The sequence below is a fragment of the Mustelus asterias genome, chromosome 18, assembly GCF_964213995.1.
Source record: "Mustelus asterias chromosome 18, sMusAst1.hap1.1, whole genome shotgun sequence".
In the NCBI taxonomy this organism is placed as follows: Eukaryota; Metazoa; Chordata; class Chondrichthyes; order Carcharhiniformes; family Triakidae; genus Mustelus; species Mustelus asterias.
The window spans coordinates 55047736-55191914 of NC_135818.1; the positions used below are offsets into that span (position 1 = coordinate 55047736).

Below are 144179 nucleotides of genomic sequence, written 5' to 3' on the forward strand. Positions count from 1 at the left end.
TGCATCTTCAATTAAAGATAGACGAGCATTTAAGGGAGGCAGTGGTGTAGTGGTATTGTTGCTGGGCTAGTAATCCCAGATTCCCAGGGTAATGTTCTGGGGACCCGGGTTCAAATTCCACTATGGCATATGGTGAAATTTGAATTCAATAAAAATATGGAAATAAAATGTCTAGCGATGACCATGACTTGATTGTTGTAAAAACCCATTTGGTTCACTAATGTCCTTTAGGAAGGAAATCTGTTGTTCTTATCTGGTCTGGCTTACATGTGACTCCAGATCCACAGCAATGTGATGGAGATGCTGGCATTGTACTGGGGTGGATACAGTAAGAAGTCTCACAACACCAGGTGAAAGTCCAAAAGGTTTATTTGGAATCATGAGCTTTCGGAGCGCAGCTCCTTCATCAGGTGAGTGTAAAATGTAAATTGAATTGATACGAGAAATCAACTAGTCCATGAGAGGGAACTGTGGATCATGCAAGACCAGCAATGTGGTTGACTCTTGAGGGTTGAACAATAAATGTTGGCCCAACCAGTGATGCCCACGTCCCATGAGCAAATAATAAAAAAACAGATATAGTGCTTTCACAGCCACTGGACGTCTCAAATTACTTTACAAGCAATTAAGTACCTTTGAAATGTAGTTACTGTTGTAATGTAGGAAAGATCACAGCCAACTTACACACAGCAAATTTCCAAAGACAGCAAGGTGATAATGACCTGTTCTTGTGATGTTGATAAATATTGGATAAGACACTCTCTTCAAAATAGTAGGGCCAGAATTTTCCAGCTGTTTATGTGCAGCTGCTGCTGCAAGTGAGGATAAGGAATTTGGTGCTCGGCCAAATCTCCTTTCACTGCATTGGAACCAGAAAATCCCGCTGGTGTGAACAGCTGGAAAATTCCACCCTAGATCTTTTACATTGACCCAAGTTGGCAGTTTAACATCCCATCTGAAAGATGACATCTCTGACAATGCAGTACTCCCTCGGCACTACTCTAGAGTGTCAACCTTTATTTTGAACTCCAAGCCCTGGGCTTGAATCTAGAACCATATAAGTCAGAGATGCTACCAATTGAGCCACTGGTGACACAGATAAGAGTCCATCCTCCTATAATTATTCCCTTCCTAACCCTCCTTAGATGAAAATTGCAATGTCAAAGGGGCCTGAGTTGGAGGATCATGGGGAGGGTTGCTTGACTGGAGGAGATTACAGAGTTAGGAAAAGTCGAGGCCATGAAGGGCCTTGAATATAATGATGGGAATTTTGAAATTGAGGCGTTGCTGTACCATGAACAGGTCAGTGAGCATGGGGTCGATGAGTGAATAGATTGTGGTGTAAGCTAAGATACATCTAGCAGAGTATTGGATGAACTTCAGTTTTCAGTTCAGAGTTGCAGGATTTCCCTTGCCACTGACTTAAGTCATTATAAGCCAGCAGACTCAATGGGCTGAATGGCCTACTTCTGTTCCTTTTGTCTTATAGTCTAATAGAGGGATGTAATTCCAAATATACGGGTAAAAATCGCAGAAATCCCACGGGGCAGAAATGGAATTTGCCATTTTTAATCATCATAAACTTGTTGTCCTAGTTATAATTTTGCTTTGTATGCTCATGTGGAACATAAATACCAGTTGGGTCAAATGGCCAGTGTGTGTTTTGCAAATTCTATTTAATTCTGTTCTACATAAAATGTACGATGGCACAGTAGTTAGCACTGCTGCCTCATAGTGCCTGGGACCTAGGTTTGATTCCCAGCTTGGGTCACTGTCTGTGCAGAGTCTGCATGTTTTTCCTGTGTGGGTTTCCTCCAGGTGCTCCACTTTCCTCCCACAGTCCGAAAGATGTGCTGGTTAGGTGCATTGCCCATGCTAAATTCTCCCTCAGTGTACCTGAACAGGAGCTGGAGTGTGGTGACTAGGGGATTTTCACAGTAACTTCGTTGCAGTGTTCTTCAAAGTGCTTGAAAATTAAGTGGGAAAAGCCAACAAGGCAACTAATGGGCTACCCTCTGCTTTTCCCACCCGAGACAACACTTGGGGGAAAAAAGCCATAAAATTCTGCCCAGTGAGTTTAGAGTGTGTTTTTTTGTGTGTTTTGAGGAGAAATATGAATTGGTGAGGAACATCATTGAATGCTCAGGCATTTACCAGAAGAAAACCATTTGCAACTGTGCCAATCCCAAGGGACAAAAACCTTTGGGGTGAATTTTCCCGTTCTGCCCGCCATGGGAATCAGAGCGGGTGAGGGGCGGACCATGGAAAGGTCCGTTGACCTCGGGTGGGATTTTCTGGTTTTGGGACGAGCGCGGCAGGAAAATCCCGCCCTTTGTGTCAAGCCAGTGATAACTCTTCACTGGTTTATGTGTCTGTCAAGATATTGAGCAGCACAGTAGCACAGTGGTTAGCACTGCTGCTTCACAGCTCCAGGGACCTGGGTTTGATTCCCGGCTTGGGTCACTGTCTGTGTGGGGTTTGCACATGCTCCTCGTGTTTGCGTAGGCTTTCCTCTGGGTGCTCTGGTTTCCTCCCACAGTCCAAAGATGTGCGGGTTAGGTCAATTGGCCACGCTCAAATTGCCCCTTAGTGTCCTGAGATGCGTAGGTTAGAGGGATTAGTGGGTAAATATGTGGGGGTAGGGCCTGGGTGGGATTATGGTCGGTGCAGACTCGATGGGCCCAATGGCCTCTTTCTGCACTGTAGGGTTTCTATGATTCTATGATATTGCTGGTGTAAAGGAATAGTGGGAATTTGAATTGTCCTTTTGTGTTTATATTGAGATCTTTCCAAACTTTTATTCAGTGAAGTTCACTTTTCTTGTTTTCATAAATCTTCTACTCTTTGGGCCCGATTCTCCCATCCCAATGTGCATGTTTTTTGGCGTGTCGAATTGGGAGATGCGCGTGTTGGCCATTTCACGGGATTCGTGCATGCATTCCTGACGCATGTGTGTCTCCCCCAGCTGGAGAGCAGGCGCAGTCGGGACCGCGCTGGAAACCAGCGGGAAGAGAGGTAAGCGATTTAAATCTGTTTTAAATCATATTTAAATGTCATTATTGGACCCGACAGCATCTCCCACCCCGCCAGGGGTATTTCACTCCAGCGGGGTTTAAAGTAGCTCCCCACTTGCAGGGAGCTAGTGGGAGACCGTGCCGGGGTGAAGGGGGGCAATCGGGGCCCCACAGGGAGTCGGGCGGTGCAGGGTGGTGCCCCCTAGGCACTGGTACTCTGGCAGTGCCAGCTTGTGCCTTCTGGCACTGCCCAAGAGGCAACGTGCCCATGCCCAGGGGGCACCTTGGTATTGCTCATCGGGCATCGGGCTGTGCCAAGGGGCAGGGCCTATAGGGTGGGGCCAAGGGGCAAGGCCAAGGGGGTGAGGCCTATTGTGGGCAGGGCCTAAGGGCAATTGGTGGGCAAGGAGAGGGGTCCCATTGCTACTCTGCAGATAGGATCAGTGGGGCTGGAGGGAGGCCAGCGATCGGGGAAGGCTGGAAGGGGGTGGTCTGCAGGGGGGGTCTGCCTCCCACAGTGGGGTTGGGGGGATCGTCATTGCTCAGGGGGGTGGGGGCTAGAGATTCTGGTGCTCAGGGATGGGGGGAGGGGGTTAGAGATTGTGATGCTCCGGAAGGGGACTGGCCCGGGAATGCTTGTGCGGGCCACAATTGGGCCATAAGACCATAAGACCATAAGACATAGGAGCGGAAGTAAGGCCATTCGGCCCATCGAGTCCACTCCACCATTCAATCATGGTTGATTTCAACTCCATTTACCCGCTCTCTCCCCATAGCCCTTTGAGGGTATCACAAGGGGCTGCTGCAAGGGTCCCGGGCTGGCCAGTGATCGAGCTGCCCAGCAAACTGCAGTCTGACAGTTCGGGGCCATTGCGCATGCGCAGAGGCCTGGAACTGTCAGACTCCAGCGTGAAAAGGTCTCTCCCCAACCTGAGCTTTTAATGATATTCGCGATTGTGACCTCTGCATTGCGAGATTCAAGTCTGAACTCCCACTGAAAAAACAATCGTGAATTGCACCATTTTTCTCGCCAATTCTTTGGGGAGAATCGGGCCCTTTGTGTTAAAAGTTCAGCAGCAGACGCTTGTGAGTTTGTTCAGTAACTTTCCTCCACATTTCTAAAAAAAAAGTGAGGATCCATCAGACCAGGTTTCACTCTGGAATCTAACTTGTTCAGTATTAACAGCAACTGGGATTGCACCAATGTTCATTTTGATAGATGGAGAATTGTAAGCTGGGTGCACTAACTTCCAAGCCTTCATTTAACATATTCATTTCCAATGAGTTGAGCTCTGCACTGAGTGGCTTTCATTTTATTTATGGGGAAAAAATGTTTGTGCCAAATGAATTGTATGTTCAGTGCAATTATTAAAAATGGCTGTATAAAAATTATGATTGATAATAAACATTTGACTTTTCAATCATAATATTTAAATTCTGTAAATATTTTGTTTTCAAAATTGGATATCTCAACTTTAAAATTCACTTTAATGAAAAAGTATGCATTTCGTAAGTAATCTCTTAAAATAAATCCCAGCTGGAAACTATTTTTGATGCCATCAATTTAGATTTTTCAGAAAAGAAACAGACCCTATGATTTGTCTTTCAGTATCAATAATATTTAGCTGTAGGTTATTTTTAAAACATTTTTGGAACAAATTAGAGTTTCCAAAGTTTACTTATTATATTCTTAGAATAGAATCCCTACAGTGCAGAAAGAGGCCATTAGGCCCATCGAGCCTGTACCAATAACAATTTCACCCAGTCCCTATCCCCGTAACCCCACATATTTACCCTGCTCATCCCCTTGATACTAAGGGACAATTTAGCATAGCCAATCAACCTAACCCACACATTCCAGCAGGTAATTAAGAAGGGAAGTTGAATTTTTTCCTTCATTGCGAGAGGGATGGAGTTTAAAAACAGGGAGGTTATGTTGCAGCTACATAAGGTGCTGGTGAGGCCTCACCTGGAGTACTGTGTACAGTTTTGGTCTCCTCACTTGAGAGAGGATACACTGGCACTGGAGGGGGTGCAGAGGAGATTCACTAGGTTGATTCCGGAGTTGAGAGGGTTGGCTTATGAGGAAAGACTGAGTAGACTGGGACTATACTCATTGGAATTTAGAAGAATGGGGGGGGAATCTTACAGAAACACATAAGATTATGAAGGGAATAGATAGATAGAAACAGGGGGGTTTGTTCCAGTGGCAGATGAAACTAGAACTAGCCTCAAAATAAGGGAGAGCAGATTTGAGACTGAGTTGAGGAGAAACTTGTTCACCCAAAGGATTGTGAATCTGTGAAATTCCTTTGCCTAATGAAGCAGTTGAGGCTACCTCATTGAATGTTTTTAAGTCAAGGGTAGATAAATTTTTGAACAGTAAAGGAATTAAGGGTTATGGTGAGCGGGCGAGTAAGTGGAGCTGAGTCCACGAAAAGATCAGTCATGATCTTATTGAATGGCTCGAGGGGCCAAATGGCCTACGCCTGCTCCTAGTTCTGATGTTCTTATCTTTGGAATGTGGGAGGAAACCCAGGCAGACACGGGGAGAACGTGCAAACTCCACACGTTCTTCATTTGATAATATTTGCAGCAGTGTTAACATATTTTCTAACTTCATTGTCATTGTAGAAATGAGCTTTATTATAAAGATTTGATTGTTTTTATGGGAAAGCAGCATGCCTTATACAACATTTTTATATTGTCTACGCTTAGAGTTACAAAATAATTTACAAACATATTACAGAAAGTGTATTTGATGTTTCAGTGTGACTATCGTTTTATTTTATCCCTTGTCCATTAGCAGAGAGATTACATATTCTACTCTGCAACCAGCTGCCATCTACTAAACCATGCAATGAACAAGCTCATTTAAACACCTGCTTTTTTACTGATCTGAAACTGATAAAGACCAGCTTTATTTGAGACATGCAAGAGTATCTCTGGCAAAAATGTGCTATCAAAGTATGTAAATATTCTGCTTGGAGAATAAACAAGCAAGTGTTTAAAAATCTTTTAGAATGACAATTCCTGTAACCATTTAACACTTTAAAGTGCAAAATGAAACCCAGAAGGAACGGTAACTAAATAATAAGATTGCATAGCTGATTATCTTTTCTTCTTTCCAAAAAACACTTATATTGTTAGTATTTGCAGCTTATCGGTCCCAATATAACTGGACACTTGGCTTTGTGTAATCCTTTCCTTGCAAGATAAGCAAGAACTTCAGAATATTAATACAATTGGCATTATGACTTATCTACCGCATGACAGCATCCGTCATATTTTATGTTCCAGTTTGCATTGAGCCTATGAAAAATAGTTTTACATCCTTTTTTATGGTGCATTTACATAAGGAGTCGATTGTGTGTCTGCAGCAGTTTTGGCTTTGCGCCAACCCTAGACCAATGAACTGTAAATTGTGCAACAGGGCCTTAACCGAGTCCAAGTAACACTGAATGAGACGACCTTTCCTGAAGACTCATTTCTTTCATCTTATCCTCTGTCGAGCTCTGATTCCAGATTCAGGCTGCATTTACATTTATAAATGTGTCGGAGTCAAGGGAAAGCGATTCCTCCAGCTGCCAATGTCAAACGTAGTCAAAGGACAAATGATAGGGTATTGTACTTTGACTATATGAGAGGCGATCTTACCAGAATTCGGCAGAGTGTTTGTTCCGGCAAGAAAATGGCATGTTTCCGCTGGTTTTCCCTCCAGATCGTCTCTCACTCTATCAAGAGAAAAAACAGCTGGGCAAGTTCCACGCCATCATGTAGGGGGAACGGGCCACAGCACACCAGCAAAACCTGGCTGTATGGAGATTGGGATGTCATGTTCCCAATGGGAACATGAAGAACCTCTGCCACCCCCACCCCCACCCCCCCGCAACCCCCCCCCCCCCAACCAAACGGCCATTGTCAGAACATCCCCAGCTCCTACATCCACTCCCCATCACCACATCATACAAATGAAAACCCCCCTTTCCTCACTCCCCCTCCCCACCCCCCAACCCCTCTCTTCTCACTCCTACCCCCCAACCCCTGCCATGAGGTTTGTCCCTGGCACTGCCCCCAACACAGGTTGGCACAATTGGGGGAAAATCCCCATGACAGGTTCACATCTGGATGAACCTGTTGTAAACTGCACCATGTGAAAATAAGGCAGGGGGCAATATACGGCAAGGGGGATGAGGGTTAATGAAATGGGCATGAACCTGTTGTGTCACCGGCAAGGGAGGGTGAAAATCAGAAGTCATGATCTCGCCGGCGAGATCTGCGACTTCTGGGTTTCACTGCATCTTGAGCCCCCGCTGGCATTCTCGCGGACGGTGAGAGTGGGCTCCACCCCTAGTCTTTTGTTCCTTGATAATAACACAATGCTCATTGAGTGTGAAGGGCCTGTGTGAGCACAACTCACTTGCGACATTTCTCTGAACCAGCTCCGATTCAGACATTTCAGATCTTTCCAATATTTCCAAAAGGTTTTGAGTCTTTTACATGAGAAACAAACAAAAAAAATGCAGATTCTGAAACATGTACATTCAATAATATTGCATCTTTTCATCTCTCGTAAATGTTTTAGCTATGCTTAGAAAACGTCTTTAATAGTCGATATAAACAGTTCCATTATTTTTGTTTCAGGCAACACATTCTTGAAACAGTTTCAAATGTGGATTCGTTTTGATGCCTTTCATTTTCTTCCGTTCCCCTGAAAAAAAAGACAAAATCAAAAATTATACCTTTTAGATAATATGAAGCAACTCAAACGACTTAGCTATTTTTCCTGGTTATTGTTTTAGACTTGAAAGTTTTGATCCATTTTCCCTTCGCTTTCATACCTACTTTTCTTAAGGCCTTGATTCCTTCATTGGGGTATGCCAGGTATCCTTTAATATACACCCAGTTGACCATTATTCAAGATAAACCTTAACAGTTAACCCTAACTAGGGGGCTTACTTGCAGAGGATGGCACAGCAGTTGGCACTGCTGCCTCATAGTGCCCGGGACTAGGGTTTTATTCTGGCTTTGGGTGTGGGCATTGTTGGCTGGACCAACATTTATCACCCATCCCTAATTGCCCTTCAACTGGGTGGCTTGCTAGGCCATTTCAGAGGGCATTTAAGAGTCAACCACATTGCTGTGGCTCAGGAGTCACATGTAGGCCAGACGAGGTAAGGATGGGAGATTTCCTTCCCTAAATGACATTAGTGAACCAGTTGAGTTTTGACAATAATTTTTTCATGGTTATTATTAGACTTTAATTCCAGATTTTATTGAATTCAAATTTCACAATCCTCCCATCATCTTAAATACACCATTGATGCTGTAGAAAATAAACTTAATTTACATCACACCTACTACCTCCTCAGGTTATAAAACAATTGAAACTAATTAATGACTTTTGAAGTGCAGTCAAAGCTGGTCTGTAGGAAAATAGAGCGGTCAATTTGCAGAGTGGATTTTCCCAGATGGAAAATAAGGTAACGTTATAGTTAATTATGTTTTTAGCAGTACTGGTTCACTGATGGGCATTTGCCAGGACATTATGACAACCCTGAGATGCTCTTGTTTAAATGGTGCCATGTGATTTTATTAAATGCCCATTGAAGAGGTAATTGAGGGTTTTGGGTGGCACAGTGGTTAGCACTGCTTCCTCACAGCGCTAGGGACCCAGGTTTGATTCCAGCCTTGGGTCACCGTCTGTGTGGAGCCTGCACATTCTCCCCGTGTCTGCGTGAGTATCCTCCGGGTGCTCCACTATCCTCCCACAATCCAAAGGTGGATAGGTTACATTGATTAGCCAAGGAAAATGCATAAAGTTAGGGGGATAAGCTGCATCACTCATTAGATTAAATTCCTGCTTATTAAGATGATTAAGGTAAAGCATTTAAAAAGGTGATCTCACTGTACAGGAAAACAAGTAACTGAGACACTTGGGTGTGGCATGCAAATACTGTACCATATATAAACAAAATGAAGAATGCTCAATTTTGGGTTAGGATGTCAAATGTGTATGAAGTAAGATTAATAAAACAAAGTCAGCTGGTTTACGGTTTAGATTGATCTGAGGAGAAATGCATGATGTTTATTGCGACCACAGGTCTATAACCCGTACAGTGGAACATTATGCAATCTATTAGTTTTGGATCGAACGATTGATCAAACACGACCATTTCAGTAGCTTATTTTTTGGCTAGATGGTTTCACAATCCTCCGCTACTTCATTCAAGTAGCCATTCTTCGAGTATGAGCAGTGCAGCAAATACACCAGTGTCCATACAGGTATATTCCCAGCAAGAGGCACTTGATTTAAGGCACTTGTTTAAGAGGGTGTTACGCATTTGTATTTTAGCTCACTTTAGATCTCTGCTGTAATAATGTATGCAAGGACGTAGTCTTGTGAGGTTTGATCACATTCGTGTGCTTGCGTGGTTGACGCAAGGCGGAATTTTCCTGTCCTGTCCGCCCCGGGAATCGCAGCGGGCGGAAAGTGGACCATGCAAAGGTCCGCTAACCTCTGGTGGGATTTTCCAGTCTTGGGGCGAGTGTGGCCAGAAAAACCTGCCCGTAGAGCGGGAAACAGAGAAGCAGCAGACACGAGAGTGAACACACACTACGACTCAAGTTGCGTTTGTTTTTACCAAATTGCTCCAGAGTGTCATGTCTCCAAATACACCAGAGGCGGAACCTCCCTTAATTTTACTTCACTTTATCTGGTCCATTGTACTGCCCACCATTGCTTCAGCTGAGATTAGCTGATCACCATGACAAGGTTGAGAATTTCAGAGTTTGTGATAACTAGAGTGGTTGCTGATATCTGTTTGGACTCAAAGTCCATTCCCTGGAGGGGGAGGAGAACATCAGTCAAGGTGGCTCCTGCTGACTAGCCTATAATCAAACTTGCTGGTCTGTTGCTCTGTACCAGGCTATGATGTATGTACAGCCATTGGCCCAATTTGGGAGCTGGTGTAAGGTATTGAATGTGACTAAAAAATGCTGCTGTAGCTACAGGTCGGCTTATTTTTGTTCTCCTCCTCAGGACTATGGTTATAGCACAGACAGTGGCCATTCGGCCCATTCTCTTCATGCTGGTACACTGACGGCACAATTCACCCAGTACCATTTCCCCACCTTCTCCCCGTAACCCGATATATTCTTCCTTTTCAGATAATAATCTGATTCCTGGAATACAAAGGGGTTAATGTTAACTCTGCAAAGATATAGGGCCAGAACTTCCTCAGACAATCAGATTGGGATTGCCATTCCGTATCCGTATCCTGCGCTAAAATCCTTCAGATACTGTCTCACCTGCAGTGAGTAGCGACCCTGCCTCTGACCCAGAAGCTTTGGGTTTGAATCCCACACCAGGAATTGATGGCCAAGGAACGTACATTTGTTACACAGTCAGCAAGTTGTGTACTAACTTGCAAAATCCTTCCGACACGCCGATGTTAAGAGTCGGAGAGACTCCTGGTCAGCCATGCTTGATGTGGAGTGGGGCCCCACAAGCTATATAGCCTCTGGCGACAGACTAGCAACTTCCACTCACACATCCCTCAGTGCAATTTGGATGCAACGCATTGGGTCCTGGGACCTCATCAACTCTTAGTTTCAGATACTCTATCCAATATCTTCTCCTTATCAATTTTCAAGTCTTGCCTGCTTAGCATGTTCAGCCTTGGTAAAGGCAGATAAAAAGTATTCATTCAATGCCTCAGCCGTGCTTCCTGCCTGCCTCCATCCATAAACCCCCATTTTTGGTCCCTATTTGGCCACACTCTGGTGTGAATTCAGAAGTAAAAACACATGAAAGTGTACAGGAATAGTTGGAAGTCCCACAAATTAATTTGGTCCAAAATGGCCTGCAGGTTTTTAAAAAAAACTTAGTTGGCAATGAATATTTGGGTGGTGAAACGGGACATGGGCAGGGGGCACAAGTGAGGTCGGAGCTAGTTAAATTGCACGCTTCATATTGAATTCTACTGGAATGAATGGGATTAAATATTGGCAGAGTGGCTGACAGCTGAGGTGATACCACCTGCTTTACATCCATGTCCAAAGTCCAATTTTACCCCAAATATTCTTAGAAACAGAGTTGAACCATTGTAAAGACCAGTAATGAAGCGGTTGAGTAATAGCGTTCACTGATCGCAGTCAATTTACATGTAAGTATCTTTTCAATTAACCAAGTGCCAAAGTAGGAAATGATCAAATGTGTTGGGGTTTTCAATAAAAGATGTACGGCTGATTCACACATACCTCAGTGCAATACACAGGTTTTTTTTGATTTCTTGTGTCGATTTTCAGGGTGGTCATCTGTTTTAAAACAAAAAGTAACTATCAAACAACTGCAACAAATTACAGTCAGATAAAAATCAAGACCAAACCATAAGTATAAAAATAGAATCTACAGTGCAGAAGGAGGACACTTGGCCCATCGAACTTGCCCCGACAACAATCCCACCCAGGTCCCATCCCCTCCTAATCCCTCTGACACTAAGGGGCAATATTTACCTTCCTAATCCCCCTGACACTAAGGGGCAATTTATCATGGCCAGTCAACCTAACTCGCACATCTTTGAGGAAACCGGAGCGCCCGAAGGAAACCCATGCAGACACGGGAAGAATGTGCAAACTCCACACGATCGTCACCCAAGGCCAGAATTGAACCCAGGTCCCTGGCACTGTGTGGCTAACCACTGTGCCACCGTGCTGCCCGATTCTTTGGGACAAGTGTTTGTCCCAAAACAACACAAAAAAGTGTTCTTTTGGGACAAGATTAGAATGTTTCCATAAAAATTAAACTACAGCAGACACAGATTCTCTACAAACAGGGATGCATTTGAAAGACGGTTTAAAATAGGGAGCAGTTTGTCTCATTGCTTTACTGGCTGGTGGGAGGGGAGGAACAGAAGAGGAAATGCCCAGAGCAAAATAACTCAATTAAACTGCTGCTGTGCTGCTCATGTTTGTGGGGTTTGGTTCTTAGATGTTTAGGACAAGTGGATTATGCTTTTACAGACAGAGTATACGGAATAAGTATCCTCTAAAGACCTGGAATTAATGAAAACTCATCTGAATTACAAAATAAGTACATAGACCCATAGGATGGGGTTTTCCGACCGCACTCACCCCAAGACCGGAAAAACCCATACGCAGTCAATGGACCTTTGCATGGTCCGTGCCCCGTCTGCTATGATTCCTTGGCGGGTGGGACAGGAAAACTCTCCAATAGAGTTTTACAGCACAAAGAGAGGCCCTTCAGCCCATCGTGTTTGCACCGGCCATCAAGCACCTTTCTATTAGAATCCCTTTTTCCAGTTCTTGGCCCGTAGCCTTGGGACGAGAAAAAAAAAACTTACCTTCCCTCCCTCATTCCAATTTATTTAATTGGATCAAGAATGAATTTACGTAGTTTTCATTTCCGGTACATTAACCACTCATTGCATGAGTTTCTGACTATGTTAAATTGTCCTTTCAAGAGTTTTAGCCCCTCCTGTTATTGACTTAGCTCACCCTGAAGCAGTATTGTAGGCTTTGGTTTTGCGTTAAGGTTCCACCTCAGTCAATTCTGAAGAGCCTCAGAGTTTCCTCACTCTATGCCAGACATTCACCCCTTTCTGACTCTTCACGTCAGTTTAATGGTTGGAATGCATCCTTCGTGTTTTGGCAATCAAACTGGACTCAACGCTCAAGGTTTCAACAAACCTTTCTCTGATATGTATTTAATCGATTTACCAATATAGTACATTTCATTCTTTGGTTTTTGCCACACAATATTGATTTGAGATGCTAAGGACAATCATCACCATATCATGTTCAACTTCATTTTTACTTATTGTCAATTTGGCTCCGTGGTAGCATTCTTGCCTCTGAGGAAGCAGATTGGAGATCAAAGGCCTCTGCAAGACCAGCACCCAAGCTAGGCTGACACTTCAGTGCAGTATTAAGGGAGAGAGGTGCTTTTGTTTTGCACACGTTAACCACAGAATCCCTACAGTGCAGAAAGAGGCCATCCGCTCTTTGAGTCTGCACCAACTCACCAAAAGAGCATCCCATCCAGGTCCTCCCTCCATCCTATCCCCATAACCCTGCTCATTTACCATGGCCAATCCACCTAACCTACACATCTTTGGATTGTGGGAGGAAACCAGAGCACCCTGAGGAAACTGACGCAGACACGGACAATCACCCAAGGCTGGGATCAAATGCGGGCTCCTAATACTGAGAGACAGCAGTGCTAACCACTGTGCCTCCCAAGGCCCTCAATTACCTCTTCAAATGGATGTTAATATGTCATATGGCAACATTTAAAAAGGAGCAACTCAGGGTTGTCCTGGCAAATGCTCATCTGTGAATCAGTACTGCTAAAAACATAATTAACTATAATGTTACCTTAGTAGATTTGTCCAGATGGAAACTATGTGCAAATTGGCTACTCTATTTTCCTATAAACCACCATTGATTACATTTCAAAAGTAATTTATTAGTTTCAAAGTGTTTTATAGCCTGAGAAGGTAGCAGGTATGATCCGAGTTTATTATTCTATAATATCAATAGTGTATGTAGGATGTAGGGAAAATGGTGAAATTTAAATTCAATAAAATCTGGAATTAAAAAAGTCTAACGATGACCATGAAACAATTATTGTCAAAACCCATCTGGTTCACTAGTGTCCTTTAGGGGAGGAAATCTGCTGTCTTTATCTGGTCTGGCCGATGTGTGACTCCAGATTCACAGCAATGTGGTTGACTCTTAAATGCTGTGAAATGACCTAATATGCTAGTGAACTGAAGGCCAATTAGGGATGGGCAATAAATGCTGGTCCTATCAGCAATGCCCACATTCCCCACAAATAAAAAAAATACCCATTTTATAATTCATTGAACATGTAGCATTTCTCAAAGCTAACTTTCTTCTACCACTCTTTCATGCAACTATACATTTGGGTTCCTAATGGTTCTTAAAAAAACTAAATCAACCCCTGAATATATATATATAAATATATATAAGTACACTCAAGTGTGGGCTGGTAGATAGTGCGTGCTGAAATAAGTACAATTGACAAACTTGTAGATAGGATTATTGCTTGCAGCAGATTATAGGATGAATCATGTCTGTCTCTAAGGACATTGTCCACCAAACACTAATACAGAATCGAAGTGTACACTTTCCCAATCATTTATCCATTATTGGGCAGTTAGTCATGAGGTACATGGACACCTGATGTGTGCTTTCAGTGAGGCTCCCCAGGGATAACAAGACAACAGCATTGTCCACCAACTCTTTGGATTGTAGGGAATTGTTCAAACTAGGTCATTCTGGAGAGATAATGTAGCTTTACAAACAGGATTTATACTTTCACATTTTAACTGGAATTTGGCTTTTTCACATTTCATATATATTTTTATAAAAGTGTAACATGTTCAGGTGTTAGTGATGGAGCGAGTGCTTGGAAAAAATGGAAAACAATTACCTCTGATTTTTTGACTTTTTTCATCTATTGATTTCCTGGCAGATGATTTTGTTGAAGATGTGCATGAGGCAGATCTATGAGGACGAGTTTTTGATCTTGTGGAAGATGATATACTGCCAGTGTGCTCATGGTTTGGTTTAGGATGTGTGACATTTGTATCAGGAATGGTTTGGTCCACATTTTGGGATATTGTCATTTCAGTGTCCGTGCTTGCTTCTGACGCAAGCACAGTAAGTGTAGGGTCAACGTGCGTGACATCATCTTTATTTTGGGAGTTTATATCATTAACAGCTTTGGGTAAATTCCCATCTACAGTAGTGTTATGAGAAAGTTTGTCTTCTTCCCTGTCCATTGTATTATTATCTTCATTGTGATATTGTTTCAACTGTTCATGGTGTTTTGCAAGTAACATTTCAGAGTTAGATTTAGGACGCTCGTTGCAAATATTTTCTTTATTTACTTCAGTTGTGGGGAGGTCAACCACATCCTCATGAACTGAAACCGCTTCAGATGCATTTATGGCAGGGCTGGATATCTGTTCATCTTCTGCAAATAATATTTCAGAATTAGATTTGGGACTTCCTTTGCAAATATTTTCTTTATTTACTTCACTTGTTGAGAGGGCAGGATTTTTGTCAGTCATATCCTTATGAACTGGTACCACTTCAGATGCATTGGTTTCACGGTTGGACATGACTTCAACAGACAACTGGCGTGTGGTATTCTGCACTGCATCATTCTGAGTAGGCACCTCTTCGGCAGGTGCTTGCTGGGTGACTGCCTCCGTCACGGGAACAGAAATATCATCTGAAGTTTTTGACACAGTTGTATCTTGAGGAGCCATTGCTTTTTCTTTGTCTTCTGCAGAAGGGGCACTTTGGTCTGTAAATACATATAAATAAAATATTGTGCATCTATGAATGCCAGAGTTTGCGCCATCGTTGATAGAGGTGCTTTGACTAGTTCAAATGTTGAGAATTACCTTGGTGTGTCCACTCCCACCTCCCCAAGCCCATTTAAAAAATAAAAGATCTATCACCACAACAGTCACCAATACATAAAAATATATTTAATTTTACTGAAATCGCAAAGACATGGCTTGATCAGTTATGGAAATATCTTTCCAAAAGTTTTCTTTAATTAGAAATGAAAATGCATGATACTACATGTAATATAACACAATGTTAGATCAACATAGCAGGAAGAGGAGTTAATATATAGCAGGTTGCTAAAGATGCAAAGGTTATGCAACTAAAATTTCCTCTAAACTTACTAGATAGATCACATACATCAAAACTACACTGAAAACATGAATAGATAAAGTTCAAACAAAAAAAAACTTAGCTAAACTTCAGTGGATTATTTTTGCAAAAAATTAATAGACTGGAAATTAGATTTGAGGGCACATGTACGAATGTATGAGCCAAAATGATAAAACTGGCTTTGCAGTAATATATTGTCATTATATAGTGAAACCCCACACCAGACTGAATTGGTTTAGCGTAACCACATCATAGGGATTCGTACATTACACACAAGAAAATGACACACACAAACATTATATGCATTTTTTTTCCAGTCTTATCCTGAGCCAGATTAGAATTTTGGCACCCCATCCCCCCGATTTGATACCTTACCCTAGAGCACCATTTTGAATTTTGCGAGGTGTTTAAAGTCTTTCCACTTTAGCCTACTTTGAATTCATTGGTCAATCAAAAACATAAAATAAGATAGCAATCCCACTGCCAACAATTGTAAATCTCGCAAAAAATAAATCTGCCATTATGGCAAGTAATTTCAATCAGTTTTCAGACGTGGAATAAGACAAGCTCCCCAGGCCTGTAGGTAAAGGTGAACTGTCGTTTTTGCTTCATATCTCAAAATGAATGGCAGCAAATCCCCAATTGTGAAGGGTCACATTTCTCTCGTTTGAAAATAAAAAGTCAATTTTCCATTGGACACAGCTTTCAAACAAAGCCAAAAAACACAAATCAACCAGTCCTTGAAACAAGAGAAGTCCTGGATTAAGGCAAATGTATTCAAAACATTTTTAAGTTATCATGTAATCTTTGTACTGGTCAAAAAACGACTTGACGGATTTGTAGAGGTATCCAAATTCAAGCTTCCACAAAGCCTGTATTTATTTTTCAGTAGATGGGTCCGCCTATTTCAGCAAGCAATGTGAAAGCACATGCACTGTGGCATATTAAGCATCAAGCAGTATGGAATTAAGTTTAAAATCCTTTCAGGTTATGCAAGGCTGTTCTTTCTTTGCAAGAATTGAAAATAACAGGTCGCCAGTACCTGCATCTACCAAGAAATATGCTGAAGTGACAATTAGGTTAGTGTGGGAATAATGCCGTTTTCAATAAAAGCAAGCCAAGCTTACAGTTGGATGTCAGATGCAGGCAGGCATGTTCTCTTACCCAGTGATATTTTCCCCTTACTTTTTTCAGTTATAGAACGTTTTGGAGCAGACAGAGTTTCGCACCTGCTCCTAGCAGTCTTCTTCAATTGAAAACCCTTCCTTATGTCTGACAGAAGAACATCAATAATACATCCCTCCTCTTGCTTTATGGGTGATTTATGAACTATAAAACAAAGCAGTCACAATTTACTAGGGCTTCTCCAATGATGATCACACATTTCAGACCAGACATAAGCTCTTGAGTCAAAACAAAGCCAGCAATAAGTGGAGAAGCTTGACACATGATGCAGCAACATGGTATTGAAGCTTAAATCAGCAATTCGTCTGGATCACTATTTTTATGTTGGCGTGTTTTACATTAACGCTGGTGTTTGATGAGCAGTTCCGTAACATCTGCTCTAGTGAACAAACACAATCCATGTCAGAAATAAATGGTAAAATGTTTTTAAAAGTACAAAGTTAGTCTTTAAATCAAGGAAGATAAAATCTCAATATGAACCACACTTACTAGCTTGTCCATTCTCTCCTTTTTGTCTTTTAGCTTCTTCTTCTTGAAGCTTTTGTTTCCTCTTCTCTGCTTTTGCCATCTGCTCCTTTCGGAGTTTATTTTCCTTTAATCACAACGGGGGAGGGGGAATGGGGGGCGGGGGGGAAGAAAAGAAACTCATTTTCCAGCATCAACATGGAAACAATGAGGCTAGGCCCAAATAGTGACCTAGATTCAGGGTGCGAACGATCCATTGGGCAGGTCAGGGGAAGCGGGTTACTGTGGCTGCCTGTCCCTCTTTTGTGACCTTGCTAGTACACAGAGGACCCTGTAGGGGTTCCCAGATGGCCCAAGTGTCACAGAGAGACCCAGTGCTACCTGTAAGCTGTCCAATTAAAAATAGTCCTCAACTGGGTGAAGGAGGGAACACGATAGCTTTAGTCACTTAAATATCGGTTGCACAAGCATATTTGAATGCATGCAAAAAAGTTTATTTTAGTCACAAGTAGGCTTACATTAACACTGCAATTATGTTACTGTGAAAATTCCCTAGTCACCACACTCTGGCGCCTGTTTAGGTACACTGAAGGAGAATTTAGCATGGCCAATGCACCTAACCAGCACGTCTTTCGGACTGTGGGAGGAAACCAGAACACCCAAAGGAAACCCACGGAGACATGGGGAGAACATGCAAACTCCAGACAGATAGTGACCCAAGCCAGGAATTGAACCTGGGTCCCTGGAGCTGTGAGGCAGCAGTGCTAACCACTGTGCCACCGTGCGACCCCAAGATAGAAGCTTGAAAGTTGAGTTTCAATAAAATATTTACCGAGTCTTCCATAAAGCCCACTATGTTCCTTTGAAGGTTAAACACATTTATGCAATGAATGGATGAGTTGTATAGAACAGAAAAGGTACCAATTCCTATCTTGGCCTTCATCAGGCTATTCAATCTAGCTGGGGCTCTTCAGCCTGAGGTTTGAGAAGGGAGCCAGAGCAAATCCTGCCAACGTCCGTATCGGATTGCTAACTAGATACATCTGCTGGAAGTTTGCATGTTGAGATGAGGTAGGATCAAGTTCAAAACATGATGCACCATGTAGTGTGGAAAAACTCATTGTCAGAATGCAAAGCTCAATCATGAATAATGGCCACTCACGATTGCATAGTGGTTGTACAACCGTAACGTAGAAAAGAGACAATTTTCAGGACTTTTAATGGAGGGCATCATGGAAAAGAGGATTAAATAAGAAAACAAAAATTAGGAGCAGTACTCTTTTTAAAACAAAATGGTTTGGAATATAAAGTATCTGGCTGATGTCATAAAACATCTGCTATTTATAGTTGCAGCTATCATAGAGACCCTAAAGTACAGAAAGAGGCCATTCGGCCCATCGAGTCTGCACCGACCATAATCCCACCCAGGCCCTAATCCCATATCCCTGCATATTTTACCCGCTAATCCCTCTAATCTACGCATCCCAGGACACTAAGGGGCAATTTTTTAGCATAGCCAATCAACCTAACCCGCACATCTTTGGACTGTGAGAGGAAACCGGAGCACCCGGAGGAAACCCACGCAGACACAAGGAGAATGTGCAAACTCCACACAGACAGTGACCCAAGCCGGGAATCGAATCCAGGTCCCTGGAGCTGTGAAGCAGCAGTGCTAACCACTGTGCTACCGTGCTGCCCCGGTGAAGAAATAGTAATGCTCTTTAAGATTACAAAAGATTGAATTAGTATTCAAGTTTTAACCATTTTAGAGTTTACTGCAAGAGATCAATTTACTATTCCTGAAATTAAGGTCCTCAACAGATTGGGCCATAACTTGCTGCGCTAAAATTCTTAAGCAGCTGTCTCAACCTTCCTCTTTGGCCCAGTGAGATTCAGGCAGCGAAGCAAGTTCCTGGTTTCAGCGTTGAAGCAGAAGAGAAGCAGAACAAAGGAGGACAAGCCTCTTTGTTTTTTAAACAGCACTTCCTGTCATTAAGCAGGTGAGTTTAAAGTTCTCATTGAAGGTAACAGGCCAGGAGAATGTAAGTATCTAAGGTGAGTGGATGGGATATGGATGGCAGGGAATCCTTTGACAGGTGGTTTGATGGCGGGGAAAGACTAATTGGTTTGATGGATGGTTCCCAAGCACAGCACAATTGCCACATAAACCCTTACTTGGAAACTTGTGAGGGGGGATTCCCCAGTGCATTTTTGGGGTCCCCTCCAAATCCGACGCTGGGCAGCCAGGAAGTTCAGGGTCATAAAATGTAGAAAACATTATGCCTTGCACTAAAACTATGAAGAATTACCTTCATTCCTTTGAGGAAAGAATCTCTGAAAGTTTTAATGGTTAGAAATAGCTCCTCCAGTGACAATTTACTAATGTCATCGCAAAAGTACTCAGCCAGTTTCTTTCTTTCTGACTCAATATCTTCCAGAAGTTCCTTCAGATCATTCGTTACAGATAGACGCTCCTGAAATAATAGTTTTTTAAAAATTAAAATTTTACACCAGGCAGCTTAAATACTCAATTATTTACAGTTAATGTCTTACTTGCCTGGATAGGTTTTTCAAACTGTAACTTCACATCATCTATAGATGATCCAACTTTACGACTGATGTTCTTGAGACCTTCCAATAGGTTGATTGCATCTGATTGAAGCGAGTCCACACTCAAGCTGCCAGTAAGCATAGTCTCCAAGTTACAAAAATAATAGTGGAATGGTATGGAATTAACACAGCAAGATGCAGGGTGAGAAATATGAGAAAGGGAAAAAAAGATGCATGGCATAAAATAGCAAGCTTGGCAATTGATTTGTCACAGTTGATCTTCCTTTCTGTCCTCTCTTACTCCACCCGTGTCTCGAGGAGCCATTTTAGATCCTACTCTTTGGGGACATGCCAGGGCAAATGCAACCTGTCGATGCCAATTTTCCCTTAATCAGCTAGAGAACTCAGGCAAACCTCATTTCCCTTGTGGACTAGCTGGAAGTGTCAGTGGGATTGAGATTTGAACTCTGGCCTCCTTCCAAGGTCCCAATAGTTGCACTTTAAACAGCACTTTGGATTCTCCAAAGGAGGTATTTTAGTTATTCTCAAACATTTAAAAGACATTTGGACAGGTACATGGATGGGAAAGGTTTAGAGGGATATGGACCAAACACAGGCAAATTGGATTAATTCAGTTTAAGAACTCTGGTCAGCATGGATGAGTTGGGCCAAAGGGCCTGTTTCCATGCTGTATATTTCTATGATTCGTTGTAGCACCAAGAGTTTTCTAGCAGAAATATGTAAAATCAAATAACAATGTTTCGGAGAACCAACAGTCAATTGACTAATATTAGAACTAACAGAGACTGTTGTATGTTAAAAGCAAATTACTGCGGATGCTGGAATCTGAAACCAAAAGAGAAAATGTTGGAAAATCTCAGCAGGTCTGGCAGCATCTGTAAGGAGAGAAAAGAGCTGACATTTCGAATCCAGATGACCCTTTGTCAAAGACTGTTGTATGTTGTTGAAATTCAATCTTTTAGCACTGTGAAAAGGGGATTGCTTTACAATTAAGTTTACTGAAGCAGATTGCCACCAAGATGTTATTTAAAGAAACAAGTGCTAATACTAGAGAACTATTAAAAAAATTCAACTGGTCTTCTTACCCTCCTGCTTTCGAAATTTTCTCCAGGTCATCTGGAAGATTCAGAAGGTCTGGATAGGACTTCTCAATCTCCTTGAAAATTAAAAAAGGTCAGATATTAACCAATATAAAAAATAGAAATAAAATTATGAAAGACATTGTAGTACAAGTATCTGAGAGATGTAGGATCGAATACAGTACCACCCAGAGCTATGGTCTGTAAGTTGTCTAGTGATGTGTTAAGATTTGGACATGGAGACAGCTCCTTCCCGGTACCCTCATAGTTAATAAAGACTTGCTATTAATATACAAAAGATTATGAAGACTTCTTTAACAGACACATTCTATAACCAGTATCATTACAACAGATATTACCTCAATCATGTGATGGAGCAATGTGATCCGAGATTGGTTTGCTTTCGTTTCTGTTAGTTTTAGTAGGGTATTTATTTTAAAGCCATCTGCATTTCCTGTGTGACTGCCCTAGTGGAAGGTCAAGAAGAAACAAGGCACACGTTAAAATACATACACACATGCGATGAACACTTTTGTCATGTACCATGTTATCGGAGCTATCTTCTCTAATTTTGTACACTTTGTTTTTCACACCAATTTGCGTTTCTATTGGTTTATTGGAATTAGTATACAAGGAAAAAGAATTTAATTTTTGCAAAATTTATATTAAAAGAAACAATCTTTAACAGTCTAGTCTAATAACCTGTTTATTATATATTTCCAATAATTAATTCTGTTTAATCGGTGCAAAGTATTTTCATGGATAACACGGTGTAAACCGGTAGACTTTATATAGTTCACAGAATACGTACATAGTTCAGGAAATTTCCAATTTTAAGAATTAGCTCACAGAACAGGGGTAGTCTTGAAGCAGAAAGAAGATCTATTCAAAAGCAGAGAACAGTTGTAAATATTTCATCCTGCTAATGTTAAATTGGTGATTATAATGGACTTGGTTATCTTGGCAGGTCACACAATGATGATCCATTGTGCAAATCCTTCTTTAGAAATGTAAAATAATGAGAAAATATTGTTTTCTTATGGAGTTTACCATTCTTTTTAAGCCTTGTGCTCACTAACCTTTGTCAGCTCCCAGTCAGGAAATGTCTAGATTTTAAAATTCTTACCCTTGCTTTCAAATTCCTCAATGGCCTTGACTCTCTCCATCCCCATCATCTCCTCCAGCCCTTCTATCCTCCAAGGCCTCTGCATTCCACCTACTCTAGTCTCTCGTATATCACTAATTTTCACTGGTGGTTCTGTCTTCAGCTGCCGAAGCATTAAGATCCAAAATTTCCTCCATAAGCCTCTTTGCCCCCTTATTCCTTGAAGAAACTCACTAAAAACAAACTTTTGGCCTGCTGTATCATAGATAAATAGAATCTCTACAGTGCAGAAAGAGGCCATTCTGTCCTTTGAGCCTGCACAGACCACAATCCCACCCAGGCCCTATCCCCCGTAACCCCATGTATTTACCCTGCTAGTCCCCCTGACACTGAGGGGCAATTTAGCACGGTCAGTCAACCTAACCAGCACATCTTTGGAGTGTGGGAGGAAACTCCCAGAGGAACTCCCAGAGGAAACTCACGCAGACACGGGGAGAACGTGCAAGCTCCACACAGACAGTGACCCTAGACCGGAATTGAACCCGGGTCCCTGACGCTGAGAGGCAGCAGTGCTAATCACTGTTGTTTGAAAACCACTCGTATTTGAAAAGCAATCCCATGCAGCATCTTGCGATGTTTCACTGGGTTAAACAGGTTATATAATTGCAAGTTCTTGTTACGTAGCAGGGCATTGCACAATTACAAGAAAATACATCATCAAACACCAGCTAATCATTTAGCTATGAACACATAGAAATCATAGAATCATAGAAACCCTACAGTGCAGAAGGAGGCCATTTGGCCCATCGAGTCTGCACCGACCACAATCCCACCCAGGCCCGACCCCCACATATTTTACCCGCTAATCCCTCTAACCTATGCATCCCAGGACTCTAAGGGGCAATTTTTAACCTGGCCAATCAACCTAACCCGCACATCTTTGGACTGTGGGAGGAAACCGGAGCACCCGGAGGAAACCCACGCAGACACGAGGAGAATGTGCAAACTCCACACAGACAGTGACCCGAGCCGGGAATCGAACCCAGGACCCTGGAGTTGTGAAGCAGCAGTGCTAACCACTGTGCTACCATGCCGCCCATATACCTGGTCAGTAAACATTCATATCTGCCTTTCAGAGTGCATGTAATAGCATTAAAATCTTATTACACATTTACTTTTGATAAGAGATCTGATGATTAGATCAAAAGAATGATGATGATTACTAAACGAAAAAAAAAACGAGGCAGATAACAGTCTTGGAAACAAAATCTAAGAGAAATGTGTGATACTTAAAAGAGAACAACATTTTATTCAAGAGCTATTTTGCATTCTTGAAACAGAGGAAGATGAAGATATGCCTACACTGGTTAGCACTGCTGCCTCACAGCGCCAGGGACCCAGGTTGATTCCCAACTTGGGTCACTTGAAGTCTGTCCGTTTTCCCCGTGTCTGTATAGGTTTCCTCCAGGTGCTCCGGTTTTCTCCCACAGTCCAAAGATGTCTGGGTTAGGTGGATTGGCCATGCTAAATTGCCCCTTAGTGTCAGGGAGACTAAATAGGGGTTGTGGGGGTAGGGCCTGGGTGGGATTGTGGTGGGTGCAGACTTGATGGGCCGAGTGGCCTCCTTCTGCACTCCAGGATTCTATGATTCTACATCATGAATGGACAACCAGCAGCTGAGATGCTATCTTGAAGTCAATGCTGGACGACACTGCATTGACTCAGATGCACGATTGCATTAACTTTCTGATCTCTGATCAGTCAGAATGCTGTTCAGATGCTTGTGGTGCTCTGCAGCTTAACATTTCAGCCTGAGAAGCACTTTTATTTACCACTGAACCTACCTTGACAAGCAGTTTTAATTAGCTCTGCCCTAGGATGTAGCACTTGCAGGGTAACAGTAGCCTCCTCACATAGCAACATGCAGTCAATCCTTAGCTGGTAGCTGTGGAAGAGTGGGTCAGAGAAATAAACAAAATTGAGTGGAGACTGTAAAAGTAGAGAACTGTTGCAGAAAGTTAATAAGCCTCAGGCAAGCGGGAGGCGAGGAGATACCTTTGCCTCTCATTTCATTAAAGATTTGAAAACTACTAAAGAGTTGACCAGAAAAATGTGGTAGTACTAGATGTTAGTAATAAAACAGTTAAACGTAGATTAAACTACATGAGCAAAAAATAAAAAAGCCTCATTAAGAATCGAAACAATAAATACACAGAAAATGCCAAGAATACAATGCTTTCCTGTTGCTCAACCCATAGAAATATTACGCCATTTATGGTGACTGATCCATAAATGTACAACATGAAAGCAACATTTGAATTTTGCTTCATCTTCCTCTAGAGATCAGGACAAAAAAACATACAAAATGTTTCCTCAGGAAGTTAAATAGATTGGATACAGTCCAAGATGAAACTAATTTGAGAGAGATTTGGAGAAATTTGCAAACTTTTCTGCTGTTGAATATGGGAGGAGGAATGTATCATTAACGCCTTCCCAAAATAATTTTCATTAAGATGAAACTAACGACAGTACATCCCACTTCTCTCAGTCGTTATATAATAAATATTTACTTGACTCTTTATCACTGTTTGGTTTTGTGTATATTAAGCATTTTCTGTAAAAGGAGGAACTGAAGTTGCTACGTGGTGGAAACAATGACTACTGCAGATAAAATGTATGTTTCTGACCCAAAGAATAATTCATACATGCAGAATAAGGCATTCAAAATAATTGATCAAGTTAATTGTAATATACATATTTCTTTTGAATTTTATGTGCAACTTCCAGGTTTAATATTCTAGCAGCTTTGCACATCAGGGCTATCTAACATTGGCAATCTCTTGTTTCGATTCTGTCTACATTTTCCACTAGGTTATATATCCATTGCATCAAAAGAATAAGTATTAATTGTCATTTATAAGTTTTCAGCAAGCTGTCTGCACTTGTAAAATTCTAATGGAATGTAAATAACGGAGGAAAGGTTTTTGCCCTTCATTATTGACAGCAAACTTCTCAAGAGGCACTTCATGTTCAAGCATGTACGCTCACTAGAAATAAACTGCAGAAATCCTTTCCCCCTTCATTGCACAAGTTGGAAAAGGAAAGAGGTTCCAGTAGGTACTTTTAATACAAATTTAGACTTAACAGGGCAGGACTTTCCACCCACGCTCGGCCCAAAGCCGAAAAATCCCGCCCGAGGTCAACGGACCTTTGCATGGCCCGCCCACCACCCCCCACCCGCTACGAGTATTCCCGTGGCAGGCAGAATGAGAAAATTCCCTTCAGTTTTTGATTCAAAATATACGCTGCATTTTGGATCTATTTCTACACTCTTTGTTGATTTATTCTAGTCATTCCTTCCCTCCCCCCTCCTATTCCTCTTCTTGTCACTTTTCTCAGGTTCTTTCCCTTTCTCAAGTCCAATTTCTGCCCAGTTCCTTGCCTGCTGGAACACAACAACACATCATTGTGTTAAAACCCATTTAAAAATCACGAGGTGCTCCATTACATCAAATGCATCACACTGATTAGGGAAAATTAACTTCCATTTATGAGTTGCAGTGACAACACTTTCAGATGGATAATGTCGGATGAGTAACTAGCATCGGGTGTGGTGACAACACTTGCAGATGGATAGTGTTGGGTGAGTAACTAGCATGGGGTGTGGTGACAACATTTTCAGATGGATAATGTTGGATGAGAAACTAACAAATGTAACTTGTATCTGAAAACCCCCCCCCTGCATAACAGGCCTTACATTTACAAATGACAAATACATACCAAGGAACGTCAAGGAGGAGAAGGTAGAAGTGATCAGCACTTGCTAATTTTTCCTTTTCTCCTTTGTAAGCCTTTATATTTTCGATCTGTGCACAGAATGAATTAAAAGAGGTTATGGTGAAATAATATTGACCACTTGGTTACCCACGCAGGTTATTCGATGCATTGTCAACTTACCTCATGATTCTCTGGCATTAGTTTTTTGAATTGCTTTAAAACCTCAACATCGAATTTCGATCGGTCCCCTCTCTTGATCATATCAGTCACTTCCTCATGAGAACTAACAAAATATGCAAAAATAAAACTTCACATCATTTAAAAAAAAACAATTCTAAGCAACTAAACTTCAGCAAAATAAGAGACAGCATTATATATCATTGCACTTTGTTCAGTTTCCAGGCAAGCAACCTAATTAATAATTAGCAAAAGAATATCTCCACGGCCTTAAGTAGATGTCCTCACAGCAGAATACTGCGGATGCTGGAATCCGAAACAAAAACAGAAAATGTTGGAGAATCTCAGCAGGTCTGGCAGCATCTGTGGAGAGTGAATAGAACTAATGTTGACTCAGGATGACCCTTCGCCAGCTCTGACAAAGGATCATCTAGACTTGAAACATTAGTTTTGTTTTCTCTCTCTCGCCACAGATGCTGTCAGACCTGCTGAGATTTTCTAGCATTTCTGTTTTTCTCCTTACTTTTGTCCTTCACAACCGATGCTTAGTAGCAGCAGTGTGTACTATCTACAAGATGCACTGCAGCAATTCACCAAAAATCCTTAGACAGCAGCTTCCAAACCCACAACCACTCCCATCTGGAAGGACAAGGGCAGCAGATACATGGCAACACCGCCACCTGCAAGTTCCCCGACAAGCCACTCACTATCCTGACTTGGAAATACATCACCGCTCCTTCACAGTCACTGGGTCAAAATCCCGGAATTCTCTCCCTAACGGCATTGTGGGTCAACCCACAGCACGTGGAAGGCAACGATTCAAGAAGGCAGCTCATCACCACCTTCTCAAGGGCAACTAGGGATGGGCAATGAATGCTGGCCAGCCCACGATGCCCATGTCCCATGAATGAATAAAAAAAGCCTGCTCTGTTGAGCTCCGGATCCAATTGGTTGGAACAGCTAACCAAGAGTAAAACCACTACCTGACACATAAGAGTTAAAACTGCCCATCTGGCCCCTCAAAGCCCATCACCTGAGGGAGCAAAGATCAAGAGTATCCTTGCAAAGAGAGGCAAAGCAGTAGTGGGATTCTTTCCCTGTCTACCTGTTGCAAGCAAGTAACAGAACTGATAGTGATGTGAAAGGTTAATGAAGAACGAGGGAAAATATTGAGCACCCTTCACTGGAGATAATGCATTCATTAAATTCAAATATTAAAAAAGCAAGGATTGGTGCTTAGACAAGTGTTCCCCTTCTTCTAAGAAAGGTTGGAACCAATGGTTCAAATGCCAGGGTTAGGAATTTATCCACAAGTTTATACCAATAGGGTAATATTATTGATCAAGTATAATCCAGAGAATAGGAGTATAAATTGCATTATAGCAGTTTGAGAATTAGAATTCTCTTGCTCTAGAGGGAATGCAGAGAAGGTTTACCAGACTGATTCCTGGGATGGCAGGACTGAAGTATGAAGAGAGATTGAGTCAGTTAGGATTGTATTCACTGGAGTTCAGAAGAATGGTGGGGGGGGAAGCAGTGGCGGAGGTCCTCATTGAAACTTGTCGGGAAGATGCAAGGAGGATGTTCCCAATGATGGGGTATCCAGAAACTCGGGTCACAGTCTGAGGATATAGGATAAACCATTTAGGATAGAGAGGAGGAGAAGTTTCTTCACCCAGAGGATAGTCAGCCGATGGAAATCGTTACCACAGAAAGAAGTTGAGGCAAAAACATTGTGGCTGGATTCTCTCAGACAGCTAGGCAGCTTGAGAAGCGCAGTGGGCCGGGGGTCAACAGTCGGGGGACCGTAGTGGGACTAGTGACTGGCGTGTGGCCAATCTCAAGTCTCCCAGGGCCTATTTTTCCATGCAAAGAGCCCCGTGCTGGAAATCAGTGCGCGGATTACCATATGGAAATCATTATTTCCACACGATTAGCGAGCCCAGGACGGTAGTCTCCAGGCCGTCTAGTGTCACACCCACCCCCGCCGGGAGGGGTTTACAACTGGTGCCATCAATGGGGCCAGGTCTGCTCACCACACTGGTGGGGACAGAGACCAGGAGGTCAGGGGCAGTGGGTAGAGTGTCCCTTGGGTAGTGCCAGCCGGGCACCCTGGCACTGCCCACCAGACACCCTGGCACTGCCAAGGGAGTGAAACCGATTGGTGGTGTTTTGGGAAGAACTGTGACGGGGTGGACTTGGCAACAATCGGTAGGCCAGTGATCAGGAGGCCAGTGAAGGTAGGGTCCAGTGCACATGCACCAATCTCCCCACTGAGATCAGCACATGCGCAGTGGCTCACTCAGTATGCTGATTTCAGCCTTTCCAGCAGGATGAGGCCTTGGCCCTTCATCTTACCGGCATGAATCTCTCTGCGGCACTGTGACGCACAGAGTGCCTGAGATTCATTCCACTAAGTACACCCAAGATACGGGCATGAAATTCTCCTGCTTTCCCAGCTGCTGAGCACTTAATTTTATTTTGAAGATTTGGCACTTGAGGTGAAGGGGACCAAAGGACATGGGGGTGGGGGTGGGAATCATGCTGGAAGTTGAATGATCTGCCATGATCATAATGAATGGCAGAGTATCTTAGAAGAGCCTCCTCCTGCTCCTATTTTCTATGAATTTAGTTTGTAGAAACTGGAAATAAAAAAGGTGACATCTGCAGAAATGGCCATGAAGCTGTTGGATTAACAGACTTTAGGGAAAAAAATCTGCCATCCTTACCCTGTCTGGCCTATAGGTCACTCCATTCCCAATAACTGCCGTGACTGTTAATGTTAATACAACATCTTGCTAAATGAACTCAGACTAAGTTGCTAACAGCCACCTTTGCCGGTTAGCCAGTGATGGGTAACAAATGTTAGTGGCACACATTTAAATAACGAATTGTTAAAAATTGTCAGCACCTGATGTTTCAGAGTCTGATGAGCAAACAGCTGAAGTGACAATAGCTACAGTTCTGTTTTTTTTCAAATGATTTATGGACAGTGGAGGGGCAAAGGTCAGGCAAACATAGTTCATGCATATCACCAACTGATTGTGCAACAAGAGCCAAAACAAACATTAAATGTAGCTTAACCATTTGATATTTTACCAAATGCTCACATTAGTAATTACACGTATGTAAAATCAGTAACTCACCATTTGAATTGCTTTAAAAATATGTTCAAGTTAAGGCTTTTCCTTGAATCTAGAAATGTGATCTGTGTTGGGCAGAGGACAGAAAGAGGGTTATACGTGGAAGTGGCTGGATTTAAATTACTGTTTAGATTCACTGTGCGGAATCTTGCTCAGGGGTCTGGGGTCTTACCTGGAGGGCCAGCGGGAATCCTCCACTGCCTCTTTTGTGGGGAAGGCACATCAAAACCACAACCAATCAGACAGTGGCGGGGCCACCGGCTGGCCTTCCCTGGGAATCAAGAGCCAGGGTCTCTCTTACCGAGGGCTGCCAGCTAATCTGATGCTGGTAGCTGGTGCTCGGCATTGCCAGTGGGGAGACAGTGGCTGCTGGTGGTGGCATAATGCACCAGGGTCCCAGGATGGTAATGGGTGCGGGTAAGTAATGTGGGAGGGGGGTGTGGTCCTGTGGAGTGAGGGTCTGAGATTGGGAGTGGGGGGGGGGAAAAGAGGGGTGCATGTATGACTCAGTAACAAGGGCAGGGTTCAGCCAACAGGGTAGGGACAATCTCTTACTGATCGATGTTGAGTTTCTCAATCAGCCACTGAGTGCCTTAGATCTTTGATTGATGGACCATCACCAGCACCCAACCAACGGAGATGACAAGCAACCTACACATGTTTATCTGCTGTGCACACCGCATAGCAACAGACCCTTCTGCAGCCGGGTTAATACCCAGGGTGAGACCCTTTCGTGGTCATTAACCTGCCACTTAAGGGCCTCATGTGATGGCAGGATGGGAAGGCCCGGTCACCATCCCGCCTAAATACAAGCCCTTCCCTCCTCCAAGCTCATCACCAGTGAGAACACAAGATTCTACCGAGTGCCACTTGCCTCTTTGACCTCCTTTTTGATAACAGTTTTCTCTTTCTGTTTCGAATTGGACACTGGAAAGCAGAAGAGTTGCTCAATACTGGCATAATCAGGGTCCAAAGGTTCTTCTGCAGTTCTTCGAATGGTTGACCATAAACAATTTTCCCCTGGAGAAGGAAAGGAAAAGGACAGGTCAAAGGGGAGAAGGAAAGCCAGGTTTCACTGTCCAAATTCATTAAAATTGAGAAGGCAAGGAGGAAATATTATCTCTTCTGTTGTATCTATTATTAGCCTCTTCATGCCACATAAAGGTCCCTGATCAAGCTGGCCTATTTACATGTTTACTACAATGGCACTCAGGGCAACTGATACCAAGTATGCCCCATGTATGCGCCCAATTTCCCCTTCTTCTCTTCAGCGACAAAATATTTCCCTCCGAAACTCCCCCAGCTGCACGTATCTGATCAACATTCAGAAATTCATAAAATCCCAACCGTGCAGAAGGAGGCCATTCGGCCCATCAGGTTTGCAGTGCCAGGGACTCTTACCCGATCTCTGTAACCCTATTCCCATAACCACACATTTTACCCTGCTATTCCCCCTAACCTATATCTTGGGATACCCAAGGGCCAATGCACCTAAACTGCACATCTTTGGATGCTTTGGGAGGAACCCTGATAAATGTGAGGTGATTCATTTTGGTAGGACTAATTTAAATGTGGATTACAGGGTCAAAGGTAGGGTTCTGAAGACTGTGGAGGAACAGAGAGATCTTGGGGTCCATATCCACAGATCTCTAAAGGTTGCCACTCAAGTGGATAGAGCTGTGAAGAAGGCCTATAGTGTGTTAGCTTTTATTAACAGGGGGTTGGAGTTTAAGAGCCGTGGGGTTATGCTGCAACTGTACAGGACCTTGGTGAGACCACATTTGGAATATTGTGTGCAGTTCTGGTCACCTCACTATAAGAAGGATGTGGAAGCGCTGGAAAGAGTGCAGAGGAGATTTACCAGGATGCTGCCTGGTTTGGAGGGTAGGTCTTATGAGGAAAGGTTGAGGGAGCTAGGGCTGTTCTCTCTGGAGCGGAGGAGGCTGAGGGGAGACTTAATAGAGGTTTATAAAATGATGAAGGGGATAGATAGAGTGAACGTTCAAAGACTATTTCCTCGGGTGGATGGAGCTATTACAAGGGGGCATAACTATAGGGTTCGTGGTGGGAGATACAGGAAGGATATCAGAGGTAGGTTCTTTACGCAGAGAGTGGTTGGGGTGTGGAATGGACTGCCTGCAGTGATAGTGGAGTCAGACACTTTAGGAACATTTAAGCGGTTATTGGATAGGCACATGGAGCGCACCAGGATGATAGGGAGTGGGATAGCTTGATCTTGGTTTCAGATAAAGCTCGGCACAACATCGTGGGCCGAAGGGCCTGTTCTGTGCTGTACTGTTCTATGTTATATGAAACCAGAAAACCTGGAGTAAACCCATGCAGGCATGGGGAGAATGTGCAAACTCCACACAGTCACCCTAGGCTGGAATCGAACCCGGGTCCCTGGCACTGCAAGGCAGCAGTACTAACCACTGTGCCACCCTTTAAATTTCCACAAGTTACCATGGGGCAATTTGAACCCATATCCACAGAGCATTAGTCTGGGCTTCTAGATTACGAGTCCACTGACATTTGCACTATGTCACTATTGCCCAAATTACATCTTCAGGGGCCATTTGGGAGGCTAAGATAGTACAGGTGACCCTTTGTCAAAGCTTTGACAAAGGGTCATCTGGACTCAAAACGTCAGCTCTTTTCTCTCCTTACAGATGCTGCCAGACCTGCTGAGATTTTCCAGCATTTTCTCTTTTAGTTTCAGATTCCAGAATCTGCAGTAATTTGCTTTTATTAAGATAAATACAGTGAACATTACAGCAGGAGTTGTGGTTTGAAGTCCTCCAACTAGGCATATAGAACAAGAAATTGTTTAGGATAATGTTTGGACTGCCTGGACAATGCAGGGAGAATGATGTGTCACGTAGAGACTTCAAATAAGTCAAACATAAAATAACTTGCAGCCTGCCACTTTAATACAGAATACTTTCCTACTTTAGTGCATTGGAGAATTGATGGTCGGAATTTTCTGGATCAGTCATGGGAAACGTCCAGTGACTTAGGGTAGGAATTTCGGACCGGAAAATCTCAACCTACCACCCTGTAGGCTTGACTTTGTTGGAGCTACTCAAACATAACTCACATAATTGAACTACTAAAAGATAGGGGCTGGAATTCTGCGGCTGTTCATGCCAACGGGATTCTCTGGTCCCCCTGGCAATGCACCTCCACCCGTGGGTTTCCCATGGGGTGATGCCAATGAGAAATGCCATGAACAGTGACGGGACCAGAGAATCCCACCGTTAGCAAACAACCCACCATCACCGGCTGGCGGGAAACACGCGGCTGGAAGGCCAGAGAATCTCGCCTAATAACTGTAGCACAATGGCATTCAAACTGGAACGGTGTAGGCATGGAGCTAAATAGCGCTGTCAAGGCAAACTTAGTGTTTGTGGGTCAGGCTGAGTGACAGACTTGGTGATGGCTGGAGGTGGGAGGGGACATTCCTCGGGGGGGTGAAAAGCCAATAGACACTCCTACTCAAGAGTAATAAAAGCAAGATAAATAACATGCTCAAAGCAGATCAGCAATAACATTTAAGGGGATTTGAAGAGCATGAGGTAAATTCATAAAGCTTGTAAAGGGAACAGAGGAAAAGACAAGTACAGCACTATGGAGAAACTTTATGATGACGAGACTAAGGTGCACAAAGATGGAGCTATAATGAGATATCGCAGAAGCCGAAAACATATAAAAATATATCATTGCAAGCAAAGCATTCCCAAAGAGGAAGTCAAACCCTCATGGATTCATTTGGAATTGAAAACAAGAACAATAAACACGTTAATAGCTACTTCTGGGAGCTTTTCAAATCAGGGAGAGACATCAACAATATACCTCATATCAAACACATATGGCACTCTGGGACTTCAATATTACTGAAGCTGAGGGAACAACAATGAACTATATCCCCAGATGTTCAGAGGTTTGTGTTGTTTGGGGAGTCAATGAAGTTCAGAAAACTGCAAATGGACAAATGTAGGTTGAAGAATAGTGATATATCTTAGAGTACAGACACATTGGCCTGACCTCAATAGCTGAAATACAAATGAAGTCAATAACCAGAAGAGGAATGAAAGATGAATTGTATGAAGCTAACCTGATAACCTGGCAGCCTATAGACTTGCAGTGATGTCTAGTTCAACCTCCGACTTTTATTTTCTTGAGACGATAACATTCCATGGATATCAGGGACAGGGAAAAGCAGTATGTTGTAGCGCAGGGAAGCCCAAACTTTACCTTTGTCAAATACTTAATATAATAGGCACCAAATTGAGGGAGAAGGAAGAGAGACTGAATTTATGGGTGGAATAGAGCTTCTCAACAGAACAGTCAGCGGTTTTGGCCATTGTGCTCCTTACCTGGCTCAAACCATGCAAAGTAACAGAAAATAAAGCAAATAGAAGAGTATTTATTAATAATTCAATTGAAATTGTAAAGTATGATGCACAGGCTAGATCTGGGAGTATTGTGTACCGCCCGGGACACTGCAACAGAAGAGTAATGTGTCTGCTCTCATGTTAGTGGGACGAACTAGGAAAATCAATTGGATCTCGTTAAAAGGATGGAAACAAGAAACTGATCACAAGCTTTGAAATTCACCCTGAAGGAAGACAGGGATGGCCACCAACATGCTACAGTTTGTTGTCAGGAAGGCTAGTCAAATCCAGGACATTGGGCAGCATGGTGGCACAGCTGTTTCACAGCACCAGGGACCGTATTCGATTAGCAGCTTGGATCACTGTCTGTGCAGAGTCTGTACATTCTCCCCGTGTCTGCGTGGGTTTCCTCTGGGTGCTCTGGTTTTCTCCCACAGTCCAAAAGATGTGCTGGTTAGGTAACATTTGGCCATGCTAAATTCTCCCTCAGTGTACCCGAACAGGCGCCAGACTGTGGCGATTAGGGGATTTTCACAATAACTTCATTACAGTGTTAATGTAAACCTACTTATGACACTAATAAAACAAAATAATTGATTTAATGCAGCTAAATCTGGTGATAGATGAGGACTGGTATCTTGTGATGAAAAACTATAAATGAATTGGTTGGCAAGATGTAGGTCTCTGCCACTATCATAGTTTATCGATGTATTAGTGAGATCTGCACTGTCTTCCTGCTCATTAAGTTTTTAAATTCCATTAACACAACATGTGCTATCCTTCACGGTTACACTAAAATATATTTTGGAGAAAGTTATTCCTCATACTTACCCAAAGCTATTTTTGCAGGGACTTTCTGCCAGTTCAGCTTTTTCATCCGTAACGTTGGCCGATGAACAGGTCTTTTAGGTGGAGCGTACGAACACGATAGGTTGCCAGCTTGGTGAGCCATTATGGGCGTTTCATTGGTAAATGCACCCGGAGGTGGTGGAGGGGGAGGAATGCCACTGGGGAAAAGCGGGGGAGGGGGAGGCACACCTCCGGCACCAGGGAGGGGAGGGGGAGGTGGGGGCGCACCACCAACACCAGGGAGGGGAGGGGGAGGGGGAGGGACACCGCCAACACCAGGGAGAGGTGGGAGAGGGGGAGGGGGAGGAATAGTGCCAGCGCCAGGGAGAGGTGGGAGAGGGGGAGGGGGAGGAATAGTGCCAGCGCCAGGGAGAGGGGGAGGTGGGGGAATACCGGCAGCACCAGGGAGAGGCGGGGGAGGGGGAGGCGGGGGAACACCGGCAGCACCAGGGAGAGGTGGGGGAGGGGGAGGAGGGGGCATGGTACCAGTGCCTGGAAGAGGGGGTGGCGGTGGAATACATGGCTGAGTTGTAGCAACGAGAAATGGAGGAAGTGGGGGAGCCGGGGGAGGGGGAGGATGCAGCTTCAGGTTAGCTGGAAGTGATTCTGGCACTGAGGAGTTTAACTTTTGGCTTACTTCAGTGGGTATTGCAGACTCGGACAATTCTGTCTGAACACCTTTATCAACAACCTTCTTACTAGCATTTTGCTTCACTGGCTGATCCTTTCCTAACTTCTTCACTACAAGTCTTTCCATGATTGGGCCAACATCATCATCTTCATTTGCTACAAAGAACAAAACAAAGAACTGGGTTAATGTTTTGCATGTTGCAATTACTTGTGAAAAAAGTGTTTGCCCCCTAACTTGCTGCGGAAAGTGACTTATACTGGGTCAGGAGTCCACAGATATTGGCTAGTACCCTACATCCTGTGATAAGTGTTTTATGTACGAGTACAGGAAGAGACGAACACAGGCTATTTCTCTTGGGAATAGCTGACCAATCAAGCGCACTCCAAGGGGAGGTTGATAATGCTAACCAGGAGAGGAACCTATTGGATTTTCCCCCCTCAATGGACGAGGACCAGTAAGAAGTCTCACAACACCAGCATAAAGTCCAACAGGTTTATTTGGAATCATGAGCTTTTGGAGCACTGCTCCTTCATCAGTAAGTGGGATCACTCACCGGATGAAGGAGCAGTGCTCTGAAAGCTCGTGATTCCATATAAACCTGTTGGACTTTAACCTGGTGTTGTGAGACTTCTTACTGTACCCACCCCAGTCCAACGCTGGCATCTCCACACCATAGACCAGGACCAATGAGACTAGTTATAGAATCATAGAAGATTATAAAATCATAGTTGTGCGACTCCTTTTGCTATTTTGGCCAAGATCTTTGAGCACATGAGGAAGTAACTTGGCCTAAACATTCAGTCCCACTCTGGGAACTTCATTTGCTCATTAGATCATGGGGACTGCTCATCATATTATGTTAACTCAGAAAAATGTACATCACAAAGGGAGGCCATTTAGCCCATGGTATCCAGGTACAATCCAACCTGATCCCACATTCCAGTTCTTGATCTGTACTGCATATCCAAATAATTTAAAGAAAGGGATAAGGGTACCTGCCTCTCCAACCCATTCACAAAACGAGTTCCAGGCTCCCACTGCTCTTTGGGTAAAATTATGACCCCTTAAATCCCCTCCAACCCTTCCATCAATTACTTCAAATCTGTTATCATTGACCTCTCTGTGAACAGAAATATGTCTCATCTATCCATTTAATTAATAATTGGTAAAAGTCAACTTTAATTCTTTCTCTACCCCCATCCTGTGTATTCACCAAATTAAATATTTTTCTAACATGCTGTGAAGAAATCTTTCCTTACTGTCATCAGCAATTAGGATGGCTCTATTCACCAAGATTTCCAGGGCTTCCCAGAGCACGACACTGCTACTGTTCGATGGTTCTAACTGTAGAAGCCCCTGGAGAATTGACAGCAGCTGGGTAGAAGATGGTGAGCTGCTCACCTAGAATTAAACATAAATGGGTGAAAATATAGTCAAGTAATATTATAGACAGTTAAGCACAGAAGGAGGCCATTTCAAATCCATTCTGCCGCCCCAGAAATACCTCCCCGCATCTCATTTTCTCCAATTTATCAACCTCTCTCTGAAGAGTTGTGATTGATTGGTCTCCATATTTTAAAGCAACTCTTGACATGAAACGTGCTAATTCCTCAAGAGGTAATCTTTCAGTTTTATCCTGGCGGGGTGGCATGGTGGCACAGTGGTTAGCACTGCTGCCTCTCAGCACCAGGGACCCGGGTGACTGTCCATGTGGAGTTTGCACATTCTCCCCATGTCTGTGTAGGTTTCCCCCCACAGTCCAAAGATGTGAGGGTTAGGTTGATTGGCCATGCTAAATTGCCCCTTAGTGTCGCAAGATGTGTAGGTTAGGGGGATTAGCAGGGTAAATATGTGGAGTTACAGGCATAGGGGCTGGGTGGGATTGTCTTTCGTGCAGGCTTGATGGGCAGAATGGCCTCCTTCTGCACTGTGGGGGTTTTATCCCACTAAATCCTTTCAGAAGTTTGAACTCTGATTACATTCCCCCCTAACCTTTGGCTGTACTCACGGGAGCAGCAAAGTGTTTCCGAATTTCTCATAAGTTATAGCCTCTCATCCAAGTAACTCACCATTCTGCCTTTCCCGTCACTCTTAACACTTTTTCAATAGTGCATCCAAAGCACATAATGTGGCCTAAAGCCATGTACAGAGTCATCATTTGTACTCAAGGCCCCTATCTATAAAATCCAGAATCCCAATTTATCTTTTTATGGTTGCTTCCACCTGTAATCCCACTTTGAAGATACAAGTTTGTGGAACACTTTTCACTAAGTCCATTCATAATTTCTTTTCATTTGGGGAGAAGAATGTTACACTGAGACCCAAGGAAAGTCCCAAGGAAAGTCCCATTCTGCTCTCTGGAGCAAAATAACTACAGTCTTACTCGCACTTGTATTCCTTATTTGCTGGTTCATCCTGTTTGAATGTTACAGAGAATTAGCTGTCTTAATTACTCTTGCTTCGTTGATAGATAACTCCGATATATTCATGTATCAGCAGCACCAGCCACAGAATGAATGGAAACATGGAATTATACCGCAAGTATAAATACACATCTATGTAGCCGTAAAGAGAAAAGGCTTGGGAATCCCATGATTCAAGGTCTGTGATCACCCATTTCTCTTCCCAGATCAAAGTAGTACATTTACCTTCCAACTCGGGTAGCAATTCACTGTAAATCAGCTGAATTCCAAAATGAGAGCGCCACTTTATACTCTGGGGTTTATAATTCTCTAGAAATATGCTTTCAATTTGTAAAAAAGTGAGATGTATGTGCAGGCAAATGTTTGATTAAAAAAAGGTCATGTTAGGGCACCCACAGAACAGTAGTGCAATCAGGATCGCCATAGGTTTCGATTCATAATTTTCAATGTTGGACAAGTTAGAAATGGAAATATAAAATGGAGCACCCGTCACACATGCCACATCTAGTGGCTCATTACAACTTTCTAAGAACAACGAGGCAAAATTCAGAAACTCACAGGATAAGGGCATTTGCAACTAATAGGACTCTGATTCTAACTTCTTAGCTATTGAAATAGTATAACTTAGCGTCAGTTTACTGATTACCTTATAACAAGCATCCTAAATGTCTTTAACTTAGAATGGCAGCAACTAAAGATTTCAAGTCAAACAGATCAATACCATATATTTGGACAATATCATGGGACTCTAGGATGGTGGCACAATGGTTAGCATTGCTGCAGTGCCAGGGATTCGCGTTCAATTCCGACCTCGGGTCACTGTCTGTGTGGAGTTTGCACGTTCTCCCCATGTCCGAGTGGGTTTCCTCCAGGTGCTCCGGTTTCCTCCCACACTCCAAAGATGTGCAGGTTAGGTGGATTGGCCATGCTAAATTGCCCCTTTGTGTCAGGGGAATTAGCTGGGTAAATACGTGGGGTTACGGGGATAGGGCCTGGGAGGGATTGTTGTCGGTGCAGGCTTGATGGGCCGAGTGGCCTCCTTCTGCACTGTCGGGATTCTATGATTTAAACCTCACTGAAAAATAGATTTGCATATGACATAATGGTGCACATTGAAATAGCAACAGTGAACAGTACAGATTTTAAAGAGTAGTTATAGCAAACCAAGTACTTACTTTATTGAACAATGCTGCAAATACTGCTTGGTGACTGTTCATATCAATGCCATCATAGATTCTCATTAATTCTTCATCATCATCTCCTTTGGCTTCCTCAAAGGTGACACACTGAACCAATAAATCCTCATCATCTTTTTCCCTGAAGCAACACATAATCATATCGATTAAGATTGTGCAATTCCCTCGAGAGAAGAACCCACCACACTTCTAAAGATCAGATAGTGCCATTCTATCGCTTAAGCAATGCAAGAGTCAAATAAACATTTGTTCTTATTTATATCTATCACATAAAAAGCACTGTCCAAGATGTGCATTCACTGATGGGCTGTGATTAGCAGAATTGAAGCCAAATTTAGGAAACTAAATTTGCCAAGACTGGGCAATCTATGCAGTGATCCCATACCTTAATAATGTCAGTAAATCCAACAGGTGGAGACCTAAAAGCAACAAATGTGTAAAATTATTTGGTATACAACAACACAATCTAAGTGTCACACATTTGATTCAATTAATGTGGTTTGGGCGGTCGTGGTGGGGTTTGAAACCATTGCTTGTGTGAAACCACACTCAACCTGAAGGTACAAATAATATACAAAGGAAACAATGCCTCAAAAGGTCATTGTTGCTAAAGAAACTAACTTAGCTAAAGTAGTGGAAGCTAAGACTTTGAAGGTATCTAATATTGATTTGGTAATTTTTGAAGTAAGCAATTAGTGTTGTGCAAAAGAAACTGCTCTAATTTAGGATGCGCAATCCAAGACAAACCAGTCCTGAAACTTCTCAGGTGTAATTTATCTGCACAAACATGTGTATTTTTTCTAACATTTAAAGTGACATTTTGCTTGCCTCACAATGCATTTGAAAAATATCCAGTATTGAAATAGCACATTATTTATCCATATCTTTGTACAATATGAAGTATTTTCAAAAGAAAATTGGTTTTGAATTAACAGTCATCAGTGAAAATCTACAGCAACTAAGAATGCGTGTCCCTTTAAGGAAAGAGATCATGTGTGTCTCTTTAAGGAAAGCTACCAATGAAAAAGAGCCAATTCATGACCTACTCAGAATCCAAAGCAACCTTATTTGAATACCAACAGGAAATCAGCTGAGGTATTATTGCTTAATTGAGGATTTAGAGAATCTGCTAGGTTTAGAAGTGTCTTCAACATATAAGTAAATTCCCCCTGTTTAAATCACTAAAATAAATGTGTGTTAATTGTAAAAAGTAGAAATTATATTTCTATATTAGTTATATTTGGTTTGATGGATAAGCAGGTTATGCACAGTCTATCTGTACAGGTTAGAACAATGTTCTGCAAAAGATAATTTTAAGTTTTGAATTTAGATTTGTGTTTTAGGTAACATGATAGCTCTGATAAGGGTCCTCCAGACTCGAAACATTGGCTCCGCTTTCTCTCAACAGATGCTGTCAGACCTGCTGAGATTTTCCAGCATTTTCTGTTTTTGTTTCAGATTCCAGCATCCACAGTAATTTGCTTTTATCTTATGATTTATAGATATCTCTGCTATGGCTAAGTCTGGAAAAGGAAACATTTTTCAGGGGAAAAGTATTGAAGCATTTTAATGAAGTGAAAACACAATGATCCAAAAATAGGATACTGGATTCTGACAGTGTTTAATCTGAAATGGCTTTAATTCAAAAATTAATAAAAGCCAGAAACTCCTAGGTTTTGCTACAAGTTTGAGTGACCCATAAATTATGTCTCAATCTTTTAGTGTTCAATTCCAAAGGTGTTAAAATGAACTATACTAATATAACACTAGCTTAAAATGTTTCTTTGTTGTCTTCATTCTAACTTTTCTCAGTTCTATCCTTTTTTACTTCAATTGCACTAAAATATGTACATTTTAAAAAATAATTTACTTGCCTGAGTTGATGTTTTCTAGATCTTGTCATCCATTTTGAAAGTGGAATGTTTGGGGGTGGGGGGGACTGTGGATTCCCTGAAAACTAGCTTCTGAGGTAAATTATATAACATTTAATTTGAGTTCTGACCACAGGACAATTCATTTTGTTAATAGGACAGGAAGAAGTTGAGAAATGTCATTTATTTTAATTTTAAAGAAATCAGTTGAACAGCCAAATATCATTTGAATCTTTTGCATATTGGTTTTAATTTTTCAAAGGATTAATTTGGGCTTTTATATAATTGTTCAAGGAATTTGCACCACTTATACATTTAATTTAGTGGTGAATGGTGTTTCCTTTAACACAACTATAGATTCCCTACTCCCCGATACCTCACGGGTGAAATAACATTTACAGAGCTTGAAATACTCCTTTTTAAAAAAATAAAATAAAATGAACAGACCATTTAAGAAAATCACGAGCCAACACAACTGCTATTACTGAGAAATAAATGTTATTGGCTACTCTCTCCTAATCACAATGCACCTGCTCCACTAATCTATCATTTCTTAAAGAATTAGGGAGCTGATTAATCAGAACTTGACTGTGGAGTGTGCAATTATCGTAAATCCCTCAAACCAAGTTTTTAGTGACCTAGTGCTGAGCTAGCATTCTCCACATGTCATGGGGGGGAATTTTCCAGCCACGCTTGGCCCACGGCTGGAAAGTCCCGCTCGAGGCCTTGGCTTGGTCTGTGTCCCGCCCGCGATGATTCTTGTGGTGGACGGGAAAATTCCGCCCCATGAGTCTGAAGTCAGTAAATGACAGTTTCTTTACCATAAAGAAACTTATGTTTGTATTGTGGCTTTGGGAATGTGAAGCACAATGCAAGTTAAACCGCGAGTAATTAAATTGAAGAACATTGTACCTATGAATTCATTCCGAAGTTGTGTACGGAATGTCAGTTCCTCTGCACCCAAGATGATGGCGTTGATGACACTCATTAGGGTTGTCATATATGGAATATTATCTGTGGCCTGGAGTTCATTCATGATCACGCTAAATCGATATTGCTGTCTTTTCACAGTCTATCAAGAAAGAAACAAGGAAAATCAGATGTTTGTTTTCTATTAAAGATGGTTTAGATTAGGAGGGAACAGGCAACTATTTACAGGAGCAGCTAGCATGGTGTCAGGAAGGGGAGTTTGGCCAGATATCTAGTGACAATGGGGTCAAAGGAGGAGGGAGGCAATGGCGTAGTGGTATTGTCATTGCACAAGTAATCCAGAGTAATGCTCTGGGGACCTGGGTTCAGATTCCACCATAGCAGATGGTGAAATTTGAATTCAATAAAATAGTTTTGGGCGGCATGGTGGCACAAATTGTTAGCATTGCTGCCTCACAGCATCGGCCTTGAGTGACTGTCTGTGTGAGTTTGCATGTTCTCCCTGTGTCTGCGTGGGTTTTCTCCGCGTGCTCCGGTTTCTTCCCACAGTCCAAAGATGTGCGGGTTCGGTGGATTGGTCATGCTAAATTGCCCTCAGGGGATTAGCAGAGTAAATACATGGGGTTATGAGGATAGGGCCTGGGTGGGATTGTTGTCAGTGCAGGTTCGATGGGCCAAATGGCCTCCTTCTGCACTGTAGAGATTCTATGATATGACAAAGGAGCAGGCAGTGGATGAAGTGGGCAAGGCATGGATGAAGATGGAGAAAGATGTGGGTTCCGATCCATTGCTGATGCAGACGAGAGGCTTAACATTAGAGAAGGAAGATGTTCATGATTAATGTTTATTGTCAAATATGAACCCATGGTTATCTTTGATCTCCAGGATGATCCTGGATTAGGGAGCAGTTCTGAGAGAGGACAACAATGTCCAATTGCGTTTGTTGTCTGGATTTACCAGATCGGATGATGCTTAACTATAGTAGGCATATACAAGAGTTGCTCAAGTTTCCATCCTCTGGATTTGAAGCCACACTGGAGGAATGACCAGAAAGGAAAGAGAAAAACATTTTTTTACAAGTGGTGACAGCATCAAAGGTGGAAGTGAGGAAATGGTTGAATAAATTGGTAATATCAAAAAGCACACAGCAAATGGAAGACCAGAAGATATAGGAGCAGAATTAGGCCATTCAGCCCATTGAGTCTGCTCTGCCATTCAATCATGTCTGATGTGATTCTCATCCCCATTCTCCTGCTTTCTCCCCGTAACCCTTGATCCCCCTATTGATCAAGAACCTATCTATCTCTGTCTTACAGACACTCAATGATCTGGCCCCCACAGCCCTCTGTGGCAATGAGTTCCTCAGATTCCCCACCCTCTGGCTGAAGAAATTCCTCCTCATCTCAGTTTTAAAGGAGTGTCCCTTCACTCTGAGGTTGTGACCTCGAGGTCTAGTCTCTCCCACTAGTGGAAACATCCTCTCCACTTTCACTCTGTCGAGGCCTCTTGGTATCCTGTAAGATCCCCTCTCATCCTTCTGAACTCCATTGAGTGTAGACCCAGACTCCACCTGCTCTAAAATGTCCGCTCCTCATGTGACAAACCCTTCATTCCTGGGATCATTCTTGTGAAGGTCAGGTGAAAGCTGACAGCTTTGAAAGTTCAATTTTAAGTAACTTGAGCAACAGATTATTCTGGTGACCGATGCAGAGGGAAGTGAAATTGCAAGTGGATAGAACCATTTATTTTTCATTCACAGGATGTGGTGGTGCTAGCAAGGCCACGTATTGCCCATTCCTAAATGTTCATGACACGGTGCTGGTGAGCTGCTTTCCTGGTGGCTGAGTGATTTGTAGTTTATTGTGGCTCTGGAATCACACATGTAGGCCAGATCAAGTAAGTATTCCAGTGAACCGGATGGGTTTTTACAATCAGCCACTAGTTACGTGGTCACCACGACTGGAACCTTGGTTTGATTCCCGGCTTGGGTCACTGTCTTTGTGGAGTTTGCACGTTCTCCCCGTGTCTGTGTGGGTTTCCTCTGGATGCTCTAGTTTTCTCCCACACTCCAAAGCTGTGCGGGTTAGGTGGATTGGCCATGCTAAATTGCCCCTTAGTGTCACTCGCTAGAGTAAATGCATGGGGTTATGGGGATAGGGCATGGGTGGGATTGTGGTCGGTGCAAACTCGATGGGCTGAATGGCCTCCTTCTGCACTGTAGGATTCTATGATTCTATGACTAATACAAACATTTTCTTCCTGTTCATTTTATTCCATTAACTGAGTTTAAATTCCCCCAGCTATTTGTGGCTGAATTTGAATTCTGGTCTCTGGATCATTACTTCTGCCTCAACTACTGGTTCAGTGACATAATGGATATCTGCCTCATGAGGTAAACAAAGAGGAGGGGGGTGACAGATGACCAGATCTGCACATTGAGAGTAGAGAGGCTAAGTGACGTGGCAGATCAGTCAGATGGTTGAGAAGTTTGGTGAGGAAACTGCAGCAATCATTAAATCCAAGTGACAGTCTCACCTGCAGATGGGGAGTTGGTGAAAACCTTGCTTTTCCCCCTTTGGGGAAAGCCTATTGAGTGCCTGTCAGGAAATGGTCAGCGGCAGGCCATCCCCAGGATTAAGGACCCCAGGGATGGGCATTCCATCCCCCGAGAGCTGTTGGCCGGTCAGAGGCCGACAGCTCCCCCTTGCAGTGGGGGTAGCTGTCAGCAATGCATCCAGCAGAGGCCCAGGGTCAGTGAGAGACCCAGGCCACAGGTGGGTAGGATGGGCTGGGCTGGCGGGCTTGCTGGCTGGTTGGGGAAGTAGGGGGTTTGGAAGAAAGGGCAGTGAGGGATTGGTTGGCTCTCAGAGCCCCCATCCCCATCCTGATGCTGGGTCCCTCAACCAGGTGGTGAGCGCTTCCCAGTGAGAGATCACCCCCGCCCCCTCCACCTCACCTGGGAGCATGCAAGCAAACTTGTTTTTGAGGTTCTCTGTATGATTACACTGCCTCTCTGCTGGTTGAATACCCATGGCAGTGGGATAAGATCCTTTTGTGGGTAATGAATTCCCACTTTAGGGCCTCAATTGATGTTGGGAGTGGGAAGGCAGCCCAAGTCTTCCTAACCCATTTTAATTGGTGCGAAGGTAGTGCGGTCCTCACCCCACACCCCTAAGCCTAATTAAATGTTCCCTGCCTCTAAATGTACATGGGACAGGGGGGGGGGGCATTGAAATCCATAAATTGATACCAACAATGATAGAAAAAATACAAATGATAGAATCTGTACAGTGAAGAAGAGGCCATTCGGCCCATCGACTGCACCGATTCTCTGACAGAGTATCTTACCCAGGCCCCTCTCCCTTACCCTATTCCTGTAATCCCATACGTTTTCCATGGCTAATCTATCTAACCTACACATCTTTTGACAATTTAGCATGGCCAATCCACCTATCTGGCACATCTTTGGGCTGTGGGAGGAAACCGGAGCACCCAAAGGAAACCCACACAGTCACGGGGAGAATGTGCAGACTCCACGCAGACAATGACCCATTGCTGGAATCGAACCCAGGTCCCTGCAGCTGCGAGGCAGCAGTGCGAGTCACCGTGCCACCCTCTTGTTTATTGTGGAATGAGGACATTACATCACTTGACTCTCTTGAGGTTACTATAAAATAAAGGGACATTGTGCGTGATAATTTGTTTTCCATCACATGATCACAGTGCTCTTTGATCATTTTGCACATGGTATTTAATCAGAATGTGTTTGGGAATGGACCAAGGGAATTCATTCTGTGTTGCGTTCATTAACATTGCAAAATAAATTCACTTGCTCTGAATTTTAGGAATTAAATGCTGATTAAAACAAAATAGACAGTTGTGTTTGGGAATGGTTGTTTGACTTTTTTATTTGTTCGATTGTAAGGCTAATAGTTTGTCTGCCCAGTCAATTGATTCCAACTGGTAAAGATGGATTGGTCACATAGGATAGCGTGTCAGTTGAGATATTGTTTAAAGTTTATTTATTAGTGTCACAGGTAGGCTTATTTTAACATTGCAATGAAGTTACTGTGAAATTCCCCAAGTCGCCACATTCCGGCACCTGTTCGGGTCAATGCAACCAACCAGCATGTCTTTCAGATTGTGGGAGGAAACCCACGCAGATATGGGGAGAATGTGCAGACTCCGCACAGACAGTCACCCAAGGCTAGAATTGAACCTGGGTTCCTGGCGCTGTGAGGCAGCAGTGCTAACCATTGTGCCACTGTGCCGCTCCATATGTGGCTGATAATCAGAAGAATTTGAGATCATCTCTTCCGTATTATTTTTAGTCAACACAGCCTTGCACTGGCGTTGCATTGCACTGTTGTCACAGACAGATACATCAGATTTTTACATGGAGTGGACTCGAAGGATATCATAAGTGACATTAATTTTCTGATCCTGTTTTGATTCTTTCAATGAGTATAACGAAATGTTGAGTGCAGGTGGTGTTTCATTTAGGCAGGTTTTTAATTGTGATTATTGCAGCTTTTTTTGTAGTTGACAATCCTTTGAAGATCCTGTCTGTAGATGAGTGACAGGAATTTTAAAAATGCTGCCACTCCTCTCCTGCTAAAACCAAGTGATTTCATCGGAGGATCAGTTGACTGATTTTTAAAACAATATATTCATTCTTGGGATATAGGTGTCATTGGCTGGGCCAGCATTTATTGCCCATCTCTGAGGGCATTTAACCACATTGCTGTGGATCTGGAGTCACATGTAGGCCAGACCAGGTAAGGATGGCAGATTTCCTTCCCTAAAGGATGTTAATGAACCAGTTTTTATGACAATTGATAATGGTTTCATTGGTAGACTTTTAATCCCAGATTTTCATTGAATTCAAATTTCACCATCTGCCATGGTGGGATTCGAACCCAGGTCCCCAGAATCATTACACTGGGTTTCTGGATTACTAGTCCAGTGACAATACCACTATGCCACTGCTTCCCCAGGGTTTCTTTACAGGTGCCATCATGTCAGAGTGCAGTATGGGTCTGGAACAGTGATTTTTACAAAAGAGAAAGCTTGCCTTGTAGTGTTCCAGTGCGTCCAAAGCCAGATCGTGACCTTCCAATGAATAGATAAAGAGTGCTGCTAATAGTTCAAATACTTGTTTCTTTACTGTGATATTGGCTGTGTCCAAAGCTGTAAATCAAAAGTTGACATTATCATTATTTTGGATGTAAGAAAAATTCTATTTAAGACAATAAAATCTTACCTGCTTAATATTGTTGACTCTTTTCTTTCTTTGCAACAGTTTAGATCCAAATCTTGTTTTTTAACTACCCACTTAACTAAATTCAAGCACTGGTCTGGAATTTGCAATGGGAATAATAATGGGCATTCAGCATTCGCAATGACATAATGGAGAAAACCCAAAGACAAAATCATGGTGTATGCATATGCACAGTTAAATAAAAAAATCAAATTTCCTGTCCGATATCTTGCTGAATTTCTTTAAAGTTGAAGTTTTAAAGTTTATTTATTAGTGTCACAAGTTGGCTTACATTAACATTACAGTGAAGTTACTGTGAAAATCCACTAGTCACCACGCTACATTAAAAACATAAGAATTAGGAGCAGGAGTAGGCCATCTGACCCCTCGAGCCTGCTCCGCCATTCAGTAAGATCATGGCTGATCTTTTTGTGGACTCAGCTCCACTTACCCGTCCACTCACCATAACCCTTAATTCCTTTACTGTTCAAAAATTTATCCTTGCCTTAAAAACATTCAATGAGGTAGCCTCAACTGCTTCACTGGGCAGGGAATTCCACAGATTCACAACCCTTTGTGTGAAGAAGTTCCTCCTCAACTCAGTCCTAAATCTGCTCCCCCTTAATTTGAAACCATTCCCCCTAGTTCTAGTTTCGCCCGCCAGTGGAAACAACTTCCCTTCATAATCTTATATGTTTCCATAAGATCTCCCCTCATTCTTCTAAATTCCAATGAGTATAGCACCAGTCTACTCAGTCTCTCCTCATAAGCCAGCTCTGAGGGAGAATTTAGCATGGCCAATGCACCTAACCATCATGTCTTTCGGACTGTGGGAGGAAACCGGAGCACCCAGAGGAAACCCATGCACATACGGGGAGAACGTACAGATTCCACACAGACAGTGACCCAAGAATTGAATCCGGATCTCTGGCACTGTGAGGCAGCAGTGCTAACCACTGTGCCACCGTTCCTGTCTGATATGCTGCTGTTGAAGTTGTTTTCATGGTCGCTGCATTGAAATGGCGGCAGTGGTGTGAAGTTGAGATAAAGCTGCACTAAAAATGGCTGCAATGGTTGGGTTGGTGCATTGGGAGTGAGTTCTTAATGGCACATTAAAGGATAATTACTGAACGATCTCTCTGCCCCTGAGAAATTGGAGTCTCATTCCTTCAGAAGAAAATTAGTCTTGGAAATGTAATTTTGTTTTGTCTTTTATCACTCAGCCTAAATCCTACCTTTGTTTCCCACTGTTTTCACTTCTTGTTTATCATTGAAAATGTATTTCTATTTCCTGCTTTCTTACTGCTGATTGGACTCTGCAGAGTTCAGTTCGGTGAGGATACTTCAATCTCCTTGGTTGAAAACCTTCACTATTGCTTGCTATATTCACAAAGGAGTACAGATCCCCTGTGGGGGGCACACAGATGCTCGATTTGGGGACGTGTCTGATGCCAAACCTCAAAGTCTGTGGGCACTTTTCAGCAAAGTGAATGGCAAATATCAATTCTTTGCCACTGTGAGCAAAATTCAGGCCATTATTCTGCAGCAGTTAGCACCGCTGCTTCAGAGCGCCAGGGACCCAGGTTCAATTCCTGGTTTGGGTCACTGTCTGTGCGGAGTCTGCATGTTCTCCCTGTGTCTGCGTGGGTTTCCTCCGGGTGCTCCGGTTTCCTCCCACAGTCTGATAGACGTGCTGGTTAGGTGCATTGGCCATGCTAAAGTTTCCCTCAGTGTACCCGAACAGATGCTGGAGTGTGGCGACTGGGGGATTCTCACAGTAACTTCATTGCAGTGTTAATGTAAGCCTACTCGTGACACTAATGAAGAAAGTTAAAAAAACTCATGATACTAAATCTTAATCAATTAAGTGAAAAGTCTCCATGTCTTGGGTAACTTTATGTGCAGCTAATCAAATGCCCTTATACCTTAAAATGCTGTAGTCTGCACAAAAGGCACAGATAAAATAAGCATCAGAGTTGTTTTCATGTAGCAGGCTGCTGCTGGTATGAACTAATATACATGTTGGTCCAGAGGATGACAGTGAATTTTTGCTATGACTGCCTTGTAGTTGAGCTGTGCAAGACCTGGCTCTGTGTTGTGCTCTGAGGCTGCTTGATTAATTTAGCATTATTGAATCATAAAATGGCTACAGCACAGAAGGAGGCCATTTGGTCCATCAAGGCCCATGCTAACGCAATCCTATAGTTCCACTTTCCCAGCCTTCCCCCAAAGTCTTGCAGTTCTTTATCCTTCATGTGTTTTTTCTCTTTCGAAAGCCTCAATTGAAACCGCCTCCATCACCTTCTTGGGCAATCTATCCAGATCATACGCACTCGCTGGAGAGACATGATTTTCCGGATGTTGCTATTGGTTCTTTGCCAATCACTTTAAATCTGTGTCCTTTGGCTTCTACCAATGGGAACAGGTTTACCCAATCCCCCATGATTTTGACCACCTCTATCAAGTCTCCTCTCAACCTTCTCTTTGGCACTAAATCCAGATAGATGTATGCCATCCAATAGGATCGAACTCTGGTGAAACTAATATAATTTTGGCTGGATTTAAAACAAGTTTTGTCTCGGATCCTTTGGGAAGTAACTGATGCCAAGAAAATGTAGTCTGCTTGGCTGTATCTTGATGTACTGGCTACAACAGAAATATTTACTTGTTTCTGGTAATACTGCCTTCCGGTACTTTTGCTAGAACATCAATCAAATGTTAATTTGCAGCATGACATTCAGTCAGCACTATATTGGGCAACAAATTTTTATTTCTATTCACTTTCCAAAATTGGTAATAAGAGGAGAATTGGAGCCTGTTGAGGGGGCGGTTGGGGGGGCGGGGGCGGGATGGGGGGGGGGGGGGGGGGGCGGGGGGTGGGAAACGAGGCTTTGCTGTATTGCACTCACCCGCATGTGGAAATGAAATTTAAAAACATTTCTTACTTTCTGCTGAAGGTGACTAATAAATTAAAGATAAATGTTGTACATTGTATGCAGGTGGTTTGCTGTAAGGAAAGATTGATGTTACTTAAGGTACAGTTTAAAGCAAATCGAGATGTTTAAACATCAATATTTAACCATGGTGGATGGTGAAATATTGGTTTTGTGAATGGGAAATTGTCTGACAAATTTAGAACAAAGAAAATTACAGCACAGGAACAGGCCCTTCGGCCCTCCAAGCCTGCTCTGACCATGCTGCCCTACTGAACTAAAACCCCCTACTCTTCCGGGGACCATATCCTTCTATTCCCATCCTATTCATGTATTTGTTAAGACGCCCCTTAAAAGTTGCTATCGTATCTGCTTCCTTTACCTCCCCCGGCAGCAAGTTCTAGGCACGCACCACCCTCTGTGTAAAAAAACTTGCCTTGTGCATCTCCTTTAAACCTTGCCCCTCGCACCTTAAACCTATGCCTTGACTCTTCCACCCTGGGAAAGAGCTTCTGACTATCCACTCTGTCCATGCCCCTCATAATCTTGTAGATGGTGAAATGGCATTTATGGGTATTGCTTTCAGATTCTTGTGAGGCAGCCTGATTCACATCTTCACCTTAACTGCAGAACCATGTTCATTTAAGTCATAAACAGAGGATCCTCCTTCTTTTGGCAACACCACTATTGGAATGACTGTGCCCACTTCATTTCTGGAATGACCTTGCCCTCGATCTCTCCTGAATGCAAAGGAGAATGTGATTGTGAATGCAATTTAAACAATGTGGATGACAATGGAAAATTCAGGATTTTTTTGTGGAAGGAGTTCCTTTTACTTGATTAGTGGGATTCACACCTAATAATTATTTGAAAATCACTAAAATTCCTATTAGTTAGGAACATTATGGTAAAAGTGGGCTAACACTTTTTTCTACGTTGTCATTATTTTGACTTACAATTTTCACTATTATCAAGTAAACTAATTTTCTTTATGTGTTAATCACTTCTATTGTGTATCAGATTCTTTAAATGATTATTATGTAGCTGATAATGGTCATTTGGACCAAAACTTCTTTATTCCTTTTGTTATACCTTTTATTAATCCTAGTTTTAATTTCCCACAGTATCTAACTCTGATATGGTTTTGGTTGCAGCTTTTAGGTCAGATGAGGTAAAAAAACGACTGAGCTTTCCCCATAGACTGAAACTCTACTGAATCATGCTCCATACCTTGGGATAGTTTGCGAATGTAGCCTTCGTTGTTCACAATGTACTCGATGCCACTTGAAGAGTTCATCACAGCCCGGACACATTTCACACAGGTGAGCTGAAGGAGGGCATCCGAGATCTTTGCCACACCTCTGCCGGAGAGCCTGTCCAGGGCCTCCAGCAGTAGATCAAGTCCGTTGAACTCCAGAAACTGTACCATCCAGCTATTATTGCTGTTTTCCAGTCGCTTCCTTAGGCCGGAATAATTGACAACGGTTGGGACTTGCAGCAACCGGATGCAAAGTTCAGGTTCAGCATTTTCCAGGTTGGCTTCTGTGTTGTCTGCATCGGGAGGGGTCACCTTCTCCTTCACGAGAGCCCACTTCCTCTGCACACCTTCCGCCTTTCCAGCCATGTTTAGTTCACCTGTGAAATGGAATGAGGACTAGTTAGTATAAGGGGTGGCAATGGCCTAGTGATATTATCGCTTGACTATTAACCCAGAAACTCAGCTAATGTTCTGGGGACACGGGTTTGAATCCTGCCATGGCAGATAGTGGAATTTAAATTCAATAAAAATATCTGGAATTAAGAATCTACTGATGACCATGAAACCATCGTCGGAAAAACCCATCTAGTTCACTAATGACCTTTAGGGAAGGAAATCTGCTGTCCTTACATGGTCTGGCCTACATGTGACTCCAGAGCCACAGCAGTGTGGTTGACTCTCATAGAAGAAATCATAGAAACCCTACAGTGCAGAAGGAGGCCATTCGGCCCATCGAGTCTGCACCGACCACAATCCTACCCAGGCCCTACCCCCACATATTTACCCGCTAATCCCTCTAACCTACACATCCCAGGACTCTAAGGGGCAATTTTTTTTTTTAACCTGGCCAATCAACCTAACCCACACATCTTTGGACTGTGGGAGGAAACCGGAGCACCCGGAGGAAACCCACGCAGACACGAGGAGAATGTGCAAACTCCACACAGACAGTGACCCGAGCCGGGAATCGAACCCGGGACCCTGGAGCTGTGAAGCAGCAGTGCTAACCACTGTGCTACCGTGCCGCCCTACTCTCTGGTCAGACATGATTTCTTCTATGAGAGTCAACCACATTGCTGTGGCTCTGGAGTCACATGTAGGCCAGACTCTCAACTGCCTTCTGAACAAGGACAATTAGGGATGGGCAATAAAGGCTGGCCAGCCAGTGATGCCCATGTCTCAAGAATGAATAAAAAAAATGTATGGTTGCTTATCTATCTTGCACCATCACATGATTCAGTCATATACCTCAGAGTAGTTTCACAATTCTATGACAATGACAGAAAGCTTACCTATTCTGTGTACTGGAATTTCAGGAGCATGATTTCCAAAACGTTCATTACTTTGATAGACTGGATTCTCTGAATTACATCATGTCATCTTTTAGTGGAACACAGGTTTAAAAAAGACCATTTGTTTTTATTTTCAACATGTTGCTGAGTCCCGACTATCCCCGCGGAGCCAACTTTGGGGTGGCGATGGCCTAATGGTTTTATCGCTAGACTATTAATCCAGAAAATTAGCTAATGTTCTGGGGATCCAATTTCAAATCCCGCTACGCCAGATGATGAAATTTGAATTCAATAAAAAAAATCTGCAATTAAGAATCTACTGATGACAATGAAACCATTGTCGATTGTTGGAAAAAGCCATCTGATTCACTAATGTCCTTTAGGGAAGGAAATCTGCTGACCTTACCTGGTCTGGCCTACATGTGACTCCAGAGCCATAGCAATGTGGTTGACTCTCAATTGCCATCTGAAATGGCCTAGCAAGCCATTCAAGGGCAACGAGGGATGGGCAATAAATGCTGGCCAGCCAGCGATGCCCATGTCCCACGAATGAATAAAAAAACTTGATAATTTCCAGAGTCCAAAGGTTTTGAATCCTTTCTGCTACTAAAGGCAGTGGAATCACAATGGGAGAAAAACAGGGGAGAAGATCAATGCCAGTTTACAGTGTAGTGGGGGACTTTAATTTCCCTGGCACAGACTGGAAAGTGCTTAGAGCTGGGGGTCCAGACGGGGAGGAATTTGTAAAATGCGTACTGTAAGGTTCTTTGGAACAGTATGTAGATAGCCCGACTAGAGAGGGGGCTATACTGGACCTAGTTTTGGGAAATGAGCCCGGTCAGGTCGTCAAAGTTTCGGATGGGGAACATGTGGCAAATAGTGACCACAACTCTGTTAACTTTAGGATAGTAATGGACAAGGATGAGTGCTGTCCTACGGGCAGGGTGCTAAATTGGGGGAAGGCTAATTATAGCCAAATTAGGCAGGAATTGGTGGATGTTGATTGGGAGAGGATGTTCGAGGGTAAGTCCGCGTCTGGCATGTGGGAGTCTTTTAAGGAACTATTGATAAGGCTGCAGGATAGGCATGTGCCTGTAAAAAGGAAAGATAGGAAAGGTAGGATTCGAGAGCCGTGGATAACCAGGGAAATTGAGGATCTGATTAAAATGAAAAGGGAGGCGTACGTTAAGTCCAGGCAACTGAAAACAGATGGAGCTCTGGAGGAATACAGAGAGAGTAGGAAAGATCTCAAACGGGGAGTTAGAAGGGCAAAAAGAGGTCACGAGATGTTCTTGGCAGGCAGGATTAAGGAGAGTCCTAAGGCATTCTATTCATACGTTAGGAACAAAAGAGTTGTCAGGGAGAAAATCGGACCTCTCAGGGACAAAGGAGGGGAATTATGCTTAGAACCCAAGGGAATAGGGGAGATCCTAAATGAATACTTTGCATCGGTATTCACGAAGGAGAGGGGTGTGTTAACTGGGAGTGTCTGGGAGGGAGGTGTTGACCCGTTAGAGAAAATCTCCATTACAAGAGAGGAAGTGTTAGGTTTTTTAGGGAACATTAAAACTGACAAAGCCCCAGGGCCTGATTGCATCTATCCTCGACTGCTCAGGGAGGCGAGAGATGAAATTGCTGGGCCTCTGACGGAAATCTTTGTCGCTTCTTTGGACACGGGTGAGGTCCCTGAGGATTGGAGGATAGCGAATGTGGTCCCATTGTTTAAGAAGGGTAGCAAGGATAACCCAGGAAATTATAGGCCGGTGAGCTTGACGTCCGTGGTAGGGAAGTTGTTGGAGAGGATTCTTAGAGACAGGATGTATGTGCATTTAGAACGGAACAATCTCATTAGTGACAGACAGCATGGTTTTGTAAGAGGAGGTCGTGCCTTACAAATTTGGTGGAGTTTTTTGAGGAAGTGACAAAAACGGTTGATGAAGGAAGGGCCGTGGATGTCGTCTATATGGATTTCAGTAAGGCATTTGACAAAGTCCCACATGGCAGGTTGGTTAAGAAGGTTAAGGCTCATGGGATACAAGGAGAAGAGGCTAGATGGGTGGAGAACTGGCTTGGCCATAGGAGACAGAGGGTAGTGGTCGAAGGGTCTTTTTCCGGCTGGAGGTCTATGACCAGTGGTGTTCCGCAGGGCTCTGTACTGGGACCTCTGCTATTTGTGATATATATAAATGATTTGGAAGAAGGTGTAACTGGTGTAATCAGCAAGTTTGCGGATGACACGAAGATGGCTGGACTTGCGGATAGCGAAGAGCATTGTCGGGCAATACAGCAGGATATAGATAGGCTGGAAAATTGGGCGGAGAGGTGGCAGATGGAGTTTAATCTGGATAAATGCGAAGTGATGCATTTTGGAAGAAATAATGTAGGGAGGAGTTATACAATAAATGGCAGAGTCATCAGGAGTATAGAAACACAGAGGGACCTAGGCGTGCAAGTCCACAAATCCTTGAAGGTGGCAACACAGGTGGAGAAGGTGGTGTGAAGAAGGCATATGGTATGCTTGCCTTTATAGGACGGGGTATAGAGTATAAAAGCTGGAGTCTGATGATGCAGCTGTATAGAACGCTGGTTAGGCCACATTTGGAGTACTGCGTCCAGTTCTGGTCGCCGCACTACCAGAAGGACGTGGAGGCGTTAGAGAGAGTGCAGAGAAGGTTTACCAGGATGTTGCCTGGTATGGAGGGTCTTAGCTATGAGGAGAGATTGGGTAGACTGGGGTTGTTCTCCTTGGAAAGACGGAGAATGAGGGGAGATCTAATAGAGGTGTACAAGATTATGAAGGGTATAGATAGGGTGAACAGTGGGAAGCTTTTTCCCAGGTCGGAGGTGACGATCACGAGGGGTCACGGGCTCAAGCTGAGAGGGGCGAGGTATAACTCAGATATCAGAGGGACGTTTTTTACACAGAGGGTGGTGGGGGCCTGGAATGCGCTGCCAAGTAGGGTGGTGGAGGCAGGCATGCTGACATTGTTTAAGACTTACCTGGATAGTCACATGAGCAGCCTGGGAATGGAGGGATACAAACGATTGGTCTAGTTGGACCAAGGAGCGGCACAGGCTTGGAGGGCCGAAGGGCCTGTTTCCTGTGCTGTACTGTTCTTTGTTCTTTGTTCCTTGAGCCACTCACTGTTTAGATGCGTAGAAGTAAAGGGTGATTGAAAGCAGTAATCATACATTTTTTGGTTGTATCTGGTGATAAAGGAGCTTCCAGAGAAAGATACTGCAGAAGTAAATTCAAACAACAAGGAATTGATCCACCCACTAAGACACGGCAACTGAGTTTTTTGGCAGTTTATACACTCAACTTGCTGCAAGTGTTACCTTGATTGGTTTGATGGTGGGAGAGTGTTTCCGAAACCACCAACTACCTCAACTCTTTTAGACAGTTTGCCGCACTGCAGTCACAAGTACTTAATCAACTGAGCAGCCGTGGCTCTGGAGCACTTTGGGTGGATGAGCTATACACTGTGGGAAAATCCTAATGTGGAACTGAACTGAATTTATTTATAATGTGTTTTCACTCGTAAGAAATCTCAAGATTTGAGTGTTTGTATAAATAAGTTCAAGAGGTTTGAATAAATCAGTACAAGAGCAAATTAAACCAAACTAATCAAGAATTGAGTACAAGTTGAATTTTCAATAGCAATCTCATTTGTAAAACTTGGGGTTGTGGTTTAAGATACATTCATGTTTTTAGTGCAGACGTCTGGACATTGAGGGCACACAGTGGGGTCCCCCCTATGATTTTACATCCTTTTAATATTTATCCTGTTGCCACTCATTATTCAGGCATCAGAACAATACTTTGGCCTCGATCGACAACCCAGTATTTCAAATCCAGGAAGCAGTTGGGTCAGTGAATCAGGATGCAGAAGCTTCTATCCAGCTCAGTTCTCTCGCTTCCTGCTTTTCAGACCTGAAATAATGTTGCTGGCTGCTATTTGACAAGCTGAAGTGGAAACCACTTGAGAAGCACTAAGTGAACATTATCATTCCCATTTCTTCATTCACAGGATACGGCTGCTGTTGGCAAGGCCAGCCTACTATTGTCCATCCTACTAAGAATCCTTAAAATTTATTACAGGAGTTTACCTTGCAGATATTAAGCACATTTCCGTGCTTCCTGTGTGATATTATTTTAAAGGGTGAGTACCCCAGAAAGGACTCTATAGTGATCATTCTCTCTTCCAAGTATGGATTCCCGTTCTGAATATTGCCTTGCACCCTACGATTCTTAATGATATCTGAATCCATACCCATCACAGTGAAACAAAAAAAATTGCATTTGCCAGCTGGTTACTTGGTGATTTTACAATATTTTGGATAATATTCTTCAGTTCATTGTTTTGAGACATTCCCTTACTTCATATATATTTCATATCATTTACAGACCAGTCCTTAAGAAAAGGAAGATGGGAGTCATGCTGATAAGAGTTGGATAAGGAGGTCAGTGTGCAGCATGGTGTGCTGGTTGAGCTAGATAATCTATTCCTGTGCCATGGACTGTGCAATTCTATAATTGATGCGTAGCCTTATTATAGGATATGCAAACAGAACAAGATTGCGCAAGCTAACAGAACACACATAGGAATTTATAAACTGGCAGAACTCAAAAGCTTGCACTCGTATGCAATACTTTTGAAGTGTAACTACAGCAGTAATGGAACCAGTTTTCAATTTGCACACGAGAGATCTCACAAGAATAAATGACCAGATGACGTTTCTATAGGTGTTGGCTCAGGGATAAATGTTGGCCAGGACATGGGGAGAACAAAGGCGGATTTACAGTACATGGGACCCTGTACTCAGCTTCAATTTCATGCCCACCCCTCATGCCCATTCACCCTCTCTCCCCACCCCTCACCCTGCTCACCCTCCCCCTCCCCACCCCTCGTGCCCACCTGCTTGCCCTCCTTCCCCACCCCTCGCGCCCACTTTTTCTTCCCCATGCCCACTTCATACACACTTCCTGACTCCCCCATCCAACCCCCACCACCAGTGATGTAGTGGGAAGTTTTGAGGTACAGGAGCTGTAAGAAAATGTGTTTGCCAAATTATTTCTCAGTCCACCATAACATTGTTTTACCATGTACTAATCATTTTACTATGTATTAATCACTTGAGTCCCAAAATATCAGTAAAGCTATGCTTTCTAAGTGAAAAATATTTGCCCTGGTTAGCATTTTATATCAAACCTTGAATTATTAAATCATTTGTCTTTAGTATGGCTCAAAATTCATTATGCAACAGTGTAATAATGTAATACAAACTTATGAAAACATGAATTACAGAGCTTTACAAGATATGAAACAAACTGGATAAAAAAGATACAGAACAGCTAGAATGACAGAACAAGTTTAAGGGGCCGAATGGTCTTCTCTTGTTTGTATGTTCCTATCTGGATATCAGTGAATGGGTTTGGCACAAGAGTGAAAGCATTCATGCATCAAGCCCTTTGTCCAGTCAATTCAAACTAGACCAGATTTGAAAGAACTATTAGTCAGCTAAATTAATGGATGACATAGTACCTCTTTGATTTTCCATAGCATTCGAGGATAAATGGTATCAGGTCCAGCAACCTGATCAATCTTCAATGCCTCAAACTAAGCCATGCTCATTTATGCATTCACATTCACAGAGTCAATATCTAAAGCATTTGTATTACCGCTGTACAATCTTCAATAGTGAAACTTAATACAAAATATATACATTTACATTTCAGCCATATCCCACTCCTCAATCTCACCACCATACCCATTTTTTCAAAGGACCTATGTGGCTTTTCTGGCCACTAGCAGAACTTATAAAGTGTTACCATGAGAACGCAACCTGATCAGTTGCTTTTATCCTAATGCACTTTTTGGCATTCGATTGCAGCTTTTGTTAACTTCAGCTGTATCTGATATTTATACACGCCAATATTTGATACTTGGTGAAATATATTTTTAGAGTCTACTTTTTGACTATTTATGTGAATAAATTTATTTTTCTTCTCTGTGACTCATTTCCATCAACTAGCGCAGCCTGAAAGCTGGGTGCCAATGGGTGCCAGCGAATGCTGTGCACATCACCACTACAGCTCCCAGCAGAAGCTGCAGCCTGGGTTTCGTTTGCATTCTGCTGCTCGCCAATGCAAAAGCACAGAGTGCTTAGAGCTGTAATGTATTTCCGGCTGGTGATTCTGTCGGTAAAGAGCTGGCCCCCGCCCACCTCCCCCCCCCTCCCCCTGCCCCGCCCCCCCCTGCCCCGCTCCCCCTCCCCCCTGCCCCGCCCCCCCTCCTCTCCCTGTGGTTGGCTCAACAGAGTGATTGACATGTGAATGCTGGAAGGGATTTCAAAGTAGGCCTGCCCCTGATTGTCTGCGAGAGAGACACGCTCATCATTTTGGGGCCCCCCGCCACTTGGAGGCCCTGCGCCAGGGTGTAGGTTAGAGGGATTAGTGGGTAAAATATGTAGGGATTATGGGGGTAGGGCCTGGGTGGGATTGTGATCGGTGCAGACTCGGTGGGCTGAATGGCTTCTTTCTCTACTGTAGGGTTTCTATGATTCTATGATTTCTACGACGTGTTTCATTGTAAACCCGGCCCTGTGGGAGAACTCCCTTGCTCTTCTTCAGGTGGCACATTGGGACCTTTTGCGTTGAGAGTGCAGATTAGTTTCTCATACAAAAGACAGCAGCTCTGTGATTTTCCCTTAGGCTGGCACTCCAGTGCAATACAATGCGCAGGAGTGTCTCCTTCATGCCCAGCAACCACCCCAGTAAAACCCTGTGATTAGAACCCCTGGTCACATTCTGCAATTCTTTAACCCCCTCTCCCACCCCCCTCAGCAATCCAACGATTTCTTGTGATCGATGCCACCTTGACGGTTAATGAAATCGGTATTTCTGGGTTTCTCAGGGATAAATAGGTAGTTTTTATTTCAAAACAAATGAGAAACTGCAATGTTAACTTAGCAGGCCTCACCTCCGAAAAGAAACTCAGTCAAATGAATCCCCACCATCGGCAAGAGTTACTCATTCTTCAGTAACTATTCTTTCTAGATTTTGGTTGAGTGAGAATTCAGTAAGAAGGAAACTTCCTCAGCAGTTGTCTGTGTATTTTGGCAGAGATCACCTTACGTCCTTTCCTGAAAAAGTCAGCAGACTTCACGTTTAAATCCTTTTAAGGCATATTTACTTTCAAAGTAAATTTGTTTGTAAGGGCCTCTTAATTCGAGAGATTAAACATTCTTCGTGTAGATAGTGCTGGTTGTGTGCTGGGCCTCTAGGACAGGGTTTTGCTGGGGAGTTTTTGCACAGTAGCAGTAGCAGCTTTGAAAGACTCCTATGCTCATCTCAGCAGGACCCCATTGCCAGAGTTAACGCCTATAATCATTGCCGCTGGACAAAGGGTGTTTCAGCCACATGCCCACTAATGTTTCTATTGTACAATAGATTCCATTTTTCTTTCAGAAACTGGATGACAGTGTTCCGCAGTAAATCACGTGGAAAACAAAGCAGAGAAATGACAGAGCATTCCAAAGCTGGAATTAACCTCAAAACTATGAGGACCGTTTTTTTTCAACTTTGGCACAGAGGCTTTTTTGATTCAATAATCACATGTCTTAAAGTGGACGGCACGGCGGCGCAGTGGTTAGCACTGCTACCTCACAACGCCAGGGACCCGGGTTCAATTCCCGGCTCGGGTGGAGTTTGCACATTCTCCCCGTGTCTGTGTGGGTTTCCTCCGGGGTGCTCCGGTTTCCTCCCACACTGCAAAGATGTGCGGGTTAGGTGTACTGGCCATGCTAAATTGCCCCTTAGTGTCAGGGGGACTAGCTAGGGTAAATTTATGGGGATAGTTACTGGGTGGAATTGTGGTCGGTGCAGACTCGATGGGCTGAATGTCCTCCTTCTGTACTGTAGGGATTTTATGATTCTAAAGTGGAAAATCCAGCAGTTTCATATTTGCTAAGAAGCTTACACAAAGTGAACTTTGTGCTCCGTTTGTCGCTGTGAAATCCCATCAAAGAACTTGGGATACAAATGGCCATCGTATTGCGAAGCAGTGGAATGTTTTAAACTTTGTGATAGAATATTTAATCCTTTTCTTCTAATTGTATTTTTATGGAACCTTTTTTTTCAATGGGTGCTTTTCTTTTTACTGGAGCGGGGCTTTAAAAAAGACTCAAAACCTGATTGTTGCCTGATTTATTTTTTCTCTATGAGTCAGTCGAATCCTTTTCACAGTTCCAGTGCCAAGCCACAAAACTTTTAAGAGCTTTGTTAGACACACAGTTTTCATTGTTACCAGAATTGACAAGACACCCAACATTGCCCTGTGGAGATAATGTCAAACTCTACACACAGTGAAAAGTTAGCAACCCCTGAAGACATAACAATCCTGTTCACCATGCCCTGATCACACAGTCCTTCTCTGAATCATCGGGCGGGATTTCCCAGCCATGCTCGTCCCAAAACTGGAAAATCCTGCCCGAGGTCAATAGATCAATAAATACTAATGAGGTCGCCTCATTACAGGAAGGATGTGGAAAAGATTGAAAGGGTGCAGAGGAGATTTACAAGGATGTTGCCTGGATTGAGTGGCATGCCTTATGAGGATAGGCTGAGGGAGCTCGGTCTTTTCTCCTTGGAGAGACGTAGGATGAGAGGAGACCTAATAGAGGTATATAAGATGTTGAGAGGCATAGATCAGGTGGACTCTCAGAGGCTTTTTCCAAGGGTGGAAATGGCTGCTACGAGAGGACACAGGTTTAAAGTGCTGGGGGGTAGGTACAGGGGAAATGTTAGGGGGAAGTTTTTCACACAGAGGGTGGTGGGCGAGTGGAATTGGCTGCCGTCAGTGGTGGTGGAGGCAAACTCAATAGGGTCTTTTAAGAGACTCCTGGATGAGTACATGGGACTTAATAGGATGGAGGGTCATAGGTAGGCCTAGAAGGTAGGGATATGTTCGGCACAACTTGTGGGGCCGAAGGGCCTGTTTGTGCTGTAGTTTTCTATGTTTCTAAGATCCTTGCATTGTCTGCCACCCCCCTACAATTCCCCTGGCAGACAGGGCAGTTTTATTTGTTGGTCAGTTTTGTTTGAATATTGTGGGCCTGGAGGTTTATAGAAGACTACTTTGAATATTGTCCTTAGGATTTATCCAAAGAACAATATTTATCCAAAGTCTGAATGCCAATACCTAAATGTAAGTTAGTTGACATGGGTTGCAAACAGTATGGCCTGGCAGGGAGTGTGGAACTATGTGTACGCAGTAGCAATCAGGAACAGGGGCAAACTTAGTTAGCGCAACATAGGCCTACTGCTTGAATGTTCTCTCAGACTTGTCATTTGTAAGTACAGAGTAAAGGGGGTGGAAGGCGCAGAGCCCTGAGTACAGCTATTTGTCATGGGTCTTGTTTACTCAGCCTTGCAGGCCTCCAGTGAGTGATCAAGCAGCTATGGGGAGCGGGGTGGCCACGGCCACAGGGGGAGGGCCACAGTGAATGAGGCAGTGGTAGCCAGAAGGCACTCGGATCATGAGGCAGGAAGGGGGCAAGAAGGAGAAAAGTGCAGAGGGACATCTCTGGCACTCAGAAGACTATACCCCTCAGAAAGAATCTACTGTCCGAGGCTCAACTTCCGGCAAATGTCTGAGCAGAATGCCACCGAAGGTGGTCTAGGGAGATGGTCTGTGAGCTGTGCACAGTAATGGTGGGAGGGCTGAACCTCATGGGAAGTGGTGGGCACCCATTGCTGGCTGCGTTGAAGGTCACTGTGACGCAGAATTTCCTTGCCTCAGGACGATACAAGAGATTTTCTGGAGATATTTGTGGGGTCTCCCAGTCTGCAGCTGCATCAGAATAGTCACCGATGTGATGTCCAAGGGGACCAACAAGTATGTCTGCTTCTCCATCCATCCAGAGAGTCAGGTTAAGAGGGTGACAGGATTCAGGGCTATCGCTGGATCCCATCAGGTTCAGGGTGTGATTAGCTGCATGCATGTGGCCCTCGAGGCTCCTGCTTATCACACAATGGCCGCCTTCAATGGGACAGGCTACCAATCACTCAGTGTACAACTGCTCTGTGACCTATGCAAATGGTCTGTGCATGGTTTCCAGGAAGCTGTGACAGTACCTACATACTAAGACAGTACCAGGTGCCACATCTTTTCAGGCTCCCCACATGTCTTCAAGGATGGACATTAGCTGGTAAAAGCTACCCACTAAAGAAACGGCTACTTATGCCTGTGAGAGATCCAAGCACAGATGAAGAGGAGCGATGCAACAGATACCATAGGACAACTCGAGCAACCATTGAGCAGGCCAAAATCCAGTGGAGCGCTTCGATATGTCCCAGAAAGGCTCTCTCTTTTGGTTGTGGCCTGTTGTACTTTGCACAACCTGGCATGATATAGCAGTGAAATATATATGTAAATAGGTGATTAAGAGAAACAATGATGTTAACTCATTCTGGTTCCCATGACTAATGCTGATGTTCTCTGCTGCTGGCTCTGCCTAAGTCTCTGCTGTCAGAAGGCAGGGATGATGTTTAACATGTGGCTGACAGTGCATTTTAATCAGCTGTTTGTCTTTCTTATTCAAAAAACCCTAACATTCGAGGGAAGGCATTTTTACTGCTTCCCATTTCTTGAGGAATTTCAGCCTCTGTAATCACTGCATGTTGAGTTAGTGAAGTTTAGTATTCAATTGAAATTCAATTGAATTCTGGCAATTCTTGGTACAAATGCATTTTGCACAGGCACAAGTCCACGGATCTGTTTAAATCTCAAATACGGAAGAAATCAGAGTCCACATTATCGTAACTTTTACATTGATATGCCTGCTATAAACAAAATCAATGTATAGCACAGAAGCACATTTGCCACACATTTTAAAAATGCTATATTACAAATGATCTTTTTCTTAAAAATCTCCTCCTCTCTTGGGGGCAGCACAGTGGCAAAGTGGTTGACACTGCTGCCTCACAGCGCCAGGGACCCGGGTTCGATTCCCGGCTCGGGTCACTGTCTGTGTGGAGTTTGCACATTCTCCCCGTGTCTGTGTGGGTTTAGAAATCATAGAAATCATAGAAACCCTACAGTGCAGAAGGAGGCCATTCGGCCCATCGAGTCTGCACCGACCACAATCCCACCCAGGCCCTACCCCCACAAATTTACCCACTAATCCCTCTAACCTACGCATCTCAGGACTCTAAGGGGCAATTTTTAACCTGGCCAATCAACCTAACCCGCACATCTTTGGACTGTGGGAGGAAACCGGAGCACCCGGAGGAAACCCACGCAGACACGAGGAGAATGTGCAAACTCCACACAGACAGTGACCCGAGCCGGGAATCGAACCCGGGACCCTGGAGCTGTGAAGCAGCAGTGCTAACCACTGTGCTACCGTGCCGCCCCGGTACCGGAGCACCCGGTTTCCTCCGGGTGCTCCGGTTTCCGCCCACTGTCCAAAGATGTGCGGGTTAGGTTGATTGGCCGTGCTAAAATTGCCCCTTAGTGTCAGGGGGACGAGCGAGCATAAATGTATGGGGATAGGGGCTGGTTGGGATTGTGGTTGGTACAGACTCAATGGGCCGAATGGCCTCTTTCTGCACTGTAGGGATTCTATGGGATTCAATGATAATCCCTGGAAGGAAATAATATTGACCTTAATTTTCTGGCATATGAGATTATTTCCTTCCTAGTTCCCTAATGGAGTTTTGTTGTGATAAAAATAAATGCAGCAAGATAATTTGTTCAGCAGGAGATTTGCTTCCAGATGTGGGAGAAAAATTGGTTAAAGCCTGAAAATGGGTTCGTGGATCAGGATGTGAGAGGAAACTGCAGACTTTGTGCTACCTACTAATATAACTGACAGCAACATGTAGCCCAGTGCTACACATACTGCTGAATGGATGTGTGCTTCATCAAGGAAGCTAAGCTCATGTGCAGCTAATATCACTCAGAGTTAGCCTGCACTACCTGAAGCCAGATGGCATCTCTTAAAGGGGAGAGGCATTTCCAACTCCAGACATTTTGAACAGGAAGGGGAGTACAAATGGTGTAACACTGTGGAGAGCATGCTTCAAGATTCTCAGACGTGGCACCGGAGGCCTTGGTGCAGGAAGTGGACAGGAGGAGAGAGAGATCCTCTTCACACAGAGGCTAGGAAGCCTTCCAAACACAGGATCATGAAGGAAATGAGAGCAGACAACCATTACTCTTTGTGAGCAGTGTAGCCCAAGGATCGATTATGTTGTGCAAAATGAAGCTCAATAAATGAACTTCACTCCAATTACCCCCATTCCCCCTCCCGCACCCCGTTCCCACTCCCTCACCCCCATTCCCCCTCCCTCCCCCATTCCCCCTCCCTCACCCTATTCCTTCTCCTACACTCCCATTCCTCTTCCCTCACCCCATTCCCCCCTCCCTCTCCAATCCACCTCCCTCACCCCATTCCCGCTCCCTCAACCCATTCCCCCTCCCTCCCCCATTCCCCTCTCTCCCCCCATTCCCCCTTCCTCACCCCATTCCCCCTTCCTCACGCCATTCCCCCTCCCTCCCCATTCCACCTCCCTCACCCCCATTTCCCCTCCCTCCATTCCACCTCCCTCCCCCATTCCCCCTTCCTCCTCCATTCCCTCTCACCCCCATTCCCCTCACTCACATCATTACCCCTCCCTCATACCATTCCCCCTCCCTCACCCCATTCCCCCCTCACCTCATTCCCCCTCCCTACACCCTATTACCCCTCACCCCATTCCCCCCTCACCCCATTCCCCCCTCACCCCATTCCCCCCTCACCCCATTCCCCCCTCACCCCATTCCCCCTCACCCATTTTCCTCCTCATCCCATTCCCTCCTCACCCCATTCCCCCTCCCTCACCCCATTCCCCCTCCCTCACCCCATTCCCCCTCCCAACCCCCCAATCCGCCCCCCTCACCCCATTCCCTCTCCATTACTCCATCCCCCTCCTTCATCTATACCACTCACCTCCATTCCCCAGTTGGAAAATGCTGATTGTGTGTGTGTGTGTGTGTGATCCGTTTGTATTAGGGCTCCTGCAACAGTGAGCCAATCCTCCGCTTGGCGAGGTGTCCCCTGGCATTGTGATGTAGTCGGTTACTGGAAGTTTTCAAGGGGCAGCAGTTATCACAACTCACCGGGAGAGAGAAGCACATTCTGCAGGTAAATCCTTCAGCCTCGCACTGAGGCGAGGCGAAGTCAGTCCACTTGAGGCCAAAACAATGTATTCTGCCTTTCGATTAGTGTCCTTTCTTCTTTTGTGTTTTGCAAGTAGAAGCGAATCAAGGCAAGAGTCTCGACTGTAGAATTTCAACACCAAGACACTGACCTATTAAAGCTTCCCAACTGATTAATATTTTACAAGGCTCAAGGTCTGGGTAAGCTATGTGGTAAACCACTGTTAGCTTATTGCCTGTGTGTGTGTGTGACATGCCTGGACATGCCCCTGCCGGCCCTGCCCGGGACTCCTCCCCCCCTGGTGACTGCTCCCCACCCCCCCTGCCTCAGTCTCTGGACCGGTTCATTGGCATGGGTGTGCTCCAAGTCTTTTGCTAATAAAAGCCTATTTGTTCTAGCATACAAACTAGTCTTTGCTTGATTGATAGTGCATCAATTTTATTAGCAAAACGTTTTGGGATGGAGCAGATACTAAAACCTGTTAGACTCGAATTGGATCCTCAAGCTGTAGGAGCCTCTAACAGCTTCGATCACTGGCTGCGATGTTTCAAAACTTTCCTCACCGCCTCCGTCGTCCGGACTGAAACCGACAAGCTACACGTGCTCCACGCCCGGGTAAGCGATCAAGTATTCTCGATGATTAGAGACATTGAAACTTACAAGGATGCGATCGAACTTTTAAAAGGCCAGTACAACAAACAGTCTAATGTAATCTATGCCAGGCATCTTCTGGCTACTCAGACAACAGCCAGGAGAATCGGGTGATCAATTCCTGCGTGCGTTGCGAGCACTTGGCAGGGCCTGCAACTGCAAGGCCGTAACAGCCGCCCAAAACACTGAGGACTTAATCAGAGATGCCTATGTCACGGGTATCAGGTCAAACTATATCCGACAACGACTGCTGGAACAGGGTGGGCTGGACCGACAAAAGACTGTGGCGCTTGCCGACTCGTTAGAGGTGGCCTTCCGTAATCTCGAGGCCTACACCCCCGACCATGGGGGCGCATTGTGGACACCACGGTCACCGCCACCTCTGTACTCGGGAGGGCCGCAGGCCTACGCCCTGCCACGTCCCACCAATGACCCGACCGCTGCGGTAGTTTCCGGAGGCCCGAAGTGCTACTTCTGCGGCCTGGGGAAGCACCCCTGACAACGCTGCCCGGCGAAGGATGCGATCTGCTCCGAGTGTGGAAAGAAGGGCCATTACGTGAAGGTAAGCAGGGCGAAATCGACCTCCAAGCCCAGTAGCGCAGCGTGCGACCCACGGGGGCTGCCATCTTGGGCGCCGGTAGCCGCGTGCGAGCCGCCATCTTGGACGCCGTCAGCCATGTCGCAAAATCCAACGGTGGCTTCGGTTATGCTGGACCAATCCAGGCCTCACCAACTCACCAGGTACATGATGGACATCGAGGTAAACGGTCGCACTACAAACTGTTTATTTGACTGTGGGAGTACGGAGAGCTTTATTCACCCTAACACAGTGAGTCGCTACGCCCTTTCAGTACTGCCAGTGAAGCAAACGATCTCCATGGCTTCAAAGTCCCACTCGGTGGGTGTCCTCGGGTACTGCGTGGCGACCCTGACTGTACGGGGCACAGTGTACAAAAATTTCAGGCTCCTCGTGCTGCCACAACTCTGCGCTGCCGTATTCCTGGGGCTAGATTTCCTGTGGCACCTTAAGAGCGTCACCATGGCGTATAATGGGCCTTTACCCCGCTCTCGGTTTGCAATCAGCAATTCTTAGATCGCCCACCGTGCACCACCTGCAGCCTCTCGACCCTTAAAGTCGCCCCTCCCTCACTATTTGAAAATCTCACCCCCGACTGCAAGCCCATCGCCACCAAGAGCAGATGGTACAGTGCTGGAGACAGAGTTTTTATCAGGTCCGAAGTACAACGGCTCCTAGGGGAGGGGATCATTGAGGCCAGTACCAGCCCCTGGAGAGCCCAAGTAGTAGTTGTTAAGACTGGGGAGAAACATCGCATGGTCATTGACTACAGTCAGACCATTAACCGATATACACAGCTGGACGCGTACCCCCTTCCCCGCATATCTGACATGGTTAATCAGATTGCGCAATATCGGGTGTTCTCCACCATCGACTTAAAATCTGCATACCACCAGTTCCCTATCCGCCCGGAAGACCACCAATATACTGCCTTCGAGGCGGATGGCCGCCTCTATCACTTCCTTAGGGTCCCCTTCGGCATCACCAACAGGGTCTCGGTTTTCCAGCGTGAGATGGACCGAATGGTAGACCAGAACGGGCTGCAGGCCACCTTCCCATATCTGGATAACGTCACCATCTGCGGCCATGATCAGCAGGACCACGACGCCAACCTCCACACATTCCTCCACACCGCCACACTCCTAAGTCTGACCTATAATAAGGAGAAGTGCGTATTCCGCACACACCGCCACGCCATCCTTGGTTGTGTTGTGGAAAACGAGATCATCGGTCCTGATCCCGACCGCATGCGTCCCCTCCTGGAACTCCTCCTCCCCACCAGCCTCAAAGCACTGAGGAGATGCCTGGGCTTCTTCTCATATTACGTCCAGTGGGTCCCCAATTATGCGGATAAAGCCCGTCCGCTCATCAAATCCACCTCTTTTCCCCTGACGGCAGAGGCCCGCCTGGCCTTCGACCGCATCAAAGCAGACATCGCGAAGGCCACGATGCACGCTGTAGATGAATCCATCCCGTTCCAGGTGGAGAGTGATGCGTCTGACTTCACCCTAGCCGTCACCCTTAACCAGGCGGGCAGACCCGTGGCCTTCTTCTCACGAACCCTCCAAGGCCCTGAAATTAGACAGTCCTCTGTCGAAAAGGAGGCCCAAGCCATAGTGGAAGCTGTATGGCACTGGCGCCACTACTTAGCTGGTAAACGATTCACCCTACTCGCGGACCAACGGTCAGTTGCATTCATGTTTAACAACACGCAGTGCGGCAAGATCAAAAATGATAAAATATTGAGGTGGAGAATCGAGCTTTCCACCTACAATTACGGCATCTTATACCGGCCCGGGAAGCTCAATGAGCCCCCAGACGCCCTGTCCCCGGGACAATGACCTCTGCCACCCGGGGGTCACCAGGCTTTTTCACTTCATTAAAGCCCGCAACCTGCCCTACTCCATTGAGGAAGTCCGGTCTATAACCAGACACTGCCAGGTCTGCGCAGAGTGCAAGCTGCACTTCTATCGGCCAGACAGAGCACACCTCATAAAGGCCACCCGCCCTTTCGAACGCCTAAGCGTCGACTTCAAGGGCCCCCTCCCCTCTTCTGACCGCAACATATACTTCCTCAACGTCATTGACGAATATTCACGTTTCCCCTTTGCTATTCCCTGCTCGGATATGACCTCGGCCACGGTCGTCAGGGCCCTGCACAGCCTCTTCACCCTGTTCGGTTTCCCTAGCTATATCCATAGCGACCGGAGATCCTCCTTTATGAGTGATGAGGTGCGACAGTACCTGCTCTCCAAAGGCATAGCCTTGAGTAGGACCACCAGCGACAACCCCGGGGGAACGGACAGGTAGAGAGGGAGAACGCGACAGTCTGGAAGGCAGTTTTACTAGCTCTGAGATCTAAAGGTCTTCCAGTCACCCGCTGGCAAGAGGTCCTCCCTGATGCATTACACTTGATTAGATCACTCCTTTGCACAGCTACCAATGCTACCCCTCATGAAAGAATGTTTGTTTTCCCCAGAAAGTCCTCCTCGGGGACCTCACTACCGTCGTGGCTGACGTCCCCAGGCCCTGTCCTGCTCAGGAAGCACGTGAGGACCCATAAGTCGGACCCCCTGGTCGAAAGGGTCCAACTCCTCCACGCCAACCCCCAATACGCCTATGTGGCGTACCCCGACGGGCGGGAGGACATGGTCTCTATTCGAGACCTGGCACCCACAGGTGCCCCAGGGACCACTATGACCCAGAACCCCACACCCCCAACCCCCGTATACAGCACACCTGAGCCCCAGGAGCCGCCACCACGCACCCGACAATCGGAAGGGACTACAGACGACTCGAGCGACTACGGCCTGGCGCCTGAACCAACACCGCGGCCACCGGAACCGACACCACAACTGGCACTACGGCGGTCGCAACGGCAGATCAAGCCCCAAGAGAGACTGAATTCGTAAATTTGTAATTCTGTAAATATCGTTCCACCCACCTCACCCCCGCCGGATTCTTTTTTAAAAGCAGGAGGTGAATGTGGTAAACCACTGTTAGCTTATTACCTGTGTGTGTGTGTGTGTGATACGCCTGGACATGCCCCTGCTGGCCCGGCCTGGAACTCCTCCCCCCTGGTCCAGGTATAAAGGTGACTGCTCCCCACCCCCTGCCTCAGTCTCTGGACCAGTTCATCGGCATGGGTGTGCTCCAATTCTTTTGCTAATAAAAGCCTATTTGTTCTTGCATACAAACTAGTCTTTGCTTGATTGATAGTGCATCAACCCCATTCCCCCTCCCTCCCCATTCCACCTCCCTCACCCCCATTTCCCCCCACCCTCCCCCATTCCCCCTCCCTCCCCCATTCCACCTCCCTCACCCCCATTTCCCCCCACCCTCCCCCATTCCCCTCCCTCCCCCATTCCACCTCCCTCACCCCCATTTCCCCCCACCCTCCCCCATTCCCCCTCCCTCCCCCATTCCCCTCCCTCCCCCATTCCCCTCCCTCCCCCATTCCCCCTTCCTCCCCCATTCCCCCCTCACCCCCATTTCCCGTCACCCCGATTCCCCTCCCTCACACCATTACCCCTCCCTCACACCATTCCCCCCTTGCCTCATTCCCCCCTCACCCCATTCCCCCCTCACCCCATTCCCCCCTCACCCCATTCCCCCCTCACCCCATTCCCCCCTCACCCCATTCCCCCTCACCCCATTCCCCCTCACTCCATTCCCCCCTCACCCCATTTCCCCCTCACCCCATTCCCCCCTCACCCCTTTTCCTCCTCACCCCTTTTCTTCCTCACCCCATTCCCTCCTCACCCCTTTCCCCCTCCCTCACCCCATTCCCCCTCCCAACCCCCAATCCCCCCCCCTCACACCATCTCCCCTCCCTCACCCCATTCCCTCTCCTTTACTCCATCCCCCTCCTTCATCTATACCCCTCACCTCCATTCCCCAGTTGGAAAACGCTGATTGTGTGTGTGTGTGTGATCCGTTTGTATTAGGGCTCCTGCAACAGTGAGCCAATCCTCCGCTTGGGGAGGTGTCCTCTGGCATTGTGATGTAGTCGGTTACTGGAAGTTTTCAAGGGGCAGCTGCTATCACAACTCACTGGGAGAGAGAAGCACATTCTGCAGGTAAATCCTTCAGCCTCGCACTGAGGCGAGGCAAAGTCAGTCCACTTGAGGCCAAAACAATGTATTCTGCCTTTCGCTTAGTGTCCTTTCTTCTTTTGTGTTTTGCAAGTAGAAGCGAATCAAGGCAAGAGTCTCGACTGTAGAATTTCAACACCAAGACTCTGACCTATTAAAGCTTCCCAACTGATTAATATTTTACAAGGCTCAAGGTCTGGGTAAGCTAAATTCCTTTAATCCCTCAGAATTTTGTCAATCACTTCATTTATCCTATTTGAAGAATAACCACAACACCTAAAATGTGCTATCTATATCATGAAATGCTGATGATTGGCCAGAAATTAGGGTGTGTTACCTTATTCAGTAGATAGTATGGCAGGGAAAAGATAGTTGATGATTCAGGCAAGAATTTCCTTATTCAACATGTTAGGAAGTAATGGATTTAATTAGTAGCAGCAGTCCTGGGATGATATCCGATTTCCATGTGGAAAGTCTCGAAATTCATGGAACAGAAGGAAGTTACTTGTCCCATCATTGTAACTACACAGTTCTCAGAACTACCAAATCATCCTATTTCCCATACTTCTCTATTTTAAAGAGAAATTCAGGTATAAAACATTTGATGGATTGTGTTCCTGCCACTGTTTCTGCCACTTGCAGGGGGAATCATTGACTGACCTCCCTGTAGGGCTCGGTATCCATCTTGTAAATTAATCAGGGAGCTCGTATAGAGAGCCCTACAGGGAGGGCAATCAATGCTTCCCCATGCAAGTCCTGGGGGGGGGTTATGACAATTTGCGTGTTATTTTGTTCATGCCATACATTATGTATTGTGTTTATCAATCAAACATGGCCTGCATGAGGCAACAAGTTGACTAAAGCTTGCTTTCTCTCTTCTCTTTCTCACCATTCCCTGTGACATTCTAGCTGAAGAAGTAAGGCTGTGTGACTTGCTCTGAGTTTCACTAACTCATTCAGATGTGAAGGAAAGTCATGCTCCATTTTCATCACCCCTTATATTTCTCTGGGACATGTCTTGGCTCCTTTGTGTATTGTAATCAAGAACAAGGCAGAGTATGATTGTCAGTTCTGACTCTCTCCACCTTGTGGGGCTCTGTGTTGCCTCCCGGTTTACCAGCAGGACAAAACCGGACGCACTGTTTGGAAATGTGATCAGTGTGATAGAAACCAGTGGAACATAAGAAAAATAAACCCATGGAAAATTGTCCTCACGTCAGATTTGAGTTGATGAGAATTTTCATTTTAACATTTTCCTGGCCTTTGCTTTGGAGCAGAATTTTCAGCAAGAGTTTGCAAAGAGGAAACATGGTGAAGAGCAAATATGAAACAACAAATTCCCAAAATGCATACTTAACATGCACAGCTCCTTCCAAAGCTCCAGTCTTGCACTGGCTCTTAATCCAATGGGTTCTGGGTCTTGGGCAGACAAGGGTGGGAAGTGTGCCAGGCAGCTGTTCTGTCAGCTCTCTTTCACTGATTACCATGGCTGTTGAAATTAAAGTGGGCAATGACAAAAACACTGGACTCAAGGCACAGTAGGCATCCAGTGTTGTGATAGCATGCGGGAGGGCATTTAAAGTTTCTAATCTTGCACGAGTGCGCAATTTCACTCCCTACCAAAGGCAAGTTGAGAACAATCAAAAAAGAGTTTGAACGCCTTTTTCATTGTTGAAATAACACCTCGGAGGCCGGTGTTCCTTTACGAGATTGCCTTTATTTACAAACTCAATTCCACTCCTAAGAGTGCTTCAGTTACAAAGTCAGAATCCGGAGTGCCAGTAGCCCTGACACTCCTCAGTACCTACACAAGTGAGACTTTCAGATTGGTCAGGCAACCATTACCCCAATCAAGGAGCTCATACTCTAAGAGGCCAACTTCATGGGGCCTCTTTGAAGTCATTACACCTGCAATCACAGAGCAAGATCCGCTCTGTGGCTTCAAATTGCCATTTTCCTCTTTCCTCTCTCCCTCAGATAGGCTTCACATCCCGGGTGGGAATTCTCTCAAACTAGGCTGATCCCCCCCGCCCCCCTCACCACTCCACCCCCACCTCAGAAGATTCAGTAGAGTCAGTGGCACTTACGTTGATGTCTGCCAGATTTCTGCTAAATTAGACGTTCCCGTCTCCAGTGAAAGTATTTTCTAGAATTTTATTTGCACAGTATCAGCAACTCCTAACGTGGGTTGTTCCCCTTTAAGATGATCAACCATTACTTATTGCTGACAAATTCTTGGCAACTTTTACCCACGAGGCATTATATCCCATTACTTGCATGAAGCAACAAAAAAATGCAAGCGTTTGCATGTTGATTTATCTTTCATGAGAGGGTGGAATAAAAACAGGGAAAAACCCTTTCTCTTCTATTTATTCATTAGTAAATTGTGCTCTGTGCAATTGAATATTAATATTTTTAATTTGCACAGATCCCTGTGTAGGACAGGCAAATATGATGGTCAAGAAGGTATTCAGCGTATCTACCTTTACTAACTGAGGTTTAAAGGTGTAAGAGTGGAGAGGCTAGGACGGTGCAAAATACTTATTAGGACATAGCTGAGTGCTGCTTACTGTTCAAGCCACCACTTTACAGGAAGGATGTGGTCGCATTCCAGAGAATACAGAGAGATGTTGCCAGGGCTGGAGAATTCTAGCCAGGTGAGAAGATGGGTTAGGCTGAGGTTGTCTTCCTTGGAACAGAGGAGGCTGAGGGCAGATTTAGTTGAGCTGTATAAATTTATGAGTGACCTAAATACTGGGATATAAGATTTTTAAAGTTTTTTTTATTAGTGTCACAAGTAGGCTTACATTAACACTGCAATGAAGTTACTGTGAAAATCCCCTAGTCGCCACACTCCGGCCAACGCCTGTTTGGGTACACGGAGGGAGAATTTAGAATGGCCAGTGCACCTAACCAGCCCGTCTTTCGGACTGAGGGAGGAAACCAGAGCACCCGAAGGAAACCCACGCAGACATGGGGAGAATGTGCAGACTCCGCACGGACAGTGACCCAAGCCGGGAATCGAACCCTGGTTCCTGGTGCTGTGAGGCAGCAGTGCTAACCACTGTGCCACCGTGTCGCCTTGGCACCAATACAGGGTGCGGTTGGTGCTCTCCCAGCATTGGAGGCAGCCCGCCATTGGCCGGTGGTGGGATCTTCCAGTCCCGCTGATGCTTACGAAGATTTGCATTTACCCCACCCTGTGTCACCAGGGAACATGCCATTGGGGGGAGGGGGGAGGGTGGAGGGATGGGTGTCACCATCGACAGGAGTGGAAGATGGAAGACCCGGTGAAGAAGATCGGAAAATTTTGGCCAGAGTTAAAGTAATTAGCATACAAGATGACAAGAAATAGGAGCATGTGTAGATATGTGGCTTCTCAAGCCTGGCAGGGAGGGTTGGGGTAGCTGAGGACAACTGTTTTCACCCACAAGATGGTAGGAGGTCTGAAAGTTTGGTGTTTTTGAAATGATGGTAGAAGCAGAAATCCTCTTCACATTTAAAAAATGTTTTGAGAGGATCTTGAAGTGTCACAGACCAATTGGGACCTGGAAATAGGGTGAATAGCTCTTTGTCACCTAGTAGGGACACAGTTGGCTGAAAGGCCTCTTTCTTTGCCACAGATTTTCTAATTCTTATTATTTTTTTCTAGCTGCCCTGCTTATTTTTGTCAGTGATGCAGACCATCAAAGCTGGAAATCAAAGGGAAATAATGGACTATATTTGCCTACTAAAGGATTTCCTGGGCAGATTCAGGAAAACACCCAGTGAATACATGACAGAGATCTTAATAGCTACACTACACCAATCTTCACTCCAGAGACACTGAGAGAACTATCTGTAAATCTGCAAGTACCACAAAGATTTATGTTCATATTCAAACTGGGGGTAGAGGAAAAGACTACAGGCAGTTCTAGATGCGTGGATGAATTGACTCCATTGTTACAGACACTATTTAATGTAAATAAATGCATCCATGCAAATGGTAACATCAAGCAGACAGTGTTCTGAACTTTAGACCTATGAACAGACAAGAGACCTAGGTGATGAATAAGGGTTTTAAAAGTGTCACTTGGCTATAGGAAAAGCTAATAAAGTATTCAGATGTATTCTTAGGACATAAAGTAATCTGCGTCCTTCTACAAAACATTAGGTCTCATCTAGTACACTGTACCATTTTGGTCTCCTCACATGGGAGTTATGGAGGTCCTAGGAAAGATTCTGAGAAGGGACACTGGATTTTATCCTCCCAAGTGACACTTTATTTTGGGGGTCTTCACCAAGGATCCAGCTCCAGGATTTCAACCGCTCCTTCTGGTATTTCTCTACCCTGGATCACTATTTGCATTCAAGCTTCTGCTCAATCTCTCAGACATCCAGCCTTGTCAATAGAACATTGCTGCTTCACAGGCTATATTAAGCTATCACCAACCTTTGAATCACAAGATAATGAACGGCTTAGATAGGATGGACGTAGGGAAGTTGTTTCCATTAACAGGGGAGACTAGGACGCGGGGGCACAGCCTTAGAATAAAAGGGAGTCACTTTAGAACAGAGATGAGGAGAAATTTCTTCAGCCAGAGAGTGGTGGGTCTGTGGAATTCATTGCCACAGAGGGCTGTGGAAGCCGAGACGTTGAGCGTCTTCAAGACAGAAATGGATAAATTCTTGATTTCTCGAGGAATTAAGGGCTATGGGGAGAGAGCGGGTAAATGGAGTTGAAATCAACCATGATTGAATGGTGGAGTGGACTCGATGGGCCGAATGGCCTTACTTCCGCTCCTATGTCTTATGGTCTTATGGTCTTATGATATCTGGCTTCTTGCAAGCCGACATCCCCAGGTCTGCACCTTGCAGCCCTATCTTTAACCTGGAGCTCCTCTGCTCCCCATTCTTAACTTTAACAGAACAAAACCTTTTTCCTAATTCCTGTTCCTTGTTCAATGAATTGACAATCTTTCTGGAACTTTCCTCTGTCCCATTCCTTGGTTTCTGGGCCTTCTCTGTTTTTTTAGTTTGGGGCCTGCTCGCTGTAGCCTCTCTTCATCCCTGTTCCAGCAGGTTCCTTGAAAAGCTGCTTGTTTCTGGGTTACCTTGTTCCAAATGAATGCAAACTGCTATTGCCATCTCCGTGGGCCTCTAGTTACTCGGCAACAGTCACTTTCTTCTACCCTGTGTTTGCTTTAAAGTTGTAAAACCCTCATTAAAAGACAGGCATCTAAACAAACTCAGAGACTGACAGGCTCCCTTTCAAAGTGAAACTGAAACTTAAAAGCTATAGGTTAAGCTAAACATATAAATACAAATATATCTTACTTAAAATGGTCTCTACGTCCTATTGTTGATTGTATATTTTCATTGTTCAACACTTTTTACAGGATGTGTGCATTATAATGTCTAATATGGCTCACATGACGTGACATTCTGTGTTCCAGATGATTTTATGCACAAGTTACACAATCAATAATCATTATGATAGAGTGGGTGAGGTTAAGTTACGTTCTTTGATATTATTGTCATATGAGGAGAGACAAAATCGATTCGAATTATATTCACTGGAGTTTAGAAGAATGAGAGGGGAGCTCATAGAAACTTATACAATTCTAACAGGATTAGATTCAGAAAGAATGTTTCTGATGGTGGATGATTCCAGAACTAGGGGTCATAGTTTGAGGATAAGGTGAGGAGAAATTTCTTCACCCAGAGAGTGGTAAACCTGTGGAATTCACGACCACAGAAAATAGTTGAGGCCAAAACGTTGTCTGATTTCAAGAAGAAATTAAATATAGCTCTTGGGGTTAAAGAGATCAAGGGATATGGGGGTGGGGGGGTGGGGAGGGGAGGATCAGGATATTGAATGTGATCATCAGCTATGATCAAAATGAATGGCAGTGTAGGCTCGAAGGGCCGAATGGCCTACCCCTGCTTCTAGTTTCTATTTACTGTTTTTTGCAGTTTTGGAAGTCACGTGGACGTACAAATTTGTAAAACTGTAACCTGAGCAGAATGAGATTTTGGGAATGATTGCAGTGTGAATAGATGGAAATCTACATGTATGTCAGTACAGGTGGATTTATATCAGTAAATCTAGACCTTTCCTTCCCACCGCTGAAGGCTATTTGTTTACTTATGTAGTTTCATGAACAGTTCATTCAGTTCAGTTGGGCGGCACAGTAGCACAGTGGTTAGCACTGCTGCTTCACAGCTCCAGGGTCCTGGGTTCGATTCCTGGCTCGGGTCACTGTCTGTGTGGAGTTTGCACATTCTCCTCGTGTCTGCGTGGGTTTCCTCCGGGTGCTCCGGTTTCCTCCCACAGTCCAAAGATGTGCGGGTTAGGTTGATTGGCCAGGTTAAAAAAATTGCCCCTTAGAGTCCTGGGATGCGTAGGTTAGAGGGATTAGTGGGTAAAATATGTGGGGGTAGAGCCTGGGTGGGATTGTGGTCGGTGCAGACTCGATGGGCCGAATGGCCTCCTTCTGCACTGTAGGGTTTCTATGAAATTCTATGAAATTCTTTTGCCGCCCTTGGGTTTTGCGGCTCTAGTGACTGCTTGGTTTTCCTCACTGTCTCACCTGCCCTGTTTAGTCATGAAATGAGGCCTGAAAGGATGGAGCTCAGGGAAATTTGATTGAAGTATTTAAAATACCGAATGGACTAAACTTTAGCCATGTAAATAGACTATTTAAATTAAACTGGTTGGCTACAATGAAAATGTACAATCAGTAATAGGATGTAGAGATCATTTTAAGTAGGGTATATTTGTATTTATGTGTTTAGCATAACCTACAGCTTTAACTTTTAGTTTCACAGAGGCAACTTTATTTTTTTTCATTCATGGGATGTGGGCATCGCTGGCTAGGCCAGCATTGATTGCCCTTCCATAATTGCCCCTGAGAAGGTGGTGACAAGATGCCTTCTTGAACCGTTGTAGTCCATATGGTGTAGGTGCACCCATAGTGCTGTTAGGTTGGGAGTTCCGGGATTTTGGCCTACTAACAGTGAATGATTGAAGCTATATTTCCAAGTCAGGATGGTATGTGACTTGGAGGGGAGCAGATACAGTAATGGTGTTCCCATTGGTTAAGTAAGCAGAGGATTAGGTTAAATGTCAGGAGGTTTTCATTTTCACTGATGGCCAAGTTGGAACAAGTTGGCAGCTTGTTCAGTGAATATAGATTTAATGTCAGGGTTTGAAAGAGAGCTGGCTGAGGGCTGACGCTAATATTGCTGTGTATAAAATGGGATGTTCTTTTAAAAATTCATTCGTGGGACATGGGCATCGCTGGCTGACCAGCATTTATTACCCATCCCTAGTTGCCCGAGGGCAGTTGAGAGTCAACCACATTGCTGTGGCTCTGGAGTCACATGTAGGCCAGACCAGGCAAGGACTGCAGCTTTTCTTCCCTAGAGGACATTAGTGAATGAGATGGGTTTTTCCGACAATCGACAATGGTTTCATGGTCATCAGTAGATTCCTAATTCCAGATTTTTAAAATTGAATTCAAATTCCACCATCGGCCATGGCGGGATTCAAACCCGGGTCCCCAGAGCATTAGCTGAGTTTTTGGATTAATAATCTAGCGATAATACCACTAGGCCATCGCTTGCCTGTTGGGTGACGTGTTTCATGATGACCATGAAATCCTTGTTGACCACCTTCAGGAGCTAGAGAGAAATTTCCCAATACTTTTTTTCTGACTTGGCTTGGTGTTTGTTGTGGAGATGCCGGCGTTGGACTGGGGTAAGCACAGTAAGAAGTTTAACAACACCAGGTTAAAGTCCAACAGGTTTATTTGGTAGCAAAAGCTGCTCTCTCCAGCCAGGGAATCACATGGCTGTGGATGGAAAGGATTCAGGTCATGATGTTTAAACTACAATATGATAATGTGAGCCAGGTTTAGTGGACTGGCTAGTCTTTCCCTGCCCATCAACATTGTGCGTTTTGTAAAGTATCCTTTTAAATCTCCCTTGTAAATTCAGACAGAGTAACCTTACTGGGACTTGAATTATTTGGAAAGGGGAAGTTGACGAGATTTAGCAACAACAGTGCAGTATTCTATTGTGTCATATAGTGTGATGATAGCAATGTTTTACCTTTCCATTTGAATGAGCAAGTTATCAGTTGTCATTAGAAGTTCATGTGATTTTGTTAAAATTTGTAAAGAATTGCTCTTCTGCTCTTGTGTCTACAAAGGTTGCCAGCCGGTATAGCATAAATGAAAGTTGCTGTGTAAGTAAATGTTGCTCGATGAGCTTGTACCCTCTCCCCTTTCTGCAAAACGCATTAATGTCTGCTTAAATAACAAAGAAATATTCAGAAGAAAATCTGAATTCTCATGGTTTTCAGGACAGCAGAAGCTACATTTGCTCCAGTGCAGATTAAAAATAAGTTTAGGTTCCAGTGGTTAGCACTGCTGCCTCACAGCGCAAGGGACCCGGGTTCGATTCCCGGCTTGGGTCACTGTCTGTGTGGAGTCTGCACGTTCTCCCCGTGTCTGCCTGGGTTTCCTCCGGGTGCTCCAGTTTCCTCCCACAGTCTGAAAGACGTGCTGGTTAGGTGCATTGGCCATGCTAAATTCTCCCTCAGTGTACCCGAACAGGTGCCGGAGTGCGGCAACTAGGGGATTTTCACAGTACCTTCATTGCAGTGTTAGTGTAAGCCTACTTGTGACACTAAGAAATAAAGTTTTATATTAGCAGAACTCACAAAAATGATGAATCCACAGAAGACTGCAGTCAGATAGAAAAGCTGAATGTCATTAAGCTGCAGAACGTGTTTCTCCTCAGTTTCTCAATGCTATCGTGACAGGGAATCATGGAGTGGAACCTGTCCATCACAGATCATGAAATGTGTGTTATTTACTTTAACAAATTTGCAAAGCAGTACCGATATTTTCTATACAAAACATTTAAAAAGGTCTGTTCGTTCTTTACTTCATGGTGTTTTTCTGGCTTTGGTGATATTCGTCAAATTAGATCAAAGAGCTATTCGTAAAATGGGATGTTCTTTTCTAGAACTTTCCGTTCCTGCTACGCCCAGACAGTTGAATTGAAGTGTGAAACAAAGTTATCCGCAATACTGAGCCATGGCAATTGGATGAGAGGCTGTTTAAAGTTTATTTATTAGTCACAAGGAAGGCTTACATTAACACTGCAATGAAGTTATTGTGAAATTCCCCTAGTCGCCACACTCCGGTGCCTGTTCAGGTCACTGCACCTAATCAGCACGTCTTTCAGATTGTGGGAGGAAACCAGGAAATCTATGATCATCTTGCTGGTGCCAGTACAGAGCGAGACTGCGGATAGTTGGGAACCTGTCTCGGGGGCAGGGAATTCATATGGTGTTCGTGGAAGTGGAAATGACTAGGGTTGGGAAGCATTTTCCGATCAGGGCCATTGTGATCTCCTGGACTCGTTTCGATCGCCTCAGGGGGTCGGAGAGGAATTTCCCAGATTTTTTTTTTCCCCATATTGGCCCTGGGGTTTTTCACTCTGGGTTTTCGCCTCTCCCTGGAGATCACATGGTCTGGAATGGGGGGGTGGGGGTGAGTTAATAGGTTGTAATGAACAAAGCATCGTAGCTGTGAGGGACAGCTCGGTGGATAGGATATTGGTATGTAGATAGGCTGGAAAATTGGGCGGGGATCCTGGATTCAGGATTCAATCCTGGACCGGGGAGCGGCGCGGACTTGGAGGGCCGAAGGGCCTGTTCCTGTGCTGTATTGTTCTTTGTTCAGAGCATCTGGAGGAAACCCACGCAGACACGGGGAGAATGTGCAAACTCCACACAGACAGTCACCCATGCTGGGAATTGAACCCGGGTCCCTGGCGCTGTGAGACAGCAGTGCTAACCACTATGCCACCGCTGTTGGTTTTTTTCCCATGTGTAAAAGCTACATGTGGTCAGCTCTGACTCCACAACACAACAGATTTTTGGATTTCTACATCAGCGAAGTTTCTTTAAATTAATAATAACCAAAGTGAAGATGTGAACTTTAATCACATGTGTCTTCGTTCAGGTTCAGGGGATGCCAGGAGTGTGTGTGTGTGTCTGCCTAGGCGGCAGGGTTGGTTCTTGGAATTAAGTGAGGATGAAATCAATTTAAGTTTGTGATTTCTTAATTCTGACAAGTTATGTCAGGTTGTTCAGACTTGGTCCAATTACTTGACTCATGTATTTCATGTGAAACTCTCTACCTGAGGCACTTGAATTCCAGGGGATTGTTCAAATTCTCGGAATAGGCTGGTGAAGACTTTGGAATGACATTCTATGGGTGTCGATCACAAGGCCGAGGCTTCCAATGGGGTGGGGGGTGCTCGCAGGGAGGTCAGACTTGGCAGGAAAGCCCAGGACTGGGGATCAGACATACCTCAGAAGTCAGGCACTGGCTTTGGAGCCTCAGGACTCAGATCATAGGAGTTCTGCTCTTGAAAGAAAACTGCCTCAGGTAAAAGTTCCTGAGGATCACCTTGAAGGACAAGAGACAGCTAGCATTGGCTGTGATGGAGATCACTGCCATCCTTTATTCTAATACGCAAAATGTATTCAAGATGGTGCAATGAAATGTGTGGCTCTTCTGCACCTGTCCTCCATTAATTGAGAGGTTTGCACAACAATTAGTGACTCCCACACGGGGGAAATGATCTTCTGGCCTCGCAGGAACCAAGAACTTTGGGCGACATCTTTCAAAGTCTGAAAAATCTAAGGTCTGCCCTCATGCTGATTGATGGGGACACAGGTCCAGCTGTAATGGAAGGAAACCTAATAACTGCCGTTTGTACAGCCTCTCATATCCCTCATTTCCTCTTTATTCTCAGGCCCTGCAGCCCTTGTCAGAATATAGGTCTGCCCTAGAGAACTCAGTTGATGTGGTGTATATGGATTTCAGTAAAGCCTTTGATAAGGTTCCCTACAGTAAGCTATTGCAGAAGATACGGAGGCATGGGATTGAGGGTGATTTAGCGGTTTGGATCAGAAATTGGCTAGCTGTAAGAAGACAGATGGTGGTGGTTGATGGGAAATGTTCATCCTGGAGTTCAGTTACTAGTGGTGTACCGCAAGGATCTGTTTTGGGGCCACTGCTGTTTGTCATTTTTATAAATGACCTGGATGAGGGCGTAGAAGGATGGGTTAGTAAATTTGCGGATGACACTAAAGTCGGTGGAGTTGTGGACAGGGCGGAAGGATGTTGCAGGTTACAGAGGGACATAGATAAGCTGCAGAGCTGGGCTGAGAGGTGGCAAATGGAGTTTAATGCGGAAAAGTGTGAGGTGATTCACTTTGGAAGGAGTAACAGGAATACAGAGTACTGGGCTAATGGTAAGATACTTGGTAGTGTGGATGAGCAGAGAGATCTCGGTGTCCATGTGCATAGATCCCTGAAAGTTGGCACCCAGGTTGATAGGGTTGTTAAGAAGGCGTACGGTGTGTTTTCCTTTTATTGGTAGAGGGATTGAGTTTCGGAGCCATGCGGTCATGTTGCAGCTGTACAAAACTCTGGTGCGGCCGCACTTGGAGTATTGCGTACAGTTCTGGTCGCCGCATTATAGGAAGGATGTGGAAGCATTGGAAAGGGTGCAGAGGAGATTTACCAGGATGTTGCCTGGTATGGTGGGAAGGTCTTATGAGGAAAGGCTGAGGGACTTCAGGCAGTTTTCGTTAGAGAGAAGGTTAAGAGGTGACTTAATAGAGGCATATAAGATGATCAGAGGATTAGATAGTGTAAGGCTTTTTCCTCGGATGGTGATGGCTAGCACGAGGGGACATAGCTTTAAATTGAGGGGTGACAGATATAGGACAGATGTCAGAGGTAGGTTCTTTACTCAGAAAGTAGTAAGGGCGTGGAATGCCCTGCCTGCAGCTGTAGTGGACTCGCCAACATTAAGGGCATTTAAATGGTTATTGGATAAACATATGGATGATATTGGATTAGTGTAGGTTAGATAGGCTTTAGATTGGTTTCACTGGTCGGTGCAACATCGAGGGCCGAAGGGCCTGTACTGCGCTGTAATGTTCTATGTTCTATGTTCTAACTCCATGGTAATGACCTGATGATTAAAGATGGGGAAGAAAGAGATTTCCCTGGTTGAAAGGCAGTTTGTGGAATATTTTCTTAGCAGCACGGTACAAAGGTACTTTCCAATCACCAATGGGTTTCCCCACGGTTGATGCCCAGAAAATTCCAACCATAAAGTTTATTCATTTATCAGTCACAGGTAGGTTTACATTCACACTGCAATTAAGTTACTGTGAAAATCTCCTAGTCACCACACAGCGCCTGTTCGGTACACTGAGGAAGAATTTAGCATGGCCAATCTTTCTAACCTGCACATCTTTCGGACTGTGGGAGGAAACCAGAGCACCCGGAGGAAACCCACGCAGACACGGGGAGAATGTGCAGATTCCACACAGACAGTGACCCAAGCTGGGAATCAAACCTGGGTCCCTGGCACTGTGAGCCTGCAGTGCTAACCACTGTGCCACCGTGCTGCACAAGATATAGGAGCAGAAGTAGGCCACTCAGCCCATTGAGTCTGCTCTGCCATTCAATGAGATCATGACTGATCTGATATGATAATCCTAGTTTGTGGACAATTAAATCCTGTGACAGCAACATGGGATTGGCAAGTTAGGCAAGTAACTTATACTTCTCAAGTTTGAATTAACTCTGGTATAAACTAGCAGAGATTTCTGACAGATAACCACCACACTGAACTGGCCTCTGAGTTAAAATAGTCAGCCTGGGCCAGCAAGTATCTTTTACACTCACCCACCAACACATCTGCTTGAAACCCACTGAACTTAAAATTGGACCCCGAGTTTCATGCAGAGGTGAGAGATTTGGGGAGGGGAAAGAAATGTTCCACTCTGAACCTTGCGACATCACGGTGGCTGGGGGGTCATGGGGGCACAGTGGTTAGCACTGCTGCCTCACAGTGCCAGGGACCTGGGTTCAATTCTGGCCTCGGGTCACTGTCTGTGTGGAGTCTGCACATTCTCCCCATGTCTGCATGGGTTTCCTCCGGGTGCTCCGGTTTCCTCCCACAGTTCAAAGATGTGTGGGTTAGGTTGATTGGCCATGCGAAATTGACCCTAGTGTCAGGGGGATTAGCAGGGTAAATATGTAGGGTTACGGGAATGGGGCCTGGGTGGGATTGTGGTCGGTACGGACTCGATGGGTCGAATGGCCTCCTTCTGCACTGTAGGGATTCTATGAACAAATACTCCACAGAAATATAACATAAATGATTTTACTTTAGCATTGATCTCAATGAAATTGTCTTTTTCACTCTTTTTCAGTTTTTATTTGCAGTGTTAGAAAAATCATCAACTTATTCCTGGACTTAGAAACTTTACAGCCAAAATATTGATAAATGTGCTACATCAGTGCATTGTTGCTCTGAGTAAGGTCCTTGTTCTTCAGTATAACAAAGAACAATATGCACAAGTAAAATTTAAAAGTTTATTTTATTAGTGTCACAAGTAGGCTTACATTAACACTGCAATGAAGTTACTGTGCAAATCCCCTGGATTGTTGAGGTTGAGTGACCGAGCCATTGAATATATGTTATGAGACCTCAGCTTCTTCACCAGCATTAAGATCCACTTAAAAAGGTCCCTTTTTATTGTCTCGGTATCCGATTTTTATCCAATTTCTGTGAATTTTTCAGACTTTCTAAAGTCTCTGTATAAAGGTAAGTTGTTCTTATTGGCTTTTCAGTTGCGAAGGCTGAAGTCTTGAAATTTAAGCAGCAGCAAACTCGCGTGTTAAATAATTATTAAATATTCCAGGTAGCTACAGTACTGGGGCCACTGGCCTTTTCAGCAGGGCAGTGTCAACTCGAATTCTCATCGCATTTAGGACACATGCCAGAATGTATGAGAACAATTTAGAATACCTTTCCGCATCGCTGAAGAACTTGCCAAAGAGCTGCTTCAACTCGAGTCAGTGGTTTAAGCTGGGACATCTGCAGACATTCCAGGGAACATTCCAGGCCAACAAACAAGTTAATTTTTCAGGTGTCAACTTGTCAGTTTATCGCCAGACACCATGCATAGAGATGGTCTCTTTCATTTCATTTCATTTCTGGTTTCCAACATTTCCACTTATTTTTGTTTTGCTTTTTGTTTATTCTGACACAGTTTTGAGTGAAGATGTGGAGATGCCAGCATTGGACTGGGGTGGACACAGTAAGAAGTCTCACAACACCAGGTTAAAGTCCAACAGGTTTATTTGGAATCATGAGCTTTCGGAGCACTGCTCCTTCATCAGGTGAGTGGAGAGGTAATTGAGTGAATGCCTTACATGGTCGGAATTCGAGAGGTGTTCTCCCTTCCCTGTTCCGCTGGTACAGGTGGACATTAAAGATAATTTGAAGAGGAGCAGTGAGTTCTTGTCATTATCCTGCTGATGTTCTTCCAAACAACGCACCCCACAAGCAGATTAATCAACACCCTGTGGGAGGTTGTTGCTGCAGGATAGCCAAGTAAGCTGCAATGGGGTGTGGGCACAGTAAATAAGGAAACACTGCTCCTAAGGTTAGAGAACCAGAGGGCACAGATTTAAGGTAATCGGCAAAAGAAGCAATGACAACATGAGAGAAAAGCTTTTTCATCCAGCGAGTGGTTGGGATCTGGAATGCACTGTCTGAGTGTGGTGGAGGCAGTTTCGATTGAGGTATTTAAAAGGGAATTGGATTGCTATCTGAAAAGGAAGCATTTGCGAGACTATGGAGGTAAGGCAGGGGACAGGGACTAGGTGGAGTGCTCTTGCTGGCAGCCAGTGGAGACTTGATGGGCCGAATGGTCTCCTTCTGCACTGATGTGATTCTGTTTAGCTTCTCTACACACTTCCATTTTGGCCTCCCAAATGATATATTGGGATTGGATGCTCGAGGATGGTTTCTATGGTTGGCCTCAGGTTCATGGAAGTAATTGCCTTGCAATAACAGGGCCCTATTTGAATTCAGATTGTAGGACAGTTCAACTTGTAGACAGAAGTAACATTGCCCGATTTAAAAAATAGCATTAATAAAGCAAATGTAACAAAAAAAATCAGAACACATCAAACTCAGAGTGCTTTTTGAAATCATAGAATCACAGAATTATTACAACACAGGAGGAAGCCATTTGGCTCATTGTGTCCAACCATTCTCCGAGTGAAAACATTTTTCCTCACATCAGTTTTAATCCTTTAGCTAATTACTTTGAAATGTGCCCCCTAGTTCTTGATTGTCCCGTGAGTGAGAACAGTTTCTCAATAATTATCCTGTCCATACCCCTCAGATCTATAATAACTCTATCAAGTTATCTCTGAAGAAGAATCCCAACCTCTCCAATTTATCCATGTAGTTACAATTTGTTATCTCTGGAATCATTCTTGTGAATCTCCCCTGTACTCTCTCTAATGTCTTTACATTCTTCCTCAAGTATGGTGCCCAGAACTGAATGCGGTACTCCAGATGAGGCCTAACTAGTGTCTTATACAAATTCAACATGACCTTCTTACTCTTGTACTCAATCCCCCGATTAATAAAGCCTAAGATACTATATGCTTTACCATGTGCTCTGTCAACATGGCCTGTCATCTCCAGTGATTTATGTACAGATACACCGAGGTCCCTCTCTTCCTGCACTTCCTTTAGAGCTTCTCCCTTTCTTTTATACTGCCTCTCCATATTCTTCCTGTCCAACTGAATCAGCCCACACTTCTCTCCATTGAGCTTCATCTGCCACATGTCTGTTTAATCCACCAACATGTTTGTCCTTTAGAAGTTCGAGACTGTCCTCAACACAGTTGACAATGTTTCCAATTTCGTATAATCTGCAAATTTTGAGATCATGCCCAAACTACCCACAGTCTAGGTCATTAAGAGAAAAGATCCCAACACTGGCCCCTGGGGAAATCCATTACAAACTTTCTTCCAGTCTGAAAAACAACCATTTATCACTACTCTGTTTCCTATCACTCAGCTAGTTTCTTATCCAAATGCCTACTTTCCCTTTTATTTCATGAGCTAAAATTTTGCTCACACGTCCGTTGTGTGGCATTGTATCAAATGCCTTTTGAAAATCCATGTACACCACATCAATGGCATTGCCCTTATCGACCTTCCCTGAGACCTTCTCAAAAACTCTGGCAAATTAGTTAAACATGATTTTTGCTTATTGAATCCATGTTGGCTTTCTTTAATTAACTGAACCGTCAAACTGACAATTGATTTTGTCCTGAACAGTAATTTCCAGGAGTTTCCCTATGACCAATGTGGTGTGTAGTTGTTGGCTTTATCCTTGCATTGCTTTTTGAATAAGGTTATAACATTCACAATGTTCCAGTTCTCTGGCACCAAACCGTGTGTCTAACGAAGACTGGAAGATTATCACTAGTGCCTCTACAACTTCCATTCTCACTTCCTTCGGTATCCTTGGAAGCCTCTCACCGGTCCTGGTACCTTATCAGTTTTAAGCGAAGACAGCCTTTCTAACATCTCCTCCTTCTCAACTCGAGTGTGCCAGTTACCTCCCCTCTCACCTCGGTCCCGGTAGCATCTTTTTCCTTTGCAAAAACAGTTGCAAAGTACTTGTTTAATATCTCCACTATTCCTCCTGCCTCCAAGTACAAATCCCCTTTTTTAAAAATCCCTAATTGGCCCTACTCTTTCTTTTGCCACCCTTTTATTATTTATATGCCTATGGAAGACCTTGAGATTCTCTTTAATGTTAATGTTAGCTGCGAATCTCTTTTCATGCTCCCTTCTTGCTTTTCTTATTAGTCTTTTTACTTGCCCTCTGGTCCTTGTATATTGGGCCTGATGCACCATTGAACTTTCTACCTGTCATAAGCACACTTCTCCCTTTTCATCTTCACCTCAATCTCTCCCGTCATCAGTCGGTATCACAACAGTCACCTATCATATGCTCTGTCTGATAGACAATTGCATTAACTTCAACGGTCAGAAAAGGTGATTCTGTATCCCCAGGCCATATCCAACTTCACCCCTGTAGTGTAGAAGGTTTTCACCAGATCCAGTACTGGACCAGAGGTATAACGGTCAGAGAATTTGATCATCTCCCTCTGTATTTTTAAACTTCTGACAAATCACTCTCTTCTGTAACCAGATACTTATCTGCTTCCATTTCAGATGAACTGGTTTGATATAACATCAGCTCAGGGAATTACAGTGCAATATCTATTACTTTTGTGACGCTGTAGGGAAGTACCCATTGCTACATCGGTCCAAATACAAGAAACTGTTAGGTGACTATTGGCAGCACAGTGGGATATTTCTATGAGACTGTTATAGTGATGTGGCATTGATGACAAAATTGATATAATGGATGGACATGTTTGGAAGTTTCAAAAGTATATCTTAGAGCAGAATAAAAGTATTTGCATCCTGCTGCATAAATATTACAAGAATGTTGCTTTACTACACAAAGGCGTATCCGTGCCACACCTGTGTCAATTTTTAAATTAGTCAGCAAAGGTGAGCTGAGCTTAAACAATAATGCACGGCACTTTATGTTTTTTTGGAATCCGCTTCATAATGGCTGAATTAACAAGTCAATCATTGCACACACAACACATTCCTACCCCACCAATTAGGACGTTTAGTTTTGTCCACTCCTCTGAATGCTGTCAGCGTGGTGAAGAGTTATTCAATCAGAACTCGGCATACAACGATTCGAAACTGAACCTTCTGCAAACCTTCCTTCACCAACACACTGTTTTAAAACGAGCAAGCCACACGAAAGCTGCTTCAGACGATCTTTAGTTTGTCATAAGCAGAAACGTAATCTCTTCTGAATGAAGTTGCCCAGGCTTTGCTATCGAACGGGGGAAGTGACACAACAGAAATAAATGTCATTCTCAGCTGACTTTGATGGACTGCTGCGGACTGAAGGTTTTTATCGTTCACACACATACACGCTTGAGGAATGTAAGCTGTAATTGTGGCTAAACGTAATCATACCAGTTACAGACTGACTAACAGTTAAGAATTCCTAGTGCTGGGTGGGTCACTGAACCTACACATCTTGTTCCATCATTATTTGTGGAGTTATTTTTCATAAATTCAGACTTTTAATGCTGTAAATTAATGCTGGTAATGTAAATCCAGCTTCATTGTATTTATTCGATTTGCATTTCATAATCTTATGAACCTCGGGCCATGCCAGTAAAATGAGGAAAATAATTAAATCATAGAATCCCTACAGTACAGTAGGAGGTCATTCGGCCCATCGAGTCTGCACCAACTCTCTGGCAGTGCATCCCTGTAACCCCACGTATTAGCCCCACTAATCCCCCTAACCTACACATCCTTGGACACTAATGGGCAATTTACCATGGCCAATCCCCCTAACCCACATATTTTTGGAGTGTGGGAAGAAACCGGAGCACTCGAAGGAAACCCATGCAGACACGGGGAGAACATGCAAACTCCACACACACACACACACAGTCACCTGAGGCCAGAAATGAACCCAGATCCCTGTTGCTGTGAGGCAGCAGTGCTAACCACTGTGCCACCGTGCCGTCCCAAAGTTAACTCAGTCTACACTCATTTTTTGGAGTCAGAAGATTGAGGGGCCAGTGTTTGAACACAGAAGCTGGGGTAACATTTCCCTGGGGTATCGAGGGTGTGTGTCACCATTGGGCATGCCACTTTTCAGATCAGGTATTAACCGTGTCCACTTGTGGATTTAACTGGTGAGATATGTCAACATTTGAAGAACATCAGGGCATTCTTACGATATCACGGCCAACGTTTTAGCCAGCAATCAAGTACCAGTGATACTTCATTCCATTTTCAAGTTATTATGTGAACCACATGTAAACTGTAAAGGAGAGGTCTGCACTGTTTCAAGAAGTCACTTGTAGGGCGTGGTATGTTTTTGGTGAAGTTCTGTACAAAGCATTCTTTCTCAAGCGGATAAAAAAGGAAAGCACCAGCTGGGTGTTGGAAAACTTCCAAGCTTATAAACTCTGCTGTAAAATGTTTCGGAGCTATTCAAAGTAACTGTACATTCTATAGAAGATGACTTAGGTATAAGTGAGCATCAAAATTGAGTCTCAACTAAACATTTTCTTTAGGTTTTAGCACCGCAGTTAGAACGCAAGAGAGTCCAGCTACTTACCAATAAATGCTAATTGTTCGAGTGGCAGTCATTAGTTTTCTGAAAAGAACCAACTTGGAAGTAGTTTCCTCTGGGTCGTTTATCCGAGCACTATCCAAGCAGCCGACTCAGTACAGCAAGCTGCATTGCTCATTAGGGTGTAGTCATTTGGCTCCACCTCCCCACACTGTAGGCTCTGAGCACTGAACAAGAATGTTCCTTTCAGAGTCGAAAGCCTGCCGTGTAAAGTGACCAAAACCAGCCAAATCTGTAATGATATATGATGCAACAAAGCATTTTCTTCTCAAATGAAGCCTTGGTTCTGAGGAGTCATGTTTCACAGGAAGGGCTAGAGCAAACACAAATTCCAATTGGGCATTTTTTTTATGCTGACATTCTGATTCCTCTGGTGACTTGGAAATGAGTCAGTGTTAGGTTGTTGGGAAAAGTGGGGAATGTGATGACTACTGCACTTTAAGCGCTCAGGAACAGAAAAAGAAACACCAAATGGTTTTTTACTTTCCTGCTAGTGGATTTTTAGAGCAGATAAATGAGGTTATTATCCTTTTGCTGTGTTGTGTGATTCAAGGGGCTTTCTGAAACACACAAACATTCTACGCTCAATAGTTTCTGTATCTGAGAGGTGAATTCTGGCGTGAATTCTAATTCTATGTGTGGGATCCTGAGCCCGCACTCTCCGTGCGTGGGATTGCCGGCAAGGGCGCAAAATCCAGAGAAAACTGTGGGCGGCACGGTGGCACAGTGGTTAGCACTGCTGCCTCACAGTGCCAGGGACCTGGGTTCGATTCCCGGCTTGGGTCACTGTCTGTGCGGAGTCTGCACGTTCTCCCCGTGTCCGCGTGGGTTTCCTCCGGGTGCTCCGGTTTCCTCCCGCAGTCCAAAGATGTGCGGGTTAGGCGCATTGACCATGTTAAATTCTCCCTCAGTGTACCCGAACAAGTGCTGGAGTGTGGCGACTAGGGGATTGTCACAGTAACTTCATTGCAGCGTTAATGTAAGCCTACTTGTGACACTAATAAATAAACTTTAAAAAATTTAAAACTTTAAAAATTGGCGATTCATGATTTCCGATTTCCCTCACTCTTCGCCAGCAAGGTAATGGGGGTGAACCTGATGTTAATGGGTTCTAATAAATTTAAATACAATTATCTCGCCCCCTCACCAAATTATCCCCCATCACTAAATATTCACCACGTCAGCGAGGTTCTCGGCAGGTTTGGCCAGATATAAACCTATCGAGGGAGATCCCTCCAAAGGCGCGAAAGGTCGATATAGCCCCTGGGGGAGAGGGAAATGGCCTGGCCGTGCCCTGGCCATGCCCCCGGCACAGGTTGGCACTGCCATCCTGTGTTGAGACAGTGCTGGGATGGGCTTTAGGGGGGAGCCTCATTGTAGGGGACTCATTTATTTGTGCTGTGGGGGGAGTGGGCCCTGAGGAGGTGTGTGGATGGGGATGCCAGCGATGATTGTGGGTGGGGGGAGGGGGGAGGGTGTGGAATGGAGAGGCTGTCAAAGATCATGGGGTGGGGAAGGGTGGGACGCTGGCGATGATTGTGGGTGGGGGGGAGGGGGGGCTCTGGCAATGATTGTGAGTGGGGGGGGGGGGCGGGAGGAGGGTGTGGATGCTTTCAAAGATCATGGGATGGGGAGGGGGGTGGGAATGACGCTGGCGATGATTATGGATTGGGGGAGGATGCAGAATGGGGATGCCAGCGATAATTGGGGGGAGGGGGGATGCTGGCGATGATTGTGGGTGGTGGGGGGAGGGGTTGAGGGGGGGGGGGGGCTCTGGCGATGATTGTGGGTGGGGGGGAGGGGAGTAAGCTTTGTATTCCAATTGTGGTACCCTTTAAAGGTGGCACCGTCATCTCCATGCAGCCCATCTTGTCGCCAGGGGGACGGTGTAAACCACGCCCACTCATTTTCCTCCAGGTCGATGAGGCTCAAAATGAGGAGAGAAAACTGGTTATTGGAGCTGAAGAACTTTACACCAGTTTTCCCACCAGAACTAACACTTTGCCAACTTCTGGTTGCCCCCCCCATTGTGTCCAATATAGAATGAAAATATATTGATGTTAGTAAATGCAAAGTACAAAAATATATCCTGAGAAAGAAGCAGTTGCAGTTGAAGCATAGACTTGTAAAATGGACACAAGTGTAACTGCTGATAGCTGGGATGGAGGCCAGGTGAAGGGCTAAGCACTTGCCCACTGCCTTTGAGATTGGGGGAAACCTGTAAAGGATGCGCTCACTGAATGTATTACTTCAATTTGTTCACACATCCACTGACGCATCGGAGATGCAGGTTGCAGGGAACCCTGCCTTGGTAATAACTCCCATCCAGATCATAGAATCATAGAAACCCTACAGTGCAGAAGGAGGCCATTTGCCCCATTGAGTCTGCACCGACAGCAATCCTAACCAGGCCCTATCCCCACAGCCCCACGTATTCACCCCGCTAATCCCTCTAACCTACGCATCCCAGGACACTAAGGGGCAATTTACCATGGCCAATGCACCTAACCAGCACGTCTTTCAGACTGTGGGAGGAATCCGGAGCACCCGGAGGAAACCCACGCAGACACGGGGAGAATGTGCAGACTCCACACAGACAGTGACCCAAGCCGGGAATCGAACCCAGATCTCTGGAGCTGTGAGATAGCAGTGCTAACCACTGTGCCACCGTGCTGCCCAGTCAGGAGAAGGAGGGCGCGTTGCCGGTTGGCAAAGGGCCTTGAGAAGCAAGGCTCTGAGCAGAAGAGGCAGCGGGACCTTTATAAGGTCAGGAGGCTGGTGAACCTGGACCACTGCAGCTGTGAGCATTGGCCAGGCCATGGTGTATCACTGGAGGTGCCCTTATCTAGAGCTCAGCGAAAGGCAATGCTGGAGGTGCCCTTGTAAGTCACTGGATTTGGCTGCTCACATCTGCCAGCTTCTCCAGTATGAGCTGCAGGCATAAGGATGCTGGAGGAGTAGTGCAGGGCCTCTGGCCTGCAATGAGTGAATGTCTGAGCAGGTCTTATTTAAATATGGCGCCAGGACTTTTGACCCCATGAGGTAATGGTGGGGTTGGTTCCTGCCCACCCCACTGTAAAATTTCCCAAGCTTTTCATAGATCCATAATCAATGAGCTCATAGGCGGAAGATCATGTGTTCATCTGCCCTGCTGCCCAGCGAGAAGTACACTGACTATTACGCCCTCCACCACACTCAGGCTGTGATCTTACCGGCTCATTCCACCAGCCGATTGTCATGGAGAGTTGGGAAGATTCATCTCTCGCGATCTTATCGGCACTGATTTGCTGGCGGATTTGGCTTTGCACCCTCAATATTCATAACATTATCTAAATGTGGGGGGGGGAGGGCGATGCCCAGGGTGGCAATCGGGGGGTGGGGAAAATCTGTAGGGGTGGTGATTGGCCGGGGTGGGGAGGTTTGGGGAAGCCTGCAGGGGGAATAATCGGGGGTGGGGGGGTGGGCGGAGTTGGGGAGGTCTGCAGGGGTGGTAATGGGGGGAGGTGTGGGGGAACTCTGCAGGGGTGGTAGTCGGGGGGGGGGAGGTGGTGGTGGTATGGGGGAGTCTGCAGAGGTGGTAATCGGGGAGGGGGTTTTGGTGAAGTCTGCAGGGTTGGTAATTGAAGGGGGGGTTTGGGGGAGTCTGCAATGGTGGTAATCGGCCAGGGGGATGTGGGGGAACTCTGCAGGGATGGTGATCAGGGTGGGGAGGGGTGTGGTGGTGATTGGTGGGGGTTTGGGAGAACTCTATAGCAGTAGTGATTGGCCAGGGGGTGGGGGGGGGGGGGGGGGGGGTGCGGTGGTGATCAGTGGGAGTTTGGGGGAACTCTATAGCGGTAGTGATCGGCCGTGGGGGGTAATGTCCGCTGGGCGCCTGTGCCAAAGAGCTAAGCAGCCGGCTACACCAGCAAAAATCATATCCTGGCACTTTATTTTCCTGAGTGCCGGTATGATTGCGACTCGGAACTTGCCCAATCGGTGCGATTCTCTCATTTTCACACTCATTCGGCACTTAGAGTTTTTTTTCACAAAATTCCGCTCTTAGTCTCCAGAATGGAAAATTTTGCATCAGTCATTTGGAAAATTGTTGCAATCACATAACTAAGGTTGTAGCTGTTGCAAGTCCACAAGTTGGCTGCCTTCTGCTTTGCAAAGTTCCATTTAGTATTCATGATGGGGCTTTTGTACATGTGAAACATCTTTCTTTTTCTTTCTGCCTCAGAAACCCCCTTCTTTTACCATCATTTCTCCCGAGTGTTGCAAAAAATCACTGAGCTTCGAATCAGTTGGGCAATAAAAGAGATAAGGATTCGATAACAGAAGATAGAAGTGGATGGTCAGAGAACAATGCAGAGCTCCATAGAACAGGAATCCTGTGCTAAGTGTCTGCAGCTCTTAAAGAGGCAAAGGCCCTCATTTTACTGGCATGGCCCGAGGTTCATAAGATTATGCCTGAGGCCAAAGGGGAATGTCGTTCTGCGAGCCTCGCCTTGCCCCGATTTTGGGGCGGCTGTGCCGGTAAAATCAGGGCCAGAGTGTCCTTGGCGATTATTTTCGAACTCTACGGCATATATTTATTATATTGTTGTTAAAATTTCTGGTAAAACTTGGAAATGTTTGGGCACCAGGTATTAAATAGTTTTACCAGCATTTGTTGAATCTAAATGTCCAATATTAAAATTAGCTCCCTGCTGAATGTTGTGACTGGATAATGTTCTGCCTTATTAACTAAATATTTGGGTCTGGATTTAGCATGCTTGATCAGGCTCCTTAAAGATTAATGGCAGATTCAGCTGCTGACTAAAGTCTGCTTAGTTTTTTTTTGCAATTTAATTGCCTTTTGCTGCATTGATTGATCGATTTTTCTGTGTCGTTCTTTTGAAGAAGAAGAGCTGATTTGCATTATCCAGATCATGTAATCTCTGTCCTTGAATCCTTAAATCTGCATTTAGCAAGTTAAGAGATTCAAAGGTTTCCTCCAAATTGAAAGCACCCTTAGCTGCACGGTGGTGCAGTGGTTAGCACATCTGCCTCACAGCACCAGGGACCCGGGTTCAATTCCCGGCTTGGGTTACTGTCTATGTGGAGTTTGCACATTCTCCCCGTGTCTGCGTGGGTTTCCTTCAGGTGCTCCGTTTTCCTCCCATAGTCCAAAGATGTGCAGGTTAGGTGCATTGGCCATGTTAAATTCTCCTTCAGTGTACAAGCGCCGGAGTGTGGCCACTAGGGGATTTTCACAGTAACTTCATTACAGTGTGAATGTAAGCCTACTTGTGACTAATAAGTAAATAAACTTTTACCTTCGCTGTCTCACTGAAGTGATAGTTCCATAAAATATTGGGAAATATAATTTTGTTTTTCTTTAATTATTTTCTGTAACTAGAGGCTCAGAGTAGCATCATGGTGTTAAATCTCTGAATACTGAGGTGTCTCCTCAAGAACTATTCCACAGCCAGGCATCAGGGAACACTGATCTTTATTCAGTCTACTCACTCCACACTCCAAACGTTGACTGCCCACTCGGAGTGGCTCCAATCAGCTTCCTCCACACTCCAGGTCACATGACCCATTCCCTGAGTGGGACTATGCCCCAACATACATAATACATCTCAGAACTGCATGTTCTAATTTAAGATTGAACATAAACAGCCTAGTAAAAAAAGGTTGTGCTTTTTTAGTGTGTGTGTAAAACTGATGAAAAATCCTATTGGAATTGATGATTCCTATTTTTTCCTCAATGACTTGCTGAAGGCAATATTGTTTTATCCAGTTAGGAAACTGATGTTGACTTTGTCTTTGTTCTTTAGACGGACACGTGAATAGGATGGGAATGGCAGGATACAGGCTCTGTAAGTGCATAGGATTTTAGTTTAGGCAGGCTTGGAGGACCAAAGGGCCAATTCCTGTGCTGTACTGTTCTTTGTGGATGTTAATTGCTTACAAGTGCATAAGAAGCCTAGGCACTTCCAAGTGAGAATGTATCGCTCACGGCTACAACGTCACTTAGGATGCGTGCATCAGTCCTACCTGAAATTGGTCTTCCAAATCCAGTATTAATGAAGTTCCGGTCACTGTTGTCTTCAGTGAATCTGATTAGAGGAAGCTGATTTCCGTTAAAGTGGGAGATGGTGTCCGACATGCAATCTGCTCATTTTACTTTGAAATGAAAATATTTGGGAGCAGTTTAGCTCTCAACCCACAGACTTAAAGATGAGAGAAACAGACCCTGAAGTCATTGGCACAAATTGCCAAAATCAGAAATACTTTACATGTGCATTCAAATATTCTATTATCATGTAATTATAAATAATTTATTCTTATAATTTCATTACAACTGATCTAATTAGCATTATTTATAAATCGCTTAATATTATTTAATGACTTACTTCAGATGAGTTTCAGGTGTTATTAATGCCTAAAGATCCAAATAAGTGGTTGAAGCTATGTTTATTTTTAAAATCAGTATAATTAAGCTCTTTATCATGCCTTTAACAATATGTAGCTTGATCATTAAACTACATATCATCAAAGTACTACTAATTTTGGTGACAGACACCTCTTCACATTGTTGGTTGACCTGTCTGATCATGCAGCAATGGATAAATAGGTTTTTGGAATACCTTCATCATGTTTTATAAAAATTAATTTCTGGGATGTGGGTGTCATTGGCAAACATTTATTGCCCATCCCGAATTATTTTTGTGAAGGTGGTGGTGAGCTGCCTTTTTGAACTGTTGCAATCCAGGTGGTGAAATTATTCCTCGGTGCTGTTGTTAGGGAGTGACTTCCAGGGTTCTGACCTAGCAACAATGCTATCTTTTCAAGTCGGAATGGTGTGTGATTATGGAAGGGAGACTGGGAGGTGGTGGCATTCCCACAAACCTGCCATCATTGTCCTTTAAGGTGATAGAGGTTGCAGCTTTGGGAGGTGTGCTGAAGAAGTCTTTGGGAGTTACTGCCGTGCATCTTCAAGATGGCAGGCACTGCTGCCACAGCGTGCCAAAGGGGGGAGTGAAAGTTTAAGGTGGTGGATGGAAATGAATGGTGATGACTGCACCTTGTAGTTGGATATCAGGTCCTCAAATGCAGCAAAGGCCCAAAAATATCTCCACTCTGCTGATGGCCTGTGCAAGTGAGGTCTCATCCATAAATGTTGTCACATTCCCAATGGCAATGCCAATAATCAGTGTCCTTGATCATAGAAATCATAGAAACCCTACAGTGCAGAAGGAGGCCATTCGGCCCATCGAGTCTGCACCGACCACAATCCCACCCAGGCCCTATCCCCACATATTTACCCGCTAATCCCTCTAACCTACACATCTCAGGACTCTAAGGGGCAATTTTTAACCTGGCCAATCAACCTAACCCGCACATCTTTGGACTGTGGGAGGAAACCGGAGCACCCGGAGGAAACCCACGCAGACACGAGGAGAATGTGCAAACTCCACACAGACAGTGACCCGAGCCGGGAATTGAACCCGGGACCCTGGAGCTGTGAAGCAGCAGTGCTAACCACTGTGCTACCGTGCCGCCCATTTGGAGCTGATGTCAGGAGACGGGTTCCAAATCTGGAACGAAAGAAAGACTTGCATTTATATCATGCCCTTTCCAAACTCAGCACATCCCAGAACCCTTTCCGGCCAATGAAGTACTTTTGAAATGCACTTCACCATTGTAAAGTAGGAAACATTGCAACCAAGCTCAGTAAGCTCCCATAAACAGCAAAGTGAGTATGATCTGATAATTTGATTTAGTGCTGTTGTTTGAGGGATAATTATTGGCCAGAACAACAGGATAAGACCTGGTCTTCTTTGAAATAATGTCATAAGATTGTCTGCATCCACCTAAGGGACCAGATGGTGCCACATTTTGGCGTCTCATCTGAAAGCTGCCACCTCTGACAACGCAGTACTCACCCGGTACGGCACTGGGACTGTTGATCTCGATTTCTGTGTTCAAGCCCCTGGATTGGGACTTGAACCCGCAACCTTCTGATTTAGGGGAGTGAGTGATCAATGAGGTAAGTGGCTACTCAGCACAGGCCAGCTGCTGGAACAACCTTCTTTCAGAAGCGTCCATCAAGGTCTGTATTCCACCATATTTCAGAAGCAGCACTTAGCACGGTGAGCTGGTCTATTAACCAACTGCACCGATATTCCTTTCTCACTCATGGTGCCCAGCTTTTCATGGGTTTTCTTTTAATGAGTGTGTTTATCTTGTCTGATTTCCACTTCACCCTGAGGTGATGGTGGTTATTACTCACACCTGGTGTATTCCAATGTTCCTTTGGGGATAAAAATGAGATAAATACTGAAAATACTAAATAAAAATATGAAAGCTTACAACTTCAGCAGAGTGCCAATTAGAGTCAGATTGCCATTCTGCTCCTACTTATTTAGCTGGAAATGAAGCCACTCCTCCCTTGCCCAACCTTCCCACTCAGGCCAGGAGAGGACAGTGTGGGTTCCTGAGGCCTTGTGTCCGAGGGTGCCCAGGTCAGAGGTAAAGGTCATTAATGGCATCAGCTGCTGTCCATCAGATGGGTTCAAGCGTCCAGCCACTTTGAGAAGCCAGGGAGAAGGTGAGTTTGTGAAGTGAGTCGATGGGTTTGGGGTTGGGGATAATTCAACAGGAGGTCCAAAAATCCATCTTACTCCGGCCTGAATTTCCGGCGGAATCTTCCACCTGTGCCCGCCATGGCAGAACTGGAAACCCTCCGGAGGCCGGCGTGAAACTCATTTGCATCCCGCTATTGGACTGCAGATGTAGGCCCGACTGGAATCTCACGCCTCCCCCTGCCCACGCCCGATTCTCCGCAGTGCCACCAGTGCAAAACACGTTTGGAAAATGTGGTGTGCGGATGTGGGGACTCACCTGAACAATGTCTGGGGCCGCCTCCAGAACTCAGGATGGAGACCACCAGCGACCTTGGACCCTCGAACACCACGGCAGTGGATGGGGGAGGGGAGCATTTACAGGTGGTCCTTCCAGATTTGGTGTTTTGGGAGGGGGGGGGGCTCATCTTCCAACCTCAGCATGCTCCCGGAGAGCCATCATTTTTCTCAGGAGGTACATCTTCTTTCTTCAATGATGTTGGATGCTTTTTCAATATCAAGCCCGGATAGAAGGGCGGATAGGCACCATCAGGCCAACAACACCATGGAATTTGCCGCAAAACCCCAGGGTGCATAATTAATGAGGTTGGGGGTCGGAAGATTTGAGTTTTTCCTGGCCTTCACAATGGGAACCAGTCCACATTCCCACACCCGCCATTGGACTTGGTCCCAAGATGGGAGAATTCCTCCCTGAGAGGCAGATGTTAAGGAAATTAAGGCTGGAATTCTCTGGATGTTCATGCTCCGCCATCACTGTCAGTGGGACTGGAGAATCCCAACTAACGGCGAGGTCGGAGAATCCGACCCTAATCCTATGAAGTCCCTTGGTTATTGTACACTTACTTTTCCATCACTGTGTAACATTTCATAGACTCATAGAATCCCTAAATACAGAAGGAGGCCATTCGGCCCATTAAGGCTGTACCAACCACAATCCTACCCAGGCCCTATTCCTGTAACCCCACACATTTATCCTGCTAATCCCCCTGACACTAGGGTCAATTTAGCACGGCCAATCAACCTAACCCGCACATCTTGGAATTTGGATTTCTTTCTTTTATAACACTGCTGTTTGCACAGCCAATGCAAAGCACGTTTGCGAATATTTCTAATATTTCAAACAAGCATATGTATTTATTAGCACAGAAGAAGTTGATTTTAAAATTATAGTTAATGCTCAATTTAAACTGCACTTTCTTTCAGACCTCATGCCCTGTTTAATGATGGAGATAACGTTAAACATGACAGTTCTGGACTGTTACACTTTAAATCCTCTTTGAATAATTGGGACTGTACCCACCACCCCACTAACAAACATGACTTATTTTAGAATTGTTCACAAAGGGAGCAGCTAATATCCAAAGTAACACAAATATTCTGAATATAGCCTAACAAATTTTTTTTTATAGAATCCTAACAGTGCAGAAGGAGACCATTTGGACCATCGAGTTTACACCGACTCAGCATGTTACCCAGGCCCACACCTGCCCCCCTGCTCGCCCGCCCACCTTCTCTCCATCACCCTTTGCATTTACCATGGCTAATCCATCTAACCTACATATCTTTGGATACTAAGGGACAATTTAGCATGGCCAATCCACCTAACCTGCACATCTTTGGAGTGTGGGAGGAAACTGGAGCACCCGGAGGAAACCCATGCAGACACGGGGAGAATGTGGAAACTCCACACTGTCACCCAAGGCCAGAATTGAACCTGGGTGCCTGGCACTGTGAGGCACCGCACACTATTATTTTCTGATCAACTGTGCTGATTTTGAGCAGCTCTATCCTAATGATAACTTGTCGCTCAGCATACCTGAATAGAGCTCAGACCATGGAACAACTTTACACCTGTGTTCACTGGCAGCATAAATGGTGAGGTGGGCGCTAAATAACGGGAGAGTCGGGAAACTGAGATTCTCGGAGGGGTGGTGGTGGTGGTGGGGAGAGTTTCACCTCAGTTCTGATTGGGGCAACCTTTAAAGATGGTGCCCAGATCTCTGTGGAGCGGTCTTGCCCTCCCTATTAGGCCCCGCCCTGCCAAATTGACACCATTAGCCAAGCCCCCAGACTTTATTTTGTCAAAGTGGCTCAAGATCTGAGCTAAGAACTCGACTGTGCACCTGGAGGGATACATGCCGTTTTTCAATCAGAGCCTGACATTTGGACAAATTAGGGGAAACCTCGGCCCCCTGCACCTGTTTCCTAATGAAACAGGAAATCAAGTGGCTGACCTCTGACCCCTGTCAACTCTCCAGCGTTGGCGGAAATTGTGCAGCTGGAGACTGAGCTGCCCCTAGAAAGTGTCAAACACTGCACAGGGCCTGAGAGATTTTAACTCCTGAACCTCATCCACATAGGCCTTGCATTCACATCTTCCAAACCCAGTGGCTGGTGACTGGGAACAAGATTTTGAATGGCAGAAGGCCCCCAGCAGAGAGTCCCTGGCATTCAGGTGAATGGTTAGGAGGAGAGGGTGAGGGAATGGGGGCAGCCATTTTGGTTGTTGGAGCAGGGAGAAGCCCAGGGCAAAGGGAAGGCCCAAAGTTTTTGCTCTTCCTGGACGCTAGGAAAGACAGCCTTTGAAATTTAATTAGAATCGTAGAGGTTTACAGCATGGAAACAGGCCCTTCGGCCCAACTTGTCCATGCTGCCATTTTCTTTTTAACCCCTAAGCTAATCCCAATTACCTGCATTTGGCCCATATCCCTTTACACCCATTTTACCCATGTAACTGTCTAAATGCTTTTTAAAAGCCAAAATTGTACCCGCCTCGACTACTCCCTCTGGCAGCTTGTTCCAAACACTCACCATCCTCTGTGTGAAAAAATTGTCCCTCTGGACCCTTTTGTTTCTCTCCCCTCTCACCTTAAACCTATGCCCTCTAGTTTTAGACTCCCCTACCTTTAGATATTGACTATCTAGCTGACCTGTGCTTCTCATTATTTTATAGACCTCTATAAGATCACCCATCAGCCTTCTACTCTCCAGAGAAAAAAGTCCCAGTCTATCCAGCCTCTCCTTATAACTCAAACCATCAAGTCCTGGTAGCATCCTAGTAAATCTTTTCTGCACTCTTTCTAGTTTAACAATATCCTTTCTATAATAGGGTGACCAGAACTGTACACAGTATTCCAAGTGTGGCCTTACCAATGTCTTGTACAACTTCAACAAGATGTCCCAACTCCTGTATTCAATGTTCTGACCAATGAAACCAAGCGTGCCGAATGCCTTCTTCACCACTGTGTCCACCTGTGACTCCACTTTCAAGGAGCTATGAACATGTACCCCGAGATCTCTTTGTTCTGTAACTCTTTCCAACGCCGGACCATTAACTGAGTAAGTCCTGTCCTGGTTCAATCTACCAAAATGCATCACCTTGCATTTGTCTAAATTAAACTCCATCTGCCATTCGTCAGCCCATTGGCCCAATTGATCAAGATCCCGTTGCAATTGGAGATAACTTTCTTCACTATCCACTATGTCACCAATCTTGGTCATCCGCAAACTTACTAACCATGTCTCCTATATTCTCATCCAAATCATTAATATAAATGACAAATAACAGTGGACCCAGAACTGATCCCTGAGGCACACCGCTGGTCACAGGCCTCCAGTTTGAAAAATAACCCTCTACAAGAAGCCAATTTTGTATCCATTTAGATACCTCACCCTGGATCCTGTAAGATTTAACCTTATGCAACAACCTACCATGCGGTACCTTGTCAAAGGCCTTGCTAAAGTCCATGTAGACAACATCAACTGCACTGCCCTTATCTACCTTCTTGGTTACCCCTTCAAAAAACTCAATCAAATTTGTGAGACATGATTTTCCACTCACAAAGCCATGCTGATTGTCCCTAATCAGTCCTTGCGTCTCTAAATGCCTGTGGATCCCGTCTCTCAAAATACCTTCCAACAACTTACCCACCACAGATGTGAAGCTCACCGGTCTGTAGTTCCCAGGCTTTTCCCTGCAGCCCTTTTTAAACAAAGGCATAACATTTGCCACTCTCCAATCTTCAGGCACCTCACCCGTGACTATCGATGATTCAAATATCTCGGCTAGGGGATCTGCAATTTCCTCCCTCGCCTCCCACAATTTCCTGGGATACACTTCATCAAGCCTCAGGAATTTATCTACCTTGATACGCTTTAAGACTTCCAGCACCTCTTTCTCTGTAATATGTACACTCCTCAAGACATCACTATTTATTTCCCCAAGTTCCCTAACATCCATGCTTTTCTCAACAGTAAATACTGATGAGAAATATTCATTTAGGATCTCACCCATCCCTTGTGGATCCGCACATAGATGATCTTGTTGATCCTTGAGAGGCCCTACTCTCTCCCTTGTTACTCTTTTGCCCTTTATGTATTTGTCGAAGCTCTTTGGATTCTCCTTTGCCTTATCTGCCAAAACAATCTCGTGTCCCCTTTTTGTTGCTTCCAGTGTGGGCAGCTGGGGAACCACAATAACTACCTTGGCCGGCCTTGGGTTAAAATTACATCAAAGCCTGATTCTCTTATTTAAAGCAGGAGCCCACTTGCTAAAAAGAGCAGGTTAAAATGACATTGGGATCTGTTGGGTTAAGCTGCAGCAATTATTTTAATTGTCAGTTTGCCCAGTTTCCAATAGGTGGGCAGGGTTAAAATTGGCCCTCAATATCTGTGGGTTGGCCACGAGATGCTGCCAATGACCATTCTTTGGGTTCCAAATGAATTGGACCATCCTGCCATAATGGGCTGGATCTTAAAGGGAAGGGGGTAGAGTGGGGATCACTGCAACCAAGCCCTGAAGTGGGGAGTAGATCCATCACAGGCAGTATTGGAATGGCATAGGCAGGAGGCTATTGCCAGGAACTCTCTGTAATCAATCCCTGGTCGTTAGATAAGTGTTGCTGAGCGGTGGGGTGTGATATTGGGAAAGAAGCTGATTGGGGAGGCTCCAGGAAAAGGAGGACCTTACTTGTGAGATCCGTGGAAACAGTCCTGCGCCTTCTGGTCCCCAAGGAAAGCTAAAATAAACACTTAGAGCCTATTTTTCTGGGCCTCTTCAAGCCTACAATTGCTCTTCCAACATCTTTGGGCTGACTTCCAACACTGCCACCCATTCTGGCCTCTAACTGAGATTGCGCTACGTTTTTGATGAAGGACTTTATTGTTAGCAGCTTGCTCATCTGTTTCCAGGGACATACCATATTGTACTGCCTATATGGGCATTTCCCTTGAGAAAATATCTTTGGATTTGCAGCTTTTGAATGAGGATCTACACCAAATAAGGGCATTTCATAGGTGCTTGTTAGCTGTGTGTACAGACCCAGGCAATCAAACGCTCCTACTTGTGAAACACATGTAAGATCTTTTGCTGCCAGCACATCGAGTGGAACTTAATGCTCGCAGTGATGGGCCTGTGCACCAGTTGGAGAGCCGGTGGTAACTCTATTACAGCCATTCTCAGTCTCCGTGGCCCAGCTTAACACTGTTCAGGCACTTAGCTGTGGTCAGCGCCATTTCTCACCTCTGTGAGGTGGCAACCAATCAGAGGCCAGAATTTCTCCAGTATGACAACGTTACTGGACCACTGCTGGTCATAATTGGAATCAGGAATGAAACCAGGCCTCGCCAAGGCCAGTGGGAGGTGGGGGGGTGTGGGCGGGGGGGGGGGGGGGGGAGGGGGGGGGATGGTGGGGGGGGTGCAGTGGGGGCTGTAGTTGGACGTTGCTGCAGAGGAGATGTTAGTCTTTCTAAGAGCGGGCAGGATTCTTCTCTTGAGGGTGGCGGGGTATCCTACTTGGGATGTGCAAGTTGGAAGGAACCCCCCTCCACTAGGCTGTGAACATACCTTCTCAGGTTTACCTGCAGGCTGCCCACATAGCAGGGCCTCCACTTGTTGCTGGTTGAATAAAAACTTTGGTGGGGAGAGGTCCCTAAGTGGCCACTTAAGGGTCTCAGTCAACATCTGGCTGGCAAGGATGCCCTGTTGCCCCATACTTATTCTGGGGGATTTAGCAAGGCAATGGGGGCTCCACCCTGTAACCTCCTGCCTGATTATATGGCCTCCTGTTTCCCAGCCCATCACCCGGGCGGCATTGGATTCCTCCTATTGAATGGTGCCATGTCCGGGATAATTTGGATGTGGGGTTTCCCAGCCTGTAAAGTCGATGGAGACTTTGTCACTGATACTGGCTGTGCTGTAGCTACCTGACGCTCCAATGAACATTAACTGACTGGAGATGGCATTTGTGTACGTCAGCTAGGAGGAAGTCTCACCTCGGAGAAATGCCGACCAATCTGATTGGCAGCATTCTAGTCTCAGCAGCGCCAGAAGCTGCAGTGGACAGGACTGGGATTGCAAGCAGTTGCCAGAGTCTAAGGGGCAGAATTCTCTCATCTGGGACTAAGTCCTGTGGCGGAATGGGGAGTATTTTCCACTGCGGAGATCGATGGGAACCATGTCATATTATTTGATCAGACCTCATTAATTAGACATCTGGCAGTTTAGCACCTATTCCGTGGCAGGGCGAGCTTGATCACATGCCTCCCACTGTCATACCCGGATGCCATATTGAAAAGGCGTCCAACATCACTGCCCCACTGTTGAAGGAAGATGATGGATCTCCTGAGGAGGGAGATGGATTTCCAGGAACACTGAGGCCAGAAGATAGACCTCCTCGATGGCACCTGAAGCTGGAAGATTCACCTGATCGCCCCCCCCCCCCGCCCCCTCACCCTCACCCAGTGCTGTGCTGGTGTTCCAGGGTCACTGGCATCCTCCATGCTGACCTCCAGAGGCTGCCCTAGGCATTGTGCAGGAAAGTCCCAAATTCTGCATGCCACGTCGTTCCAGACATGTTTTGGACTGGTGTGTTTTCCCATGGGTATTGTGGAGAATTGGGCATGGAGAGGGGGGGTATTTTCTGGTCAGGCTTCATCCGAATCCCATTGTGGGATGCAAATCAGTTTCATGGCAACCACCAGTGGGTTTCCCGATCCGCCATGATGGGCACCTGGCTGAAGATGCCGTGGGGAATTCACGCCGGTGTAAAAGCGATTTCTGGACTCCCGCCAAATTCTCCACCCCCCGCTAGCCATTGGAGATGCCAGTGGGAGCATGGGAGTATTCGGCCCAATGTCTCAGAGTCCAGGACAATGTAAGTGTGGGGATCTCAGGGAGGGGAGGGAAGGTGACATGGGTGGGTGGGGGTGTGTTGCTATCAGTGACGAGGGCAATGAGGGAAATGCCCCCAGAGGGGGCATACCTTGTGGATGGAGGGTTCTTGATATTGAAAGGCCATTGATGGAGGTGCCTCTTCCCCTTCCCACCCAAAGCCTGAGCAGGGTCACTTTCTGGGGTTTTCATCGAAACCCTAGAGTGCAGAAGGAGACCATTCGGCCCATCGAGCCTGCACCGACCACAATCCTACCCAGGCCCTATTCCCGTAACCCCACATATTTACCCTGCTAATCCCCCTGATACTAGGGTCAATTTACCACAGCCAATCAACCAAACCCGCACATCTTTGAACTGCGGGAGGAAGCCGGAGCACCCGGAGGAAACCCATGCGAACATGGGGAGAATGTGCAAACTCCACACAGACGGTGACCCAAGGCCAGAATTTAACCAAGGTCCCTGGTGCTGTGAAGCAGCAGTGCTAACCACTGAGCCACCGTGGAGTCCCTGATTGGAGATCAAGCCACATTGAGAGACTGGTTGGCAAGCATGTAGGTAGCACAAGAATGGAGCAAAGGTATGTTGGGACATGGGCCTGGGCAGTGCGTTGGCCATTTGAAGTCAGGAGATCAGTTGGATGCCAGGGATGGGGAGCTGAGTTGAACTAGAGAGATCAAGAGGTGAGTGGAACATCAATGTGGGTTGGACGTCGGGAGGGTTGAAACACAGGAAATTTTCGATGGAGGTGTTGAATAATGGCAGTAGGACATTAAGGAAGTGGACAATGGCGGGGCATGAACATTGAGGGAAGCTGGAACATTGAGGGAAGCTGGAACATTGAGGGTATCAAGCACGGGGGAGGGGGGTCAGAAATGAAGGGGACGGATCAGACATTATGGGAATGGATGGGGTAATTAGTCCAATCAAGGCAGTCACATCGATGGATGGTTTCTAGGATAGCTTGGGAGTCCAAGAGGAATCTTTCCAATTCCTCTTGGCCCACAAACAGTGGTGGAAAGCACTTGCGTGTTCCATTTCACCCACCAGTCCCACCTTCTTTCAGCAATTGGCAAAGTAACATTTTAAAGTCAGCGATAAACAATAAAAAATGTTACTTCCTGCAGTAACTATCCACCCACTTGCATTGACTAATATCCTGACTGTGGTGAGTAAGTTACTCACATGCAATGGCCTGGGGAGGCAATGGCCTAGTGGTATTATCGCTAGACTATTAAGCCAGAAATTTAGCTAATGTTTGGGGACCTGGGTTTGAATCCCGCCACAGCAGATGGTGGAATTTGAATTCAATAAAAAATATCTGGATTTAAGAATCTACCGATGACCATGAAACCATTGTCGTTTGTAAGGAAAAACCCATCTGGTTCGCTAATGCCCTTTAGGGAAGGAAATCTACCGTCCTTACCTGGTCCGGCCTACATGTGACTCCAAACCCACAGCAATGTGGTTGACTCTCAATTGCCTTCAAAGGGCAACTAGGGATGGACAATAAATGCTGGTCAGCCAGCAATACCCATGTCCCATAAAAAAACAATCAAATAACCTCCATTAAACATAGAAGCTGGTGGGTTGAAACATCCAATTATTTTCGATCCACTCCCAATCCCCTTTCTACTCATTCTTGGGGGTTGAAGTTCCTGCATACCACCCCCCAACAGCCCCCCCCCCTTCCCCCCCGCTCTCTCCACCACCCCACATTGTGTTAATAGTTGGTGGAGAGGCTGGATCATTAAATATGTGCAAAGCTGAGATAGGCAGATTTTTAATAAGGGAGGCCTATTTTTAATCAGTAAGGGAATTGAGGATTATAGGACTAAGTGGAATTGAGGATTGCCATATCAGATCAGTCATGATCTCACTAAATGGCGGAGCAGACTCGATGGGATGAATGGCCTGCTTATGCCTCTACACCTTATTGATCCTTAATGTTTGCTTTACTTAATTGTACGCCGTGCCGGTGGCTTCTCCTGCCAGTGCTGTGGATGTGCCTTGGTGAAAGTTGGACATGTTGCTACCTGTGTGGTTAGCAGAGCGCTGGCTAATCAGACGCTGCCGAGGTGCCATGTAAGGCACTATCGTGAAAGGAAGCTAAACCTCAGCAGCGCACACTTATGTCAGTGACAATTATTTTTCTGGCCTGTTTCCAAGCTCTGCTAACAGCTGGACACGCAGCTATACTCTCAACCACTTCCTCTCGTGCGGTTTTGGTGTTGGTATCCTCAAGAGACCTTTCAGTTTGGTAAGGTCTTGTGTGGCAGCACCTCAGAATGGAATGGAGCTGTCTTCCGGGTATATCCTCTTTCAGCACCCAACTACATCTGAAAAAGCTGCAGCACAGCTGCAGGATTGCAGTCTCCTGGCGGGGGTGGGGATTTCTTTCATTGCCTGTGACCAGGCTAGTATTTGATGCTCATCCCTAATCGCCCTTGAACTGAATGGCTTGCTAGGCTTTTCCAGAGGGGCATTTAAGAGTCAACCACATTGCAGATCTTTTTCTCTTTGTGGTTTGACTTCAGCTGCACTTGATGGAGTGGAAACTCTCGCAGTGCGGCACGGTGGCACAGTGGATAGCTCTGCTGCCTCGCAGCGTCAGGGACCCAGGTTCAATTCCGACCTCGGGTCACTGTCTGTGTGAGGTTTTCACTTTCTCCCTGTGTCTGCGTGGGTTTCCTCCGGGTGCTCCGGTTTCCTCCCACGCTTCAAAGATGTGTGAGTTAGGTTGATTGGCCGTGCTAAATTGCCCCTGAGTGTCAGGGGGATTATCAGGGTGAATATCTTGCTGGTGCCAGTACAGAGACTGCGGATAGTTGGGAACCTGTCTCGGGGGCAGGGAATTCATATGGTGTTCGTGGAAGTGGAAATGACTAGGGTTGGGAAGCATTTTCCGATCAGGGCCAGTGTGATCTCCTGGACTCGTTTCGATCGCCTCAGGGGGTCGGAGAGGAATTTCCCAGATTTGTTTTCCCCATATTGGCCCTGGGGTTTTTCACTCTGGGTTTTCGCCTCTCCCTGGAGACCACATGGTCTGGAATGGGGGGGTGGGGGTGAGTTAATAGGTTGTGATGGACAAAGCATCGTAGCTGTGAGGGACAGCTCGGTGGATAGGATATTGGTATGTAGATAGGCTGGAAAATTGGGCGGGGATCCTGGATTCAGGATTCAATCCTGGACCGGGGGGCGGCGCGGGCTTGGAGGGCCGAAGGGCCTGTTCCTGTGCTGTATTGTTCTTTGTTCTTTGTTGTTCTTTGAATACGTGGGGTTACAGGGATCGGGCCCGGGTGGGATTGTTGTCAGTGCAGGTTTGATGCGCTAAATGGCCTCTTTCTGCACTGTCGGGATTCTATGATTCTATGAGTTGATGAACATTCCTGGCTACCGTGGGGATGCTCAGATTGCCAGTGTGAGCGTTCGATGGTGTGGTGTGAGCGTTCGATGGTGTGGTGTGAGCGGTCGATGGTGTGGTGTGAGCGGTCGATGGTGTGGTGTGAGTGGTCGATGGTGTGGTGTGAGCGGTCGATGGTGTGGTGTGAGCGGTCGATGGTGTGGTGTGAGCGTTCGATGGTGTGGTGTGAGCGGTCGATGGTGTGGTGTGAGCGGTCGATGGTGTGGTGTGAGCGGTCGATGGTGTGGTGTGAGCGGTCGATGGTGTGGTGTGAGCGGTCGATGGTGTGGTGTGAGCGGTCGATGGTGTGGTGTGAGCGGTCGATGGTGTGGTGTGAGCGGTCGATGGTGTGGTGTGAGCGGTCGATGGTGTGGTGTGAGCGGTCGATGGTGTGGTGTGAGCGGTCGATGGTGTGGTGTGAGCGGTCGATGGTGCGCTGCATCTGGCTGCAGCCAACCAGAGCCACAAAGCTTAGCGTCGGCCCTATCTGCCTGACATCAGCACGGGCAAAGCTGATGTAATTTCCAGACCAGGAAACAGGACATCAGTGACCTGTCTCCAGTATTAATGGGCAGCTGCCTGGAAGATGCTGCAAATGTTTGTGATAAAGCCCTGGGAGGATCCACAAGCAAAAGTGTAGAGGTCATTGGCAACTTTGTTGGTTGAGCTTGCTCAGTAAGACAAACAGACAACAGCAATGCTTCTAGAAGACTGTAGATATCTGTTACATGTGACATCCTGCACCTCATTGCAGTTCGGACATGTCAAAGAAACTGAGCTTGTTTCCTCGTTAGTGTCTCCTTTGAGCTGCACCTCCCTGTCGTGCCCCTCCTTACCCCTCCCCTTCCTGCCACATCCATCCCTGCCCTCCCATCCCTGGTGCCCCCTCCTTGTTGCCCTATTCCATCCCTGCCCCTCTCTTCCCATCCCCCCTCCCTACTGAGGATGAGGGGCCTCACGGCCTAACTGCCTAATACAACAGAGCACCGAGGCGGGCCTTTCAACTGGGCTTCGGCCCTCGGCCAGCCCTGTGGCTGCCTCCAACCTGTTTCGGGGGGGCGCGGTGGCCCCTTGTCCAGCATGGGACCACACCCAAAGAACCAATATCCCACCATTCAGGGCTGTTTCTCCTGAGGTGGGTGCACCAAGCCTGAACATTTCCTGAATCTGTGTGCCCAATGTGGGAGTGAAAATCCAGGCCTCAGAGCCCATATCGCAGACTTAAATGGGAATGTGTATTTTAGAACCAGTGGAGATACTCCTTAATCCAAAAGACCCCCTTGAATATCTCCAGAAATAACTCCCATTTGACAGTGTGAAAGCCTGAGGCTGTTTCCTGTGCTCCAGCATATATTCATCAGATATGCAACAACAAACAATTCTTGTGCTTGAAAATGGAATTGCCGCACTCTCTCTCTTTTTCCATCCTTTATTGTGAAAATTCCACATCTTCCCTCCCCCCCCTCCCGTCCCCTGAGGGCTGCACAAAAATCGGATGTTGGTGAGTAAATCAAATTTCTTAAAGGATTTAAAAATAAAGTGATGTTCTGTGTACCGAATATTAATTGGAGTCTGTGCATTATTTATACTGCTTTAATTAGTTTTTTTTCTGATTTCTTTAATTAGCAATATAAGCATTAAATTATTTAACATACCCTCTGCATTGCTCAGAGTGACTCAGCTTCTGAATTGAGTTGTTGTGTGATCACCTATTTGGACATGTGATAATTATGAGTGAGAAGTTTCTGAATCACACGGGTGGAGCAGATTAAATTGAGCAGTGCCTGGCATCGCAAACGTCTACAGCCTTTCAAAAAACCTTTTTTGTAGCTGATGTAGAAACATAGAAAAACTACAGCACAAAACAGGCCCTTCGGCCCCACAAGTTGTGCCGAACATATCCCTACCTTCTAGGCCTACCTATGACCCTCCATCCTATTAAGTCCCATGTACTCATCCAGGAGTCTCTTAAAAGACCCTATTGAGTTTGCCTCCACCACCACTGACGGCAGCCGATTCCACTCGCCCACCACCCTCTGTGTGAAAAACTTCCCCCTAACATTTCCCCTGTACCTACCCCCCAGCACCTTAAACCTGTGTCCTCTCATAGCAGCCATTTCCACCCTGGGAAAAAGCCTCTGAGAGTCCACCCGATCTATGCCTCTCAACATCTTATATACCTCTATTAGGTCTCCTCTCATGCTACGTCTCTCCAAGGAGAAAAGACCGAGCTCCCTCAGCCTATCCTCATAAGGCATGCCACTCAATCCAGGCAACATCCTTGTAAATCTCCTCTGCACCCTTTCAATCTTTTCCACATCCTTCCTGTAATGAGGCGACCAGAACTGAGCACAGTACTCCAAGTGGGGTCTGACGAGGATCTTATATAGCTGCATCTTTATCCCCGGACTCCGAAACTCAATCCCTCGGTTGATTAAGGCCAGCACACCATATGCCTTCTTAACCACCTCCTGCACCTGCGGGGCCAATTTTAGAGTCCTATGGACCCGGACCCCAAGGTCCTTCTGATCCTCTACAGTACTAAGAGTCTTTCCCTTTATATTGTACTCCTTCATCTCATTTGACCTGCCAAAATGGACCACTACGCATTTATCTGGGTTGAAGTCCATCTGCCACTTCTCTGCCCAGTCTTGCATCCTATCTATGTCCCTCTGTAACTTCTGACATCCCTCCAGACTATCCACAACCCCACCAACCTTCATGTCGTCAGCAAACTTACCAACCCATCCCTCCACTTCCTCATCCAGGTCATTTATGAAAATGACAAACAGCAAGGGTCCCAGAACAGATCCCTGGGGCACACCGCTGATGACCGAACTCCATTTAGAAAAAGATCCATCTATATCCACTCTCTGACTCCTTCGGGCAAGCCAGTTCTGGATCCACAGGGCAGCAGCCCCTTGGATCCCATGCCCTCTCACTTTTTCTAGAAGCCTTGCATGGGCGACCTTATCGAACGCCTTGCTAAAACCATATGAACCACATCTACCGCTTTCCCTTCGTCAATGTGTTTAGTCACATTTTCGAAGAACTCCACCAGGCTCATAAGGCACGATCTGCCTTTGACAAAGCCATGCTGAGTATTCTTGAGCATACTAGACCTCTCTAAATGCTCATAAATCTTGTCCCTCAGGATCTTCTCCATCAGCTTACCAACCACTGAGGTTAGACTCACCGGTCGGTAATTTCCTGGGCTATCCCTATTCCCCTTCTTGAAAATAGGAACCACATCCACAATCCTCCAATCCTCCGGCATCTCTCCCGTCTCCATTGACGACGCAAAGATCATCACCAGAGGCTCTGCAATCTCTTCCCTCGCCTCCCACAGTAACCTGGGGTACATCCCATCCGGATCCAGCGACTTATCTATCTTGATGACATTCAAAGATTCCAGCACAAGCTCTTTGTTAAAGTCCACATACTCAATCTTTTCAGTCACCGCAAGCCTGCAGTACATCCACCCAGGTCCTTCTCCTCTGTGAAAACCGAGGCAAAATACTCATTAAGCACCTCTGCCATTTCTACTGGTTCCGTACAGACTTTCCCGCCTTCACCTTTTATAGGCCCTATTCCTTCACGTCTCATCCTTTTACTCTTCACATATTTATAGAAGGCCTTAGGGTTTTCCTAAATCCTACCTGCCAAGGCCTTCTCGTGACCCCTTCTGGCTCTCCTAATTTCCTTCTTTCGTCCCTTCCTACAAGCCGTATACTCATCTAGATCCCTATCTTCGCCAAGCTCTCTGAACCTTTTGTACGCTTTCCTTTTCTTCTCGGTTTACTTCTGAGCATGACTTTATTTCACATCCCTTCTTCTTTTTTCTGCATGGATCACACAGTAAATGAAAACCGTTCTGTGCACAATCAGGACCCTGATCTTGTTGCTTGCCATTTTAACACAGGATCCTGCTCCCATGCTCACATGTCTGTCCTTGGCCTGCTGCAATGTTCCAGTGAAGCTCAACGCAAACTGGAGGAACAGCATCTCATCTTCTGGCTAGGCACATTACAACCTTCCGGTCTCAACATCGAATTCAGACGATTAGCTCTACCCCATCTCAGCCCCTTTGTTTTCATTTTATTTAATTTTTAACTGTTCTCTACCTTTTATTTCTTTATTGTCTTTATTTTTCTTTTCACGTCCCACTCTTTCTATTTTATCCCCCCTTTTCTTACCTTTTCTCCCCCTTTGCTTCCCTTTTCCCCCCTCTTTCTCAATTTTACCTCTCTCCCACCCATCTCCCCCCCCCCCCCCCCCAACCCCCACATCTTCATCTGTCACAGCTTACCCTCTGATTTCAGCTTCTCTGCCATTTGGCCATTCACACCTTTGACTCTCTCTACGGGCTGCCATTAGCAGCCTTTCCCCTTGTTTCTATGGCTATGACTCATCTTCCCTTCCCTCACCCTGCAATATAAATACATTCTATGCCTTTTAGCTTTGGACTCGGAATGTCAGCTCTTTTCTCTCCTTACAGATGCTGCCAGACCTGCTGAGATTTTCCAGCATTTTCTCTTTTGGTCTACAAGTTAATTCACTGATTTTCTTTTGTGTGTGCAGTAATCACCAAGCCAGGTGAATAAGGTTGAAAGAGTGCAGAGAAGGTTCACAAGGATGTTGCCGGGACTTGAGAAGCTGAGTTACAGAGAGAGATTGAATAGGTTGGGACTTTATTCCCTGGAGCGTAGAAGAACGAGGGGAGATTTGACAGAGGTGTATAAGATTTTGCTGGGTATAGATAGAGTGAATGCAAGCAGGCTTTTTCCACTGAGGCTAGGGGAGAAAAAAACCAGAGAGCATGGGTTAAGGGTGAAAGGAGAAAAGTTTAAAGGGAATATTAGGGGGGGCTTCTTCACGCAGAGTGGTGGGAGTGTGGAATGAGCTGCCGGATAAAGTGGTAAATGCGGGGTCACTTTTAACATTTAAGAAAAACTTGGACGGGTTCATGGATGAGAGGGGTGTGGAGGGATATGGTCCAAGTGCAGGCAAGTGGGACTAGGCAAAGAATGGTTCGGTACAGACAAGAAGGGCCAAAAGGCCTGTTTCTGAGCTGTAATTTTCTATGGTTCAGGTAAAGGTTCCCGCAGTGGCAGAATGGAGATCTTTAATCCCTCCGCTGAATTTTGTCAGGGGGCAGTTTTCAGTGAATTGAGTCAGTGATTGGGGTGCACCACAGTTGCAGTCTGGGTTCCCTATTCGGCCCAAATTGTGCCAATTTGCTGCACAAAGGCCTTGGTCCGTGCGGAAAAGGTTGAACAGTGCCTAGTGTTGGTGTGGCAGGTTGAAGCCAGGTGGGCGGGCTGTGATTTCTTTAATGGTGGTGTGTGTTGGTTCCATTCCTGCTGCCACAGGGTCTTTATTGTTATTCCTTGGCACAGTGATCTTACAGATTGATATGATGGGAGGTGAGCAGTAGGATTGGTAAGGTCCTTATGTAACAGCAGGCTTGGGTTGATGTAAACCTTCCCGAGGAGCTTTCTTGTTGCAATCTCCCTCCTGAGCGGGTGGGATGCTATTCAGGACTGGGAGCCAGAGGAGTTGAGTTTATCGGTGGGGACCCAGGATGATACACGTTATAGAATAGAATACCTACAGGGCAGAATTAGGTCATTTGGCCCATCGAGTGTTCACCAACTCTCTCTGATACACCATCAACTCAGACCCTATCCCCATAACCCCCACATATCTACACCACTAATCCTACACATCGTTGAACACTGAGGGGCAATTTAGCATGGTCAATCCACCTAACTCGCACATCTTTGGACTATGAGCGGAAACTGGAGCACCTGGAGGAAACCCATGCAGACACAGGGAGAATGTGCAAACTCCACACAGTCACCCAAGGCGGGAATTGAACCCGGGTCCCTGGCGCTGTGAGGCAGCAGTGCTAATCACTGTGCTGCATTGCTGTGTTGAGCTGGATATCTATAAGACTAGTATAGGATGAGTTATATTATATTGGTGCACAGTACTCTGCAGTCAAGTCAACAAAGGCAAGAGTTGAGGTCCTGAAAGTTTGAGCATCTGCACCCCATGAAGAGTCAGCAAATTTGCTGAGGAGGTTGTTTCACATTTCGATCTTTGCTGCTGTCTTGTTCATATGTAACTTGTATGTCAGTGTTCAGTCAAGGGCAACACAGATACTATTTGTGATTCAATCTCTTGCCATTCAAGCAGATGCTGAGTTTCCTTTTGGTGCTGGCATAGTGGGGGTGGAATATATGGGAGACTGTTTTGTTGCTGCTAGGCTGAAGGTGCCATGTTTTACAGCAGTGGGCCAGCTTTGCAACATCATTTCGTGTTGCCTCTAATTTAGAAAGAGTCCGAGCCTGAGTTGCACGGCAGCTAACAGCAGCATTGGTGAACTTCCAAGACAGGGTTGAAGGCAGATCATTGAGACAGAGATTGGAAATGGTTGGGGCTAGGCTTACATTGGACAGTTCCCTCCAGGCACTTATCTCATCCCCTATGTGCGCCGTGAACCATCTATCTCAGGGCAATAGTTTGATGGGGTCAGTAACCCCTGGAGCAAAGACTCTTGAAAGTTTGATGCGGTGAGATTGAGAAAGGCACAACTGATTGGGAGTTCACACTTTTGGAATTGGAAGATAGTATTTTGCTACTGTAGCATTGGTGGGAAACATCATTGTGTTCAGGTAGCAAACCTGACAGGCAGCGGAAACACTGTTGCCTGAAGTAACACATCCTCTTTGGCACAGACCATTGCAGAGACTGAAAGACGACTGGATAGGATGTTAGGGATGATGTGGAGATTGTGTCTTTATATGCTCTGTTTGTGAACAGAATTCCCACTCACCTGAAGAAGGGGCTTGCAGCTCCGAAAGCTTGTGTGGCTTTTGCTACCAAATAAACCTGTTGGCCTTTAACCTGGCGTTGTTAAACTCCTTACTAGGATGTTAGGGACCAGTTCAGGTACTTGGAGATATATTGTGAAATTAGACTAGACCCCCAACTATCTTTTAATGTTGGCGTTTCACTCCAGGTGTGATTCTATTGACCCACTAGGAAGCTTTTATCAAAACAAACTATTTTTAATAATACAGTTTGAATATAACAAATTAATTAACCTAACTTTTACCAATTGAAATACTTAAACATGACAAGACACAATTCTTAACTGCTAACCTATTTCTATTAGTTCGAACTTAAGCAATATTCCTCATGTACTTAAACCCCCTTCAAAATCAGTTAGCAAACAACACAGGCTTACATAGTTACTAGCCCTAGAACGTTGAGAGAGAGATAGAAAGAGACACTGGTCTTCTGACACTCAAACAGCAGCCTCCAGAGAGAGAGAGAACAACACCTTGTGCTTCTTGCAGACCCAATCAGAATCTGCCTGCTCCACCCAGTCTGCCTCTGTCAATCAACCTAATTAAACCCTACTCCAAAACCCCGGGGGAAAACCAAAAATAAACAAAAATTGCATTAGCTTCGATTAAAACAAATAGCCCATTATCTAGGATCCACTATTCTTCTGCATTCTCAGCATGTGGACTGTCTGAAGCAGATAAATCAGTACCATAAACACAGCGGAATTTTAAACATACCCTTCACAAGAAACATGATTTAAATACATTTCTTAAAGGCACAGTATCATCACAAGGGGCAATGGTAGGTCATTACCATGGTACTGAATACACACTCCATTGCTCCCCACTTGACCATGCAGTGCTGGGAGCAGTTCAATGCTGCATACTTGTTAAACTGTACAGCTGATTGTAAAATGCCCTCCCCACCCCAGGCCAACCAGAAATAACCCACTTATAAATGTTAAGTGTTGCAACAAACACACGTAACAAGTGGCAAAATGCAGTGATGGTTTATTTGTGTGATGTTGCAAGGAGCTGGGGATTGTGAGAGGTGAGGTGGGGTTCACTCAGTTCAATAGAGCTCACAGTTGTCCAAATATAAAACAAAAGTTTATTTAAAGGTCTTCCAATACTCAGCAAAAATAGGAAAAAAAGGAAATAACCATCTAGTTGTTCTTTGAGTCTAACTTTGCTCGCAATATATCTCTATTTAACCTGAACAGCTAATCCATTTCCCAGGGGAAACTCAACACATGGTATCCAACAACTACAGGAGGGCAAGGCAGGGGCAAGGTCACCCAAAGTCTTCAGCAGGACTCAGTTCTCTGCTTATATAGCCTATCAAGGCTACTCATCTGACCCCCGTTGCACTGATTCCTGATAGGGAGTTTCCATCAGTCTGCCATGTGACTTCCAGGTTGACTTCCTGTGGCCATCTTAGTAGTGGGAAACTCTGTCAAGAAACTAGGGACTATTATGAGAAAAGTACCGCCAATGGTGCATAGGCCCCTGGTGACACCTCATGTGATACTGCAAAGCATTGATGGTATGACTTGTAAAATTGTTAGATTGCTCACAATAACACCAGTTGTTAAAATCTAACTATTATTTGAACTATTATTAACCTTATAATTCACTAACACATCGGGGAGGGATTTTCCAGCCCTTCCCACTGGCAGGAACTTGCAGTCCCGCTGAACGCAACCCTCTGTAGCGGTTTCCTCGGTAGTGGGACAGGTGAGACACACGAATCGCTGTAGATGCTGGCGGGTCTGGAAGATGTCACTGGCGGCCAATGATGAGCCGCCTTCACTGCCAGAAAACAGCTGCCGGGGGGCGGGGGGGGAGGCGGGGGGGGGGGGGGGGGGCTGGAAAATCCCAGCCTTGATTTGGTTAGACACCTTCCTTTGTAGAATAGAAAAGAGGTGAAATTTACAGCGAGGGCACAGTATGGAAAGATTCCAAGGCAGAGGGATTTTGGGAGTTTGTGTCAAATTTTAAAAGAGCATACTGGTACTAGAAGGCTGGGATTTTGGAGACTGTGAAAAACTGCTCATGTCTGAATGGAATGTAGATATCTCTCTCTAAGAGGCACCACCACATGCAAAAGCATCGAGATACCAGAGTACACAACAAAGGGCATTACTTACTGACATATATAAGGTTAGCAACAACCACAGCAACTGTTCCTGGTTGGGGATGATTCGGGTTATTGGATAAGAGCCAGGTTATGAGAGTTTTTGCACAGGGTGAGAGAGACCCCACCCAGAGTGGAAAACAAACAAGACAAGACAGAGCAAGAAAGAGAGCGAATAACTCGAAGACCAAAGCTTTGAGATTAATCATTCCCAGGCTCTGCTGCTCAGGTCCCGACATGGGTGATTTAATCAATGTTAAACTGCAACATTTATTTATATCATTTATTTGAGAATTTGACTTTGTTTGAATTGGAATTATTGAGACCAAGCTTTGCTGCCAACTTTGTTCCTGCCTTAAGGGACAGTGCAAGATTCCTGAAACCTTACAAGGTCTCTGACAACTGTAGGTCTGTTACATTGCCTCTTTAGTTTAGTGGGGATGGGGATAACAGTGAGTCGATACCATGCTTTCTGGGGGTAGCTGTATCCAGTCTCTCTCTTACTCAAGTGGAGTTAGGATGAGATGGAGATCAGCCAGGCTCATATAAATTGGCGGAGCGGGCTCGAAGAACTAAAGTGCCCACACACGCTCCGAAACCCCGTGTTCCTATGAGAACACTTTCACTGCTTCCCCTTGTATTCTGAAAAAACTAAAGAGATAGGGAAATTTACAATAAGGAATCCAGCACATTCAAAGAACAAAGAACAGTACAGCACAGGAAACAGGCCCTTCGGCCCTCCAAGCCTGTGCCGCTCCTTGGTCCAACTAGACCAATCGTTTGTATCCCTCCATTCCCAGGCTGCTCATGTGACTATCCAGGTAAGTCTTAAACGATGTCAGCGTGCCTGCCTCCACCACCCTACTTGGCAGCGCATTCCAGGCCCCCACCACCCTCTGTGTAAAAAACATCCCTCTAATATCTGAGTTATACTTCGCCCCTCTCACCTTGAGCCCGTGACCCCTCGTGAACGTCACTTCTGATCTGGGAAAAAGCTTCCCACCGTTCACCCTATCTATCCCCTTCATAATCTTGTACACCTCTATTAGATCTCCCCTCATTCTCCGTCTTTCCAGGGAGAACAACCCCAGTTTACCCAATCTCTCCTCATAGCTAAGACCCTCCATACCAGGCAACATCCTGGTAAACCTTCTCTGCACTCTCTCTAACGCCTCCACGTCCTTCTGGTAGTGCGGCGACCAGAACTGGACGCAGTACTCCAAATGTGGCCTAACCAGCATTCTATACAGCTGCATCATCAGACTCCAGCTTTTATACTCTATACCCCGTCCTATAAAGGCAAGCATACCATATGCCTTCTTCACCACCTTCTCCACCTGTGTTGCCACCTTCAAGGATTTGTGGACTTGCACGCCTAGGTCCCTCTGTGTTTCTATACTCCTGATGACTCTGCCATTTATTGTATAACTCCTCCCTACATTATTTCTTCCAAAATGCATCACTTCGCATTTATCCGGATTAAACTCCATCTGCCACCTCTCCGCCCAATTTTCCAGCCTTCACGGTGAAATGAGGGGGGAAATGGTGAGGGGTGGGGGTCAGATAATGGAGATGACATATTTAAGCACTTGGCATCACCAAAAAATGTCTCTTTGAAAACGAAGCTAGCTATAAGTAATGGGTAGGTTCTTTAGACCCTCCTCTGCCTTCTCTCTCGGGAACTGTTTAATGGTTGAGTGGAGAAACCAGTGCAAATGATATGAAAAGTGGGTGATGTGATATTATTGGCACATTCTTTGCACGCTGTGGCCAGCAAATGTATTGGCCATCGTCTATCCACGATCAACGATGACAGAAAAGAAAATGGAAGCAAATCCAGTTTGACGGGTGGCACAGTGGTTAGCACTGCTGCCTCACAGCACCAGGGGCTTGGGTTCGATTCCCGGCTAGGGTCACTGTCTGTGTGGAGTCTGAACGTTCTCCCCGTGTCTACGTGGGTTTCCTCCGGGTGCTCTGGTTTCCTCCCACAGTCTGAAAGACGTGCTGGTTAGGTGTACTGGCCATGCTGAACTCTCCCTCAGTGTAGCCGAATAGGTGCCGGAGTGTAGCGACTAGGGGATTTTTCACAGTAACTTCATAGCAGTGTTAATGGAAGCAAACATGTGACACTAATAAGGGCAGAAGATCATTGCCCCCATGTGGGAGTCACTAATTGTTGTGTAAACCTCTCAGTTAATGGAGGACAGGTGCAGAGGAGCCACACATTTCATTGCACCATCTTGAATCCACCTTGCGTATTAGAATAAAGGATGGCAGTTGTCCCCGTCACAGACGATGCTAGCTGTCTCTTGCCCTTCAAGGTGACCCTCAGGAACTTTACCTGAGAGAGTTTACTTTTAAGAGCAGAACCAATGGCACAGTGGTTAGCACCGCTGCCTCACAGTGCCAGGGACCCGGGTTTGATTCCCAGCTTGGGTCACTGGCTTTGTTGAGTCTGCACATTCTCCCCGTGTCTGTGTGGGTTTCCTCCGGGTGCTCCGGTTTCCTCTCTCAGTCTGAAAGACGTGCTGGTTGGGTGCATTGGCCATGCTAAATTCTCCCTTAGTGTACCCGAACAGGCGCTGGAGTGTGACGACTAGAGGATTTTCACAGTAACTTCACTGCAGTGTGAATGTAAGCCTACTTGTGACACTAATAAATAGGCTTTTTTAAAACAAACTCTGCGAACTGAGTCCTGAGGCTCCAAAGCCAGTGCTTGACTTCTGAGGTATGTCTGATCCCCAGTGCTGGGTTTACCTGCCAATCTGACCATCCCACGACCGCTCCCCCCCCCCCGCCCCATCCCACCCATCCCCACCACATCAGTAGCCTCGGGCTTGAGATACAGACTGACACCCATAGATTGTCATTCCAAAGCCTTCACCAGCCTATTCCAAGAATTAGGACAATCCCCTGAAATTAAAGTGCCTCAGGTAGAGAGCTTCACATGAAATACATGAGTCAAGTAATTGGACCAAGTCTGAACAACCTGTCATAACTTGTCAGAATTGAGAAATCACAAACTGACATTGTTTTCATCCTCACTTAATTCCAAGAGCCAACCCTGCCGCCTAGGCAGACACACACACACACTCCTGGCATCCCCTGAGCCTGAACGAAGACACATGTGATTAAAGTTCACATCTTCACTTTGGGTATTATTAATTTAAAGAAACTCCACTGATGCAGAAATCCAAAAATCTGTTGTGTTGTGGAGTCAGAGCTGACCACATGTAACTTTTACACATGGGGGAAAAAACCAAACAGCCTCTCGTCATGGCTCAGTATTGCGGCTAACTTTGTTTCACACTTCAATTCAACTGACTGGGCATGGCGGGAAAGGAAAGTTTTAGAAAAGGACATCCCATTTCCCGAATAGCTCTTTGATCTAATTTCACGAATATCACAAAGCCAGAAAAACACCATGAAGTAAAGAACGAACAGACCTTTTTAACTGTTTTGTATAGACAATATCGGTACTGCTTTGCAAATTTGTTAAAGTAAACAACATGGGGGCGATTCTCCAAGCTTGAGCGGCGCAGCGGGCCAGGAGACATCAGCGGAGGTCATTTTGTGGGCTTCCCGCTGGGCGCCACAGCCTCCGTGAGTCTCCCAGCCTAAAATTTCCAGACTTACGGTGCGGAGCTGATTACAATATGGAAATTGCGATTTCCATTTCATTAGTGGGCCTGGGACTGAGGTTTTCTGGCCTGTTAGCGTGTCCACCCCCCCCCCCCCCCCCCCCCCCCCGCCAGGAGTGGTTCACTCGAGTGGGGTTTTCTCCTGCTCCCCACTATTGGGGAACCGGCGACCCGACCCCACTGGAGTGAACCGAGGCTATTGAGGCCCCCCCAGGAGATAGGGGGCAAGGGGGGGGTGCCCTCTGGGAAGTGCCAGCCTGGCTATGCCAGCCTGGCACCCCGGCACTGCCTAAGGGGTGAACTGGCAATACCCAAAGGGCTTCTTGGCACTGCCCACCGGGCAGTCGAAATGAGATGAAAAGTGGAACATGTGATATTATTAGGACTTCTTTTGCACACTGTGGCCAACAAATGGCTCGGCCATTTTGTATCCATGAGCAACGATGAGAGAAAAAAAAATGGAAGCAAATCCAGTTTGACGGGTGGCACAGTGAGTTAGCACTGCTGCCTCACAGTGCCTGGGACCTAGGTTCAATTCCCAGCTTGGGTCACCCGAACAGGCGCCGGAGTGTGATGTCTTTTTGCACGACGGGGTGGCAGCTTTCAGAGAGCTCAATCTTTATTAAATTGAGGTGATGCGCGCACTGCTTCTGACTCAGGTGACGATGAGGGAAATGGTGCTGGAAAACCCAAGGTGGGTAAGATCTCTTGCCTCATCTCCTTCTGAGAGCATCTTGTCTTCTTCTTTGCTGCCTCTGCTCTCCCTCTGCTTCTGCATCCCAAGGGCGATGGGACCTATAGAATCAATGACTGGAAACAAGTGGTCTGCATGGCTACCCTCCGGGTGCTCTGGTTTCCTCCTACAGCCCAAAGATATGCAGGTTAGGTGGATTAGCCATGGGGTTACAGGGATTGGATGGGAGAGAGAGCCTGGGTAAGATACTCTGTCAGAGAATCAGTGCAGACTCAATGGGCCGAAAGGCAACTTCCGCATTGTAGGGATTCTATGATTCTATGATGAAAGGGCACCAGTGACCTTCTTTATGAGCTGTGTCTTATGAACTGAGAGATGCTGTGCAGGACCCCTGTTGATTCCTGCAAAATGCAAGACACAAATAATTAAACGCTGCTGTCAGCTTCAAAGCAACTGGCGAGGGTTAGCCCCCAACCCCACGTGGTGTCAGGTTCATGAAGAATCTGCCATATGCAATGTACCAGAGCTCGTTTCAAGCACAGATGTGCCTGGCAATGTCTCTCACATTTGTGAATAGGAAATCCTTCTGCGATATATGCTAGGTCTGGTGAATCTCCGTTGCTTTGGGTCTCTCTTTCTGACTCTCTCTTCATGCTTTGGCTCTCCTTGACCATATTCCTCAGATGGAGTCTCCAGCTGGAGCTGTGCTTGGCATCACTCACCCTCCTTTCCCTCCTCCATTGTATTACCACCCTGACAAATGTAGCATTGAGCCCTGGATCCATTAGTCCATTTGCCTTCTCTCTGCAATGTAACATTAAAGATATTAATGATTAAAGTGAAGCTCAGAATATGAAACCCATGACAACCATGAGGATCTATAACTTTTCCTGTCCGCCTTGCATGGTGGCTGATGGAGCCTAGTCCCCGTAACGCTGGCACAAACATTGAGGTGACCAACATGGTATCCCAAAATTGTAACATCTGGAACTCTGCTTGGGATGATCAGATATGAATGAGATGAGTGACCCAATTTAGCTCTTTGTTCCAATTTCAGATGTGGTTACTAATGACCAATCTGTTACTCATGGTCAATGAGTAGATGCCCTTTGGCGTGTTACAGATGCCAATTCTGGTGAACACATGACTGACCTTGATTGATGGAATGCCATATATGATGCAGCTGTGCCTCCTTCACTATTGCCTGCATTCACAAAGTCTACATTCTTATGTGATGCTCTTGAGATGCAGCGATTGATTCTGAATACCGCTTTAACAGCGTTAATGAAGACATTGGCTTTCACTGGCTTTCTTTCTGAAGAGGTCCTCCTCCTTTCTTGCTAAGCAGCCTCTTGTTCATTCTTGCAGCAGCAACAAGTTAGAGGGTGACCCCCCCCACCCATCCCACCCCTCACCCTCCCCCCGCCTTTCCTATTCCAGAATCTGGATGCATCCTCTTTCAGTCAAACTGATTTGATCCCTTTGACCTCCTTTTTTATAAGTGTTTCACGTCCCCATGTTATCTCTAGTTTTCCACCCCTCGGACTTCCCTTTCTGCCTTCCATTGTTCCTCATCCTCCTTCACCTCTCTGCCCATCTGTCTTCCATTGCACCCTCCCCCCCTCACAGACCTTGCATGGACTTGGCTCCCTTTGTCCCCCTTGTATCCCAACCCTCAACATACAACCCCCCCCCCAAGTCAAAATGCTTGTTTCTAAAAGTGGAGTTCTGTCTGAGTACAATGGAACATTGATGGCCTTGTGGACAACAGTTTCAGCCACCGGGGGCAGACGACCTCTTGCACTCCACAATCCCGGCCACAGTACCGGTCAGTGTCTGAAAGTGGTATGAGTACCGCAGCATGGTGGTGTCCTCCTGGCCAAAGTCAGCAGAGAGCAGAAGGAGACCAACCCAAAACCCCAGCAGTGTGGCATTCATCACAACAAGAGCAGCACAGCGGTATGGCAGGTAGGCTATGTATGTTGCTCACCTAGGTGGCGTGAACTGAAGTCTGATGTGTACACGCCACTCCTTTCCAAACGGCAAGGACTGACCTAATTTCCTGCCAGCATGATGGAAGATTGGAGGGGGTCATGGAATTCTGGCGAGCAGTTGTTTTAATGAGCATTCATGAGATGTTAATGAAGGCAAATGACATTCACGACACCGGTTGGCAGGAAAACTGACCTGCCATTACCCTGCCATCGGGAGAATTGCGAACTGTTTTTACCCTGGCGGGTTTCCGATTTTTTTTTCCTGTTTCCAGATTCTCCTTTCCCACCCACCAGGAAACCTACAGCGAGCGGGACGGGAAAACTCCTCCCACGAACATAGATGCTAAAAATGAAAAGAAAAACAGTTTTGTAACCTCAAGAGATACTCAGCTGGGCTGACCTGCTTGATAATAAGTTATCGGAAGGCTCAGCCTTTGCTACTCATATAACCTGATCACAAAATGTGAAGAGGAAACTGAATGCCATTTTGCTGCGCAGTCATTTCAAAGCTCAAATATGAATGGAGCAGATCTGTGCAAACGGTTAACATGCACCAATTTGCCAATGTTGGTAACTTGCCATACATGTGCAATTTGATTAGAATCAGCTTTGTACACTACGCTTTGAGTTTTGCATGCTTGATCATTCCTGACCTTCTGTCACAAAAGGGAGTTTCCATGTCTGCTTCTCCTACAAAACCACAACACGTGTGTGGTGAATGGAATGTAAGCCCTGATAATATCCACTGCAGCACTCAGAGAATGTTCATTTTCTAGGCACTGTAACATAGATTTATGCGATTGATTTTCCACTCTTAGCATTCCTCTAAAGCAGCAGACTTGGGTCTGTGACTGAAATATGTACAGGCCGATTTCCCATTGAAATGAGAGAGCAGTAAGATATTCCTGACCCAATGTAAACTTCCTGTGAGAAAATTACCCCAGACTGGCTGAGAGGTTGGGCGTGGAGGGGGTTTGAAGGAAACTAAAAGTAGCCCTCCAACCTGGAACCCTTTCTGAAGAGTCAGAGGGAGAGGCTTGAGGTGAGTGGCTATACTTTTTTTATTTTGCAAGGATCAATGGATATTTGGACAAGGAGCATTTTAGCTGCTCTTCTCTAACCATCCGGGTGGCATGAAGATGGTTCCGTAACCTTCCCAAACTGGCCAATATTTTACATCGGGGCCAAGGCAGGGTAGTCAACATCAGGGGCATTCACTCCTGAGCCTGATCCAGATCTTCCTCTACATCCATACATATCCTTCCAGCAGGAGTCACTCCATAGCGGTCAGGTGTAGGAACAATAGATGATTTTCCCTCCACAATCCGGACATACTGAGGCTAAGTGCACTATCCCGATTAGCATTCCATTCGACACTAGGATGAAAAAGGAGAGATCTGGGTCCGCTGTCTGAATTAACCAAGTAAGAAGTCTCACAACACCAGGTTAAAGTCTAATAGGTTTATTTGGTAGCACAAGCCACTAGCTTTCGGAGCACTGCTCCTTCATCAGGTAAGTGGGAGTTCTGTTCACAAACAGGGCGTATAAAGATACAAACTCAATTCACAAAATAATAGTTGGAATGCGAGTCTTTACAGGTAATCAAGTCTTAAATCATCACTAACTGTCCTGTCTGGAGACAATACACATCTTTAACCTGTGCTTAACCCTCTCTCCACTCATATTGTCTGTACCTTTAAGACTTGATTACCTGTAAAGACTCGCATTCCAACCATTATTTTGTAAATTGAGTTTGCGTCTTTATATGCCCTGTTTGTGAACAGAACTCCCATTCACCTGATGAAGGAGCAGCTCTCCGAAAGCTACCAAATAAACCTGTTGGACTTTAACCTGGTGTCGTGAGACTTCTTATTGTGCTTACCCCAGTCCAACGCTGGCATCTCCGCATCATGAATTAACCAAGTCATTGGGAGATTCATAAGAATCCTAAAAATGATCCCATAATCCAACAGTTGTATCAGTGAGCACATGTGTTATGTATGTTGGGACATAGCCCCTTTAAGGGAATGGGTCATGTGACCAGGAGAGTGCAGTGAGCCGTTCGGAACTGGCTTGAGTGGGTAGTCAACATTTGGGGTGTGGAGCGAGTAGACTGAATAAAGCCCTGCGTTCCCTGACACCTGACTGTGGAGTAGTTCTTGAGGAGACACCTCAGTACTCAGAGATTTAACACCATGAATTATATATTTAAAATATTAACCAATTGGAAAAAATGGAATTCTGTAGACTGGAAGTTGCATTACCAAAATTAGCAAATCTCTTTTTCCAGGCACCATTCACAACACAGAGGGAAAGAAGATCTTGATTATTCCTTGTGTTTGTGTTTTTAGAAAGGTTTTATCATACCATGGGATTTCTATTTGCATTCTGAAAGCTTCTTGAATTGGGGTGAGGTACAATTTTAGGTATGGTCTTGTTTTGAGTTATGATGATTAACATAAAATTTGATCTGCAAATGGTATCCTTGTTCATGCACATGTTATATAAATTACACTGATGTGTATTGCATCTTAAAGTAGGCATTATCTCTTGACATACACACTAGATTTATGGTAATGGATTCTTGATTTGTTATCCTTCATGTATCATAGGTGAGCTGCATTATTTCTTCCAGGAATTTTACTGATTTTCATCCAGAAAGACACAACCAATTCTTTATGAAGGAGCAGCTTTTCTGTGTCTGCAGTTGAACTGTAGCAAACAGAATCAGCGAGAACATTTGAATATTTTCTCTCAGCAATGCATCTGTTTCAGGGCTCTTGCCCCACATGTATTGATACTTGATTGAAATAAATTTCATTGTAAAAATTTCAGGGTCACATCTTCAAGACTTTAAAAATCCCGATTGACCATGGGATGACATTGTTGCAACAACTGGTAGTAAACTAGTATGTCTGATATGTTTCATCATACCACACTTTAGTACGCGTGGGGCAGGATTTTCCAGCCGTGCTCTCCCCAAAACTGGAAAATCTCGCTCGAGGTCAATGGGGGTTGGAGTTTAAGAGCCGTGGGGTTATGCTGCAACTGTACAGGACCTTGGTGAGACCACATTTGGAATATTGTGTGCAGTTCTGGTCACCTCACTATAAGGAGGATGTGGAAGCGCTGGAAAGAGTGCAGAGGAGATTTACCAGGATGCTGCCCGGTTTGGAGGGTAGGTCTTATGAGGAAAGGTTGAGGGAGCTGGGGCTGTCCTCTCTGGAGCGGAGGAGGCTGAGGGGAGACTTAATAGAGGTTTATAAAATGATGAAGGGGATAGATAGAGTGAACGTTCAAAGACTATTTCCTTGGGTGGATGGAGCTATTACAAGGGGGCATAACTATAGGGTTCGTGGTGGGAGATATAGGAAGGATATCAGAGGTAGGTTCTTTACGCAGAGAGTGGTTGGGGTGTGGAATGGACTGCCTGCAGTGATAGTGGAGTTGGACACTTTGGGAACATTTAAGCGGTTATTGGATAGGCACATGGAGCGCACCAGGATGAAAAGGAGTGGGATAGCTTGATCTTGGTTTCAGATAAAGCTCGGCACAACATTGTGGGCCGAAGGGCCTGTTCTGTGCTGTACTGTTCTATGTTCTATATTCTAATGGACCTTTGCATGATTCGACTCCCCCTCCCCCCCCCCCCCCCCCCCGCCTGCCCGCTACGACTCCTGTGGTGTGTGGGGTGAGAAAACTCCCCCCCCACCCCTTCCCCGTGTTTAAACATAGAAACATAGAAAACTACAGCACAAAACAGGCCCTTCGGCCACACAAGTTGTGCCAAACATATCCCTACCTTTTAGGCCTACCTATAACCCTCCATCCTATTAAGTCCCATGTATTCATCCAGGAGTTTCTTAAAAGCCCCTATTGAGTTTGCCTCCACCACCACTGACGGCAGCCGATTCCACTCGCCCACTACCCTGTGTGTGAAAAACTTCCCCCTAACATTTCCCCTGTACCTACCCCCCAGCACCTTAAACCTGTGTCCTCTCGTAGCAGCCATTTCCACCCTGGGAAAAAGCCTCTGAGAGTTCACCCGATCTATGCCTCTCAACATCTTATATACCTCTATTAGGTCTCCTCTCATCCTACGTCTCTCCAAGGAGAAAAGACCGAACTCCCTCAGCCTATCCTCATAAGGCATGCCACTCAATCCAGGCAACATCCTTGTAAATCTCCTCTGCACCCTTTCAATCTTTTCCACATCCTTCCTGTAATGAGGCGACCAGAACTGAGCACAGTACTCCAAGTGGGGACTGACGAGGGTCTTATATAGCTGCATCATTATCCCCAGACTCCTAAACTCAATCCCTCGATTGAGAAAGGCCAGCACACCATACACCTTCTTAACCACCTCCTCCACCTGCGGGGCCGATTTTAGAGTCCTATGGACCCGGACCCCAAGGTCCTTCTGATCCTCTACAGCACTAAGAGTCTTTCCCTTAAAATTGTACTCCTTCATCCCATTTGACCTGCCAAAATGGACCACTACGCATTTATCTGGGTTGAAGTCCATCTGCCACTTCTCTGCCCAGTCTTGCATCCTATCTATGTCCCTCTGTAACTTCTGACATCCCTCCAGACTATCCACAACCCCAACAACCTTTGTGTCGTCAGCAAACTTACCAACCCATCCCTCCACTTCCTCATCCAGGTCATTTATGAAAATGACAAACCGCAAGGGTCCCAGAACAGATCCCTGGGGCACACCACTGGTGACCGACCTCCATTTTGAAAAAGACCCATCTATACACACTCTCTGCCTTCTTTGGGCAAGACAGTTCTGGATCCACAGGGCAGCAGCCCCTTGGATCCCATGCCCTCTCACTTTTTCTAGAAGCCTTGCATGGGGGACCTTATCGAACGCCTTGCTAAAATCCATATAAACCACATCTACCGCTTTCCCTTCGTCAATGTGTTTAGTCACATTTTCGAAGAACTCCACCAGGCTCGTAAGGTACGATCTGCCTTTGACAAAGCCATGCTGAGTATTCTTGAGCATACTAAACCTCTCTAAATGCTCATAAATCTTGTCCCTCAAGATCTTCTCCATCAGCTTACCAACCACTGAGGTTAGACTCACCGGTCGGTAATTTCCTGGGCTATCCCTATTCCCCTTCTTGAAAATAGGAACGACATCCGCAATCCTCCGGCACCTCCCCAGTCTCCATCGACGACGCAAAGATCATCGCCAGAGGCTCTGCAATCTCTTCCCTCGTCTCCCACAGTAACCTGGGGTACATCTCATCCGGACCCGACGACTTATCTATCTTGATGCCATTCAAAGATTCCAGCACAACCTCAATGAACTCAAAAATCAAGAACATAAGATGCCATAGGTTTGAGGAATTTCTTAAGCAGAAAAAGGAACTGACACGTCAACACTACCAAGTCATTCTGATCAGGCAACTGGCTCATGACTGGTTTATTTCAGAGCCCCTCCCTTTCATTCAATTCACTAAAAATCCCTTGCAGATTTTGAGCATTGCAATTATACACGACCATCATCCTAAAGCCTCCTCATGAAAATGTCAAATGGAAGAATTATCTATGGATAGGAACGAATGAGACAAAAATACGTACTCATTTTTAGACATTTGAGTCTGTTGTTCTCCAAACATTCTCAAGTAAACAAAACAGCAAGAGGATAAGAAATAAGGGAAGTAAAATTAGATTAAAACATGTTTTTATCTGGTTTCCATTTAATCGTCTTTCCTGAATTTTATCTTCCTTTACATAGTCATTTTCCTTCATCCATCCTCTGTACACTTCTCTTTTTAGGTGTAAACCTCTAACAATGGGTATACCTCAGGAAGTGTTGAATTGGGCTTTGAAATGCTATGGGTGAGTTTGAATGGCACTGCATAATTTCAAGCTCTTTCTTTCTTTTGATCTATGAACTATGGGCACGGCCAGCACGGTGGCACAGTGGTTAGCACTGGTGCAATTCCATGGCATTCCCTGGTTCTGTTGCTGCATCCCCAGCAGCTGAGAGTCATGAAATCATAGAATCCCTACAGGGCAGAAGGAGGCCATTCAGCCCATCTAGTTTGCACTGACAACAATCCCACCTCGGCCCTATCCCTGCAACCCCACACATATGTGGGGTTAGTTATTGGACTTAGTTACACACTTCCTATTTAATCACTAATTAGTTTGCTTAAATGAGTGGCTAATCTGAGGGATTGGCAATAAATCCTGGTCTTGCCAGCAATGCCCCAACTCAAGCATAAATTTTATAAAATTCAATGAGCAATAAAAGTGGGTGTTTAATTGCTCTTTTCAGCAATAGAAAATTAATTGATTTTCTGACAATCAGTCCTTAAATAATAAGAAAATAGCTGTACTTCTATAGGGTTGAGGAATTATGTGGTACAAGAGAAATTAAGGAATATTGGGCTGATTTTGCTGATTGCCTCAGGTTCCCGACACTGGGGTGGTTTCTGGCTCACATGGTCACACTCTCCACCGTAGGGATTCTATGATTGGATGATTTATTGGTCCAGAACTTTATTACTTCCTTGTCCTACAACCAAAACATCCATCACCTGCCTTCTGTAATGTGAGGTAGTCACTTGTGAGATCTCACTAATGTCCTTGGACGATTCCTGGAATAATCCTGGAATGAAAAGGTTGAGCATTAAGGTTACCTGCATGGCCACATTGCATTCCAGTGGCTTCATCTCCTCCTCCAGCATGCCTTCAGCATGCCTCCAACATAGGTCCGCAAGCACCTGTTTTCAGAGACACTGATGCTGTGACAGGTCCATGAAGCTGAGCTTTTGTCTGTGCAGCCTGTGCGCTGCATTGTGCCTTCTTACAGCCCCAATGCTGCATCCATGTGTGCATGCCAGCACGGTGCCATGCTGCTGGTACTCATGCCATCTGACTGTTGAAGTTCCTCTCCCAGAGGTGGACCTCTGGGAGCAGGGGACCCATTTCCCTGAGCAGCACTCAACCGTCAGTGGGAATCAATATCTCTTGCCTTGTCTGGTCTCACTGCAGAATTTCTGGGTGAAATCTTCTCAATTATTAACCTCTGCAGCAGTTATTCTTTGATTTGTTCTGATTTGATTTATTATTGTCATATGTATTAGTGTACAATGAAAAGTATTGTTTCTTTATCTGCTGTACAGATAAAGCATACTGTACTTAGAGAAGGAAAGGAGAGGGTGCAGAATGTAATGTTACAGTCATAGCTAGGGTGTAGAGAAAGATCAGCTTAATATATGGTAGATCCACTCAAAAGTCTGAGGGCAGCAGGGAAGAAGTTGTTCTTAAGTCGGTTCGTACGTGACCTCAGACTTTTATACCTTTTTCCCGACGGAACAAGGTGGAGGAGAGTGTCCGGGGTGCGTGGAATCCTTTTTGGGCTGGCTGTTTTTCCGAGGTAGCGGGAAGTGTAGACGGAGTCAATAGATGGGAAGTTGTTTGCGTGATGCACTGGACTACATTCACGCCCCTTTGTAGTTCCTTGCGATCTTGGGCAGAGCAGGAGCCTTACCAAGCTGTGATACAACCAGAAAGAATGCTTTCTATGGTGCATCTGTAAAAGTTGTTGAGAGTCATAGCAGACATGCCAAATTTCCTTAGCCTCCTGAGAAACCAAGGTAGAACATACAAGGTAAATGGTAGGACACTGAAGAGTGCAGTAGAACAGAGGGATCTGGGAATACAGATACATAATTCCCTAAAAGTGGCGTCACAGGTAGATAGGGTCGTAAAGAGTGCTTTTGGTACATTGGCCTTTATAAATCAAAGTATTGAGTATAGGAGTTGGAACGTTATGGTGAGGTTATATAAGACATTGGTGAGGCCGAATTTAGAGTATTGTGTGCAGTTTTGGTCACCTAATTACAGGAAGGATATTAATAAGGTTGAAAGAATGCAGAGAAGGTTTACAAGGATGTTGCCAGGACTTGAGAAACTGAGTCACAGAGAAAGGTTGAATAGGTTAGGACTTTATTCCCTGGAGCATAGAAGAATGAGGGGAGATTTGATAGAGGTGTACAAAATTATGATGGGTATAGATAGAGTGAATGCAAGCAGGCTTTTTCCACTGAGGCTGGGGGAGAAAATAACTAGAGGACATGGGTTAAGGGTGAGGGGGAAAAAGTTTAAAGGGAATATTAGGGGGGGCTTCTTCACACAGAGAGTGGTGGGAGTGTGGAATGAGCTGCCAGATGAGGTGGTGAATACGGGCTCACTTTTAAGAAAAACTTGGACAGGTACATGGATGAGAGGGGTGTGGAAGGATATGGTCCAGGTGCAGGTCAGTGGCACAAAAATGGTTCGGCACAGGCAAGAAGGGCCAAAAGGCCTGTTTCTGTGCTGTAATGTTCTATGGTTCTATAAAGTAGAGGCATTGGTAGTCCTTTCCAATGGTAGACCAGAGCCTTCCTGATTGGAAAATTTACGATAATGGGAGATTGCTGGCTGGCAGCGGGCATCCTATTGAGGCCGTTAAGAGGTTATTAACAGCAATTATTTGCAGTGTTTGGAATCTTGTTGAAGGCACATGGGTCCCTGAGATTCAGCCAGTTGTCAGCTGCAGCGAAGTGAGTGCACTACTGCAGGAGCTAATTGTTGCCTGTAACTGACAGACAATAAGACCCTAATAATACCGATATTGTCAACCTCAAATAAGAAGGTGCTGCAAACACTTATCAGCAGCTGCGGTGATATCGGGTGGGTAAATATTTCAGTAGAAGTTGAACTGGAAGATATTAGAGAGGAACAATATTTAAAGAGGAACCGGAAGATATTAGAGAGGAACAATATTTAAAGAGGAACCGGAGCAAGTGGATTAGGAATTCAGACAGATACAATCACACAAACAACCACCTGATGGAAGAAACGAAATGGAGAAAAACGCACAGTTATGTAGCATTGTTCACATCTTTTGGATCAAAGCCCTTCACAGTTAATTAATTACTTTTGAGTGCAGTACAATACAAAGACGATTAAACTGTTTTGGAATAAGGTAAAAGGAAATTACTGTGGATGCTGGAATCTGAAACAAAAACAGCAAATGCTGGAAAATCTCAGCAGGCCTGACAGCATCTGTGGAGAGAGAGTAGAGTCAATGTTTCGAGTCTGGAGTCAGGGTCATCCAAACTCGAAATGTTCGCTCTATTCTCTCTTCATAGATACAGTCAGAAGTTCTGAGATTTTCCAGCATTTTCTGTTTCTGTGAACTGTTTTAGTGTTGGTTTAGTGATATATGTTAATCAGTGTACAGGGAGCAATGGCTGCTCTTCTGGAATAGTGGCAAAAGATATCACTCACCACCTAAGTGGGCATATAGGACCTCAGTTTGACATCACATCTGAATGATGCCATCTCCTACAGTGCAGCAATCCCTTAATACTACACAGGAATGTCAGCTGAGTTTATAAGCTGTGCTACATTCCTGGAGCAGAATTTTATGGTCCCATTTTGGTGGGAGCGGGGCTGGAAAATACGGCAAGCTGCTCAAAGCTCCAATAACCTCGGTGAGGGGCCGGATGATCTTGATGGTGGGGGCAGCCCTTAAATTCTGCCTCGGCGTGGGGCTTGACTTCACTATTTTCGTACTGAGGTCACAGGGCTGCTACTGAACCATGGTAGCTTCTCTGCCAGGTTAATACACCGGCAGCAGACTGGCAGTGAAGCCAGAAAAGGCCAAAAATGGGGATCCAATTTATTTTACTGATGTCCTTGTGTTTTGGGAGGAATGGGACTACTCCTCCCAGCCTCACACATAAACCTTAGTGATGGGAAGGTGGGTGGGGGTGGGGGGGGGGGGGGGGGGGGGGGTGGGGGTTGGGGTGGTGGGCGGTGGGTGGTTGTGTCTATATCCGCTGTGAGCACAAAGCACAATTGGCAATGTGGGCACAAAGTCCCGCGAGAGCTGGAAAACAGGAACTTTGCCGGCGAGATCTCATTGTGTCCAAGAAGGTCAGGAACCTCATTTCAATACATTAACATATCATTTGTGGGTTTCCCCACCAGGGGGCAGTGCCATGTCCCTCTGCCCACATTAGGAAATTCCCCTACATGGTTGAATGATATATGTTAATCACTGAACAGGGAGCAATGGCTGCTCTTCCGGAATAGTGGCAAAAGATATCAATCACCACCTAAGTGGGCATGGAGGGACATGGTCGGTCAGTACCCTGGCACTGCCCCCTGGCGGGGTCCTTGTATCTGGGGGCTTCCATGTGGGTATGTCCCCTGAGAGGGGATGGTAGGGGAATCACCATCTCTGTGGGGGGGTGGGGGGAGAATCTTTTTCTTATTTTTGTCTTTTTAAGATCCTTTAAAAAAGGGTGGCCTTTCTGATCTCTGGACAGCTGATGTTGCCGTTACTGTGAGTCTCCGTCCTACCAGCATCATGGCGTGAGACACACCTCCAACATTTGCTTTTACTAAGTGCTGGAAAGTGTGGAGAGAAAAGTCAACCCACGCGCAGCCGGTTTTCACACCTGGTCCAATACTAAGGAAAAAATTTTGCCCTTGGTGTCAACTTGCTTTTCACAGCTTCCCAATCATGACACCCTCCAAATTGCCTCTTATCTATGGACGTTGCTGGCTGGGCCAGCATTTATTGCCCAACACTAGAGGGCAGTTGAGAGTCAACCACATTGCTGTGGCTCTGGAGTCACATGTAGGCCAGACCAGGTAAGGATGGCAGATTTCCTTCCCTTTAGGACATTAGTGAACCAGATAGGGTTTTTCAACAATCAACAATGGTTTCATGGTCATCAGTAGATTCCAGGTACTTTTTATTGAATTCAAATTCCACCATCTGCCGTGTCAGGATTTGAACGTGGGTCCTCAGAACATTAGCTGAGTTTCTGGGTTAATAGTCTAGCGATAATACCACTAGGCCAAAGGTGAGAAGGTCTATTAGTAGACGATAAGCATTGTAAGGAAACCTATTTTCAATCATGAATCTGCTGAACAATTTGTAGCTTCTGTGCTGTCCTGCCAGTCCTCCAGTAGCACCGATGTCACTGCTGTGAGGTTTATTCTAAGTAAATGTGATTGGCTTACAAAGGCTACAAAACAGGACGAGCTTACAGAGAAAGTGAACAAGTTGATAACAATGTTCACTCAAACCACAACAACAGATATGCAAAATTGAAGCAAGCACTCCCCTAGTTTTAATATAGGAAATTCTTAGACAGTGATAAATAGCTATTCAAAAGAGATGGGGCATATACCTTATATAATTCAGCTGAAAAGAGAAACCATGCGACTACCACATGATGAATTTCTCAGTTCTTTGTCTTTTGTCCTTGCGGACAACATAAGAGCTTTATGTATTTACACCTTACCAGTACCGATTGGACATATATCAGATGTAAATCAAACCAGCACAAAGCAGAATATACCTGTGAGCGCCTTTGCTTTTTCTTTAGTGTACCCTGCAGTTGCTGTTAAATGTTGCTCTAAGTTATGGATGAGAAACTACTCTGGCCCCCAGTGTTGAGGAATCAGTTTGACTCCAACTTCTAAATTGACGCAAAAGGTGGTTTCCCGTCTAAGTACGTAATCTTCCGTCTCGGCCTAGGAAAGTAATGGATATTTCAGAGACAATGGCCGGGATTCTCCAACCTCGTCCTCGGTTCGGGACTCTCCTGTTCCGCTGCTGTGTATGGAGATTTGGCTGAGTGCCAAATTCTCGCAGGCAGCGGGAGTGGGATGCATTAGGTTGGAGAATTCCAGTCTGTTTGAGGGGTGAGTGCCCACTTTCAGCTACAAAATTGTAGCGATGAGAACAATTTTCAGCAGCTGAATGGTATGCTTGGAAACTGGGTGATTGTCATGGGAAAACCGGGATGCTGTGGGTGGCCAGGGGGGGGGGGGGGGGGGTGTCCACGGCCAGCTTCTGGAGGTCCAGTGCTTGTCTGATGCAATTTTTAAGTGAGTTGTAAAAGGGCAAACAGTAAAAATGACTCACTTGGGTGGGAGGCTGTTTAATTATGTAAATTGGGTTCCTATGCCTGGACCTATTTGCAGTTTTGAAGTACAAATGGAGGGATTCTGCATGGTGCATGTGTTAATTTACCAATTTGCATGGCCTCATCAGTGATCCCTAAATGGACCATTGGCAATCACTCAGCAAAAGGGCTTCAAAACATTTTGCTTTACATTTCTGGAGGCAGGTAGACAATTAACGCACTCTTGACTCAACAGAAGTGGTCTGCTACGCGCCCGTGTGTTCATGTATATGAGGTGGTTTTCCACCAATCTGCCTGCTGGTTCATGGTCAAATTCCAGTAAGTGGCAAGCAGAGCACATGCTCAGTGGCTGCAACTCATTAGGTGCAGTTAAATGATGTCTGAACCTTCTGGCTATTCTATCATGGGACATGGGCATCGCCGGCATGTCCAGCGTTAGTTGCCCATCCTTAATTCACCTGAAAAGGTTTGGGCCTTTGATGTCAGCTTTGGAATGCAGCCATACTGGGAAATTCAGGCTCATTTGGGGCAGATGTCCAAAATACCCTAATTATGCATGATTTTGCTTTACTTTCATTGGATTGGTTTGGGGAGACTCAGTGGAATCTTCTGTTGCAAGATAGGTCTGGATAATGAAATCAGCATTCAGAGGAGGTACAAAGAACAAAGAACAATACAGCACAGGAACAGGCCCTTTGGCCTTCCAAGCCCGTGCCGCTCCCTGGTCCAAACTAGACCATTCTTTTGTATCCCTCCATTCCCACTCCATTCATATGGCTGTCTAGATAAGTCTTAAACGTTCCCAGTGTGTCCGCCTCCACCACCTTGCCTGGCAGCGCATTCCAGGCCCCCACGACCCTCTGTGTAAAATATGTCCTTCTGATATCTGTGTTAAACCTCCCTCCCTTCACCTTGAACCTATGACCCCTCGTGAACGTCAGCACCGACCTGGGGAACAGCTTCCCACCGTTCACCCTATCTATGCCTTTCATAATGTTATACACCTCTATTAAGTCTCCCCTCATCCTCCGTCTTTCCAGGGAGAACAACCCCAGTTTACCCAATCTCTCCTCATAACTAAGCCCCTCCATACCAGGCAACATCCTGGTAAACCTCCTCTGTACTCTCTCCAAAGCCTCCACATCCTTCTGGTAGTGTGGCGACCAGAACTGGACGCAGTATTCCAAATACGGCCGAACCAACGTTCTATACATCTGCAACATCAGACCCCAACTTTTATACTCTATGCCCCATCCTATAAAGGCAAGCATGTCATATGCCTTCTTCACCACCTTCTCCACCTGTGACGTCACCTTCAAGGATCTGTGGACTTGCACACCCAGGTCCCTCTGCGTAGCATGATGTGTAATCCATTTCCCCTCTTGGAGAAGTGTAACACTGTAGCAACATGTAGAAGGTCAATTTATTTCCATTTCACATTTTTTAAAATTTGATTTAATTTATTATTGTCACATGTATTAGAATACACTGAAAAGTATTGTTTCTTGCGCGCTATACAGACAAAACACACTGTTCATAGAGAAGGAAACAAGAGAGTGCAGAATGTAGTGTTACAGTCATAGTTAGGATGTAGAGAAAGATCAACTTAATGCAAGGTAGGTCCATTCAAAAGTCTGACAGCAGCAGGGAAGAAGCTGTTCTTGAGTCGGTTGATACGTGACCTCAGACTTTTGTATCTTTTTCCCGATGGAAGAAGGCGGAAGAGAGAATGTCTGGGGTGCGTGGGGTCCTTAATTATGCTGGCTGCTTTTCCGAGTCTGCGGGAAGTGTAGACAGAGTCTATGGATGGGAGGCTGGTTTGCGTGATGGATTGGGCTGCGTTCACAACCTTTTGTAGTTTCTTGTGGTCTTGGGCAGAGCTACTCAAGGATTGGATCTACTAAAGGATTGAATCAGGTGGCATTTTTGCTGCATATAAAACTTTATTTTCCCAATTTTATTTTGAGAAATTGGTGGTTGTGAAAAATTGGTTTTGCTCTTGCACAACTTAGAATCACAGAATCACAACACCGCAGAAGGAGGCCGTTCAGCCCATCAAGTATGCACTGGCTCTCTGAAAGAGCATTCTACCTAATCCCACTCCCCTGCCTTATCCCCATAACCTTGCACAATCTTCCTTTTCAGACAGCAATCCAATTCTCTTTTGAATACCTCGATCAAACCTGCCTCCACCACCCTCTCAGGGAGTTTGTTCCGGACTCCAACTACCCACTTTTCCATAGATCATTTTTTACTCCTTTTGCCAATTGTTTTGAATATGTGCCCTCCAGTTCTTGATACTCTCTTGAGTGAGAATGGTTTATCACTATTTACCCTGTCCAATCCCCTCAGGATCTTGGAAGCCTCTATCAAGTCTCCTCTCAGCCTTCTTCGGAAAACAGTCCCAACCTCTCCAATCCATCCTCATAGTTACAATTCTTCATCCCTGGAATCATTCTTGTGAAGCTCCTCCGCACCCTCTCCAATGTCTTCACATCCTTCCTCAAGCAAGGTGTCCAGAACTGGAGGCAGCACGTTACCATCATTATTCTTACAGCATAATATCTCAAGAGTAGACCTGAACTAATCCGCAGCACAGATTAAGCTGCACATTACCTTCTTATTTTGAGTAAGCAGACCAGGTGTACTCAGCCAAAGGGAGTTCATGGTTTTAATATGATCGGATTACATGGATTTTAAGCAGATTTTCTCGGTCATGACTGGTTGAGGTGTAAGGCGCTGACATTTCTTAACTTATTTAGCAAAGCCATCTTTAGATGTGTGGGAGGAGACCAGCAAAGAACAAATGAACCATACAGTAAAATGTCCCTGATAAAGAATGAAGCATGTAAAATGTCCATATTTGATGAATATGTTTAGTTCCATGGCTTTACATATTTTCTATTCCAGTAAGTACGGTCTTACTTTGCCTGTTGTTTCACCATGTATTATGTAAGTCTTAAATCCTGTTTTATGGTTCACAGAGGAATATTCAACCATCGGTATTTGCCAACATGACTGAAAGAACGCTACTAAAGATTCAAAAACAACAAGGTATGTGGTTTTCTTTTGTTTACAACAGATTTGGAAGCTATAACAGATTGGGTTATAAAAATGCATTGCTGATTTATAACCTATAAAAGCCAACCATAGAAGGCAGTATCATTTTATTGGTTGGATGGTGATGCCTTTGCGGTTTAATTGTAAGTGCTGTTGTATATAATACAGTAAAACGGGCATGCGGAAGAGCTTTGAAATAGAACCATTCATTGATCAATGTACAAGCGATATGATTTAAGACGATGATCCAAGTTTAGAATACTTTTTTTTTATGCGTCTTGTGCTTTAAATCACCAGCCGCTATATTTACAGTAATTACTTTGCTGAAACATGTTTCAAAATAAGGAAATTATATGGTAATAGTTTCACCAAACTATTTATTTAAAAAAACATCCTTTGGCTCATACATACTGTTATTGAAAATATAGACTGTGGTGTGTGCAAATTTAAAGCTTGAAACAGATATTTCCTTTATTCTATTTTAATTGCATTTATAAATAGGAACCTGTGATCTTCTGAGTTACTCTTACATGGCAGAGCTTTTAAACTGTCTTTAATTTAGATAAAGGGTGCTCCTGATCTTATTCAAGCTTTTGTAAATGTAAAAGAAAACACATTGATATTCAATGTAGTATAAGCTTTAGATTTAACTAGCTAAATTTAACTAGCTAAATTTAAAGGTATTGTGATACCAATCAGGATTAGTCACTGAGGGCTTTCCAGTTTGACTCCCATTGATTGCATTTTTTCAAAGACTTTTTGATTACATTCTTGGCAATTACATTGATGCCGAGACCAGTTCCCTTTGCAGTTAACCCCTGCTCTTAGGCCTGAGTCAAGGATGAGAACCAAAATTTTCCCGTCCTGCCCACCGCGGAAATCATAACTGGCGGAGGCGGACAATGCAGAGGTGCGTTGACCTCGGGTGTGAATTTCTAGCCATGGGGCGAGCGCTGATGGAAAAATGGCTCTGATGGATCCTGAACTGTTTGTTGGTGAACAGGTTATTAGTGAATATGAATCTCAGTCTCCTTCCATCATCTACTGATGATTGGGCGAATGGTGAGAGGATAGTAATTAGTTGGGTTCAATTTGTCCTACTTTTTGTGAATAGGTCATACCTTGGGCAATATTCCACATTGTTACATGTGAACCAGATTTATAGCTGTACTAGAATAACTTGACCACGGGGAAGGGGTGAGGAGTGGTTAGGTCAACAACACAACAGATAGAATGATTGCACAGTCTATAGCCATCATGGTGCATTTTGTAAGATAATGCGGAGTGAACTGAATTGACTGGACACTCGCATGTACTGTGGGGACAGCAACAGGAAGCGGAACAAGATTATCCATTTGGCACTTTTGATTACAGATACTTACAAACATGGTCTTGTCTCCTCATCCACTAACTTCCACCACTGTTGAGGACAGTGAGGTTCTTGGAACCTCCCCCTAACCCCCTTCCCTCTTATTAGTTGTCCGATTGTCCTAGCATCACCTCAGCTGTTTATGCAAAGCCACTAGGTTTTGCTCCAATCTTTTAGTTGTGGGATAGCTTTAACTTGGCCCTTTTGCTGTCCAGATAACTCTTTATAGTATCTTCACTAAACCATTGCACAGCAACACACTGGTTAGCACTGCTGCCTCACAGTGCCAGGGACCTGGGTTCAATTCCTGCCTTGGGTTATCATTTGTATGGAGTTTGCATATTCTCCCCGTGTCTGCGTGGGTTTCCTCTGGGTGCACCAGTTTCCTCCCACAGTCCGAAAGACGTGCTGGTTAGGTGCATTGGCTATGTTAAATTCTCCCTCAGTGTACCCAAACAGACACTGGAGTGTGGCGACTAGGGGAGTTTCGCAGTAACTTCATTGCAGTGTTAATGTAAGCCTACTTGTGACACTAATAAATAAACTTAAAACTTAAAAAACTTAAGATTTGATTTATTATTGTCACATGTATTACTATACAGTGAAAAGTATTGTTTTTTGCACGCTATATCGACAAACCATACCCTACATAGGGAAGGAAAGGAGAGAGTGCAGAATGTAGTGTTACAGTCACAGCCAGGGTGGAGATAAGGATCAACTTAATGCGAGGTAGGTCCATTCAAAAGTCCGATGGCAGCAGGGAAGAAGCTATTCTTGAGTCAGTTGGTACGTGACCTCAGACTTTTATATCTTTTTCCCGATGGAAGAAGATGGGAGAGAGTATGTCCAGGGTGCGTGGGATCCTTGATAATGCTGGCTGCTTTTCTGAGGCAATGGGAGGTGTAGACAGAGTCAGTGGATGGGAGGTTGGTTTGAGTGATGGACTGGGCTTCATTCACGACCCTTTGAAGTTTCTTGCGGTCTTGGACTGAGCGGCTGTGATACAACTGGAAAGAATGCTTTCTATGGTGCATCTGTAGAAATTGGTGAGAGTTGTAGTGGACATGTCAAATTTCCTTCGTCTCCTGAGAAAGTAGAGGCATTGGTGGGCTTTCTTAACTATGGCATCGACATGGAGGTACCGGGACAGGTTGCTGGAGACCTACAAACTTGAAGCTCTTGACCATTTCTACTTTGTCCTCATTGATGTAGATTGTGGTTAGAGACTGTGGCTGTATACAGTGCTGCTGCTACTGTTGGCCCACATGATCTCATAGATACCCAGTTTTTGAGCTGTTGGATTGATCTTTAGTCTGCTCCACCTTGCATGGCAGTGATATTGCATCGCAAAATGGAGAATATCGGGCTGTGGCTTGACTAGTTTGTGGGACTCTTCTCCAGCTGGTTCCTCAGGATTCTGTAGGTTTAACTGGACGGAGATTAACTTTGTCTCGTCCTGATCTGACACCTGGGTAGATGCTAACAGGTCAATTTTATACTTCTCTTCAGTTTCTGTTCCTCTGTAACTATTTTAAAACAGAATAGATGGCTGGGCCACTTCAGATAACATTGAATGTCAATCACATTTTGTAGGATTAGATTGATGTGTGGACTTGAAAGGACATTTCATTGAATTGACTTTGGGCTATTCATCAACTGTAAGATTTTACATTTGGACTGCTTCAAAAAAGAGAGAGAGTGAATCATTAATTACATTTTTTTTCAAGCACAGTTAGAGTTCACCGGCATATGACTTTAGCCTTTAGGATTTGTGGAACGTATTGCAGACAGATTTAGAAGATGTTGTTATGATTTTTTTTTAAACTGCCAGGTTTTTATACACAGAGCAAGGGCCACTTTGCCACAGGCAGAGAACGTTACAACTTTGAAAGGAAATTTGGATAAGTATTTGAATCAGAGGCAGATACGGGGAAGTGGGAAGATGGAGGACTCCAGTAAAGAGCCTCAACCACAGCAGTCCTGAAGGCTCCTTCCTGTGTTTTAAAACCTAATGGTTTTAAGTGAATTTAGAAAGTGTACAATAAACAATAACATGTATCAGAATGGGAAGAGTCTCCTTTAAAGGATTAGCTTCCTTCGCCCCCGGAAATGCAGTTTTGAACAACAGCAAAATAGTATGATGCTCCAACTCTGAAATAAAAACAGAAAATGCTGGAAATGCTCAGCAGACCAGGCGTCGTCTGTGGAGAGAAACAAAAGTTAATGGGTGGGATTTCCTGGTCCCTTCAGTGGCAGGCACTGTGGCGGATATTGTGGGGAGTATTGTGGTGGGTATGGGTATTGTAGCAAAGTGCCAAATGGATAATCTTATTCAGCTTCCTGTTGCTGTCCCCATGGTAGGTGCCAGTGTCCATTGTGGCAGATATTGTGGTGGATATTGTGGTGGGCATTGTAGTGGGCGGGACTGGAAAATTCTGAGCGCAGCTCAAAGTCAGCTTTCTGTCAGTGGTAAAACGGATTGCAATTTTCCCTGCCTGACATTCATGGCAGGCCGGGTTGCCAGCTGCGCCATGTCGTGAACCGCAGTGGGCAATCTTGAGCCCACTCTTGCTGCCCATGAGAATGCAAGCAGGAGCACAAGATCTGGAAGTCACAGATTTCGCCGGAGAGAACAAGATTTTGGATCATTCCCGCCCCTCACCAGCGATGTCATCAGGTTCACGCCATAACGCCGGATTTACATTCATTTGCACATATTTCCATGTTATTAACATGCCCCTCACCAGATATTGATCCTTCCCCTGCCATATTTTTGTACCTTGCCAATGTGACGTCACACTGATGTGGTTTGCAACAGGTTCACCCAGATGTGAACCTGTCATGGGGGATCCCCTCCTCCCTCGAAGCCGCCTCCCCCCCCCCTCCCCCCTCAACCGGGGGAATAAAGGTGAGTTCTGCCACCAGGGGAGAGCAGCATGGCCAAGCAGTGCCCTGGAACTGCCCCTTGGCACAGGTTGGCATGGGTACAGTGCCAGTTTGGCACTGTACCCATGGCAATCTGTGCCAAGGGGCAGCCCCTAGTGGGAGCCTCATTAGGGGGGCTTCATTTGCATGTGGTGGTGGGCCAGGATGGACACAGGAGCAGGGGGATGCCAGCGATGGCCATTTGCGGTGGGGGGGGGGGGGGAGGCGGCTTCGAGGGAGGGGGGATTCCCCACGACAGGTTCACATCTGGGTGGACCTGTTGCAAACCACACCAGCGTGACGTCACATTGGCAAGGTACAAAAATATGGCAGGGGAAGGGTCAATATCTGGTGAGGGGCGATGATTGTTTGGGCGGG

At 45.2% G+C, this 144179-nt stretch overlaps 1 protein-coding gene across 3 annotated transcripts; it reads right to left on the minus strand.

The window, feature by feature from the left end:
• Positions 1 to 5615: 5615 nt before the first annotated feature.
• On the minus strand, positions 5616 to 90093 carry LOC144507167 (inverted formin-2-like). 3 transcript variants are annotated; one of them, XM_078233998.1, is made up of 23 exons: positions 89961 to 90093; positions 50975 to 51379; positions 46626 to 46741; positions 41534 to 41693; positions 39136 to 39169; positions 38730 to 38871; positions 36391 to 36532; positions 34483 to 35286; positions 30132 to 30277; positions 29261 to 29322; positions 26118 to 26220; positions 25941 to 26026; positions 24005 to 24105; positions 21867 to 21937; positions 21415 to 21522; positions 21062 to 21132; positions 19963 to 20083; positions 19715 to 19879; positions 17430 to 17532; positions 16941 to 17084; positions 14494 to 15375; positions 11277 to 11333; positions 5616 to 7725 (listed from the first exon to the last, which is right to left on the minus strand). In XM_078233998.1, the coding sequence occupies exons 2-22, from the start codon at positions 51366 to 51368 to the stop codon at positions 11278 to 11280; spliced, it is 4011 nt and encodes a 1336-aa protein (XP_078090124.1). In that variant the 5' UTR covers positions 51369 to 51379; positions 89961 to 90093; the 3' UTR covers positions 5616 to 7725; position 11277. The 3 variants fall into 3 exon arrangements, with proteins under 3 accessions (XP_078090124.1, XP_078090122.1, XP_078090123.1); XM_078233996.1 differs by having other exon boundaries at positions 16920 to 17084; XM_078233997.1 differs by lacking the exon at positions 89961 to 90093 and adding an exon at positions 88422 to 88648 and having other exon boundaries at positions 16920 to 17084.
• Positions 90094 to 144179: the final 54086 nt, after the last annotated feature.

Excerpts from the sequence above, each read along its gene's own strand:
- LOC144507167 (XM_078233996.1), bottom strand. The coding sequence starts at position 51,368 with ATGGCTGGAAAGGCGGAAGGTGTGCAGAGGAAGTGGGCTCTCGTGAAG. Across the intron at positions 29,323-30,131 it reads TCAAAAAGGAGGTCAAAGAG|ATCACATTTCTAGATTCAAG; the intron begins GCAAGTGGCACT and ends TGCCCAACACAG. Across the intron at positions 19,880-19,962 it reads AGTTTGAAAAACCTATCCAG|GAGCGTCTATCTGTAACGAA; the intron begins GCAAGTAAGACA and ends CTATTATTTCAG.